The sequence below is a fragment of the Malus sylvestris genome, chromosome 15 (assembly GCF_916048215.2).
Source record: "Malus sylvestris chromosome 15, drMalSylv7.2, whole genome shotgun sequence".
Taxonomy (NCBI): Eukaryota; Viridiplantae; Streptophyta; class Magnoliopsida; order Rosales; family Rosaceae; genus Malus; species Malus sylvestris.
In genome coordinates, this window is record NC_062274.1 from 42,788,489 (window position 1) to 42,902,009 (window position 113,521).

General features: G+C 39.2%; 7 protein-coding genes across 11 annotated transcripts; 4 read left to right on the forward strand and 3 right to left on the reverse strand.

Annotated features, from left to right (window-relative positions):
• The first annotated feature begins 15,193 nt into the window (after positions 1-15,193).
• Positions 15,194-20,962, forward strand: LOC126604187 (uncharacterized). 3 transcript variants are annotated; one of them, XR_007616520.1, is made up of 6 exons: positions 15,194-16,683; positions 16,841-17,589; positions 17,670-17,759; positions 18,988-19,737; positions 19,955-20,143; positions 20,701-20,962. XR_007616520.1 is itself a non-coding variant. In XM_050271335.1 (5 exons), the coding sequence occupies exons 1-5, from the start codon at positions 16,575-16,577 to the stop codon at positions 20,087-20,089; spliced, it is 1,833 nt and encodes a 610-aa protein (XP_050127292.1). In that variant the 5' UTR covers positions 15,194-16,574; the 3' UTR covers positions 20,090-20,540. The 3 variants fall into 3 exon arrangements, 1 of the variants encoding a protein (XP_050127292.1); XR_007616519.1 differs by having other exon boundaries at positions 20,721-20,962; XM_050271335.1 differs by lacking the exon at positions 20,701-20,962 and having other exon boundaries at positions 19,955-20,540.
• Positions 20,963-38,858: 17,896 nt separating this feature from the next.
• On the forward strand, positions 38,859-49,481 carry LOC126603370 (uncharacterized). 2 transcript variants are annotated; one of them, XM_050270195.1, is made up of 19 exons: positions 38,865-40,656; positions 41,387-41,472; positions 41,639-42,019; positions 42,101-42,184; positions 42,298-42,675; positions 43,176-43,236; positions 44,628-44,727; positions 44,828-44,931; positions 45,008-45,256; positions 45,401-45,648; positions 45,728-45,958; positions 46,045-46,263; positions 46,445-46,498; positions 46,612-46,677; positions 46,807-46,947; positions 47,033-47,086; positions 47,892-47,951; positions 48,369-48,722; positions 48,828-49,481. In XM_050270195.1, exons 1-19 carry the CDS (start codon positions 39,222-39,224, stop codon positions 48,993-48,995), a joined length of 4,473 nt encoding a protein of 1,490 aa, XP_050126152.1. In that variant the 5' UTR covers positions 38,865-39,221; the 3' UTR covers positions 48,996-49,481. The 2 variants fall into 2 exon arrangements, 1 of the variants encoding a protein (XP_050126152.1); XR_007616250.1 differs by lacking the exons at positions 46,807-46,947; positions 47,033-47,086; positions 47,892-47,951; positions 48,369-48,722; positions 48,828-49,481 and having other exon boundaries at positions 38,859-40,656; positions 46,045-46,360.
• Positions 49,482-49,980: 499 nt separating this feature from the next.
• Positions 49,981-55,562, forward strand: LOC126604087 (histone acetyltransferase of the MYST family 1-like). Its single transcript, XM_050271179.1, has 9 exons — positions 49,981-50,355; positions 51,405-51,493; positions 51,688-51,747; positions 52,150-52,359; positions 52,525-52,593; positions 52,852-53,013; positions 53,609-53,702; positions 54,550-54,692; positions 55,132-55,562. Exons 1-9 carry the CDS (start codon positions 50,049-50,051, stop codon positions 55,333-55,335), a joined length of 1,338 nt encoding a protein of 445 aa, XP_050127136.1. The 5' UTR covers positions 49,981-50,048; the 3' UTR covers positions 55,336-55,562.
• Positions 55,563-56,462: 900 nt separating this feature from the next.
• On the reverse strand, positions 56,463-57,622 carry LOC126604089 (transcriptional regulatory protein DOT6-like). The gene has a single exon (XM_050271180.1). The coding sequence runs from the start codon at positions 57,316-57,318 to the stop codon at positions 56,617-56,619; it is 702 nt and encodes a 233-aa protein (XP_050127137.1). The 5' UTR covers positions 57,319-57,622; the 3' UTR covers positions 56,463-56,616.
• A 6,043-nt stretch (positions 57,623-63,665) lies between these two features.
• LOC126604948 (vacuolar protein sorting-associated protein 9A-like) lies at positions 63,666-67,754 on the reverse strand. The gene is made up of 5 exons (XM_050272279.1): positions 67,453-67,754; positions 67,117-67,264; positions 66,792-66,962; positions 65,321-65,500; positions 63,666-65,154 (listed from the first exon to the last, which is right to left on the reverse strand). The coding sequence occupies exons 1-5, from the start codon at positions 67,542-67,544 to the stop codon at positions 64,321-64,323; spliced, it is 1,425 nt and encodes a 474-aa protein (XP_050128236.1). The 5' UTR covers positions 67,545-67,754; the 3' UTR covers positions 63,666-64,320.
• A 6,491-nt stretch (positions 67,755-74,245) lies between these two features.
• On the reverse strand, positions 74,246-78,195 carry LOC126604439 (beta-1,3-galactosyltransferase 7-like). Of its 2 annotated transcripts, none has more exons than XM_050271690.1 (11): positions 77,971-78,195; positions 77,735-77,834; positions 77,588-77,646; positions 77,246-77,457; positions 77,089-77,152; positions 76,219-76,291; positions 76,006-76,126; positions 75,835-75,922; positions 75,602-75,727; positions 74,995-75,104; positions 74,246-74,813 (listed from the first exon to the last, which is right to left on the reverse strand). In XM_050271690.1, the coding sequence occupies exons 1-11, from the start codon at positions 78,060-78,062 to the stop codon at positions 74,665-74,667; spliced, it is 1,194 nt and encodes a 397-aa protein (XP_050127647.1). In that variant the 5' UTR covers positions 78,063-78,195; the 3' UTR covers positions 74,246-74,664. The 2 variants fall into 2 exon arrangements, with proteins under 2 accessions (XP_050127647.1, XP_050127648.1); XM_050271691.1 differs by having other exon boundaries at positions 77,735-77,831; positions 77,971-78,190.
• A 7,618-nt stretch (positions 78,196-85,813) lies between these two features.
• LOC126602993 (uncharacterized) lies at positions 85,814-87,546 on the forward strand. The gene is made up of 5 exons (XM_050269775.1): positions 85,814-86,246; positions 86,391-86,483; positions 86,571-86,869; positions 87,022-87,193; positions 87,359-87,546. The coding sequence occupies exons 1-5, from the start codon at positions 85,814-85,816 to the stop codon at positions 87,544-87,546; spliced, it is 1,185 nt and encodes a 394-aa protein (XP_050125732.1).
• The last annotated feature ends 25,975 nt before the right edge of the window (positions 87,547-113,521 follow it).

A 113,521-nucleotide genomic window follows, 5' to 3' on the forward strand; every position in this document is an offset into this window, starting at 1 on the left:
GGTTGAGAACAGTGATGGGCCATATTCGAAGCTCATGTGATCTTCATCCCGCCGTTAATGCCCCGACGACGATTTTTTAAGACAACGCAGCTTGCATCGAACAGCTCAAGAAGGGTTACATCAAATGAGACAACACCAAGCATATTGCGCCGAAGTTCTTCTTTACACATCAACAACAAGCGCATCAGAAGATTGAAGTCACGCAAATCCGATCATAAGACAATTTGGCCGACCTCTTCACCAAATCACTACCGAATGCGACGTTTCAGAAGCTTGTTCATGGAATTGGTATGCGTAAATTTTCTGAGTTGTAACTTTGCTATTTCTCTCTGGAATTATGTCAAACTCAGGGGGAGTATCTTCTGGATACTTGCTTGATCTTAATGTACTCTTTTTCCCTACGATTAGGAGCATTTTTCCCACTGGATTTTTGCTACCTAACTAGGTTTTAACGAGGCACCCACCTTGGGCTGGTCATATCCCTGATGACGTCCTGTAGACGTTTCTTTTGACTTTGCATTTCTCACGCATTTTTCCTTAGACTATGGATTTTGTCCCTACTTGGGTTTTTTCCATAGCCTTAGGGTTTTTTTTAGTGAGACTTACTACTTATGCAAGTTCCTACCTTATTGAGAATAAGCGTTGTTCCTTGGAATCAGTGCCGACGAGTCGACTTCCTCAACTTTTGCATGATGCTAAATCTACCTTAAGTATTTGCACACTCAAAGGGGAGTGTTGTAAACATTCCTAAAATAAGTATGATTGTGTAAATCCTAGATTAGATTTGATTCTAGTTATCCTTTCTTATTACAACTTGTATTACTTGGAGGAGAAGGAATATCTTCTCTCCCTTTACTACTATAAATAAAGGCACAATGTAGGAGGGATAACAACACACACATTCCCCTACAATTCTACAAACACACATCTCTCTCATCTCTCTCCATTGCCGCCGGCCCTCTCTATATTGTCAGATAAAAATAGACCACAACAATATGTATATATATATATATAGATAATCAAGGGCGTATTGAAAATCTTTATTTGGTTTTCCGCATGTATTTTCTTCTTCTTCTCTTTTTGCCCAACAATTGCTATTTTCTATATATTTTTATTATTTATCTTTTAGACAATGCTATTTATGATATTTAATTTTTTTTAATAGCCACTTAGTACTACAAGATATTCTTTTTTACTTATAAGTGAGAGGTTTTAAATTTGATTCTCGTCAAAGTGAATTTGAATCACATAATATCGTTTGTTAAAAAAAAATCCTGAAACATTTATTAAGAAAAAAGGTCATTTAAAAACAAAATTTTCTACTTATGTCCCATGTTCTAAAAAAAGTCTGAAAACGTCGAATGGAGAAGTTCATAGGCCCACAGCCATCTATAATACAAGGTTAGGCACTGATAGGTTAACATCACAGTTCATACATAGTTGATATACCAAGTAGGGTAGGCTACCAAATACCCCAAACTATCACAAAGTTGTCAATTGTCCCCTTAAACTATTTTTCTTGCTAATTTACTCCCTTGATTGGTAAGAGGCTGCTAATTACCCGCATGTCGTTAGATTTTAGAGAATTTCATCCAATTCTCATCAAATGGTGTCATGTAAGAGGCATGTGACACAAGTCAAGGACAAACTTGAAATTCGACTAGAGAAATCAATAAGATTTGAGAGAGTTTCGTCCAAATAGTTTGGGGAAAGGGGGTAATTGATATCTTTGTGATAGAACGGTGGGTTCTTTGCAGTTGGAAATACGTCACATGTCTCTCACATGATATCACTTGCGAGGTTTTATGAGTTTTATTACTACATATTATTCTGTTTGCTTTGACACTCTCATTTACTCATTGTGCCGACAATTTCATCAATTGTTCTTACTTCGTTGTTGAAGACTTGATGCAACATTTTATTTGAGTACTTATACACTCATGGGAGATTGTTGCAATCCTAGTTTAATTAGAAATGTGATTGCGTAAATCCTTATTGGATTCTATAATATCTTTTAGATAGGGGAAAAGATTCTCTCCGGATCCCTTCCATCCGGAAGATCCTTCAATCTTAGCCGTTCAAAAGAAAATCGAATGGTAAAAAAAAAAAACGTTTTGACGCCATCAGAATAGGAAGAAGCTACGATGGCAGCAGCAGCCATCGGATCCTCTGCATCAAATCCCCAACGATGGTGTTAATGGCGGGAGGGGTTGAGGGGGCGTAGAGGTGGAGGAAACGATGACGTCATTGGGATCGTAGTAGGGATTGATGGCTTCGTGGTCTTGTTTGAGGCAATGTTGAGATCATGGCTTTGCAGACCTGTTCGAGGAAGAAGATGAAGCTGCGATGGCTTCATGGCTACGCTGGAGGCGAAGCTTGCAGGAAATTTTCAGGATCCGACTGGGAGGGATCCAGAAAGGATCCTTTCCCTTTAGATAGTGTCCTATTTAAGTTGTATCACTTGAAAAACAATGATTCTCTCTTTGTTATTATTATAAATAAAGGCACAATGAGTTATGTGGAGCAAAAAATATTCACTAGGCGACACGTGGATTTTTGGACAAAAGAAGACAAAAATACCCTTGAGGCATAACGGAATTCCTACGCGCAAGCAGCGGGCAATCATCTTTCAACCAAGTCAAAAGTGCCCAAAATAGGTAACAATTTAAAGCCTATTTCATCAAATCTTTTCTATAAGGTAATTCCCAAAACCTAATTTATTCTATATGTTTTATATTCCATTATTTAGCTAATCAATTAGCTAAATAATACATTCCCTTCATATTTCCTAAAACCTTTCTTTAAAAATCATAATAATTGACTAATTAAGGGATTAATCACCTAATCAATCCCTTAATTGTCAATTAAAACACTCATTCAACCCCAAAAACAAGCAAAGGCTGGCCATCCCCATTCAAAAAGGAGTTCACAACTTTTTCTACCCTTTTTCATCATTTCTCCCTTTTTATTACACTAATTAGCTAGCCAATTAATTTTATAACCTTCCCTTTATGTTTAATTAGCCAATTAATCATAATAAGTTGGCTAATTAAACCAAAATTAAACCTAGAAAAACCTACCTAGTGGCCGACCACTCCCTCTCCAAAAGGGATCGGCCTATCCCTATAAATAGGCTCTCATTTTCACCAAAACATCATTCCAACACACTTGCAAAATTCCTAAAATTATCTAAACACTTTTTCTCTCTAAATTCTAACTTTGGCATCAAAGGTTCTTCGGCCAAAGCCCCCCCATTCATCGTGGGCGCGTGAGGCTCTTGGCCTTGACCTAAGGTATTAATTGTTTTGTAGGTGCAATTTTGTCCAAGATCAAGGAGGAAGAAATTTGTATCCACAAATTGGTGCTTTCATTGAGAGTTGAAATCCATACTCGTAGAAGACTCTCGCACAAAAATGTTTTTTCTCTATTTTCTAGTCCATTTTGAATATTTTTCATACGTTCTTATTATTAGAATTTTTTACTTGCAAAGGTTCTTTGATAAAACGTATAAGAAAAATATAATGGCTAGAAATTTAGAAAATTCCACAAGTGAAAATTCTAGTACTCAAGAAATGGGATCGCGGAGATCCACGAGGCAAAATACAGTCGTAAACAGAGTGGCACCACCACTACGAGGTTCCACCATGGCCCAAGTCGTGCCATCCAAGCTTGCATGGGCTCGAGCCCAAGTCTCGCATTCGCATGCACCACGCACTAAGCAGCCTGTTCCCGTGATCCAGCCTGCTTCCGTAGCCCAGCCTGCTCCCGCAACCCAGCCTGCTCTCGCGGTCCAACTTGCTCCCATGATCCAGGCTGCTCCTACAGCCCAGCCTGCTCTCATGGCTTCCCAAGCAGCCCAAGTCGACTCGAGACTATCTCAACCATCCGAACCAATCATTGAGCCGGTGGCATTTACACCGCATTTCTCCGCGGATTTGACATTTCCCAACTCAAATCTCGTACCCGGAGTATACTACCATTCCACTGCTAAATGAGGCACTTTCCATCCAAGCTCTTCCAATCCAAATGGCGAACAACACTTGTCTCGACAAGTCATAAAGTTGACGAGCGTTCTTGCTCAACAAACAACCTTGGTGAATCAACTTTTGCAACGTACCGAGATTCAACGTGCCCCAAATGAGGTATCCCGAAGTAGGACAAGGGCAGACGATGAACCTCTCAAGCAACGTCCAGGGAAGCAACCACTCAACCAATCATAAACCGAGCACTCAGGCAGTGTACACTCCCGATTGGGCATCCGAGATAGCGTATACTCCCGTCTTAGCACGCGGAGAAGCGTGCACTCTTGACTAGGCCCACGGGCACGTATACATTTACGGTTGGGGCCATGTTTCGATAATCAACATGGGCAGCCTTTTAGGCAAAGCGTTCATTCGCGGTTAGGCCCGCAATGAGCATCATCCACATCACATCGGAGCAGGCAGCCTGGCGAATGGAAGGAAGCAGTCATTCAATCCGGCTCTAGTTCAACCGGCAGCCTGCAAAGAAATCCATCGCCTGCTAGGAACCCATCTCATACACCACAGCCACGACATAGACGAGCCGAGCGTGTAAAAGAGCAACCTAGACCGGCAGGTCAAGACCAGGGGCAGCTGAGAGCTCTGCTACCCCAATAAAGGCAAACCCAAGAAGAGGTAGAAAGACTTTTCAATGAACAGATGCGTGATTTTCGACGCAACGAAATGGCTGATGAAGCCCTAAGGCGGGATATGACCAACATAAGTAGGTCACCTTTCACAAACGAGATCGAGCAGGCAGAGCCTCCATGCAAGTTTAGCATGTCGCACTTCACATCTTTCAAAGGAGATGGGGATCCAGAAAGACATTTGAGGCATTACCGAAGCGCAATGGTCCTTTATCGGAACAATGATGCCATTATGTGTAAAATATTCGCCATCACTTTACAAGGCGAGGCGCAAGATTGGTTTCATACCTTGTCGGCGTGATCCATCCATAATTTTGATGATCTTTCCTTGGTTTTCACCAAAGAATACTCATTTTATCGTTCGATCAAGAAAAAGTCCGATCACTTGTTCAACGTAAAGAAAAACCCAAATGAGTCACTTCGCGATTACATAAAGAGATTCAAAGTAGAGAAAGCGAAGAACGTCGGATACAATAACTCGATAGCAAGTGCAGCCTTCAAAAAAGGACTCCCAGCAGACCACACACTGTTCGGAGAAATAATCGTGAAAGAAGACCTAACTCTAGCAAATTCCTTTGCTCTGGCAAAGAAGCATGCACTTTGGGACGAGGCTCGACAAGCAGAAAAGACGCCCGAACAACCTCAAAAAGAGTCAACAGCTGCTCAAAGGAAGGAGGATGGAAAACAGCCCAACAAGGGCAGGCATGAGGTCAAACTCAGAGACCGACCCACAACCAAAGAAGGCCCGATAACCAAGAGCTATTCTAAGTTCTCAATTTCGATTCATCAAATCCTTCGAGACATCAAGAACGAACCATGGTTCAAGCTGCTGAAACAATCAAAATGAGATACTTCCAAGTTGAACCACACTAAGTATTGTGCATTCCACTGAGGTCCTGGTCACACAACCGAGGACTACTACACTTGGAAGAACTACCTAGAGAAGCTCATAAAGGAAGGCAAAGTCGATAGATACTTGGACAAGCCAGCTGCGCAGCCAAGAAGGAATGCAGACGGTGATGAGGAGCAGCAAACCAAGATGATTCGAATTAATGGCATTTTCACCGAATCCAAGCACTTGGGGTCCACTAATAACTCCAAAAAGAGGAAGATCTAGCATGCTTTACTAATATCACAAGTTCAAGTAGTCGATACCCAACCTGGACCTATTATTGGCTTCACTGAGCAGGATGCAGAATGAGTCGATTTCCCACACGACGATGCACTAGTAGTATTTGTCCAACTAGCCCACGCTAGAGTTGACAATGGAAATGCAGTTAACCTACTTCAACTCTCAGTCATTCAGAAGATGGGCATGGAAAGCACAATCATACGCCGAGCAGAGGTACTTACTAGATTCAACGGACACACTTCAATTGTCATCGGCCACATCACACTTGACGTGAAAACACCGCCAGTCGTCTCAAAGTAAACATTCAAGATCGTAAGCGATCCATCTCCCTACAATGGGATTCTTGGGGGACCTTGGTTAATCAAGCTAGATGCCGTCACTTCCATCAAGTATCAAAAAATTTGATTCCGCATCCCTAGATGAGAAGTCGGAGAGATCAAGTCTGACCAGCTTTATCCCGACGATGCATTGTGCAAATGTTGAAAGAATCAAAGAAAAAGACCTTTACCCCCGTAGAGGTTATTGAAGTCCAAAAGGACAAAGAGGCTACCAAATAGCAATTACAGCAGGTGGATCAAGAAGATGGCGTCCAAACAGACGAGATAGGGTGAAAACCCGAGAATGATGCCGAAGACATCATTCTTGATCCCTAACAGCCGGAAAAGAAGGCTAAAATTGGCTCACGACTACACCCAGCCGAGAATGAAGAACTCACGATTTTCCTTAGAGAAAACCAAGATGTATTCGCATGGTCACCATTCGACATGCCTAGCATTGACGTTAAAGTGGCTTGCCACAAGTTGCACGTTGATCCCACTGCCAAACCAGTAATCCAAAAGAGAAGACATTTCACACCCAGAATGAGTAATGATCATTGAGGCGAAAATAGATAAGCTATTGGAGGTTGGATTCATAGAAGAGGTAGCACAATCGGCATGGCTTGCTAATGTCGTACTAGTCATGAAGAAAGAGAATGGCAAATAAAGGGTTTGCGTATATTACACCGACCTCAACAAAGCATGCCCAAAATACCCTTATCCTGTCCCCTGGATTGATCTATTAGTAGATTTAACTTCTGGGAACCACCTGCTCAGTTTCTTAGACGCATACTCCGACTACAATCAAATAGCCATGTACGAGCCTGACAAGGAGAAAATCGCATTCGTGATAGAGCAGGGCACCTACTGCTACAAGGTCATACCCTTTGGCCTCAAGAACGCGAGAGCCACTTACCAAGACTAGTAAATATGATGTTCAAGAAGCAAATTGGAGTAACCATGGAGGTCTATGTCGACGATATCATGGTAAAGGGCAAGTAGTGATCAGATCACATTCGCAATTTGGCAGAAACTTTCAATATCCTTAGAAAGTACAAGATGAAGCTCAACCCTACCAAATGCACATTTGGAGTATCTTCAAGCCGATTCCTAGGGTACTTAGTAACCCAACGAGGAATTGAAGCACATCCCAAGCAAATCCGAGCAATCCTAGAGATGAAGTCTCCAACTACCTTGAAGGAGATCTAAAGCTTGATCGGACGAGCAGCTGCCCTCAACCGCTTCCTCTCACGATTCACCGATCGATGCAAGCCTTTTTTCAAAGCTATCAAGAATGCACAAAAAGACAAATGGGATAAAGAGTGCGAAAAAGCTTTACAAGACTTGAAGAAGCATTTCATATCACCTTCCTTACTATCTAAGCCGGAAGCAGCGGATGATTTATACATTTATTTGGCAGTCTCCGAAATAGCAGTAATCTCTGCCCTCATATGAGAAGAGCTGGGGGCCCAACTGCCAGTATTCTACACTTCAAAAGCTTTTTTCGATGTGCAAACAAGATATCCGAAGATTGAAAAATTAATTTTGGCGTTAGTTGTTACGGCTCGGAAGCTCGAACCATAATTTCAAACTCATACAGTCATTGTCATGACTCAATATCCTTTACGATCCATCTTACATAGTCTGGACGCTTCTCAACGAGTGATGAAATTGGCATTGAAACTTGCCAATATGGTTTAGTTTTTCGACCTCGCACAGCGATAAAGGCCCAAGTCTTGGCAGACTTCGTAGCGGAATTCATGCCTAGCTTAGGCGACGCAACAGAGCGGCCCAACGATGCCTCAGAAGCAGCCGAGCGCACCTTAGCCGCGCCTGCTCCATTCGATAAAGACTTCTGGCATTTGCATGTCGACAGAACTATAAAGGCTCGGGAGTAGGTGTGATCCTAGTTACTCCAGACGGCTCAATGCTCGAGCAATCGATCACTCTAGGCTTCAAAGCATCCAATAACGAAGCAGAGTACGAGGCCCTATTGGCCTCCGAATGGCAAAAGACTTGGTGGTGAAAAAGCTCACAATTCATTCTGATTCCCAACTAATCACCAGTCAGGCTACTGGGGAATACACGGTAAAACACCCAAGGATGACACAATACCTAGAGAAAATACGCCAACAGCTTGAGGCATTTCAGACTTACACTCTCACTTAAGTTCTGCGGGCAAACAATGCCCATGCAGATGCACTAGTTGGTTTAGGCTCCGCCCCCGACCACCAATTTAAACGCTCAATTCCGGTGGAATATCTAGATAAGCCAAGCATAGAGATGGAGCCGATAGCCGAAGTGTCATAGGTTGGTGTAACTCCCAACTGGCAAAGTTTTATTATAGATTACCTGGTCAGCGGCACGCTACCCACCGAAAGATTAAAGTCAAGGAAGCTCCAAATCAAGGCGGCACACTACTATATGTGGAATAGCATTCTCTTCCGAAGATCCTACACCGGACCACATCTCCGCTGCCTAGCACCTCCCGATGACTTGAAGGTTCTAAGCTCAATCCATGAATGCGTTTATGGGAATCACTCTAGAGGCCGATCCTTAGCATAGAAGGCTCTTAACGCATACTATTAATAGCCTACCATTCACCAAGATGCTAAGAAGTTAGTACAAAAGTACGATCGCTGTCAACGCTACAAACCAGTACCAGCACTGCCTGTCAGCGAGCTACACCCGCAGACGAGTCCTTGGCCATTCATGCAATGGGTAATCGACCTGGTAGGGCCTATGTCGCCTACTATTGGGGGCAGATGCATGATGATCGTGGCAATCGATTACTTCACCAAATAGGTAGAAACAGAACCCATGACGACCACGACTCAGACGGACATAGAATGCTTCATATGAATGAACATCATTTGCCGATTTGGCATCCCTCAGTCCATCGTCACCGACAACGGCCCGTAATTTGTGGGAAAAGATTTGGCGAAGTTCTTCCAAAAATACGACATCAAACAACACATGTCCACGCTAAGATATCCTCAAGACAATGGGCAAACCGAAGTATCTAACAAAATGATCCTCGACTGCCTCAAGAAATCCCTCACCGACAAAAAAGGGAAAATGGCCAGATGAGCTCCCCAGATGTTTATGGGCATATCGCACCACCAAAAGACGAGCGACAGGTGAAACTCCTTTTTCTTTGGCATTTGGTTCGGAAGCAATCATTCCTCCCAACATCATTGTGCCAAGCATCAATACTCTACTGCCAAGCATTGAGCAGAACAGTAAAGAGATGGCCAAAGACTTAGATCTGGTAGAAGAAAGGCACGAACAGACCATCACCCGCATCACAGCCTACCAGCAGCAGCTCATTTCCAGCTACAATAAAAAGGCCAAGATCCGGCAGTTCTAACCCGGAGATCTAGTCCTAAGAAATGCCTTCATCACTGCCCGCAGAGAATGCTTGAAAAAGATGGATCCCATCTGGGAAAACCCTTACAAGATCAGTAGAGTAAGCAACAATGGTAGCTACACCCTTGCCACCATGAATGATAAATAGATTGAGAAACAATAGAACGCCTACAATTTAAGGAAATACCATGTGTGACTTCCCACTATATCAAGACTCGAAGACTCAAGCAGCTCAACGGGCACCAGCTCGTAAGCCGAGGACTATCCACTCGTCATGCAGTCTTTTACAAGTAAGTTATCCGCTCATTTTGTTCATTTTTCAATAAAGAATTCAGAAGCAATTTGCAATTTGGCTTGACTGCATGTTTACAACAACTTATCTTTCCTGCACTTCAAAAGAAGAACGCACCCCCTTCTGGGACTCACCGCAGGAATTGCACCCCCCGAGGGACCAACCATGATCTCTAAAGTTGGAGGATAAACTCAACACTCCGAATATCCAAACGTGAATGAGCATGGCTACCCTAGTATAATTAGATGCACGATGGCTTGCGCCAGGATTCCTAGAAGTAACCATAATGGTCTTTTTCAAAGCTTAGCTAGTTGAAGGATTTTGGGTCTCTTGGCTTAATCCGCAGGGAACTGGGCTCTAGAGATGGATGGGGCACATTACGCGGTACACCTTACGGGCGGCTTCCCTGGTAAGAGCCTACGGATTTCCAGAAGACTGCCTACGGCTTGCCCTTCGAGCAGTATAACCACGCTAGACTTATGCAACTGCACATTCTTGTGAAAGGTTAAACAAGCTAACGTGCATACACGAAGATTTTATCCACTACCGACATGCTACGTAGTCGATAAGCTTCACCTCTGCCAAACGCAGAACAACCTACACCAAGTCCTAAAGTGTTGTGATACTTGCTACACAACCTACGAAATTGGAAAGAGTCATGGTTAACAGCCTAGTGGTTACGCGAATTCGTCTGCTTTTGTAAGTAAGGCATTCGGCTGCCAACCCTATGGCTAACAACTTTGCAAAAGTTTTACACTAATACCTACGGCTGCGTATACTACGCAGGCCTGTCTGCTTATAGAAAAGTAACACACCTGCCACTAGTCTATAAGGTTTAAAGGTTAGGGCATGGACAAAAAGAAGCAAAGATTGAGGAAAGCAAAGGAAGCAAGTTTATTAAATTTTATAGCAAAATTGATAAACAACTAGCAAATACCGAAGGAGTTCAAGCAAAAGCAACAAAGGAACACAAAGAAAATCCTAAAGGCTACCTAAAAGACTACCCTTCAATAGCTTGGACATCTCACGACTACTCGGTCGCCACACCTTCAGCAGCCTTGATGTTCTCACCAATGGCATCATCCGACTTTTTACCCTCGGCTGCCCCAGCATGGGCACCAACTTCTCCAACTACTTCAACGATAAAAGACTCAAAAGTAAAAACGAGCAAGTCTTCTGGAGAAATAGAGAACGTCTCAAAGTCTTTACCGGAAAACTTAAAGTCAGACGGCCGCCTATAAAGATGATCTACATAGCCCAGCTTGTAAAAATCAGATTGACTCTAAGTAAGCGAAGCCTCGAACCCAGCCTTCTCATCCTTCTACTGCTCATTCTCCTTAAGCGGCAAGCACGAACCCGCTGCAACTCCTCAATTTCCTTCTTCAGATGGTCGTTGGTCTTCAAAGCACTTTGAAGTTCCAACACTTGAGGCTCAAGCCTATCTACAACCTTTCTAAAGTGGATCACTTGGTTGTAAGTAGCAATCAATTCTTCATCCTTTACATAAGAAACGGAGCGAAATTCAGAGATGGAACGCTCAAAATCTTGAATCTGAGGTATGTAACGCTCGATTTCCTTCTCTGCACTTTCATACTTTACTTGGATCGCATCAAGCCTAGTTTTCAAATCCATGATCTCTTGGCGAGTGGCCTCAAGCTGCAGAGAAGTGGGGGCAGAAATGTTAGATCCCTTCTAAGCAGCAAGCTCAAATTCCAATTTCTTGATTTTTTTCGACCGAGAAGTAAGCTTTGGCAGCCATGGTTCTTGCCATCTCTTTAGCAGCCTTGGTATCCTCTTGGTCAATGAGCATAGACTCGTATGCCAGAATTGTTGTTTTCTGCATCATGGCTAGCAGAGCAATCTTCCTATACTCGGTGTGCTTCGCGAAAAGACTTGGACCAACAATCTCCTTGACGCCATCAACAAACTTGGCACATACATTCATGTCTTCAAATAGATTTGGCTTCAAAAGTGCACAAATCTCAGCAGCTTCCCCATAAACAGCCTTGGTAGATTCTTCAAGCCTACCTGAACGAGCAGTTTCCTTCTTATCAGCAGACAAGTTGGTTGCAGCAGCGGAGGAAGTAGGTTTTGGCGCCAGTTTAGCAGGCAATGGCACCTTATCACTCTTCATAGTAGCAAGTCTCTCTAAAAGTGAGACTTACTTAGCCTCAGACGAACGCTTTGGCACAACCTTCGGCACTGGAGGAACTTCTGTGCTGGGCAATCTTTTTAGTAATCGAGCTAGCAGCCTTCGGAGCAATAGGCGTTACCGGCACAAATCTAGCAATTCTTTCTTTCTCACCCTTGGAAGAAGTCAAGTCAATCACAATCTTGGGAACAATTGATGAACCCTCTCGAGCAGCGGAAACAATCTTTGGTTTTTTCTCAACAGGTATTTCTTGAGCAGCCGGAGAATCCCCGCGAGCCATCTTCGGTTTCTTTTCAGCAGGCATCTCTTGAGCAGGCGGGGACTGTTTCCTTTTCTCACCTTCATTGATAGCAGGCTCCACCACAGTGATAGGACGAGCCATCGCATCTGCCTTGATCCGTTTTATCTCTTCTTTTAGGGGTAGCCCATTTTTTTCCCTACGAAGAGGACTAAGCAGCCAACACCACTCACGATATACGGAAGGGATACCCAGAGCGACCTGTACTTTCTTCATGTCCGGAGAAACCTTAGGAGTTGAGCTGAATTCCGAATCTATAAAAAACAGAGGAAGACAATCAGAAAATTGAAGAGTAACTTGGCACTAAAGCAAAGCAACCGAGAAAATTAAGCAGTCTGCTTACCAAATATGAAGACCATTGGTACACGTAGCTCGGGGGAAGAATCAGACTTCCATTATCCACTTATCTCCAAAGTCTCTTTGGCTCAGTCATGATCTCCTTTGCTCGAGTTATCAAAAAAATTATGACAAGATCGCAGTCGCCCAACTTCGTCAATGTGACCTATGTCAAAGAAGTACCAAAATTCGTTGACGGTTAGATCTAAGTCAAAGAATTGGCTTAGATTGTGGAATCCCACCATCACACGGACCGCGTTTGGGGAACATTGAGTGAGGGCACATCTCATATAGCAAAGCACTTCTTAGAAGAAAAGCGACATAGGGAAAGTAAACCCTAACACAAAATAGTAGGGGTGGAACTTGATGGCTCTTCGAGTTCCACTGCATGGTTCCCGGCTGTTACCATCCTTAACTCACCTCACACGCACTCCCGAAGGAATGGCATGCCAATATGCTTCAAGAAAATCTTTAAACAAATCATCAGAGCTAATCTCGAAGTGAGCAGCTTTGAAGTAGCCAACCTTGATCAAAGACCCGCCTTGACGATACAACGGTGGCACACCATCATCATTCTTGTGGCTCGAGGAAGACATGCTTGAAAATTCTACAAAAAGAACAAGTGGGATTCGTTAGAGAGTTGTTTTCAAAAAAATTAAAAAATAAAAAAAAGTGTGGCAAAACAGGGAGCCCAGCCCGCGCTGGCTCCCCCATCATTCTCCACGGTCCAAGGGCTTTGCAGCCCAGCTCAGCTGACAGGGGGCAGGTGCCCCCACACCTTCTCCTTCCTCACAGCCCAGGCACAAAGGCCCAGACTGCAGCACCAACCCACGATCCAAGCCGCAGGAAGCATAGTACCCATGCTAAACTCCACGGCATGGCTTGTCTGCTCCCACCACCCACATCAACAGTGTTGCAACCTCCATGGATCCATTGTCAAATCGACCATTGTCAAGACAATTTCAAGCCCCGAGGTATTAAAAAAAAATCAAGAAGACAAGAAAAGTAATTTTTTTCTTACCTATAAGCAATGAGAAGACGAAGCAAGCAACGAAAGAAGATTCTTTGCACGGGCAAGATGTAGAAGATGGCTAGAGGAGGGGGAATAAATATCCTCTAAGCTTTCTCTCGCTTGTAGGGTGAAATAAGTTTCTCTCAAGAAGTTAATTTAATAATCCACTTAAGGGGGACTTAAATAAATTTTGAGAGGGATTTATTTCCCTTCTCCTAGAAAGATCTAATTTCCTATTAAAAGAGAGAATCATCACCAAAATAGAAAGCAATTCAAAGTTTCCTAAAGCAAGAGAATCTCTACACCTGTTGCCTTTTTTCTGCGAGCAGCCCAACAGGTGTGGGGGCATTTGTGGAGCCAAAAATATTCACTAGGCGACACGTGGATTTTTGGACAAAATAGGACAAAAATACCCTTGAGGCATAACGGGATTCCTACACGCAAGCAGCGGGCAATCATCTTTCAACCAAGTCAAAAGTGCCCAAAATAGGTAACACTTTAAAGCCTATTTCATCAAATCCTTTCTGTAAGGTAATTCCCAAAACCTAATTTATTCTATATGTTTTATATTCCATTATTTAGCTAATCAATTAGCTAAATAATACATTCCTTTCATATTTCCTAAAACCTTTCTTTAAAAATCATAATAATTGACTAATTAAGGGATTAATCACCTAATCAATCCCTTAATTGTCAATTAAAACACTCATTCAACCCCAAAAACAGGCAAAGGCCAGCCATCCCCATTCAATAAGGAGTTCACCACTTTTTCTACCCTTTTTCATCATTTCTCCCTTTTTATTATACTAATTAGCTAGCCAATTAATTTCATAACCTTCCCTTTATGTTTAATTAGCCAATTAATCATAATAAGTTGGCTAATTAAACCAAAATTAAACCTAACCTACCTAGTGGCCGGCCACTCCCTCTCCAAAAGAGACTAGCCTATCCCTATAAATAGGCTCCCATTTTTACCAAAAAATCATTCCAACACACTTGCAAAATTCCCAAAATTTTCTAAACATTTTTTCTTTCTAAATTCTAACTTTGGCATCGGATGTTCTTCGGCCAAAGCCCCCCCATTCATCGTGGACGCGTGAGGCTCTTGGCCTTGACCTAAGGTATTAATTGTTTTGTAGGTGCAATTTTGTCCAAGATCAAGAAGTAAGAAATTTGCATCCACAAGTTGACATAATACACACCTTAAAATTCACAAATTCTCTCTTCTCTCTCTTCTCGTTGCACCGTCTCTCCCTCCCTCGATAATCGTTCAGTTAAATAGCCTTTAACATCGTAACCCAAAGTTAATGATTCATTGGACAGCATTGATGAACTTGAGTAATGCGAGACACATGAAATTTAAAGGAAAAAAGTGAAATTAGTTGCAACAGTAGGGGGGTAAGGTGATACGTATGCTATTGTTCGGGGACATTTTGATAACAAAAATGAAGACATGCGTTTTTTATTAATTAATACTTTAAGAAAAATAAAATTATGATAATTTTTTCCTATTATACCTATAAAAATTTAAAATTTAAAATAAAAAAAAGAAGAAGAAGAAGAGGGTGTTCATGATACGTTTCATCCTTCCTAGTGTCGCTAAAAACTAACACAAAATTTACACAACACAACACAACCCAACCCTCACGTCCTTGCTCTCACCCAAACCCAAAGTTCTCTCCCCCTCTTTCTCTCTCCTCTCGCGCAAACAAGACTAACAAAACCCTATTATTTCAGACTCTCACAGCACTCTAACCCCATTCTTCGTTTCCCCCAATCCCCCCCCCCCTCCTCTCCTCCTCCGCCGCGCTTCCTCTCGCCGCCGCTCTCCCTCTCTCTCTCTCTCTCTCTCCTCCGTAACTCTGAAACTCTCTCTCTCTCTCTGGACTCTGAAACGCATTGTTTTCAATAGAGAGAGAATATACTGGGGGCGGTTATTAAAACGGTTACGTTTTGGTTAATCGCCAATTCACTGCGCGGGGCTAGGGTTTGTTCTCTCACCCCTCTCTCTCTATCTCTAAATTTTTTCGTATCGCTTTGGTGGAATAATTTGGGGACTCTGCAATCCTAGGTCTATTGGGAGTTCTATAGAAACAGAGAAGAGATATACAAATATAACATATATATATGTGCTAGGGTTTCAATTTCAGCGCATTTACTCGGCGTTCAGTCCCAAATTTTAGGTTTTTTTAATCGTCTCTGAGATTGAACTGTTGGATGGGTGTGAATTTTCATGTGAGAATCGTGGGTTGTTGTTATTCATTGTTGGCCTAGTGAACAAACACCCAATTGCTTCTATCTCTATTGGGCTTGAAGATGAGGTTCTGCTGAGATTGCAATTCCCTTCTGCAAATCCATCTTTCAATTGAAGATGGAGGCGTAGACAGTTTTTCCCCCTTTATATTCTTTGGGTTCCGTTGTTATCGATACCATCGTGTTGCAATTCGAGACATGCACCTTGTTCTTGGCATTGCCTTTGTTTTCCTGCTCTGGGTTCGCACCTTGGTTAGAATCTGTTTCGTTTTCTAAGTCCCATAGTGTTGGTAGATTGTAGTATATAACCCATTCAGTTGGTAAAATCGTAGCAATATCGGAGACTGTTTACTTGATTAACTGGCAGCGGCTGGGAAGCAGGATTGGTTATTTTAGGGGAAACGAAAATTGGACTTTGGCTCTTCTATATTGAAGAGTACCTTCTGGGTACAGAACTTGTGGATATTTTCATCCTTCCATAAGTTTGACAGAAGCAACTTCTAGTTGTGAAAGATACGGATAAAGCAACCGGCTCTTATTGTAGTGAGGAGTACAATTTGAGTTGTGGTAGTCACTTGCTTATCTTGGTTGATGCAAGATTGGCTCTTGAAGTGGAAGATAGAAATATTTTTGTTCAAACTCGGTATATCCGTGTCCAAATATAATAAGTTTGGGGTAAAGGACAGAGGTGGTGAAGAAGGTGAGAAGTGTTTCCGTTGTTATAGCTGATCATGTTCACTGCTCCTTATGGAAAGAAGTGAACCCACCTTAGTTCCAGAATGGTTGAGAAGTACAGGAAGTGTTACTGGGGGTGGCAGTTCAGCCCACCACTTTGCATCATCATCTTCTCACTCAGGTACTTTCCGCTATCCAAGTTTTATGGTCCCAGTGTTTTCCTTTTGATTTTATTCATACACATGCATGCTCACACATAAATACTGCGGAGGCTTCTATTACAATGGAACTTTTGGGTACATCGTCTGACTTAGGTTATGTTTGTAATTCTTATGCAGATGTTTCTTCTTTGGCTAATCACTTGAGAAATAGAACCTCAAAGAGCATAACTGATTTTGATACACCACGCTCTGCTTTCCTGGACCGTTCTTCCTCCTCCAATTCCCGGAGAAGTTCTGGTAATGGTTCTGCAAAGCATGCTTACAGTAGTTTTAACAGAAGCCACCGTGATAAGGACCGTGAGAAGGAAAAAGAGAGATCAAATTTTGGAGACCATTGGGACCGTGACTCTTCTGACCCTCTAGGAAACATTTTTACCAGTAGGGTTGAGAAGGATACATTGCGACGCTCTCAGTCTATGGTGTCCAGGAAGCAGACTGAGCTTTTGCCCCGAAGAGCTGCTATCGACTCAAAAAGTTCTGGTAATAGCAATCATCACAATGGCAATGGTTTGCTTTCTGGTGTTGGAGTTGGTATTCAAAAGGTTGTGTTTGATAAGGATTTTCCCTCACTTGGAACTGAAGAAAGGCCAGCTGCACCTGATATTGGAAGAGTTCCATCTCCTGGATTTAGCACAGCTGTTCAAAGCTTGCCTGTTGGTAGTTCAGCTTTAATTGGTGGGGAGGGATGGACCTCAGCTCTGGCTGAGGTCCCTTCTACTATCATTGGGAGCAGTAGCTCAGGATCCTTTCCTGTTCAACCAACTGTTGCTGCTACTTCAAGTTCTGGGGCTTCAACTGCAATGTCTGGTCTTAACATGGCTGAAGCATTGTCACAAGTTCCAGCAAAAGCTCGCACTGTTCCTCAGGTAACTGAAGTTTGATTTGTCTCGTGCTATTTGAATAATATGCGCCTGTGTTTGATCTGACGAGACACTTTCTTTTGTAGTTGTCTATCAAGACACAGAGGCTTGAGGAATTGGCAATCAAGCAATCAAGGCAATTAATTCCAGTGACACCTTCAATGCCCAAACCTTCTGTAAGTAAATTCCACTGATGTTCGCTCCAGCCTGTTTTGATAGATATAAACCTTCGAATTCTAATTTATTAGACAGTTCTTAGAGTAATATTTTATTGGTCATTTGTATTGTTCAAGATGGTGTTCTTGTTTTATTATTTATATTGTTTACCTTAATGCTTCTCAACATATATATTTGCATTTTTTACCTCACCATTGAGCATAAAGGAATTCTGTAGAAAAACCAAGTTGTTATGTGAGAGTGCAAGCCCATGGTGACCTTTTCCTCACGTACCTTTTCTTTGATGCTTAACTTTAGTTTTCCATTCTGAGTGGGCCAAAAACCACATTTCAGCATGCGTTGGTAAACTTGGTAGTCAATTTTTGAAATTTTAATTCTTTTAGCCTTTTCATCTCCCGTATATCAATAATTTAGGTTAATGGTTGGGACTAATATTACCTTCGTTGACATTGAACTTCACGATCGCACTTGTAGTGCAGAGGCAAGTGGAAGAGGTCAAAACTGAATATTGTAGGATTGATGTTCTATTTAAGATGTATAATTATGATTAGATCGACCTTTCAAGTTACAAGTTATAAATGTTTTGAGTTTTATGTCTGATAGCAATTCTGAATACATGTTTACTTGAGTTTCTATGCTTAGTCTGAACTGAAGTAATGGGGATGTAATTTTAGATTCATTGACAGTTGCTAGTTTAGTAGTTTAATTTTATTCTAAAACTATGCAAGTAAGTTGATCTTGTGGATTTGTTTGGTTGGGCTCCATTCATTTCAGAGATGCAACAATCTATTTTATAACTTAGATACAGTTGGTTTGGTTCCATTTCTTTCTTCTAATGCTCTTGTGCCCTCCCTCTATTACTCCCTGGGACTTATTCCCTCTCAACCTCTCTTCTCTTTGTTCCATGCATGATGGGGATTTTGGGAGTAGGTGGACATGATAGTTTGTTGCGGAACTAGTTGTTTACAGGCTGTCTTCTGACTACTACTCTTGGAGATTTTTTCCTTATTTTTTTTATGTTATTGTAGGTACTGAATAACATATGGGATACTTTTGTAATTTACCTTGTAAGAGACATTGGTTATGTGTCAAAACAATGCAACCTTAAATTGATGTGGTACTGTGCGCACACAGTAAATGTATTTGTAAATACGACCATTGAATTTACCAGTTTTAGAAGCCTTTACACTTTTGAGTTCTGGTAACAACTATCTTATTTCTTTTCAGGTTCTCAGTTCTTCTGACAAATCAAAGCCCAAAGCAGCAGCTAGACCGGGCGAAACAAATGCGCCAGTTAAGGTTGGACAGCAGCAGCCCTCTCAATTGCACAATCAATCTCTTCGTGGTGGCTCTGTCAAGTCTGATGCTCCAAAGACTTCGAAGTTCCTTGTTCTCAAACCAGTATGGGAAAATGGAGTCTCCTCTTCACCAAAGGATGTCACTAGCCCAACAAGTAATGCTAGCAGAGCAGCAAATAGCCCACTTGCTGTTGCTCCCCCAGTTGCATCCGCTCCCTTAAGAAGCCCCAACCACCAGAAGCTTTCATCTGTGGAGCGCAAGGTAGCAGCCTTGGATCTGAAATCTGGATCCACGTTGGAAAAGAGACCTTCTTTGTCTCAAGTCCAGAGCCGGAATGATTTCTTCAAATGCTTGAAGAACAAAACCTTGATGAACAGTACAATTACTCTCCCAGATTCAGCCCCTATCATTTCATCTCCCACTATGGAAAAATCTGGTGAAATAACTAGGGAATTATTCAGTGATCCTGCGAGCCCTCACACCATTGAAAATGGTGCTCTGGTGACTGGCAATGATGATAGCTCTGAAGATGTTCAGAAGTTTTCTGATACTGGCCCCAGTGCGGCAGTTTATCCGGATGAGGAAGAGGCTCGTTTCCTTCGATCTCTTGGTTGGGAGGAAAACTCTGGGGATGATGGTGGCCTTACGGAAGAAGAGATAAATGCATTTTATGACCAGGTAAAGAATTCTTTTTTGGCTCCAGTAAGGGTTAGGTTGCTCCAAAGATGGGATGGGATCTACCAAGCTGATCTGAACTGACGTATTTGATTTTAAATATTTTGTTGTTTAGGAATTTAATTGGTGCAGTGTTTTGTAGTTTGTTATTGTTTGAATTGAAGTCTTAACAATTTGTTTGCAATTCATCAACTCTTTGCTCGTGCTCTTTCTTGTGCAGTACATGAAATCACAACCATCTCTGAAATGCCGAGGCATGCAGCCAAAGCTTGCTGTGGTGTCTGAATCTCCTGCGACTGATTTGGGCGGGGCTCAGTCTGAATTGAGGTCAACTGACTCTGTGTCTGAAGCTTGATTTACTTTTTCCCTTACACAGATCCAAGGATTTTCAATTTTTTGATGGCAGATGGTTAGTCTCTTCTCTCTTTTGTTTTGCAAAAAAAAGAAAGAAAGGAAAGAAAACTGATGAGTTTCGGTTATGAAAGAAGAGAATGGGTTTCGGTTCGAACTCTGGATTCTGCAAATAGTGCAATAAGTTACAGGTGCCCCAATCCTGTCCGCCTAAAATGGTTTTTTTTTCTTTCCTTTTTTTCGTTTAGGTTTTAAATTTAATGGGGAGAGATAGGTTAGGGGCTATTTTGTCTGCAGTGGAAGAAGAATGGGGAATTGATATTTTGGTTTATTTTGGTCCCTTTCTTCATTTTTTTCTTTCAGGAGGGTTTTCATTCTACAAGAAAAAGCTTATTATGATGTTTTTTGGTCAAATTTTACGGAAAAGAAATCGAAAGGGTTTATTTTTAGTTTTAGTTCTTGCTGGTATGAATGTTTTTGCAGTCGTTGGTTAATATTTTCTCGTTAAAGTAGTTGTTATTTGTTCGATGGTTCTAAGAACTTCGATGAATAATGCAATAGAAGAAATTGATTCTGGATTTCAGAGGTTTGTCATGAACTCTAAAGTAGAATTAGGGTGTGTTTGCACTTTGCAGTGCTGAACTGAAGTAGATACAAGTGCTTTTTGGAGAATTGCTGTCAACAAAAGTAGCAAGAATAGACCGTGCCCGTGGTTGGTAATAACATGCGGTTGAATTTGCCTTGCCAAACATGGAAGGGATTCTTATGTGTTTTGGTACCTATTTATGATGACCCGTTGTACAGTTCCCAAATTCTCATTTCCCAAATCCACTGTCGTATTATATCGCTTAGAGAGATTATATTCACCCAACCTAAATTACTTGATCCACATTCTTTTATTTTTTAGATATTCTACACACTACTAACACTTGATAAAAAATATTAAAAAATTAAAAGAGTGAGAGAAGTAATTTGGGATGTGTAAATATAATCTCCATATTGCTTATACCTATCTTTGGTATTGAACTTGTCATTCATAATATTCGATATTTTCTCATTTACAATTAAGAAGAATATTACTAGATTGTAGTAAAAATAAAAATTCTTATTGTCACTTTAACTAAAGTTGGTTGGTATAAATGTTATGTTAGCTAAAGGATTATATCCTTAGGTCTTAGTCATGTACAGTACGCATCACCTACTAATAAGATGTAGTACAAAATAGTCTCTCTAAGATTAAGTACGGGTGTCTACAATTTGCACCCTCGCAATTTATGATACACGGCCCATTTAAGGGAAGTGATTCTCATTTTTCTCAAAAAATGGGTATTAATTATGGGACATATTTCACATCGAACTTCAACGATCCAAACCATTTATTTTGTCGATTCATAGATCATTTTTGCAAAAATTCAATTCAATCAGAAACCATTTGCATATCTAATTATAATGATGAAATTCCATTGTTTTTTATAGAATAAAGTGTTCGTTAATTTTTTTTGAACTCAATTAGATGTTTCAAATATTACCAATTTGGTGTCACTTAGTACTATGGTCTAGTGGTAATCCTCTTTACTTGTAAGTGAGAAGTCTTAGGTTCGATTCTCGTTAAATACGAATTTGAACCATATTATTATTAACTCATTGTGAGACTTAACTCATCCCCTTCTCTTAATGTAGATAATATCATTTGTTCAAAAAAAATAATTCCACTTTGGCTAATATTCAAGGATAATCTATAAGATGCAACTTAAAAAATAGACGGTTCGAATCGTTGAAATTCGATATGATGTGAATCTCACGATGAGTCTCCACTTTAAAAAACAAATGGAGACCCTTCCTTTAAAGGGCTCCATGGTACGTAATAATTTGGTTTGTCGTTTAAAATGGACACTTTACTGCCCTAAGGCTATGAATCGTTACATTGACCCCTCCCATCGAGTTAAAAAGCTCCTTTTTACATGGAACCTTGGTAGTAATTTGGCGAACACAATCGGGTGCAACCTGTCGGAGTCGTTTAAACTTGATCCCTACGTTTTTCTTTTGGTTTTGTCAACTGAATTATTTTGCACCACTCTGGGTTGCAGTGGATGCTTGTATTTTCGATCTTCTTGATTTTTGTGGGCAAGTGCTTTTATTTATGTTTTTACTAAGGTTCTAAAAAATACTAGACACTAATCCTGCGACGAGCAGGAGTCTATCGTCTAGGCGGCTTAGACGAATTTATATAAATTTATTATATATATTGTAAATAAGTGTCTATTTACATTTAAAAAAAAAAACTATATTTCTATGGATAATAAAAGAATAATAAAATACAAAAGTTAAAGTAGAAGACTACACAAACTTTATACATCCAGAAAGACATAACCTAAAAAGACCTTATATGTTTAATTATTTACAAAGAAAACCCTAACCTAAAAGATGATGAAAGATTCGACAACAACTATTAGATATTTTGTTTAATTTATTATATATTCTCAATCCATTATTTTTTTAAACATGTCTTTTTCTTTATTCATTGAATCATTTGTGACATCCAACTCTCATCTTCTTTTTCTTTATGCCATCAATTCCAAAATCTCCATCCCTTATCTTCACTTTTCCATCAAACCGCAGATCCCTTTGGTTTAAACAACACAGTTACCCTCTTCATGCGGTGTCGTCCTATCATCGAGCAAACAAGCCTTCATCTTCATCGAACCGCAAATCTCGACTAACCCAACCCAAAAATCAACTTAATTGTGTGGGTCTGTGTAGTAGTGATCCCCGACGGCGATGGTTTCAAGAAGTTCCAAACGACTCTCTCTCTCTTCTTTCAACAACAAAATTGCAGATCTCTTTCTCCTTCCTCATCAAATCACTCTCTTGTCGTCAATACAAAGAGTTTTTTTATTTTTTTTGTTACAAAACCAAGAGGCCGCCGAGGCTGCCTAGCCTACAGTGCCCGCACTGCGACCGCCTAGACACCGATTAATAGCCCTTCCGATTTGTTGAACAATTTCATAATAATTACGATGGAGGCCCATCGTTCAGCGCCTAGCCTGCGTTTTAGAGCACCTCTAGCGGGGGAGGTTGCTCGGGGGCCAGGCCTCCAAATAGTAACAAATTGCTGGGGAGATGTCCTCCAGCGTTGGGAAGCCCGAGCGACAGGTGAGGCCTGAGGAGCAGGCCCGTCGAGGATTGTCAGCCCGAGAGCCCGAGGGCTGCGTCAGGCTGGTGCGTTTCACACGCGTGTGGGCTCGAGTCTTCCGACAAAAAACAGGGCTAGGGCCCGCGACGTCAGTTGTGAAAAGTTACTGTTGAGGATGCCACGTGGCTTCTCCATGTCCGTTCGATTGAAACGGTCCTATTTTATGGACCGTTGAATTTCCAACGGTAAAAAATATTTAAAAATCTCATTTAATTTCATCTGTTTGATCTAAGATCAACAATCCACGTTATTAGGTTTTATAAATTAAAAAAAACAGTTTAAAAATCTAAAATGTTACCGTTGTGACACGTGGCACAATCTGGAGTGTTGGAATTTAATTTTTTTTAAATCCAACGGCAGAGATTAATTAGGTGAATAAAAAATTTTAAAAATGTCAAAAATTCTTAAAAATCAGAAAAAAAAATTTTGATTTTACTTTTCTATAAATACCTTCTCATTATCTTCTACCCTACACCACAATTTTATATTTTCTCAACTACTTTCAACCACATTCCTATCTTTCTCTCAAAGTTTCAATCCAATTTTTTTCCAACAAAATGACTACTCAAGCAGGTACGAATTGGACGCTTCTTAAAGATGTTGCGTTGTGTACTAGTTGGGTTCAAGTTACTTATGATTCGATTACGGGTAATGAGATGCAGTTGCGAGAAATGTGGAGTCTTATTCATACCAATTATCTTGAGAAAATGGGTGGGCAAAGAACTAAAGAATCGATGTCCAGTCGTTGAAAATTACTTAGTCAATCGTTTAGTACGTGGAGAGACGCCTTGACACAAGTTAGTGGTTGGGCCTGTTTCTATCAATGTTTACAGCACAGTTGGGCCTGCATATATGAGCCACAGCTTGGACGACTCGACAGGATTGTGAGGCTCCTGCCATTCTTGATTCGTCATCTCTCCGTCTATACTCGTCATCCTCTTCCATCTCATTTTGGTCCCAATCCCTAAAATTGAACATTCATTCTGATTGGTTAAACAATTATTCCTCTTCTTGATCGATTTCCCACATCATATTTGAAGAAGAAGAAGAAGAAGACATTGTAAGAAGGAAGCAAAAACTATGAATAATGATAGGGATTTTGGTGAAGAAGGAAGCAAAAACTATGAATAATGATAGGGATTTTGGCGAAGAAGGAAGCAAAAACTATGAATAATGATAGAGATCTTGAGAAAATTAGTGTGAGATTTATGAGGATGGATGGTGGATTATATGGAGGATTCAGAAAGGATTAGGTTGTAGATAATGCCACGTGGCATGCCGTCATTCGTTAAAAATCTGGTGGAAATCTATCCTCAAAAATTGTAATCGGATTGTGACACATGGCACGACGTGATTGGTTTAAAATATTATCAAAAATCCATCACCAATAATTATCTTTTCAGATAATGACACGTGCCTTGACACAACGATTAAAAATCTTGTAGGAAATCCATCACCAATAATTGTCTTTGTCGATAATGACATGTGGCGCAACGAGAACGATTAAAAATCTTATTCGAAATAACAAATAAAATTCTTTTGAATTATTTTATAAATACAAAAATACAAAAATTTTATTGCTATTGGCTTTTCGGATACTGACACGTGACGCAACGAGAACGATTAAAAATCCTATCCGAAATTACAAATAAAATTATTATGTATTATTTTATAAATATAAAAATACTAATATTTTATTGTCAATTGCCAGGGCTATTCAGTGCAGGGGTGGAGATGCAAAAGACAATTGTCAGGGGAATGCATTATTCATTAAGGGCAGTTACTGTTCACTAGGTGGATTAAATAGTGAATAGCCTAGGGGAAGGGCTCCTACACTGGAGTTGCTCTGGAACATTGGTTTTTACTTAATTAAAGATATGGGAATTAATGAGCTTTACTTTCATGCCATTGGCAAAAGTAAATAAATGTTGTGGATTTTTTTGTTTTCTTAACTAAGTTGCCCTTTTTTTTTTTTTTTTTTTTTAACGATAGATTTTGTTAGATTAGTCACCGACATGATTTGTGTTACATCCCGGGGTCGACTTCATCGTAGCACGATATCGTTCGCTTTGGACCCCGACCACGCCCTCAAGGTTTTGTTTCTGGGAACTCACATGAGACCTTTTGGGAGCTCACTGGCTTCAGGTTCTGTCAGAACTCCGAAGTTAAGCGAGTTCGCGTGAGAGCAATCTCATACGCCTCGATTTGAGTCGGGGTGTGTCAGTTTGAATCCATGCGGTCATGCAATGACTCAACACTTTTCTACATCTGTGGTAAATGACCACTTGCAACTAAGTTACCTTTTCAAAAGAAATACATTAGAATGAAGATCTTAATACCCATACAATTCAAATGGTATGAACTTAAACATCATAATAAGCAAGTGGCTTGTAGTTCAGTTGGTTAAAAATGTTTGCTCTTGCATTCGAGATCCCTTCCTCGTAGTTTAATATTGGTATATTATCATTTGTTAAAAAAAAAAATCATGGCAAAAAGAAATTACAAAAGTAAATACAAGATTGACAGTAGTTAGAGCATCTTCAACAATTTTTGTTAAATTTTTGCTACTTTAGGAGGTGAACAGTATCAAAAACGATTTTTGTTGATCTTTTTAATTTTTTATTTCCAACAACACTCTCTACTTTAATTGTCACAGCCCGTCCCGGAGGTACTTTTGACGGGAATGTGAAATGACAGAATTGCCCTTATTGGACATTAAGGTACGTAGGTACATAGCGTTATTTTGAAAATAGCATTGGTTGGATGGGATTTTATTGGAAATTGATTTTTGGTATGTTTGGTTAGGATGAAATGGAGGGTGTGGATTAATTTGGACCACACATGACCTTCCTCTCTCCCTCTCATTTCCCCGTGCTTTCCCTGTCTCTGTCTCTCTCTCTCTCTCGACTTCACACACACACACCCATATCGTACGGACCTTCACCCAAAACCCTTCGAAACTCAACGGATCGGGGCAAATAAGGAGATTTCAAGCTTGTGGTGAGCTTTAGGAGGTCCTAAGGAAGCTCGGGGACGTTCGTTGGAGAGTTTTGGACGTCGGGATCGTAGGTTTCAAGTTTGGCCGAATCCTTGGTTTTTGCAAGGTGAGACATATCCCGAGGACGACCGCATCCAGGGACGCCACGGGGGTTACGACCCGTCGACTTATCAGTGAGTGTGCAGTTTTGTTTTCGTATTACCTATATGCTATTGTTTTCCCAGAAAATGCATTTATATGAGAAAACGTTTTTAAAATGCCATGCATAGAATTATTTGGAAAGGTGAATTTCACATGAGTTATATGATTGATATATGATGCATACATGTTGCATGGTGCTGTGGAGGCACAGGTAAGTCAGGTGAGTTCATTTATTCATTGAATTGTTGTTGTTGAGATGTGTTGAGCTCATAATCTGCACCCTAGGTGTTAGTGCTTATATTATTCACCACACCGCACGCTCGCCTTGGATCCAAGTAGGTGGATGTCGTACAGACCATGTGAGGGTTCCGACATGCTAGTCGTACAGATCACTAGGCGTGATTCCGACTAGTGGGTGACCTTAGTTATGCGCGCTGATGATATGATGAGAGAAGCACTAGAGCGTATTTTTACACCTTTCATCGTATAGACTACCTTACGTAGTTCCGAGTGATGTGCAGAGTAGGGCCGTATAGGTCACTGTGGTGACTCCGGCTTAGTGAGATATTGAGCTATTGAATTAATCGTATAGGACCAACTGCAGGGTCTCCGATTGATTCCTTATTTCACCTGATTTATATTTTGATTTATGGCATGGCATGTTTTCTTGAAAATGTTAAAGATTTGAGATTTAAATGTTGAGATTTTATATGGTTATATAATTTCTGGGAAAGTATACAGGTTTTTACGGCGAGGGGATATAACTGTTTTAATGAAATGTTTTGGAAAACTAATTTGTTTTACTGACCCACTCATTTTGTTTTGCGCCCTTCCAGGTTCTAGTTTAACGGTGGTTGGCTCACGAGGTCCTTTCCGGCTTTCTGACAGATTTGGGACATGTAGGACTCACCTGAGGGTGATGTATTCTTATTTTAGTCCTACTTGACTGCAGATAACCTATGCTCTGAACTTATGTGTTTACTTGTAAACTCGTCCGGATATGTCCGTATGTGGTTATCTTGAGTTTGGTTTGAATTTCTGCTGATTTATGTTGTTGTTACGCTTCCGTGTCGTGCTTATGGTTACGTCACGCCCACGTGACGGCCAGCACACCTGGATCCTCCGGATCAGGGTGTGTCAGTTTGGTATCAGAGCCTAGGTTGCAGTCCTGTAAATTTGTTAATGTCTTAACGATCTTTTGATGTTTTCTGTCAGAATCATGCCGCCTCGTAGAGAGCGTAGGGAGTCTCGCCGTACTTCTGAACCTAATTTCCCGGATATTACTCAGTTAGGGGAAGCGATGGCCCAGGCTTTACAGAATGTGATTCGTCCTCCCCCTCCTCCGAGGACACCTCTGGAGACCATGTACAACTTGAAGTTAGATCGGTTTATGGGTAATGAAAGTCATGAGGGGGCAGAGAAATGGCTAGATCATATTGAGAAAACCTTCCAGGTGATGCAGAGTCAGGGGAATCTCCCTGCTAATAGGTGGGTGGAGACCACCACTTGGTTTCTGGGTCGTGAACCAGCAGCATGGTGGATAAATCAGGCTAGGTACATGTCACCTGAGACGGCAGCCGACTGGAAAGTATTCAAGGAGCATTTTATGAAGAGATTCGTTCCTCCTGAGTATATTGACCGTAAGAAGCAGGAATTCACCAGGTTGAAACAGAGAAATATGTCGGCACATGAATATTATAGAAAGTTTACTGATTTGTCTCGTTATGACACTGATATAGCTGGTAATCAGGGAGAGATGCTTCGACGTTTCAAGTTGGGATCTAAGAAGAAGTGGCGTACCTTTGCCAATGCACTTCCCTGCGCTGATTATCATGAGTATTTCGAGATTCTGGTTAGGATGGAGGACTCTGATAATCTTCCTGACAGTGAGGATGACGAGGACAAGAATGAGGGTCAGAAGAAGAATGACAAAGGTAAGGGTATTTCTATTCCGGGACCTCGACAGACACAGAGTTTTAAGAAGAGTGGAGCGAGTTCGAGTTCTTCTAGTGGGGGATATAGTTTTACTAGCCCGAGGAGAGGTGGTGGAAGATTTTCTGGTGGACCCAGATTTCAGGGTCAGAGGGATGCTGGTGGATCTGGCGCTCCATGGTGCCGCCGTTGTAACTTCCGTCACCATGGTGAGTGTAGGAGAGGTACTGGTGCATGCTTTACGTGTGGGCAGATGGGACATCGGGCTTCTCAGTGCCCCCAGGGTCAGCAGAGACCGCAACAGACTAATATGCCACCTCCAGCACCAGTTCAGCAGAGTTTTGGACCGGGTGGTTATGGCCAGCCGAGTCGTGGTGGTGCCTACCACTATCAGGGGGATGCTGCTCCGTATGCTCCCGGACCTTATCAGTATTCCCAGGAGCCTTACTCTCAGGCTGGATATTCTCAGGATTTTGGAGGTTATTCATCTTATTCCTCTATGCCAGCTGGTGGATCGCAGTGGCATCAGGGAGGCCAGCCCCGTCAGGGGGAAGTTGCTACGGGTGGTGCAGGATCATCCAGGCAGCTTAGTCAGCCAGGTCAGGGGCGTAATCCTCAGGGACGAGGTAATCAGGGCAATAGAGGCCGAGGTGGACGACAGCAGGCTCAGGGGCGAATTAATCATATTTCTTTGCAGGAGGCTCAGAACCATCCAGACTTGATTATGGGTACGTTGAATGTTCTTGGTCATTTTGCTAAGGTTTTGATTGATTGTGGTGCTACGCACTCTGTGATTTCTCATACGTTTGCTCAAATAACCCAACCTCACCCTTCACCTCTAGGATTTGATTTAGAGTTTGCCATGCCTAGAGGAGATAAATGTTATGTGGATAGTGTGTATCTGGGGTGTCCAGTGATGGTTGAGGGCGTGATTATGTCCGCTGATCTTATTCCGTTAGATATTGTGGATTTTGATGTGATTTTAGGGGCCGATTGGTTACACCATAATCGTGCCCATATTGATTGTTATGGTAAATCAGTTACTTTTTATCGTCCTGGATTACCCGAGGTTACTTTTGTGGGCGAGAGAAGTGGGGTGAGACATGGAGTTATTTCTGCCATAAGGGCGAGGAAATTATTATCGAAGGGTTGTCAGGGATATTTGGCACATGTGGTATTAAATGATGTTGCTCCTACTAGTATAGAAGAAGTTGGTGTGGTCAGACATTATCCGGATGTATTCCCTGATGATTTGCCGGGATTACCACCAGACAGGGAGGTGGAATTCTCTATTGATTTGCTTCCAGGTACGGACCCTATATCTCTGACTCCTTATAGAATGGCTCCTGCTGAGTTGAGGGAATTAAAAATCCAGTTGCAAGAATTACTTGATAAAGGTTTTATTCAACCTAGTTCTTCACCTTGGGGTGCCCCAGTATTATTTGTGAGAAAGAAGGATGGAACTTTTCGATTGTGTATTGATTATAGACAATTGAACCGGGTAACGATTAAAAACCGTTATCCATTGCCTCGCATTGATGATTTGTTCGATCAGCTGAAAGGTGCGTGTGTATTTTCTAAGATTGATTTGAGATCTGGATATTATCAATTGAAGATTAAAGAAGATGATGTACCTAAGACGGCTTTCCGAACTCGGTACGGACATTATGAATTTTCGGTTATGCCGTTTGGGTTGACTAATGCACCTGCAGCTTTTATGAGATTAATGAATGAGGTATTCCAGAAATATCTTGATAAATTCGTTATTGTTTTTATTGACGATATTCTGGTATACTCTAAGTCCCAAGCAGATCATATCCGACACCTTAATTTGGTGTTAAGGAAATTAAGGGAGCATCAGTTGTATGCCAAGTTCAGTAAATGTCAGTTTTGGTTGACTGAAGTGGCATTTTTGGGGCATGTTGTATCAGCTCAAGGTATTCAAGTTGATCCTCAAAAGATTGCAGCAGTGGAGAATTGGGAGCAACCTCGAACCGTCACGGAGGTACGAAGCTTTCTTGGCTTAGCAGGTTATTATCGACGGTTCGTTCAGGATTTCTCTATGATTGCTTTACCGTTGACAAAGTTGACCAGGAAGGATGTTAAATTTGAGTGGGATGAGAATTGTGAGCGGAGTTTTCAACAATTGAAGTATTGCCTCACTCATGCACCGGTGTTGGTACTTCCCGACGATAGCGGTAATTTTGAGATATATAGTGATGCTTCATTAAATGGTTTGGGATGTGTTTTGATGCAGCATAATAAGGTGATTGCCTATGCTTCTAGGCAGTTGAAAAATCATGAAAGGAACTATCCTACTCACGATCTTGAATTGGCAGCAATTGTTTTTGCTTTGAAAATTTGGAGGCATTACTTGTATGGTGAGAAGTGTAAGATCTTCACTGATCACAAGAGTCTTCAGTATTTGTTTACTCAGCATGATCTTAATCTTCGTCAGCGAAGGTGGATGGAATTGTTAAGTGATTATGATTGTACCATTGAATACCATCCAGGTCGTGCTAATGTAGTAGCGGATGCACTGAGTAGAAAACCTCAAGGTAGGCTTAATGCCTTATATGCTAGTCGTGTTCCTCTTCTTGCTGAATTGAGGACAACGGGGGTAAGGTTGGAAATTGAAGACCGAGATGGAGCTTTTCTTGCTAATTTTCAAGTCAGGCCAGTTTTGGTGGATCGTATTCTTGCAGTTCAGATGGTGAATGAAGAAATTCAGGAGTTGGTTCAGTTAAGAGGTGAAGGGAAAAAGAAAGACCTCAGAATTCGGGAATCAGATGGTATGCTCATGCAAGAAGACAGAATGTATGTTCCGAATAATGAGGAATTGAAGAAGGAAATTCTGGATGAAGCACATTGTTCAGCTTATGCGATGCATCCGGGAGGAACAAAAATGTATCATACCATTCGACCATTTTATTATTGGCCGGGTATGAAAAGAGAAATTGCAGAATATGTGAGCAGGTGTATTATTTGCCAGCAAGTGAAAGCAGAAAGGAAGAAGCCCTTTGGGCGAATGCAACCCCTTCCTGTTCCCCAGTGGAAATGGGAAAATATAACCATGGATTTCGTGTATAAACTTCCTCGTACGCGAAATGGATTTGATGGTATTTGGGTGATTGTGGATCGACTCACCAAGTCGGCGCATTTCATTCCAGTGAGGGAGAAATACCCTCTGAATAAATTGGCTAAGTTGTTTATTTCGAAGATTGTCAAGTATCATGGAGTCCCAGTAAATATTATCTCCGATCGAGACCCGAGGTTTACTTCTAAATTTTGGGTGGCTTTTCAGGAAGCTCTGGGTACTCAATTACTGTATAGCACAGCTTATCATCCTCAAACTGATGGGCAATCAGAGAGGACCATTCAGACGTTGGAAGATATGTTGAGATCTTCGGTATTACAATTTGGTGATTCTTGGCATGATCGTCTGGACTTAATGGAGTTTGCTTATAATAACAGTTTTCACTCGAGCATTGGTATGTCCCCATTCGAGGCACTTTATGGTAGGGCGTGTCGAACGCCATTATGTTGGTCTGAGGTTGGTGAACGGGTATTAGAAGGCCCTGAGATCGTGGATGAGACGACTCAAAATGTTCAGGTAATTAAGTCAAACCTGAAAGCAGCCCAGGATCGACATAAGAGTTTAGCGGATCGGCATACTACTGATCGAGTGTATGATGTGGGTGATTGGGTATTCTTGAAATTGTCGCCTTGGAGAGGTGTGGTACGATTTGGGAAAAGAGGGAAGCTAAGTCCGAGATATATTGGACCTTATGTGATCATTGAAAGAGTTGGTGAAGTTGCCTACCGGTTGGAACTGCCTCCGGAGTTATCTAAGGTCCATAATGTGTTCCATGTCTCTATGCTTCGGCATTATGTTTCTGATCCTTCTCATGTGATTCCTCCTCAACCGTTAGAGATTAATCCGGATTTGACGTATGATGAGGAACCGGTCACTATCTTGGATTGGAAAGATAAGGTTCTAAGGAACAAGACGGTGAGTTTGGTCAAGGTGTTGTGGAGGAACCATTCTGCAGAGGAAGCTACTTGGGAGACGGAAGACCGGATGAGAGAGGTGTACCCAAGGTTATTTTACGAGTATTAATTGATTTATTTGGTTATGGGAATTTCGGGGACGAAATTCTATAAGGAGGGGAGATTGTCACAGCCCGTCCCGGAGGTACTTTTGACGGGAATGTGAAATGACAGAATTGCCCTTATTGGACATTAAGGTACGTAGGTACATAGCGTTATTTTGAAAATAGCATTGGTTGGATGGGATTTTATTGGAAATTGATTTTTGGTATGTTTGGTTAGGATGAAATGGAGGGTGTGGATTAATTTGGACCACACATGACCTTCCTCTCTCCCTCTCCTTTCCCCGTGCTTTCCCTGTCTCTGTCTCTCTCTCTCTCGACTTCACACACACACACCCATATCGTACGGACCTTCACCTAAAACCCTTCGAAACTCAACGGATCGGGGCAAATAAGGAGATTTCAAGCTTGTGGTGAGCTTTAGGAGGTCCTAAGGAAGCTCGGGGACGTTCGTTGGAGAGTTTTGGACGTCGGGATCGTAGGTTTCAAGTTTGGCCGAATCCTTGGTTTTTGCAAGGTGAGACGTATCCCGAGGACGACCGCATCCAGGGACGCCACGGGGGTTACGACCCGTCGACTTATCAGTGAGTGGGCAGTTTTGTTTTCGTATTACCTATATGCTATTGTTTTCCCAGAAAATGCATTTATATGAGAAAACGTTTTTAAAATGCCATGCATAGAATTATTTGGAAAGGTGAATTTCACATGAGTTATATGATTGATATATGATGCATACATGTTGCATGGTGCTGTGGAGGCACAGGTAAGTCAGGTGAGTTCATTTATTCATTGAATTGTTGTTGTTGAGATGTGTTGAGCTCATAATCTGCACCCTAGGTGTTAGTGCTTATATTATTCACCACACCGCACGCTCGCCTTGGATCCAAGTAGGTGGATGTCGTACAGACCATGTGAGGGTTCCGACATGCTAGTCGTACAGATCACTAGGCGTGATTCCGACTAGTGGGTGACCTTAGTTATGCGCGCTGATGATATGATGAGAGAAGCACTAGAGCGTATTTTTACACCTTTCATCGTATAGACTACCTTACGTAGTTCCGAGTGATGTGCAGAGTAGGGCCGTATAGGTCATTGTGGTGACTCCGGCTTAGTGAGATATTGAGCTATTGAATTAATCGTATAGGACCAACTGCAGGGTCTCCGATTGATTCCTTATTTCACCTGATTTATATTTTGATTTATGGCATGGCATGTTTTCTTGAAAATGTTAAAGATTTGAGATTTAAATGTTGAGATTTTATATGGTTATATAATTTCTGGGAAAGTATACAGGTTTTTACGGCGAGGGGATATAACTGTTTTAATGAAATGTTTTGGAAAACTAATTTGTTTTACTGACCCACTCATTTTGTTTTGCGCCCCTCCAGGTTCTAGTTTAACGGTGGTTGGCTCACGAGGTCCTTTCCGGCTTTCTGACAGATTTGGGACATGTAGGACTCACCTGAGGGTGATGTATTCTTATTTTAGTCCTACTTGACTGCAGATAACCTATGCTCTGAACTTATGTGTTTACTTGTAAACTCGTCCGGATATGTCCGTATGTGGTTATGTTGAGTTTGGATTGAATTTCTGCTGATTTATGTTGTTGTTACGCTTCCGTGTCGTGCTTATGGTTACGTCACGCCCACGTGACGGCCAGCACACCTGGATCCTCCGGATCAGGGTGTGTCATTAATAATCTTTAAATATTTTATTATTGACATTTATTTCAAAAACTTAAATCTCTACCCACTAATTTTTCGGAACCCCAATCTCTCTTCGTCTTCTTCTTGGCTCACGGGTCCACTATTGATTTTTTTTTTTTTAACATTTAGCATATGAATAATCACTATATAAATTTAAAGGTCAAAGGTTCACTTTTCTATTATATAGAGTCCGTTATAAGGTGTCTTGGAGATAAGTCTTTTAGATCTGGCTAAAAAAAATAAAAGAGTTTTAGTGGTTTTACAACTTCTCTCGATGATGTCTTGTGTGTTAAAGTAGCAAATCAGCGTTAACTATAGTGCATGAGTTCTCTCCTAAGGCCTCTTTTTGAGGACCTCTTTTATATGTGAGCCATAGGATTAATCTAACGGTAAAAAACTGTTAAGTTTATATAACCCTATCACAACTAAACAAAATCAAAACACACCAAAAATAAATATAAGGTTCACGCTCAAATTTTCAACAGTTGCAACTTGAAGGAGAGCAGTGTGACTTCTGATTTCAGTGTTCTCTGAAAATTAAAATTCTCTTTGAAGCTATGAAAATGTATTTCTTTAATGGGCGTACTGATTTCAATTTCTACCAATTTCCCCCTCCCTGATGTCGAAAAAAAAAATAGAATGGAAACTAGAATTTAATTGAGCACCATTCTATTTTGGCCAAATTTTTTTGTGACCCTTGTGGTGATACCCTACTTTTAAATAGAACCCATGTGGTGAAAAAGCTATTAATTGTAATTTTGTGGTGAAATTCGTTATTAATCATAGTCCAAACTGAATTTTTCCTCATTCTTCTGTCATTTGTAGGGGCAAAATTGTTATTTTTGTTTTTATTGATTCCATCAACCAAACATAAAGTGCCATATCGACATAAAAATTTTTATTTTTAAAACTTTTAGAGATACAATAAAAGAATAAAAAAATAAAAAAAATTACAAGGTTAATATTATTAGACTTTTTCATTTCAAGAGAGCCAAGAGTCCAAATTCAAGATTTAAAAAATCACAATGTACCTCTCCGCGTTTAGGTTAGAATATAAGTTATTATGCAAACATTGAATTTAGTTTCATGTTAAGAACAGTGGTGGACGGGATGGCTAAGGTTATGTGAGAGAGTGGGAGAAGGTGGTGGGTGGTCGCTGTGGCTATGGGTGACAAGGGTAGGGATTGGGGAGGAATTTCTTCTTCTTTTTTTCCTTCTTTTTTTGTTGATCATAATAAAATGGAATTACCAAAAAGAAAAGAAAAAAGAATGGAATGACCTTTTTACCCTTGCATGTGGATGAGATTTTGACATAAATTTTAATTTGGACTACGATTGATAATGAACTTCACCACAGGGTTAAGATTAACACTTTTTTCACCACAATGATCGATTTAAAAGTAGTGTCTCACCACAAGGATCAAGGAAAAAAATTTAGCCTTCTATTTTATATTCCTTTGTGACGGTGGTTCAACCTTAGCACCATTCTTCTTCTTTTTCTGCTTCACTTTTAATTTTAATTGCAGATTGTTGTATGGTGGAAAAACAATCTTCCCAGGGACGATCTCAAACCGTTAGCGACAATCTTCAAGGGTGGGAGCAGAGCAACTAGAGAGAGAGGGTCAGGACGACGTCCTTGACGAAAGATTTCCTCTAAGATCGAACAGGTTACATTTTTGCCCCTCTCTCCCTCGGAAAACAGGAAGGAAGGATGAGTGTGAACTCTTTTTTTTAGCGTGTTTTGATTTAGTTTAGGTGTAACAAGATTATATAAACTCATAAGTTTTTCTACTATTAGATTAAAATGATTAATCCTATGACTCATATCAAAAAGGTCCTCATAGGTCCTAAAAAAGAGGACCTTAGGAGAGCACTTTTCAATAGTAGGGTTAATTTTTCTAAAAATTTGAGTAATAGTACATGGGTAATGTTAAGAAAACTAAATTTTTAAACCAAAATTGTAAACCAGATGTGTCACCAATAGAAAATAAATACATTATTCAACATTTAAGTAATAACTCAATCATTAACATCCATATAATTTGGTTTACAAAATTTAGTTTAAAAATTTGGTCTCTCTAACATTATCCATCATATAATAACGGATATGCTTTAACGAATACCAAATTTCTTGGACGAGTGATGAAATTTGTCACAATTTTTAATCTCTTTGTAATTGTATGTATTAAGATTTTAAAATCCCCTTCAATAACAACATGAGAGAGGATCCTCGCCGGATCCTCTTTGTGAGGATTTCGGGGATCCTTCAATCACCTCTGTTCATTGTGCATCTAGTTTTCGTCAAGTACTGTTTATATTCAATTTTAAATAAAAAAATTTACAATAATTTATGACTGCACGATGTACGATGAACGGATGTGATTTGATGATTCGGTGATGATCCTCACTCTGACAACATGGTCAAACCTCTTCATGATTAGCCATTTTTATTATTCTTTTTAAAAAGAAGACAATTGATGGCGAACTTCAATTATTTACCATTTAAAACATGTGAAATACTTAAAAAAAACTTATGTCGCAATTACATGTACGGAAGAGCTAATCATTAAAGTAAGAAAGAAAAAAAGTCATATTTTTACTTCCATAAAATCAAAAGACCTTGAGATTCGGTCTAATTTAATCCCTGCTTCCGATAGGGCCCAACAAGCCTCTTCGAAAGCTCTCAAATATGACACAACTAAAGTAAACACCGTAAGGAAAAATGACACTACCGCTCGATTCTCTCCCGACACTTGGACGAGTGCGTAACCATTTGCCCGTCACCTCCAGATCCATGAGCACCCAATAAACAACACAATCACTTTATAATCAATATCTTCTCTAAAATTAGTTACATTCGATGAAGATTAGTCTCATCCAACAAAATGAAGATCTACTCTAAAGCCATCGAAATGAAGGAAGCAAGTAAACATTTTAGGAACAAAAGACCAGATCCACAACATATCCACTTAAATTCGATACTAATAATGGTACGAAGATCTTAAAATAACTAGGGGAGACAAAACCCTTGCAATGGTGAAAGAAAAATAAAAAACACAACACATAATTAACTAAGAGACATCAGACATCTCTCCACATAAACATGGAGAAGAGAGACTGAGTTATGCACAAAAAATCTCCGCCTAACGTTGCCTAGGCCCCGTCTAGGCGTTAGGCGGCTAGCCATCGTCCTGATTAATGCCTAGGTATTTGAAAATTAAGAAAGATTGCATAGAACTGCTGAGGTGCCCGCCTAGCCTGCCCAAACCCGCCTAAGTTGCGACTCACTTAGACAGAAAATATATAACTTTCATTTTGCATTTTATTTTTCACAATAATTATTAGGGACTTGTTGTATATTTAAATGAACACACATTATATGCTTGTTCCCCATGTTTTCATTATGTTCCAATACTTCATCATATATATATATATATATATTATTATACGTTGTAGTTTATGATGAAATTATATATATTTTAAGTATAAACAAATACTTATATACACGAAATATAATAGATTCACTTAAATCCGTCTATGCCCCACTTAGCCGCCTAGGTGCTAGGCTCCAGCATGCAGTCCTACTAGCGTCTAGCGTCTTTTAGAACCTTATGTATTTTTAGGAGAAAAACCTCTTGGAATCAGAGGATGTTGAAATGAATAAGATATATGTGTTTGGGAGATAGAAATAGATGAGAAAAAAGAACAATTTACCGTGATAATTTTCTTCAGTTATATAGGACATGTGATTTTTCTACGCAAAATTTCTCATATAACACATTGATTAATATAAACATAACAGATGATGACTTTAATCTTATATACAAGGTACTTTTTTTCTAATTCAACTGTTGAAATTGGTGAAATCTTTGTAATTTATTTTAGTGCTTATAAGTAAAACAAAGAGAAGAATGACTATCAATTCTCTTGTTTATATGGTCAAAAGTTAACAAAACAGTAAATGAATTATGAAATCAAAGAACAAACTCTTTTTTCCTTTTTTACAAACTACCTCTTTTTTTTATTTTTTTTATTTTTTATTTTTACAAACTATAGTTTTAGTGAGCTAAATTATTAAATGTTCGGAGTAGAGAATTGGTAAAAATCGAACTTACACCGAAGTTTAGAGAAATGCTAAGGAGCTCTTTTAAAGTGGAATTTTCTATAAACTCTCTAATATATCATAATTTAATGTTAATTTCGGTGCCAATATTATAAAATATAGTGCAAAAAATAAAATTGCAGAGAGTTACGATGAATTCTATTTTTAAGATAGTCACTTATTATTACTTTCAGCCGTGGTGCAAGAAAAAAAGTTAAGAAAGAGGATTGTTGCCATTTAGTACTATGGTCTAATGATATTCTTCTTCATTTATAAATAACATATTTTAATTCGATTCTCGCTAAAGATAAGTTTAAATCATATTGATCTATTTCTATTAGAAAGATAGTATTAAGAGTAGATGGTAACAAATTAAGAATAGCATCTTCGTTTAAAAGCTAAAACTGTGCCAAATTTAGACAATTGACTCGGTGAAAGCCACTCGTCCCTCCTATGAATGAACGCCACGTGTAATGCAGTGCCGCTGTACGAGTTCAAATGTGTAGCGTCACTCCACGCTACAGTGGACCCCACGTATAAATAAAAAAAAAAATCTCCTAAAACGTACCGTCCTCACTCACTCCCTGCAAAAAACAGAGAATCTCTCTCTCCTCTCTCTCTCTAGAAAAAACATTTTTGGAAGAAAAAAACAAAAAAAAAAAAAAAAGGGAAAAAAAGTGATCCTAAAGTATACGAACCAGAATATAACCGTAACCCTAGCCCTATACCAGCCGCGACTCACCTCACCCACCGCCGCTTTCTCTCTCTACCTCTCTCACTCTAAAACGAGTCTTCAAATGAGGGTTAGGGTTTTTTGTTGGCTGCATGTTGGGGATTGGAGAATCATAGGTCGATAATTGGGATTTTTGAGAAATTAGGGTTAGGTTAGGTTTAGGGATAGGATTTTGGCGATGGAATTTATGGTCGGTTGTGGGTCGGGGGGTTGTTGGTGATGACCGGAGGCCGATGTCACGAGAAGAAGATGATGGGTAGGGGTGCGGACGGAGGTTGCGGCACCGAGGAGAGGCCTTGCCCAATTCCTAGGGTTCCGCCCAAAATTCCGGCGACTCAGCCGGAAATTCCCGAGAAGTCGTCGAGCTCTTTGAGAATTGATTTTTTCTCACAGGCTAAGAAGGCGTTGTGTGAGCGCTCGCCTTTTGATGTTGCCGAGGACGGCTCAGCTTCGAGCCTGCCCACCACCTTGCCTAGGGGCTTGGCTAGCTTTTTGTCGAGGCAGTCGGACAGTCGGAAGCGGCATAAGAAGTCGCATGCGGGTGCGGAGAAGAAGAGTTCTCGGCAGAGCGAGAGGTCCCGGTGTAATAACATTTGGGTGGAGACTGAGGATTACTTTAGACCCTTGACATTGCCTGATATCGACGCTTTATTTCAGGTATCTGAGCTTAGTAATTTAGCTTCTCGCAAGTGTTTTTTGATTCCGGTTGTTGGAAATGTTCCAAGGCGGAATGCAAATGAGAACATTAATGCAAATGGAGTTGCTGTCAGTGAGGACGATGCAACTGGTGGCAAGTTAAATAGCGTTGTTGTCAAGGATGAGATTATAAATGGGGGGAATGCAAATGATTCCCATGTTAAGAATGAGAATGCAAACGATGGGGATGCTAATGATGGTGTCGTCAAGGCCGAGTGTGCGAATGATGGGAACGCCAATTCAGTTTTAGTTGAAAACGCGAATGAGAATGATGGAAATGAAAATGGGGTTGTCGAAGACGAGGCCAAGACAGAGAAGGATGAGCATTCCATGGAAATTGATTGTGTGAGAGCTTCTGGGTTGCCTGAGGGGGGAAAGGGTAGTTTAAATTCATATTCTCCCAGTGGTGTTGAGTGGCTTTTAGGATACAGGAATAAGATTTCTTTAACATCAGAGCGCCCGTCAAAGAAGCGGAAGGTTCTGGGTGCTGATGCAGGGTTGGAAAAAGTGCTAATAGCCTCTCCATGTGATGGGAGTTCATCTTTATGCCATTTCTGCTGCATGGGTGATGCAGGCAAAGAGTCAAACCGATTGATTGTCTGTAGTTCTTGTAAGGTTGGAGTTCATCAGAAGTGCTATGGAGTGCTAGAGGATGTAGATGCATCATGGTTATGCTCTTGGTGTAAGCAGAAGACGGATACTAGTGATTCAGTCAAGCCTTGTGTGCTTTGCTCAAAGAAGGGTGGCGCTTTAAAGCCGGTTCTTAAGAGTGTTGAAAATGGTGGATCTATGGATTTTGCTCACTTGTTTTGTTGTCAGTGGATGCCTGAGGTTTATATAGAGGACATAGCAAAGATGGAGCCTATCATAAATGTTGGAGGAATAACTGAAACCCGCAGAAAGTTAATATGTAACATATGCAAGGTGAAGTGGGGCGCTTGTGTTCGATGCAGTCATGGTACTCTTTGTTGCTTTACTGTCTTATCCAATTATCATTTCTGTTTTTGGCTTTCATGCCAGTGGGTGTTTTGGTAATTGCATATATGCTTAATTTTCAATTTAATAGAATTGATAGTTGTCTTGTAACGCAAAAGATACAAAGGTGTTGCCTTGCTGTGTTGCTTCTGTGTTATGGGAAAATGTTAGCAATAATTTTGCTTAGGTAGTTTGTAGGGTCATAATCTTATTATTTATGGGATGTAGCTTCTCCTTCCGCAACTTGCGGTGTACATTCTCTCTCAATCAAACTTAACTTCAATTGGTATTGCAAGTGCAATGTTTTGGCAATCCTACATGGTTGTTCTGTGCCAACGTACTTTGACGTGAGCGAGATAGCCTGTTTAGGTTTTATCTTAATGATCATTTGCATGCTTAAAAAACATCTTAATTATTTTGGTATATTGTGGAATCTCTAGTGTTACTGTAGCTACAAGGTTAATGCATGTTGCATATGGCAGCTTGATTGTTTTACCAGCTTTGTCTGGTTCTGGTTCATATTATTGATGTCTGAGATGTAAAACCTTGTAGAAATGGGGCTTCCATATATTTTTAATTATTGCACATTCTTTAATATTTTTAATTATTGCACATTCTTTAACCTGTCAGATCTTTCAACTACTAAAATATCAATGTTTCGACTTTTGGATTTCATTCACTATATATGTTTTTTCTTTTGGCTTGGGGGTCAGGAACTTGCAGAACTTCGTTTCATCCATTATGTGCAAGGGAGGCAAGACAGAGAATGGAAATTTGGGGAAAATATGGGTGCGATAATGTAAGAGTTTTTTTATGTATGCATTTGAAAAGGGAATTTTTATATTTATGACCATTGCTGACTGCTGTCTAGTATTGCTATGTTTTTCTTGTTTTGTCTTCAAGAGCCAACATATGATTGTGATTAGTCTTTCTGAATATAAATCCCAACTTTGATAAACATTTAGGTTGAGCTGAGGGCATTTTGTTCAAAGCACTCAGAAGTACCAGATAACAGCAACAGTCAATTGGTATCTCCCACTGTCTCAGCTGACAAGAACTCAAATGTCTCCAACCATCTTCCGATGGCATTGTCGGAAAACAAATTAAACAAGTTAAGGATTGGCCCTACAAATGGTGATAAAACTGCAGTCCCTCCAGATATTGTTTCTGACAAATCGGGTGATAGTGAATCACAGGAGATAGTGTTTCCTGTTCCAAGATTAAATTCTGGGCTGACATCAGATGGTGGTGAAGCACAGCCGATGATTGATGCAGGGGCATTTGAGAGAAGCAAAGAGGATGTTAATGCATCTAATTCCCTTAAATTTTCTCTGATTTTGAAGAAGGTAAAGTCTGCTTGTGGTCACTTATTCTCTATAAATTGGGAACTTCATGAGCTTGTTTTAATTTTTTATCTTCTCCTGCAGCTGATTGATAGTGGAAAAGTTAATGTGAAGGATGTGGCATTGGACATTGGCCTCTCACCTGATTCCTTATCTGCTTCACTTGCTGTAATGCGAACTAAAGAATTAGTTTCTATGTTTCTGATTGGTTTCTAAAATATTTTTAGCATGTCTGGTGCTTTCTTAAAATTTTTCCTTGTGATGTAATGTCTTGCCTGCAGGATCATACCATGGCGCCTGATGTGCAAAGCAGAATAGTTAAATGGCTTAGAGACCATTCTAACTTGGATTTAAAGCAGAAAAATGGGAAAATGAAATTGAGATCAGCAATTTCATCCATAACTGAGTTTGGGGGTTCTGATGGTTCTGAAGCTGCTTCATTATCAGATTCTGATATGGCAGATGTAGCTGTTAAGTCAGTACCCCCACGGAGAAGAACCAAAAGTAGTATTAGGATTTTGAAGGATAAAAAAGTAATAAGCTCATCCGAGGGGACCTGTAATGACAATGGCACATTGGACAAGATTAAGGTTGATCAACCCATCATTGATGAACAGGAAAATTTAAGTAAAGCGTCTGTTCCTGATCCTGTTGAGAAGGTAATTAATTACTTGAGAGAAGGTTGTACAAGCGTTCTGACTACTAGTGTAATCTGATTGCTTGGTGTTAGTACCTTATGATGGAAGGGCCTTATTTGTAAATATTGATTCTGATTTGGCTAAGTAAGTTTAATTCATGAGGTTTGCAATAAGCTCAAGAAAGCCAGCTTCCTTGGCTTCCACAAGGACATGCTTTCTCTGTTATAGTATGCACTGTTAAATGGTTTGGGTATAGTGGTGGAGGTTAGTTTACTTGTAGGTTTAGTTGAAGTGAGTATGCTTAAGGTTACATGGGGTTTGAGCTTTATGGATGTTATAATGTACTTTTTAGAATAATAATGTTGAAAGTGTTTATTTTGTTTTTAAATGGAATTTCTCTGTAGTTATGGCTCTGTATACTAAAGTGTGGCTTGAATAAATACCTCTCTCTCTTCCCCCACCCTCTGGGTGTTCTTTCCTACCCCAAGCATTCATTACTAAGATATTTCTAGGTTTTGCAGAATCTGACGGAGGCCAATGTGGTTCAAAATTCTTTGCTGACACATTCACCCAGATCAGAAGGTACTTTTCTCCGTTTCTGCTGGTTAGATGTCTCAAGTATGGTTGAAGGCGGTGGTTGTTCATGTGCATGTTGATTGCCTAGGGAAGACTTCTAATTTCTGGTTCTGGGGAGATCCATATTAGGTGCACATAGCCAATTTCATAATAGGGTCCTATAAATCTTAATTTATAGATGGAAATATTATCTGGATGGTTTGGAGTATCCTTGACTAGGAGTTAGGAAGAGTTCTTATCCCATTGTTGAATGTTTTGGAAGTACATTTGCATACCTGTACAGGATTTGGATAGGCTTTGTTAGTTTGATTGTAATTTTTCCTTTCACGATTTTTGTTCTGTATATTCTGTTGTACCAATAGTTTATATATAAATTAACAGGTTCATTTTTCATTGGTCTGTATTAAATTTTACCTTTCTGTCACCCCTGCCTTATTTAAGCTCACAATCAAATTGTTATTGTCTTCCTCTTATCAGAAAGAAAAAGAAATTACTGCCTTTCTAGTTCTAAATTATCTTAATTTACTGATAGATGTTAACTTTACATTGGTCATGATTACCGTGCAACTTTTGCTATCACCAGCAGTGAAGGCTAAGGAATGGAATGACTTGTGTTGAGGTAGTCAGTATATGAAGGACGACAGAGCTGTCGTTATGCTTTGATGATTATGTAGTTTGTGTGAAATGCCTCTACTGTGCATTGTCAAGTTAAAAGTTCTGTGTTTTGGGTGACAGTTACTCTGTTCAAACAACTTTGGAATTTGGATACATGAGAAACTGCTGTTTCTTCAAGTTCCAAGTTGACTTCATTTAAGAATATTCTGTTGTACATTTAGAGGAATACTAAACAGCATAAAAGTGTAGACAATAATGACCGAAAAATAAGATAATGGTGTTGGTGTGGAAGTTATAGTGCATAAATAGGAAACCGTGACACAATTCCAGAACATAACCTTTTTAATAGATTTCATTAGGATCTACGTGTGCATGACCAACCAGTGTTCTTTGGTTTACAATTGTACTTTGTAGATGTAATTTTGTTTCCCGAAGTGCCTTAAAGTAACTTTATTGAAGTTGAACTGGCTCACTTTGTAACTGCATCATAACTTGTTTGAGGGGCTCAGAAAATATTTTTTTTAAACTGTGTTGCTATTGCGGTCTGCTTTTCTTCCCCCAATATCTGTTGTTCTATTTGCTCTGTTTGTCTGGAGATGAGGAATTACTACACTGTTATTGTATTTTTAATTGGGTCTGTTAGCACAGTTTCTTTCTAGCTCCATAAGTTTGATGTCGTCTTTGTATTTGTTCTAGTCTTCTGTGTTTCATGCATAAATGACCCTCACAGCATTGGAGAAGTTTTTGGTGTATTTTGACTTAAAATGTTGTATGGTGGGCAGGTCTTTCATCTAAACCCTTGAATTGCAGCCCTTTGCAAATGGGTCAAGAGCAGTTGGCTACTATTCCTTTGCAGGGCACCTCAGTCGTTCCTGAATTGAAGTGAGTTTTTTTTTTGTTGTTGTAATTCTTTCTTTTTTTGTGTTTCCATGTTGCGATTTGATGATAGCTATTCTGAATCTTACAAATGCATGGTTGGCAGTAAATCTGTGACTGAAGAAGTTCCTGGTTGTTATGTCCATCCGTATATTGAAAATAAGTTGTTGGAGATGCAGACCAGGGTGTCCTTAGAAAATCCAATATACGGTATTGATACAAATTTATTTATTTTTGTTTACATTATGTTGTTATGGTTGAGTTTGACATGTAGTTTATTTGGCAGGTTCAAGTGATGGAGTAATCTCACGTATGGAGGCATCTTCTCATGCCAGTGTTTGCTGTAATCACCAAAATAAGCATCCAAAATGCTGTGATATGATATGTAAGTCTGATGAGATGAATCTAGAACAGTTGGTAAAGGCTCAAGAAATGGGAGTTCTAGAAATGTCTCCAGAGGATGAAGTGGAAGGAGAACTCATTTATTACCAGCATAGGTTGCTCAACAATGCAATTGCAAGAAAGCATTTTACTGGTATATGCAGTGCACTTCAGTCTTCCGTTTTGTAACTTTAGTTTTATTCTCACTGCTGCCTCTAATTGAGGCATGCAAAACTGTCATTTGATGTCGTATATTGATATGACTATTAACTTCTGTTGTATATACATTCTCTTGCAGATAATTTAGTATCTTATGTTGCAAAGAGTCTTCCATTGGACATTGATGCAGCACGGAGGCAAAAATGGGATGCTGTACTTGTTAACCAGTATCTTTGTGAGCTTAGGGAGGCAAAGAAGCAGGGTAGGAAGGAGAGACGGCATAAAGAAGCCCAGGCTGTGCTAGCAGCTGCAACTGCTGCTGCTGCAGCCTCTTCTAGGGTTTCATCATTTAGGAAAGATGCCCTTGACGAATCTTCCCATCAGGAGGTTAATGATTATCTTATTTTTTCAACAAATGTTGGCTCTTTGTGGTCATTTATTTACTTTGTCATTTTATTCCTTGTAGAATGTGACGAAGTTGAATACTTCTAGTGGGAGGTCCAGTTTTTCCTCACAGATGATGCCGCGGCCGAAAGAGACATTTCCGAGAGTGGCTGTTCCCAGGATTTCGTTGGAAAAACACTCTGGTTTTGTTCAATCAGTCACTGATTTTTCCAAAGAACATCCTAGATCTTGTGACATCTGCAGACGTTCTGAAACGTTGTTAAACCCGATCTTAGTCTGTTCTAGTTGCAAGGTACTCTTGCCTTTCTTATGGGCTTACTTTAAAGACACTTGTTACTCTGCTTGGTTTATGACTGATAGCCAAGCTCTTTTTTACAGGTTGCCATTCACTTGGATTGCTATCATAGAACTAGAGAATCCGCAGGTCCATGGTATTGTGAATTATGTGAAGAACTGTCATCATCTCGTGGAGCTGGTGCACCTGTCAATTTTTGGGAGAAAGATCATTTTGTTGCAGAATGTGGTTTATGTGGTGGAAAAACAGGTGCATTTAGGAAGTGTTCTGATGGTAAATGGGTTCATGCCTTCTGTGCCGAGGTAGAATTTTCTGACAGAATGTGGTTTATGTGGTGGAAAAACAGGTGCATTTAGGAAGTGTTCTGATGGTAAATGGGTTCATGCCTTCTGTGCCGAGGTAAAATTTTCTGACACACAAGTGATGTCAATTAATTTTTTATTGCTTAAATAAATTGATATTATTTGCTGTTTCATTTTGTAGTGGATCTTCGAGTCAACATTCCGAAGGGGGCAAGTATCTCCCATTGAGGGAATGGTATGTGTATGTGTGATGTGCTGGTAGTTGTAATGTTGGAACAATTTAGATTGTTATGTTTCATTTGGTAGTTGTAATGTTCCAGCAATTATGACATTGTCATTGAATGCCAGGAGACGATTTCTAAGGGGCTGGATTTTTGTGTTAGCTGCCGACGCAAATGTGGTGTCTGTATAAAAGTAAGAGTTTGACCATTTCTTTTTCCCTCGTGATATTATCCTTTAGTGGTAATGTGGTGGAAATGTGTTTTTTTTTATGTTTAATAATTAGGAAACTGATTGTCAGGCACCTGTATTATTTGTCTGCAGTGTAACTATGGCAATTGTCAGTCAACATTTCATCCCTCATGTGCTAGAAGTTCTGGTTTTTACATAAATGTGAAAACTGTCGGTGGAAAGATCCAACACAAGGCATACTGTGAAAAGCATAGTGTTGAGCAGAGGACAAAGGTCTATATCTATCACTCAAAGCCTCCATCTTTTAGGTGGTTGATGAGTTGTTTTGTTCATTTTCTTGGATTCTGAATTTATGCAGGCTGAAACACAAAAACATGGAACTGAGGAGTTAGAGAACCTCAGGAAAATCAGAGTAAGTGTTATTCTTGTGTTTGTTTTTGGGGTGTGATATCCACATACCTTTTTTTACTTCTCACACACCCTTCTAATTTTCGGCCGTCAGATCGGATGAATTAAAGAAGATCAATGGATCGAAATTAACAAAAAGTGTGTGGGAAGTAAAAATGGGTGTGGATAGCACATCCCTTGTTTTTTCTTCATCTCTATATATACAGGGGGAGGGAAAAAATCGTGAAACATTCAAAAATTTCTCTTTTAACGAAAAGCCCTTTTTAAAGGTATAGTGAATAGTGCCCAGTTAAAGGTTAAAATGTGGTTTTTCGTTAAAAGTGAAATTACCGGGAGTGTTTTGTTAAAACTCCCTAAAAAAAAAGAAAAGATTATATTTTTAATTTAACATAAAACAGGCCAATGTATGTTCTTATAGGAGTGGTTGAAATAATATCTTTTAAACCCTCACCCGACTGCCAATGCTTGGTTCTCTTGAGTGACTGACCAGGAGTGGCTTGGCTAAAGGAAACCACTTGAACGCTAAAAGCTTATTCAAGACGTGATTAGTTGGAACTTGGAACTGTTAGTGTGACCTGTGTAGCATACAGTTCACATGTGCAAATGTGTTGGAAATGTTGGGGTTTTAAATTCGTACTTTTAAATAACAATTTGATGTATCATTGTAGTCTTTAGGTATTGTAATTTTGAAAGTATTTGTCCCTTAGTGGCGTCGTGTTTTGCAATTTAGTTCTCATATCTCAACTTGTGTTTATTTGTTTGATGAACCAAAATGCCTTGTTGGTTATGACATGAATAATTTGTTGCAGGTTGAACTAGAGAGGGTACGCCTACTTTGTGAAAGAATCGTCAAACGAGAAAAAGTAAAGGTGAGGCATTTCCAAGGTTGTGTACATGGTTTTGATGTTTGCTTGGTATGTATTATTGGCACCATGGTTTTCATATGGCTCTCCAACCTTGAGGTTCGAAAATAGGTTGTCTTTCACCTTTAGCTCATTGTTGCATCCATGGGAAGCAGTGACTTCCTAGACTACATATGGGCCAGTATGACCCACATGAAAATGTTACCTGGTGCATCTTTAGCATTGTTGGCTCTCAGTAGGAAATTGGGACATATATATATAGAATGACAATGGAGCTGGACTAGCCTCATTAGCCACATAATTTTACTTGAACTGTTTATAGCTCTGATTGTCTAAACTTGCATAATTTCGGTCACATGTATTTCTAAGATACTCTACCCATCTGTTGGAGGAATTAATGCTGAAGGTTTCTTTTGAATGCAGAGGGAACTGCTCATTTGTTCACATGACCTTCTTGCTGTGAGGAGAGATCACGTTGCTCGGTCCGTGCTTGTTAATAGTCCTTTCTTGCCACCTAATGTTAGTTCTGAATCAGCTACAACATCTCTTAATGACGTGACTGTGGATAGTACAATTTCTGTGAAGCGGCAAAGAGTTCCTATAACTATTGACAACGACCAGAAAACAGATGATGACAGCTCCACATCGCAAAACCATTCTACCAAAAGCCTTCCGGAGAGGCCACAACTTTCTGAGAAACAGATTCCATGCAGAGCTTCAAGTGCTGCCACCTGTAATCTTTTGGAAGATGGAGGATGGAGGTCAAAATCTAGGAAGGTATTTTACATTTTGCATACCTATGGTTATACACGCGCATATTTCTAGAATAAGCACACTAGGGCCTATATAATAGAACTGACTGTAAACCTTAACAACTCACAGCATGCTGAGACATTTGAGAAAGAACTGGTAATGACATCGGATCAAGCATCGATGAAAAATATGAAATTACCGAAAGGATATGCATATGTTCCTGCTGATTGCATTCCCAACGAGAAGCAGATCAACCAGGATTCTTGTTCTGGTGAACAACCGCAAGGAGATGGGTAGTGTCAGAAAACTTGCGTCCTGTGTGTTAATCTGCCTTGGGGAGCGCAAACGTACCCAGAGAGGAAAGAGTATTCTCTGCCCTCCAGCCCAGGCATCACATTGCCCTTGCTGGAAACCGCCACGATGATTGGTTTCAAAAAGGAAACAGCCGGATGAGAGGAGGATAGGTTACCGCCTTGTACTTAAAGAAGTCACATCCAGGTTCTGGAAGTGTGTAAGTTTTGGCGTCGTTGTTGTATATTCTGGTGAGAGTTAAGTGTACAGTGGGTGAGTTTATTCCATTTACATGTATTAGAAGAAGGCAGGCAAGGATTTTCCATGTCTTGTGTTAGGATTAAAGAGAAGCTCTCTGCCTCTGCTTGTAAACCGGTGTACAAGAAATGAAAGCATATCACCTGCTCTGTACAGTTATTGTATATATCCTCCTCACAATACCCATCCCCCTAATGTAAACACCACAATTCTTATCAATGTCTTTTGTTCGTATATTTTGCTGTTCAACATATCGGGGGAACTAATATTTCCAGATTAGTTTTTCACGTGGAATCCCTTATCCCTAAAGAGCAACTTCATCCTACGAAGGCAATTTATTAATTTTTTACCTGAATTTTATTTAAAGTAACAAAGATAAAACACGGGAGATTTTTTTAATTTGCCGTGAATACGATTAGGTTCATTTAAGTATCATTGTTTAAGTAGTTGGATACTTGAAATAGTTTTCAACTATTTATATTATGTCAACTATTTATATTATGACAGTTGATATACTAGATTCATAAAACATGTAGCTTACAAATTAAAAAAAAAAAAAAGAACAATTGGGTTCGGTTCGGTATCAAGAGCGAATTGATACCAAACTGAAATACAAAAAAAGGGTTTGCATTCTGTACCGAACTGACCGGTTTTTTTCCGGTTCGGTCCGAGTTCGATTTTCGGTTTATTATGCCCGGGCTTAATATTCCCATCCCATGTTATACGGCCCATTCCTTTTCCTGGTAATCCCGGGTCCAATAAAATTTGGTGCCAACATTACCAGAGCTTCTTTTGGCCATAATGGGTTCGATAGGAACACCGCCTAGTGCGGAGAACGCCTCTGCCACCACTAACCCGGCCACCGCCGCATGCGACGCCGATAGAAAGCCTCAGGCCGGCGATGGATACCAACCTTTGGCCAACGAAATGACGCCGGAGTCGGAATTTATGAAAAAGCGCAAGTCGTCGATGCTTCCTTTGGAAGTCGGCACGCGCGTCATGTGCCGGTGGAGGGACAACAAGTACCACCCCGTGAAGGTCATCGAACGACGGAGAGTGCATTGCGGTGGGCCCAACGACTACGAGTATTACGTCCACTACACTGAGTGTAAGATCAATTTCCTTGTTGCCTGCTCAATTTGCGAATTAGGGTTAGGGTTTGATTTCTCTTAATTTCTGTCGTTTATCTGAATTTAGAGTGTCTTGTTTGCTAGTATGCGGTCCGGGTTGGCTGGTTGTATTGATAATTTGATAGACACCTTAAATTTGGAAACTTGCTGAGTTTTCAACTGGGCCAGCAATCAAATTTGGGATTAGGGCTCCATAGGGTTGAGGTGTACGTGAAATGAGAACTTTCCTTCAAGTCCGCAGCATAATCTCTTAAAATGACGCGGTAGTAGAGAATTTGACAAAGTGATACGTTACAATGTAGAGTGACATAAAATGATGAGCATTATAGGTTTGCTAAGAAAAACTTGAGGAGTAATATGAATGTACATTTTCTGCGATGTTGAAAAGGTAGTTGCTAAACGTATGTTTGTCCTGTTAATGGGATATGTTTTATGATTATTGGTGATGGAGGATTGTGAGGCCTTTTATTAGAAATAACAAAAAATATATAAAAAACTTGGTGCATGGGATTTCATGAGGTAGGATTAATCATGAGTCACACACAGACACAAAACTTTTTTATAAAGTCATTTCTATGTGTGCATTTTAGAGGTCGCACTTGGTGCGATGGCAAGTGCCTTCGCCCATGAGTGGTAGGTCTCGGGTTCGAGACTTGGGAGTAGCCTCTCCATAAATGGGGGTAAGGCTAGCCGACATTCACCTCTCTCAGACCCTGCGTAAAGCGGGAGCCTTGTGCACTGGGTACGACCTTTATTTCTATGTGTGCATTTTGTTGTTTGATTCTCGTAAAAGTCAGCGTTTGATATCATGGAAAATCTATTTTTTATACATTATAGTAGAATAGGGTAATAAGCTTACTGATTGCAGTTACTGTTATAAAAATTTACTTTTGGATAAGCTCCATCAGGTGATTATTTATTTAGTTTTCAACATCTTATACTGGGGGTATTGTAATTAAATTATTCAGTTATGATCTTAAAGAAATATTTTTTCTGATGCTGTTGTTATGTTTGTTCCTTGTGTCAGTCAATAGGAGGCTTGATGAGTGGGTGAAACTTGACCAACTAGATCTTGATTCAGTAGAGGCTGTAGTTGATGAGAAAGTGGAGGACAAGGTAATGTGTCGTTCCTCATTGTCAACCCTTATTGAATTTCCAAGCGTTTTCCTTAGTGATAATGTTTAGGATTGTGATAAGAAAATCCTGCTATTTATGAAGATGACCTGTATTTTCCCCTTCATTTGCTTGTGCCATACCTTTATAGATTCAAAATATCCTATGCTAATATTTCACATGTATGGGTTTCTTAGGTTACAAGCTTGAAAATGACTCGTCATCAGAAGCGGAAGATCGACGAGACACATGTAGAGGTATGCACTGATTAGAATAATTATTTGTTCTTGTTTTTCTTGCTGCATAACCCTGTTGTTTGGATTAAAACATAGTGCACTTATATCCATCACTTTTGTTTTGACTGACAACCGAATTTAATAGTCTACATCATTCATGTTTCTCAATTGAATCAATTCTTATGCCTCTCTCTCTTTCACACACACACACACACACAAATTTGGGTACAGACGTGCACAACATACTCAACAACAACCTAGCTAAGTTTTTTGTGTAAAAGGTTTTGACCTTACTTTATAGTGACAGCGGGGTTTTATATGAGGAAGGGCATTAGTTAGGTTCGGCAAATGCTTGTGCATTTATTTGAAGATGTTTCAGATTTTGTAAATTTATGGTCTAAAGGTGTTCCTGCAATTCTATAGGGCCATGAGGAACTTGATGCTGCCAGCTTGCGTGAACATGAAGAGTTTACAAAAGTGAAAAATATAGCAACCATAGAACTTGGAAGATATGAAATTGAGACATGGTACTTCTCCCCCTTTCCACCAGAATATAATGACTCTTTGAAGCTGTACTTTTGTGAGTTCTGCCTCAATTTCATGAAGCGCAAAGAACAGCTTCAAAGGCATATGGTGAGCTGTGCCTCAATTTTTTTCCCTTTCTTACTGTAGCTTTCCTGTTAATAGTTTCTGCTGTAGTGAACCTGGAATATCTTTCATTCATGATTAAATTTACTGTAGTCGACTGTTTCTGTTATTAACATACTAACTTATATATTTTTCTGTTTGCATATGTAGAGGAAATGCGATCTCAAGCATCCCCCTGGTGATGAGATATACCGAAGTGGTACACTTTCTATGTTTGAGGTTAGTTGCATAGTTTGTGCACAACATCTCCGTGATGGTTTCAAAAGAAAACCTTGTTAATTTTCTGAAGTTATGTTGTTTCAAAAGTTGCAATTTGAAGTTGACTCTGCTTTGAAAATAAAGAACTCTCTCATTGTATATTCTGTTTTCATGCATATTTTAATTTTTTTTTCTGCAAGTCTTTGGAACTTTTGGTCGTGTTCAATATTGAATTTGTGGCTGATATGACTATTTTTTTGCTTAAATGTATTGAATCAGGTTGATGGAAAAAAGAACAAGGTTTATGGGCAGAATCTTTGTTATTTGGCGAAATTGTTTCTTGATCACAAGACCCTGTATTATGATGTTGACCTCTTTCTGTTTTATATTTTATGTGAATGTGATGATCGTGGATGCCATATGGTTGGATATTTTTCCAAGGTAATATTTTTACCGTCCTTATATTTTTACATTGAAGAAGCAAGAAAAAATTGTATTAGAATTCAATTCATGAAGTATCATCTTTCTGTGTGAACTTTTTTATTGAATGAGTAATGGATGTGTTTGTAGCCTGCTTGCTTCCCTTGTGTAACTTTGTTCTGATACCGTAACATCGTTTTTACGATTTCTTTCTGCATTACCTTGAAGTTTTATATCTTTTATTACCTTGAGTTATATATAGCCTTTCTAATGACTCAAATAAACTTCTGAATATCTGTATTTGTGTGTATATATGACTTGGTGTATGCTGCTCATGGATTTAAATGTGAAACCAGGTTTTATTTCATTTGTAATAAACTTTTGATTATGAGGGTGCTAAATTAGCATTTGGATACAGGTTCTAGTTGGTATAAAATTAGAATTTGTCTGTTCTCCCATGTTGCAAACTTAGACATATGAAAGTGTTCATATGGTTCTGAAGTGACTGAAGAATTTTCTGTATTTCCAGTTTTTTGTTAGATTATTTTGCCTTGGTTCATCTCTGTGTTATCCTAAAACGTCAATATATCTAATTATGTGATTTATTGTGATGCAGGAAAAACATTCAGAGGAATCTTATAACTTGGCATGTATACTCACCCTTCCTCCATATCAAAGAAAAGGCTATGGAAAATTTTTGATTGCCTTTTGTAAGCTCTGCACTTACTTTCTTTATTTGTTCTGCTGTATTTCCTGTGTCTCTGTTCTGTCTAGAGAATTTCTGACTTTACTATGATAGTCTTTGCAATATTTTTGAATTGTGTTGTACCATTGTAGACAGACATCTATTATAGGTATATGCCCCTTTAAGGTTTTTAAAATATCCTTCTATAGTCCGGCAATGAGATGCAGTTGTAGATTGTGGAAGACCGTACTAGGCAAAAATTTCATTATTTATATACTGTATAGTACTATCTAAAGCTCTCTAACTACCCAATTGTTTCAGTAGTAAGAAATTGACCAAGTAGAAGAACTGCAAACCTCAAATTCCCTACTTATCTGTACATTTGCAGTTGCTTTTCCATATAAATCTTCTCTTGCAAAGAAATTAAAGGGCCTCTAATTGAATTCATGGACTCTATAACCTGGTATCTAATTGTTCCCTATACTGAATCTTCAAAGCCTTCATATAAATAACATGGAGCACTTTGGTCATTGCCTAGGTGATAAACCTGCTATCCAACTATTTCCACATTATGTGATCAGTTGTGTCACTTCTTGTCCCTAAGAACTTTTTAGTCTCGTAGAATTGAGCCAATAGGGGTACACATACTTATGCAGTAAGTGCACTGCTGTAATTATAATGGGTTAATCTGATGAATAGACTGCTGCTGACTCTGGTGTATAATAGGCCTCATAAGACAAGTCTTGCCTTCTGTCAATCATTGAGATCAATTTTTGGACTGATGTCAACTTTTATGATTTGGTTGTGTTATTTATCCTTATTTGGATAATTTTTGCCGGTAACAGTTACTAATGTTATCAAACATGATGCAGCATATGAACTCTCAAAGAAAGAAGGTAAAGTTGGCACGCCTGAAAGACCCCTCTCTGACCTAGGATTGCTGAGTTATAGAGGGTACTGGACCCGGGTGCTTCTCGACATCTTGAAAAAGCACAAGGGAAATATTTCAATCAAGGTGAGCATCTCCAAGTCTTTAGTTAAACCAAAGATTGTCCACCCGTCGTATAATTGCTGCTTAACTCTATGCTGATAATGGTTTAAGTGTTTTGCGCTTTGCATGGAAGCTGTTACTCAAGATTAGACCAACCAATTATCCACAACCTCTGAATGGGATTTTGCACGATATGAAGTAAACCCAAATACTTAGAGTTGCATACTGGATTTATCTTCGGACAATTTAAGCACCCTTTAGTGTGGGTTTGTATTTCAACCAGTAGAGATTCCTAATAGTGTGCATTGACGCTTGGAGATTATTGTTCAGTTCCATTCCAGAAAAATATGTATGACATTCACGGTGGAAAGTAAAAAAGGGAAAAGGTTTATCATATCACTATCTGATGCCATATGGTTTTTACTGAGTTTTTTTGGAACATATCGTATGTTTTGCCATGCAGGAGCTTAGTGACATGACAGCCATCAAGGCAGAGGATATATTGAACACCCTTCAGAGTCTTGAATTGATACAGTACAGGAAAGGGCAGCATGTCATCTGTGCAGACCCAAAGGTCCTGGATCGGCATCTAAAAGCAGCCGGTCGTGGGGGCCTCGAAGTCGATGTTAGCAAACTGATCTGGACGCCATATAAAGAACAAGGGTGATCATTCGCAGTCCGTGTCAATCAAAACCTGTAAACTTGCTCCTGCTTGTATAAATATAGATTTAGGCATCAAAACATGATTTGAACTTGAATGGCTTGTGTTGTTGACATGAATAACTTGTTGCTTAGGGCAATATTGTCACTTGCTTATTGTCGCTTGTAACAATGTGTATCGACAACATTCACTAGTATGGTAATGGATGCATTGATCTGCTGATTGTTTTTTTCTCTTTTTTTTGCCCTTTTGGGTTCACTTTGCTGCACATGCAAAGGTAAGGGCAATTATAAATTTTTATTTTTGTCGGTGGGTTGCCAACCAACCATGTACTTGTGACTCAAATTTTGAAAATTAGCTTTGTTTTGGACTACGTAACGAGTTTACTGTTACGTTCTCTGTCAATAAAATAATGTGTATATTTGTTAACATTTAATGTCTTATTATTAGATTGGAATGTCATGTCCGATGAACTCGTTCTATATAAGTTGCTCTCTTATTTATGTTGAGCCATGCCATAGCTTTGTGTAAAAAATCTTAAATACAAATTGTTTGTTATAATCTCTACATTCGAGGCTTATCATACAAGAAAACAGATAATATTCTCTCACACTTTCTATTTTATCTCTTTCTATAAAAAAAAAATTAATATAAAATGTTGACGTGGTTTAATCGTAACTATTCAAATAAGTGAAGAGAAAATAGACGAAAAAAAAAATTAGAGAGAATCCTACTCCCTCTCCCACCATCTTAGTCTTTTCTGTAGAAGTAAATAGTAAATTTCACCATCAAAATCTTCAAGACAACACAATTACGAGGAACAGTTACTTCAATTTCTGTAAACAAACATCGTTCGACTTGTGTCGATTTGGCTCCTCTCTTCAACTTGTGTGGATTTGGCTTTTTACCTTGGCGATTCGGAGTAATATTTGTAATGACAACGTAACAACATTATGCGACTATGTTTTAGTACCACTTAATAATTTATTTTCTGTATAAGATTCGTGCTTAAAAAAGGAAAAAACAAAAGAAAGGTGAGAGATCTTCCTAATTAAGAATATCAGATGTTGGGGTTTGTCACTAATTCAAATAAATAAAGCATTAGATCAATTAACACTAAAAACTAAACAGTATTAGCTCGACAATTAGTCTTAATAATATGTCATTACTCGTTGGAACAGTGAATAACCAATCAAACAATATATCCAAAATTGGGATCCAAAACAAAAAACATGTACAGCAAATTTTTTTCACTCCCCTTTTGGATTTTTTTTTTTACCCAAGAAATTAAACAGTAATGGGTTGATTTAGATGCCTAGGATGGTGAATCTGTTTAAGCTGCAAACCTTTCAATTCAACCCCACCAGATCTCCTCTTCCAAAGACTGTTCACCTCTTCTTCTTGTTCTTCAGCAGGCTTCTTGTGCACCCTCTTGGTCACAGGCAGAGGAGGATCCAAATCCACTAGGTTAACGTTCGCAACACAATCATGACCTTTATTAATCCTGGGCCCACTTCCACCATTGTTACTATTCACAATCACTTGCCTTCTACTACATCTTGTGGTGGTGTTTGTAGTGGCTGTTGTGGTGGTAGCAGCGGCGGCGGCATTAGGGTTGTTTAGGTTTTTGCCAGAGAAGAGTTTCTTGAGCATGGAGTACTTGAGGTGGTTGTTGGGGCTGCTGATAATATTGTACTTGGAATTAGGGTTGGAGGAGAAGGTGAGTAGTCTGTGAGTGGTGAGAGGGGTTGGAAAGCCATTGACTTTGTTGCTTCTTTTCACTTGGCCCATGCAACTGATTCTTGGGGACAAAGGGTCATCTTTTACGGATGCAGACTTTGGAAGGCTCACATCTTTGATGGATGGTGTCGAACATAGCATGGGCAAGAATGTGCTTCTCTGATGATTATGCATATAAAGATTCTGATGGTGCTTGTGGTGGTGGTGGCGGCGGTGGCGGTGATGGAAGCGGTTGTATTCACTTGCCATTGGAGAGCCCAGCCCACTATTTAGCTTCTGAACGAAACTGAAACTGAAGCTTGAGAGAGAGAGAGAGAGAGAGGATGATGAATAAGAAGGGAGAACGAAACTGAAACTGAAGCTTGAGAGAGAGAGAGAGAGAGGATGATGAATAAGAAGGGAGAGAGAGAAAGGCAGTGTTATATATTATTCTTATTAATTACACATCTTTTAATTTACAAATTTAATCTCCTTAACATTTTTTTTATAAGATTCGAAGAGGTCTGTATGCATGGTATTTCAAAATTTCAGAGTCCGGAGAGAAAAGGGCGTGATATTGTCAAATATGAACAAAGTGATGTGTATTTTTGCATAACAAGACTAATCCTTTTATTTTATTTATTTTACTTTATTTATTTATTTATTTTTATTTTAATGTTCCCTCATTCCAATTCCCATTAACAACGACTAGCAGAAAGGAGAGACCAAGACCGAAGCAGGCATGTCACGTCAGGACCATTCTTTTAAAACTCGTGGTAGTCAAAAGAATAGAAAGAGAGTATGCGTGCTCAATTAAGTGATGAAATGAAGGTGTGAAGGAAACCTCTTTTTATTCTTCTATCAATCCCATCCCATTCCCAACCAATTCATGATGCCAAGTCTACACGCTATGCTTCGTAAATCATAAGCTGACCACCTTCTTGTCTCCTTTTGAATTTTGATCTGGAATTGGTGGTTAAAGTTTAAATCTTTGGGCAACCTGTAACATAAACAAATAAACACCAAAATAAGTTAACCAAATAACCTACTTATTTACTCAAAACTACTCAACACTCAAAAGTCTATTTTATGATTTGTTTTTTTTTTTATTGCTAAAAGCCCTAGTTTTGTTCCCACTTCTCACATCATTGTATATATGCATTCATCATGGTTCTTCTTGCAAAATTCTTTTCTACACGATGTTTGTTCTTTTTTAAAGATTGAATTAGTCCAACACTAAATACGTAAACTCTAAGATACACCCTAAAAATATCAATCATGTAACAATAAATGATATAAAAAAACAAAAGAAAATATAAAAATTTTGTTTTGTAAGTAATAATCCTATGACCTATCTATAGAAAAATAACTGTAAACTGGTCGCCACACAAATAGATTTGTATCGACGACGTATGTAATTTCGTGCATATGGTAGCCGTATAGGAGTTTACAATAGTTGTGTATTTGTGTGAATTTACTTCAAATCAATTCTTAATCACTAGAGCAATATATGTACCCAATTGGCACCTCTACGTTTGTTTTGGAAGATCAACAAAATACCACTCTATCATTCTTGTAAAAGAAAACCTGTTTTCTGTGCTAAGACATATAAAAACCTTTTGCTTAAGTTTTGGTGCATATATATTTTGATTGGGACATATGCATACTTGAAGCAGTCAAGGGTCAAACTAATCGCACTTAAAAATGTCGAGCATATATTATTAGGTGGAACCACGTTTACCCCGAAGGCCTTTAACAACTTAATCCGCGGTCTCTTCTGTTGTTATAAACTACAAAGCATGCATTTCATACTTTCAGCTGCAACAACTACCACAAATTACCAAAACAACAAAAAAAATATATGCTTTCACTTTACATAATCTTCTTCCAAGCTCCTACTAATTAAGCTAATTAATCCTATGTTTCTCTTTGTATGCATATTTCACCACAGTTGCATTTGGAAGATCAAACTTTAATTATAGTTTAATGCTTTTCAAGTTTTCTTCTTTTCATGTTGAAACGAGATTATTAAACTGTGATGTGCTGTTTACTTTGTAGCAAGCATTTTTTTCCTTTTCAAATGATATATATGTAGTTTTATTAGCGGGAGATGCCAAATGCTTTGGAATGAGTTTTTTTTTTTTTTGTTGGTTGTAAGGTTCTTTAACGGACGAGATGCAAAATGGTCATCTAGGCCGGATAATGTAAATATAAATATAAATTTACATATTTAGAAGGTGGTCTTCGCTAGTTTAAGAGATAAAAGTAAATGGGGTACATCTCCCCGATTGAGGTAGAACTCATATTTTCATCTTCCAAAAATGTAAAATAAAATATAAATGTGACTTTTACGTCTCAAATTTGCACACTTCCATTGAAAATATCATCATACACTCGTTCTGTTTAAATTTTAACTCAAAATGCAGCATATAAACTTTTTAAATTGCAAATAAACCTTGAGAAGCCAAAACCAATTTTCTTGTTTTATAGCAGCTGTTGTATAACTCAAGAAACCAATTTTAGCATCGATCAAGAAAGTACCAATAAAGAAAACAACGAAAATTTAAATTTGTAACTTTCTGCTTAAGCTGGCATGTCAGAACTCTAGCTGTGAGCAGAAGACAATTCCAAGCAATTGGGGCAAACCATGCATGCTCAACACAACAAGAATATATAATTAACATAAAATTAGTATGCTAATAAAATTGGTTATTAATTGTTTAACATGAACCGCGCCAGCATCACGAGCATCATCTGTCATAGGATAAGCTCACTTAAGGTATCTAAAAGTATTAAACTTGTCAAAACTCCAGCTGCCAGCTAAAGAGAACTCAAGCAATTGCGGTAAACCAAATACTCAACAAAAAATTAGTAGGCTATAATTAACTAGTATCGTAAATTTAAAAATTATACAATTTGATAATGTAAAGATAAGTAAGTTAATTAGTGTCAATTTGTCAAACATGTATAACCTGATTTTTTTAACGTAAATCCATCTAACTGATATATTATATGACAAACAATAAGATAGTTTATATTAATTATAAATTCAGCTAAACAACGGCAAGGATAATTTTAGCTTAAATGTAGAAGCTCTAACCAACTTGGTTAAGTCTAGATCTACTAACTAGCTAGTATGGTATATGAAAAGAATTGAATCCTAAACTATTTCAATAGGTATAGCAACATAAGAATAAATACAATTTTATTCTCATATTGCAGGTATGACTTCAATGTTACGTGGCACTCAGTGTTATCAGTTGTTTAATTAGTTATTACATTTAATTTCCACGACTTCCAAATCTTTTATTTTCAATCTTAACCATTCATTTTTCGTATCACTCAATGCTAATAATATTTCTTCGTTTTCACAATCCATTTTGTATTGTATGAGAGTTTGGGTTGGCTGAACATTTTGGATTTAAAATTGAAGCACATGCATATCAGGTGCAGGGAAAACCTAAAATAGAAGCAGGAGCTGCAAACATCTCAGCAGACAAACCATGCACTACAGAACGTGGGAGGCACATGAAAGGTGCATTTGGTACACTAATTCTATCATATCTTAACAAACAAGCTCCCTTGGTTGGCACTTTGGCCTAAGATGCATGCCATTATTATGTGTTTGGTGTGTAGTAGTGTAGTAGGACTGCGAAGGGACCATATCACTTGTAAAAAGAGGTTCATCGCATCAATTCTCAATTATGTTTATCCATCACCAATCACCATTGACATTGCTTTAAGAAAATCTACTTTGATTTTGTTTTTCAACGAAGATTTTTGGTCGGTTAATTAAGGACTTAATACTAGTGCATTACATGTTAAAATTATCAAGCTCAAATCTCCTTTCCTCGTTAAGAATAAAAAATATTAAATAACACAACATGCTAGACTGTATAACATTTATCAATAATTAGGATTTTACATAATTTAAAGGGTTTACATTATTGTCTATGTGGGATCAGATCAGAGCAAAATCTTTGAAACTTTGGGTATAGAAGTTGGTTGTCTATTATCTGCTACAATTTCATCAACATACAACTTCCTCTCTCCCACTTTAAAGTTAATACGATTTATAAGGACCAAATCAACAATGTTATATATAAGATCTGTACAAAAAAATATGAAGAAACAAGCTGGACCATGATTTATATTATAAGAACCAAAGATCAAGGAACGACCCCTCATTTGCACGTGTTTTAGAAAGTAAAAGGCTTTAGAAATGGGTAGAAGCCAATGAAATATAAACGTATAAAGAACAAGAAAAAGGTTAATGGCCAAATGCAATGGCAAAGGATATAAATACATAAATATATTCAAAACTATGTGACATTAATCTTTATAATATGAAGATACTTGGACCCCCAGTTTGAAATATTCAGTATAATTGAAGGTTGTCTCAAAATATTATGTAATATTTTATAACTTTTGTAGTGGTGTGAAGCACAAGAAGGGAGGGTGATCTACTTCCAGTTGGCCTGCCTGGCTATTGAGAAATATAACAGGTCAAATTGCATAAGATGATCAAATCTAGATCCCGAAATCGACGTTCGGACAAAAAAACGTGGCATCTCGATTTAATAATATTATGTTGCATGAAGAAAAATTTATATACAGTATAATATTATTGATTTGAGATGTTACAGTAGCGGTAAATTCATTTCATATAAGTTTCTCTCTACCCTATTAGTATTTAGTAGGGTTTGGAAGCTTTTGTTTGTGTTTGCTGGTTGTCCTGGATATCACTAACTCAAGTTATATTTTTATATGTCCTTTAGAAACATCGACATCAAAGTATTATATGTTATGATCTGAATGGTTTCTACTTCCTCTCGAACATTATTGAAGGGAAGGCATGACATGAAGGCCAACGAACAATATACAAAAGGAAAGTAACAAGGAATTGGTGTGTTATCTTCAATAATGTCCTCGAAAAGATGTATGATCGTATAACACATATCTTGGAAATATTATTGGTGTGTTACTTTCAATTGTTGTAATATTATTGTTTTTATATAATAGTTAAGTCACGTAAGAGGTCAATCATAATTAAGTATCCATCTTGTTAAGACATTCAACTCACAAATGGAGAGGGATTATCATGCTAATAGCTTTTTATTTTTAATTTTTTTTAAGCATCTTGCTAGTAGCTTTAAGTTGCATAATATGAGTAGACACCGAGTTTATATTTGAGATACATTATTGATAAATAAACACATATTATAACATGAGCAAATACTAATCCATAACACTCGCACATGTCGGTATTATAATTGAAGAATTTCTCCATATATTGTCTCTTAGTGTAGTGGTACTTCACGTCATTGAAATATGTCTCAAATTTAAATCTTCCCTTCTCATTAATTATAAAGAATGAGCATTTAGATTTGGGTCCAAAAAAATAACATAGTTATTATGTTAAGTCCAATATTATTTTTTCTCCACTTTTAAATTTTTTTTATTCATTATATATTTTTTAAACTATTAGAGATACAATCTTCTAAGTTCATGCATCTTCTAATTCCAAGATATCTACTTAATATCTTCTTACAAAAAACCAATATACAAATACAAATCCATCTACAAAGCATACGACTGTAATTTAAGTAACAAACTTATGCATGAAATCAATATCCTTAGTCCCATTCCCATCATTTCTAAATCAATCTATTATTCATCTTTACCTTTTCTTGTATTTTTAAGTTAGTTTAGTTATCAAGTCAAAAACCAAATTAAACTTGTTATTCTCATTGTTTAGTTAGGGTTCACATAAAACTAGTAATTTGTTGGGGTCTAATCAATTCTTATGGCTCGATACAGGAGACGAAAATCATTGCGTTCCTTCCAGTGAAAATATAATGATATAAGTAAGGATGTCGAACCATAATAACTGATTAAAACTCTACACTTATAAATTATTAAATACACACACATATACATAATGTTGCTTCAGGTATATATAGCTCTTTTAAAATGGTTTAGCTCCTTTGCATTATCTAGTGGTAAGTCAATACGTAGGGCCTTGTATTGGGATTTGGCACGACACCAGCACGTGAAAAATACGATTAGATTACATCTTACATCTGAACTTTCCTAATTGCTGTCTGTTTGGTTTCAAAGGGGGAGGGATATATGTGACTTACCAACAATAACAGTAATTAATTGGTACAATTTTTCAAGGTATTTGATTTTGACGTCTGACTTTGTCCATCCGAGTGAGTGATGGCCCAGAAACACGTCCACCAGACCCGGTCACCCAGACGAGACGAGAGTCGGCGTTCTTGTATTTGTATGCCACATCTTATTCATGATGTCGGCATCGATGCCAAAATTACAAATTATCAAACTGTCAAACAGTCAAACCACATGGTCATCTAAGGCAGAAAATTCAAACTTATTCCAACTCGGAATATTGAATAAATTTCGTAGCTGTTGACGTGTGGTGGGCCCCACATGCATCAACGGCTACGATCATCCCAGAAGACAGTCACACCGTAGCACGGCATGCCAGCCAGACATGATGGCGTCGTCGGATATTACACTGAATTCAAAACTTATTTCGACTCTGAATGTTAATAAGAGTACTTGTGTTACATGATCAACATTTTTCGCCAGCATTGAAAATTAGAAAGCTTAACTCAAAATTAATTATTTTTTTCGTTGTGGACAAACTACAATATCAAGCCAGAGTCAGATACTACTCCATCATACACTAAACTCCTACAGCAGCCTATTTAACCGTGGATAATAGTAAATTGCAAAAATAAACAGAACCGCTTACAATCGCAGTGACATTGAGACACTTTTGTACACAAGATTTTGACAGTACAGAGAAAAGAACAGAGGAAAGGAATTTCGAAGTTAGAACATACATTTCTGCTCGTTAATGACGGATAGCAAGGTGCAACTACGGTGAAAATCTCATTTGATTGTATCCAGCATGGCTGCGTGGCTCAGGATCATTGTACTGCTACATGAGTAAGATTACGAGTGCCTGCAAGCATACACTGTTGCACCCCGGTTTCCTGAGAGTTGTATATATTTTCCATCTTCATACAAATGCAATTTGATGCATTCCCAAACTCAAAGTCTAACTTCCTCACTTCTACCTATATTCTTGACCAGTACGAGGCGAGAATGGACAAATGACAGCGCTCATTTCCAACCATGACGATATTCCATCTGCGCCGGCAAAGAGGAGAAATGGAGCCCTGATGATGGCGACTGCACTGGAAAACATACTCCTGCAAAATACATGTCCTGGTAGAGCAGCTATTGAGAGTACTCCTCATGTGTACCACTCTGTGGTGAAACTTCTTGATCCTGTGACAATCTGGATTCCAAATTTTCATCATCAATAAGGGGCTCTTTCTTTAAAGCATCATCCGTCGTATCAGTGTCATTTGATGTCTCATCATTCGGCTCTATAGCTCTAGAGAGTTCCTGTTGCTTTGCCGTTTCAGTATGCTGGTGGAACTCTGTATGCGAATTGTAAGAAGATGGAGCAGTAACGCCTAACCCGTTAGAAAGACAAACATATTTGAATGCAAGTTGCTTGTAATTATTAAGAAGGTCTTCTACATCACTGATGGTTAGGTCACCGACATTCGCAAACAAGTATGGATACTCCTGGAAAACCTGGTTCGCCTGATCATTGGTCACGAGGATCGTTGCACCCTTATTCTCCAAATCCGAAAGGGATGGAATCTTTGAAAAGGGTGAGTTATCTTTTTCATTGGGTATCTTCTTCCCTCGGGAGTTTGTTTCAGAAGATCTGGATTGTGCCGCTAGGTCCTTGTTGGCATTCGGATGTTGATGTCTGGTTTCCATAGACTCTGATCTATTTCCATATCCTGCAAATTGACCTTTTTGAGTATACTGACCGTCCAGATCAGCTGAAAGTCCAGAAAGAAGTGCTCGAGCAGTTTCCATGTTCTTGTCATACTCAGATTCATCCATTGAAATGGCATTTGCGTCAATATTTGAGATGAAGGATTCAACGGAGAGCATGTTTGTGAAAAAATAGGATGCTTCACCAACTAATCGAGATTGTCGCCTGTACCTTTGTATATACAATAAATTTAAGTGCAGTTGTGGAGGGTTTGCCTGCACCGCATCAATACAATAAAGAAACCTTGTAAACCTGACATACTATGTTGCCTTCCAGAGGGATAATAATTCAACGATTTATTTAGAACGGAAGATCATACGTACTGAATTAAAAGTAAATGTTTAACCAAATAATTCAAGCCATTATAAAAGTTAGTCTTACCTTTAACGTAACATAAATTAGGACAGGAAGAAATTCATCAGCTCCAGGGGGATTCTCATTGGAAGCAACAGAAGCTTTCATGAGCAAGTTATTAATAACCTTGCAACAATTAAGGATGCACACAAGCTTATCCCTCGGTGCCTTGTACATATTGATCTTTTGCAGTTCTTTTTGTGCAAGCTGCAAAGATAAAAGCAAAAATAATCCAGGGTAAGCATTATTGAGAGGTATAAAGGTCGTAAAGGTCGTACCCAGTGCACAAGGCTCTCGCTTTACGCAGGGTCTGGGAGAGGTGAATGTCGGCTAGCCTTACCCCCATTTTATGGAGAGGCTGCTCTCAAGTCTCGAACCCGAGACCTACCGCTCATGGGCGAAGGCACTTGCCATCTGATAACCATTTCATTTCAGTTTTTAGTTTTCATTTTGGTGCTATACATGGAGCAAGAAGAATGTCAGAGAAAGGAGGAATGAAGAAGGGCGAAAAAAGGGTGGTTGAAGAAATGTGTATGGAGTAACACACAAATTGAAAACTTCAAAAAAAAAAAAAAAAAAAAAAACCGGAAGACAATTTTAAGTTGCTTTTACATTCAAGTTTTTGTTTTCATATAATCTCTTTCGTTTCTCCCTCCTCCCTCCCACCACCTCCCTACATCCTTCTCCATTCCTATTTCTCACATATACTTTCCCTATATCTCTAGCAAAAAAAAGATAAATGGTTATCAAACGGCCCTAAGGAAAACAAAGTTGAATTACAAATTAGAGAAATTAAGACACATTAATTACCCCAAACATGAAAAGACAGTGAGTTCACGCATCTAGGAGGAACTGTAAAGGGGAAGTGAAATTGGCAAGCCCCCTAATATCCTGATTATTTCCCTTTTAATACCTGTCAACATGTGCTCAATAATCAGATCGTACTAAACTTTTTCGTGGATTCATTGGTTCATTGTTAAATTCCATACTGCAATCATTATGAAAGGCAGAAATTATAAAATTATTTTTGTGGGACATAAGTTTTCTCTAAGAAGGCCCTTAAACAAGGACCTATTAACAAATATAGATGGCTCATATGCAAATCAATACATCTTGATTGAGATCCATGCCCATGTTTTATATGAATGTACTTCATTTATGCATATCTGATATAGGAAATTTGGTTAGGTCAATAAATAATTTCATATTTCGGCATAGGTCAATTGTCATTTTATTTTCTAGTATAAATTGAACCCAATTCTCCTTGTGAACTATATTCAATAAAAACAATCTCCAGGGCGAATACCACATGCTAAAATTTCTCTTCATTAACCTCTCTTTAAAGCACAAAATGTTTGATTGATTCAACCCTAATGCTAAAATATTTAGTGACCTCAAACAAATTACCCCTATGTGATATATGTACTATATATCAATGTCATGAGTATACAAAGACACTTCATTTATACATATTTCATATGGGTAGTCCTCTACTCACCAGCCATGAAGTCTCATTTTGAAAGGTGGGCTTAATGTCCAAATTTTCCGGCCGAATAAACTGTTGTACTAAAGCCATCTTCTCATACAGTTGCTCATCGAGTTTCACATCGTCCGGAAGTGAAGCAAATACGCGAGGAAATAACTTCGTCATAACATACTTCTCCAGTCCCTACATATAACAGAAAGCCACAAAAGAAAAATTACCAATTAATAACCAAAACATTTTATAGTTAACCAAACTTAAATGCAATATGTTGGATTTGTAAAATCAAACAAACGGTACAAAATTCTATGTCAAATTCAAGCTCAAAGTTGAAACTCACTTCGCCGGCGCTGTCGAGCTCCTCCTCTGAACAGCCAGCCCAAAGTGGATGAGCCCTGAAATCGATTTCCATCCGGGCAAAGAAGTCCTGCACTGCGGCGCTGTCCCTCTCCGGATCAGGAGCATTGTTCGAAAACGACACTATGAAGCTGCAATCCAGTCCAATCCAATTCAATCCAAACCAAACCAGTCCAACCCAATCCAATCCAATTCAAGTAAAAACAAAACAAACATCAACCATCTTTGCCAACACTCAATTCTCAACTACAGGAATTAGAGATTATCACTACACAAACAAACCGTGAAATGAACAATCGGAATCCAAAATTCGTTTCACCTTTTTATAGACTTGACGAAATCGGCGGCCGACGGTTGACGCATGCGTTCCAGAAAGTCCTGCAGTCCTAAGAACACGTCGGTGTTCTCCATTATCTGCCGTCCGATGGCTCCGAAATCTCCGCTCAGCGGCGATGATGAGAGAGAGAGAAAGAGAGCTGGATAGCAGAGTGCTTTTACTTCGGAAAGCCAATTGCTAATTCATTTGCGATGGAGCCGATGCAGGAATTGATTTATCAGACAAAAGAACATAATACCAAAAGTTAATTAACCAAAAAGTTAATTAACTTCGTAAATCTTCAGCTCTCAGACCTAGGAATAAAACTCAAATTTTAGGTTTTAAACTTACCATAATTTACTTTATCCCTTGGAACAAATATGAGTTTTAATCCATAACTCATTTCTAAGGCAAATTTGACTTAGAATTCCTGGTCCACCGTATATGTGTATTTTTTTAGTTTTATATTTATAAATTCATTAAACTAATGGTTAAGATCTAATATGATCAAATCAAATTGTAAAAAAGAAGATCTAACAAACCAAATTAAAATCTAATGCCTAACGTAATTTAAAAAAAAACGCGTTCTATTTTTTGTGTTAAATTTTTTAGTAATTTTTTTCAATCTTCACTTTATTTTAATTTCATTTTGTTGAGCATTAATACCAATCAATTGTCTACGTTTGTAAGTGATCATTTACCACAATGATGAAAATGTGTTGAGTTCTTATATGACGACATCGATTCAAATGTCGTCGCTAGCTAATCTAACATCTTTTCTATAAAAAAAAAAACATCTTCACCGAAATGTAGTTTATTTGTATTTCTCAACTTTTATTTCTTTGAAAAGGAAAAGTAATTAGTAAACGAATTTTAATTTAAAAATAAAAATAAAAGAGGAAACAAAGTCTAAAAACCGGAGGCGAAAGGATTATTCAATGGCTCTTTCCAAGGCTTAAATCATGACAGATAATGCTACAACAACAACAACAACAACAAAGCCTTTTCCCACTAAGTGGGGTCGGCTATATGAATCCTAGAACGCCATTGCGCTCGGTTTTGTGTCATGCCCTCCGTTAGATCCAAGTACTCTAAGTCTTTTCTTAGAGTCTCTTCCAAAGTTTTCCTAGGTCTTCCTCTACCCCTTCGGCCCTGAACCTCTGTCCCGTAGTCACATCTTCGAACCGGAGCGTCAGTCGGCCTTCTTTGCACATGTCCAAATCACCAGAGCCGATTTTCTCTCATCTTTCCTACAATTTCGGCTACTCCTACTTTACCTCGGATATCCTCATTCCCAATCTTATCCTTTCTCGTGTGCCCACACATCCCACGAAGCATCCTCATCTCCGCTACACCCATTTTGTGTACGTGTTGATGCTTCACCACCCAACATTCTCTGCCATACAACATCGCTGGCCTTATTGCCGTCCTATAAAATTTTCCCTTGAGCTTCAGTGGCCTACGACGGTCACACAACACGCCGGATGCACTCTTTCCATCCAGCTCGTATTCTATGGTTGAGATCTCCATCTAATTCTCCGTTCTCTTGCAAGATAGATCCTAGGTAACGAAAACGGTCGCTTTTTGTGATCTTCGCTAGATTGCTCCGGTCATTAGTGTGGATAAGTATATAAATGGATAGAGATAGGAAAGCAAACACAAGATGTACGTGGTTCACCCAGATTGGCTACGCCCACGGAATAGAAGAGTTCTCATTAATTGTGAAGGGTTTACACAAGTACATAGGTTCAAGCTCTCCTTTAGTGAGTACGAGTGAATGATTTAGTACAAATGACATTAGGAAATATTGTGGGATAATGATCTCGTAATCACGAAACTTCTAAGTATCGGAGTGTGGTGTCGTCTTGACTTGCCTTATCTGTCTCATAGGTAGATGTGGCATCTTCTCTGGAAGTACTCTTCCTCCATCCAGGGGTGGTATCTTTAACTGGTGGAGATGCACAAGGTAATGTATCAATTTCACTTGAAGCTTACTTGTAGTTTCAGGCTTGGTCAAGCGCGATACAAACCATGTAGTAGGAGTCCCCCAAGTCGCCGAGCTAGGGGGTCTGCTGAAAGAGGTGACAGACAAGGTAAGCAATCAGAGCTCCGATTGATTGTTCACCTTCTCCCCATCTTGCAGCAGCATGAAGGATAAAGAGAAGAAAAATGAGAAGAGATGATATGAGATACTTTTGCTTTTGAAGAAGTAACTTTCCACAGGCTTATTCTTGAACTGAGCTGGAGGGTTTTCTGGTTTCCTCCAGAGTATAAGGCCGACTGAAGAATTTGAGGGTCAAAACAAGTCCATCAAATCTAGAGTACGTTCCACCCTGCTGATATGGGATACTTTTGCTTTTGACAGAGTAATGGATGTATCGGCACGTGTGCTGTTACGCTTGTCTCCACATGCTTTCTTGTATCCTTCGCACTTGCCCTATCTGTTCCTCAAGCAGATGCGGAATCTTCCCTGGAAACATAAGATGATGAAGATGAGTACTCGAGAGCAATGCCAGGTAAGTAATCAGGTAAGGGGTTCCAGGCAGTCAGTTCCTGGCTGGAAGCTTGATTCCAAGTACTGACTGATTGCTCTCTTTCTCCTTGTCTTGCAGGTAAAAACAAGGCCAAAAGAAAAAACAGGGAAAAAGCATGATATGGGATACTCTTGCTTTTAACCCTGATGATATGAGATATTCTTGCTCTAGTATAGCTTGTTTGCAGAGGTATTATCGGGGGGAAAGAAAGCTGAATATTTCGAAAGGCTTTGTTGGGAGTGCCCTCTCAGATATGATGAAGGGTTGAGCATTTTTGCAGGTCTGCCTGTCCGTTGGGGATGGAGGTCGACATATATAGGAGTCTCCCTAACAACAAGTAGTAATGCTATTCCTTTACCCTGCTTGGTCATAGCACGGTAGTGGGAGCTGCCAGTTTCACATGTTTTAACTCTGTCAGAGCACTTTGAAAAAGTGGTCTGTGGTATCTGGCTCTCGAGATTCGGAGAACGATGCCTCTTCGATTTTTGAGAAAGCAATCATGCTGGGGGTCTGACTCTCGAGATTCGGAGAGCAGTGTCTCTTCGATTTTTGAGGAAGTAATCATGTTGGGAGTCTGGCTCTCGAGATTCAGAAGGCGGTGCCTCTTCGATTTTGGAGCAAGCAATCTTGTTGGGAGTGTTGTCTCGAATGTGAGTAAAGGTTGGACATGTTTGCTAGTCTACCTTGCCACGAAGCACAAAGGTTGACACACAGGGACTTTCCAATTATCCAGCAATGGTACTGTTCCTTTACCCTCTCTTCGATTTTGAGAAAGTAGTCATGTTGGGAGTCTGGCTCTCGAGATTCGGAAGACGGTGCCTCTTCGATTTTGGAGCAAGCAATCTTGTTGGGACTGTTTTCTCGAATGTGAGTAAAGGTTGGGCATGTTTGCTAGTCTACCTTGCCACGAAGCACAGAGGTTGACACACAGGGACTTTCCAATTATCCAGCAGTGGTACTGTTCCTTTACCCTTGTGGGTAATAATATGGTAGCTAGACCTTCAAAATTTATGTGTCTAAACTTTGTTAGTGCTGTTTCTTTGCTATTCTTTTACCTTTCTTGATCAGAGCGATGTAGTGGGAGCTGCAAGCTTCACGTGCTCAACTTTGGCAGAGAACTTTGGCAAAGTGATCTGTGGTACCTATGAGTTATTGTTGCGTGTGGGAAGTGGGTGATTGAACAGTAAGATTCATGTGCTTTCTACTTCACCAGAAGTCTTCGACAAAATGCCCATAATTTCTGCAAAGCTGAGTGTGCGTGTGACAGGTGCTGACAAGGCTAGAAAAGTAGGTGCCTCTTCGATTTCTGAGATCGGCCCTCGTGGTCTCTGAGCAGCCCAGCTTTTGAGAAAGCGAGCGCCTCTTCGATTGATTCGGAGAACGGTGCCTCACCGATTTTTGAGAAAGCAATCATGCTGGGGGTCTGGCTCTCGAGATTCGGGGAGCAGTGTCTCTTCGATTTTTGAGAAAGTAATCATGTTGGGAGAGTGGCTCTCGAGATTCGGAGGGTGGTGCCTCTTCGATTTTGGAGCAAGCAATCTTGTTGGGAGTGTTTTCTCGAATGTGAGTAAAGGTTGGGCATGTTTGCTAGTCTACCTTGCCACGAAGCACAGAGGTTGACACACAGGGACTTTCCAATTATCCAGCAATGGTACTGTTCCTTTACCCGCTCTTCGATTTTTAAGAAAGTAGTCATGTTAGGAGTCTGGCTCTTTAGATTCGGAGGACGGTGCCTCTTCGATTTTGGAGCAAGCAATCTTATTGGGAGTGTTTTCTCGAATGTGAGTAAAGGTTGGGCATGTTTGCTAGTCTACCTTGCCACGAAGCACAGAGGTTGACATACATGGACTTTCCAATTATCCAGCAGTGGTACTGTTCCTTTACCCTTGTGGGTAATAATATGGTAGCTAGACCTTCAAAATTTATGGGTCTAAACTTTGTTAGTGCTGTTTCTTTGCTATTCTTTTACCCTTCTTGGTCAGAGCGATGTAGTGGGAGCTGCAAGCTTCACGTGCTCAACTTTGGCAGAGAACTTTGGCAAAGTTATCTGTGGTACCCATGAGCTATTGTTGCGTGTGGGAAGTGGGTGATTGAACAGTAAGATTCATGTGTTTTCTACTTCCCCAGAAGTCTTTGACAGAATGCCCATAATTTCCGCAAAGCTGAGTGTGCGTGTGACAGGTGCTGACAAGGCTGGAAAAGTAGGTGCCTCTTCGATTTCTGAGATCGGCCCTCGTGGTCTCTAGGGAGCCCAGCTTTTGAGAAAGCGAGCGCCTCTTCGATTTCTGAGATCGGCCTTCGTGGTCTTTGAGCAGCCCAACTTTTGAGAAAGCAAACGGCTCTTCGATTTCTGAGATCAACCCTCGTGATCTCTAAGCAGCCCAACTTTTGAGAAAGCAAACGCCTCTTCGATTTCTGAGCAGGCGCCTCTTTGATTTCTGAAGCTCCGTCGAGTGCAGATTTTTATAGAGGCTGGCATTAAGTTCCAAAGCACACTTGAATCTCCACCAGTAGAAGCTTCATTCTTGCACTTCTAATATCTTGATTTGTCCGACCTCTTCTCTCTTCAACAACTTTGAAAATGTCTGGCCCCTCCGACCGTCGTTTTGACTTGAACCTTGTTGAAGAGGCAGCCCCGCCTTCTCCAGACAACATATGGCGCCCATCCTTCGTCTCCCCAACTGGTCCTCTTACCGTTGGGGATTCCGTGATGAAGAATGATATGACCGCTGCGGTGGTGGCCAGGAACCTTCTCACTCCCAAAGATAACAGACTACTTTCCAAACGGTCTGATGAGTTAGCTGTTAAGGATTCGCTGGCTCTCAGTGTTCAGTGTGCAGGTTCTGTGTCTAATATGGCCCAACGCCTATTTGCTCGAACCCGCCAAGTTGAATCATTGGCGGCTGAAGTGATGAGTCTCAAACAGGAGATTAGAGGGCTCAAGCATGAGAATAAACAGTTGCACCGGCTCGCACATGACTATGCTACAAACATGAAGAGGAAGCTTGACCAGATGAAGGAAACTGATGGTCAGGTTTTACTTGATCATCAGAGATTTGTGGGTTTGTTCCAAAGGCATTTATTGCCTTCGTCTTCTGGGGCTGTACCGCGTAATGAAGCTCCAAATGATCAACCTCTGATGCCTCCTCCTCCTAGGGTTCTGTCCAGTACTGAGGCTCCAAATGATCCCCCTCCGGTGCCTTCTCTTTCTGGGGCTCTACCGACTGCTGAGGCTTCTCCTAAGCAACCTTTGTGAAGGCTCCCTCTTGTGTGTTTATTTTGACTCATGTATATGTACATATTTGTAGCTTATCGGGGATATCAATAAATAAGCTTTCCTTCATTTCAACGTATTGTGTTAAATACACCAAAGCCTTCTTCGCTAAGTTCTTTGAATTTTCTTTTGTTGAAGCTTGTATGTTGAAGCTTTCTGAGTGGAGCATGTAGGTTGGGGTAGTGTTCCCTTAATTTCCCGAGTGAGGAAAACTTCTTGGTTGGAGACTTGGAAAATCCAAGTCACTGAGTGGGATCGGCTATATGAATCTTAGAACGCCATTGTGCTCGATCCTGTGTCATGTCCTTCGTTAGATCCAAGTACTCTAAGTCTTTTCTTAGAGTCTCTTCCAAAGTTTTCCTAGGTCTTCCTCTACCCCTTCGGCCCTGAACCTCTGTCCCATAGTCGCACCTTCTAATCGGAGCGTCAGTAGGCCTTCTTTGCACATGTCCAAACCACCGTAACCGATTTTCTCTCATCTTTCCTTCAATTTCGGCTACTCCTACTTTACCCCGGATATCCTCATTCCTAATCTTATCCTTTCTCGTGTGCCCACACATCCAACGAAGCATCCTCATCTCCGCTACACCCATTTTGTGTACGTGTTGATGTTTCACCGCCCAACATTCTGTGCCATACAGCATCGCCGGCCTTATTGCCGTCCTATAAAATTTTCCCTTGAGCTTCAGTGGCATACGGCGGTCATACAACACGCCGGATGCACTCTTCCACTTCATCCATCCAGCTTGTATTCTATGGTTGAGATCTCCATCTAATTCTCCGTTCTTTTGCAAGATAGATCCTAGGTAACGAAAACGGTCGCTCTTTGGTATTTCTTGATCTCCGATCCTCACCCCTAACTCGTTTTGGCCTCCATTTGCACTGCTAAATTTATAAACTAATTTTTGTAAACTAAATGATATAAAAGTTGATAGTTCTATTACTTTAGTATTGATTAACATGTTAATTTCGTATTGATGACACCTCATTTGGTCTGCAAATTTAGTACACTTACTCTTCATGACAATAGAAATTACAAGGTCTAAAGTATCTCTTGACACATGTTGAGCCCCTTAGGGTCTGTTTGGATGGAGAATTTGTTGGCTAAGATGATAAACAACATCAATTGAAAATGTCACTGCTTCTGCTCGGGCTACAACTGACTCCCACATCAGAAGAAAACAATTCGATCCTAAGTAAAACTAGAGGGGTCAATTTGAATAAATACCCCTTTACCCTCCACATATATGTACAATCAGAAGTATCTTTGAACACCTACAGCTCTCAGGTTGAAGAAAAAAGTTGAAGAAATCAGTGCCTTAGACATCATGCCGATCAGATCCATGTGCACTATCTCCTACACTCTCAAGAAGATTGTTGGCTGAACTTGATACAACGTGATCCGATTTAGAATAATGAACTCCAAACAGCTGCATCCCCTTCACCACACTTCTCATGAACAGATTTAATCCTTTCCACCGACTTGCAGATACCACTGCAGCTCCAATCAAATGATGCAATACACATATTACCTGCCTGTGCCTTCCACTCACAATCTGCAGACCATTCAACTAAACTATAAATACCCCAGCAGCAATGGACAAAATTATGAAATTTATACGTTGCAAACATGCACCAAATGCCATTGCTAATACCAAACTGCATTTCTTTGTTTTTTCTCCTTAGATTTGGATGCAAAACCTTCACTAATAACATATTTGTTTCAAAAAACAGTACCTGGTGGTGTACGACAGCACATATTGCGTTCATCAATGTGTTCGACTTCAAGACCAATAAACCATGAACCAAGTGACACGTCTTCATTGGCATACTTATGCAATATGGGCCTGCAATAAAAAACAGGATGTCCCAGAACTCTATCACGTCTTGCAAAAAGTAACACGTGAAAATTTTAAAACCATAGTTACCACCTTAAAAACTTGCAGATTTTATTAAATATGAACCCATGGATTAATCCCATTTAGACATGCAGGGGGTGAGAACTGACAACACCGCTGCTTTCAGGCCATTAATTTGATTCAGATCCATATCATCAATTCTCATATTTTTGCGATTTCACAAAACATTTTTTAATGGTTAAAGACAAATCCAGACTTGTTTTTCTTTTCTTCTCTATTACCAAAGCTAGGATAAAAGATGTTTGCAAACTTCAATGTTTTAGAGTATTTTTGCTGACGCAGGTCAACCATACAATGCATTTCCTATCTCCAACACAAATATGTCAAGTCTCAAAATCTAGTCCAAGATGCTTAATGTAGTAGCAGACAAGGTTAATATAACTTATATTTGAAGAAATAGAAAAGATGAACTGATGTATCCTTACTGGTTAATGGAGACATATGTAGCAAGATCCCTTGAGATTGCATAAATCTGTCCAGTTGCATGCCGGAAGTATTTGTTTCCCTCCTCTCCAAACTTCCAATACTCTGGTTCATGGTACTTCACATTCCTAGAGAGTAAAGAAACATAAAAAGATCAATATCTCCTCCCTGAAGGCACATATAACTTGAAGAGTAACATTATCTCTCATTGTTATAAATGCATCAGGACAATTACTTTTGGGCAAGAACAGGTCCAGATTTCATACACCCGATGTAGACTCTAGGTTTTGAACGGTGACGGGCAAGAGTTGTAGCTAGCATACCTGCAAGCAAAGCATGTAAGGCATTCATCCTTGGTAACAAATTGTAATAGTTAAAGATAAAGAAATGCAGCAGCGGTGCATACCTAAATTGACATGTACATCATCATCCACCTTGACATAAAAATCAGCATCCCATTGTGCAACTGCTGTGGTGAAGAAAACTTTCGTTTTGGCAGACAATTCATGATAACCTTCAACGTGTTCCTAAAGTGCAAAACAAGAATGAGACCGAATTCCTTACTGAATTGTCTTAACAGTAGTTGCACATATACAAAACTTTATGTCCGCTCTCTTACCAGCCTGAGGAAATCATTATGTTGAGCATCTTCTGAATCAATGGCTCTATCTAAAATGCTGTTGGATGTTGCACTGTACGAATGAGGCAGATACCACTCAGGTCAGTTTCAGAAAGAAAACAGAACACCATTCAATAACGTATCCTAGGGTTGTGTACGATGGTTAGAAGAAATAGGAATGCTATGGCATCTATTCGTATGTATAATTTATCCTTTATCCTCCATATTCATTCTTTTCGCACAAGAAAAAAAATGGCACGTCATTATTACATCAGAATGGTTAGACACAATATGAGGCCCGACATTACCAGTAGGACACACAGTGACCAGTACACGATAACATTAGCAAAAAAAAAAAATGAAGAACTAAGTTGCAAGTTTCAATATCTCGAATGTTGATAAAAACTGAAGTAAGAGGAATGTCTGATGCAGAACAAACCCACAAAAATGAGCTATGAGTAGATCATATTAAACGTGGTAAAATGTTTTAGTTTGTTTTTTTTTTTTTGGTCAATAAAAATGTTTTAGGTTAGCAAAAGAACAAGTGTGAACTAAGCTGCATGCCTAAATTTCTAAGTTATGACTTAAAGATTAAAGTAAGGGTGGCATGTGGTACAGAACATGTTACTGCTAAATGAGCAGTTTATTGTTACCGGACATTTTACCACACCACAGAGTGACTGTATGAATAAATTCACTTAATTACTTAGACATGTTAGAGGAGTACTGCCTTATCTAAACAATATTCTACTATCTATGAAGAAGTATCAAAATTTCATGGGAGATGGGCACATGCATATGTCAAAATTGCCTCATCAAATTTCACTTCATAGGCTGTAATTTGATGATCTAAATGTAACTTTTCCATACCTGTGGCCAATCATAAAACGGATAACTATCCCCTTCTCGCGCTCCAACTGCAGTAGCTTTTCCCCTGGCGAACAATTCAGACGTATTCAGCAAGCAGGCCCACAGAAACAAAAGATCTTGTTTACACTTATAAAGTAGAATACATAGCTTATAGTACCTTGAGGCATCCAAGTCTCTCTAACTGAATCTCGCCTCCTTCTACTACTAAAAGCAGTATTAATTCCAATAACAATAAACGCTTTCTTTCTCGTCGAATTGTCCTTAGACAACTGCGAGTTGGAGGTGGAGCCACCGGAGTCCTCCATCTCCTGTGAACTCCGAGCTGCCGCCAATTCCATCTGAATCGACGCCATCTGCTTGTCTAGAGATCTGGCACGCCCCAGCAAAAGTCACAAGAAAGTAGCCAAATTTTCAGTACAAAGTACAAATTCATACAACCCCAACAAAAACAAAATATCCCAAGTAAAAAAAAAACAAGAGCTCAAGTGTTTGCACTCACTGAATTGATTCATGGGTTTTGTAGATTTCGTCCATCACGTTCTTATCATGTCCATGCTTCTATAAATAGCAACAAATTTTTTTTATTGAATAGTCAAATTTAACCAAAAGGGTATGTAATTAGAGAGCAATTAATTAAAATGACCACCTTCTTAGTTGCGCAATCTTCGGAGACGATTTGAAGCTCTTGCTCTTGGCGACGAATCGAAATTAGCTGACCGTTGGATTCAGGTGCTGCCCACATTCTGCTACCATAAAAAATCCAAAACCCATAATTCGTCTCAGCACTAAAAGCTAGAGAGAGAGAGAGAGAGAGAGAGAGAGAGAGAGAGAGAGATTGCAATTGAACAAAAACCCATAACCTGGGTAAGCTGGAAATGTTACCTGCCGGTGATGAGCATCCCCAGAAGGAAAGCAGGGATGCAGAAGATGGGAATCCATGTTGCGGAGATCTTCTTGGAGTTTCGGCTCTTCATTTCTTCTCTCTGCGTTTTTAGAGAGGAAGTGGTGACGAACCTGATTGTGAATGAGAGAGACGGTGAGAATTTATAGGTGGAATTTCGAAAGAGAGAGAGGTTTGAATTTTCTTTTGAATTTTAGGCCTGTTGGGGTCCATGTGTATTGTGTACGCTTGAATCTTCGGACAGCCAAAAAAATATAGAGTTCGGCAACGACTTTTTGCAAATTTATGCGAATTCGTGTCTGCTTGTGTGGCCATTGCTGGCTTTCGTCTCAAGTCGCCGTCTCTCCGCGCCAGTTACGCCACCGGTCAAGAGTCGAGGATCCCGTTTTTTAACTCGGATGCGTTACGTCCCGTCCAGTTTGGAAACCCGACCCCTTTTTTGGCTTCTTCTGAAGCGGCTGAATCAAACAGCCACCGTGGCCTGCCTCATTTCGAAACGTTGAATAAATAAATAAAACTACTTTTGGTTTGTACTTGACAAGAAAAGCGATAGTGATTTTTCTTAATAAACAAGAACAATTGTATTTGATAAGGGCTGCAAGTTGGAATGGTATTTTCGATTCCTCAAGTATAATTTTTGAATCCGTAAATTTCGAATCTGAATATCTTCGAAAAATTAGATGGAAATTGGAATGCATCTAGATTCCGAAAATTCCGATTTTTCAATTCGAAGTTTTCTAAACTTATTTCGATAAAATAAAAACTTTAGAAATATTCTGATATTTTTAATGTTATCTACTCATCATATACTTAAAATCAACTTATGCATTTTGTTGTTAGTTTTGGATACAGTTTATTCATTGTTTTTCTATTCAAAATAGAGTCATGTCTGTCTTCATTTTGAGGACTTATGAGGACCAAATGCATATTAATCATAAGATTATGTTAGTTTAGATTCAAGACTTAAAATATTTGACAACTTAAAAGAATGGTAAAAAAACATGTATATATTTAAGGGAACTTTAACGAAAAGCTCCCGGTACTGTTCACTTTAACGAAAAACCATATTTTTACACTAAAAAGTCAATCATGGTACTATTCATTTTACCCTTTATTTTGTCCTTATCATTAAAACTCAAAATTTTCAAGTCATTTTCATTAGTTTTCCTTAAGGGGGTTAAGCATACCAGTATACTACAAAATTAATTGAATTTATACATAAACATATACCAAATATTAAGAAAGAACAATACATTGCATGTATAAAAAAGTTGGAGAATATTCAAAAACTTCAAATATATGATTTTCCGAAGTATGTTCTGAAATTTTCGAGATTACTACAATTTTGAAATTTTCGAATATGTCGAAAACTCTAAATTTGAAACTTGTGATACGATGCGATTCGATTATGAAATTTTGGAACGAAAATTAGAAACGTTGTTTCCAATCCGATTTTTGTGAAGACACTCCTATATCCAACAAGAAAAAAAAAAGAACAATCATAGGGGTTGTCTATCACTACATTCTTTAGTGACCAATTAAGTGATTTAGAGATAGTTTGTACAAACCAGCTTAATGAGTAATCCAAAACTCAGTGTTCGAGGGATTTCGTGCTTAGACTCCAGAGTTTTAAATTCTAGGTTCATGTACGTTAGTATGAAGCATGTGTCCACTCCAATTAAATGTTAATAACTCATTTAGTTTCAAAATTATGGTAATAGTTCGGTCATATAGCTCACGGTAATTAATTTGGCAACATCTACAAATACAAATAGATAACATGTTCTTTCAATTTGTAGATTGCGATATGATGTGAGCAGCTTATATCTATGGATGATTGATGGCTTGCATGATGTTTATATTCATGATTTTGTTCGTTAAAAAAAAAAACATGATGTTGGGCTTTGGATACGGATGAAGCAACATATGTAGAACTATTTTATTACCACGTAGCATTTTGATTTAAAAATGTAATATTATGTGGCAAGAAACTTATATGTGACAATTCAATTAGGATGTCATAATGACCATGTACTCATTCATGTATATAAGCCTTCTCCAATACTATGGGTTATGATTTAGTTCATTGAGTGCAATAGAAAATAAGGAAAACTAATGAAAAGAGCTTGAAAACTTTGAGTTTTAACAATAAAGACAAAATAAAGGGTAAAATGAATAGTACCAGGTTTGACTTTTTAGTGTAAAAATGTGGTTTTTCGTTAAAGTAAACAGTACCATGACTTTTCGTTAAAACTCCCTAGAAAATAACGGACCTTTCTCATTTCTATTTTCTTCCTCTTTACTTGCATGTTACAATCAACGTAGTATAATGACTCTCCATTGGTCAGAATTTGTATATGGTTCGGTTTATCGTACAAGTATGTAAGAGAGATGCAAGAGGCGTCTAATTAAGTTATTTATAAGTATGCATTGTTGCACTCAAAGTACGTGTTCGATTCTCCCTCACTAATATTTTTTTTAAATATTATTATCAAGTACGAAACCATTACAATAATTTAGAGAAGGGAAAGTTTTGAATTCCGGAACGCATAGATGGAAACCTAATTCTATCAACTAGGATATTGAATCACATGCAAAATAATTCTTTTTGACAAACTATAGGATAATTTACATTAAACTATGAATGATAGGATAATTTACATTAAACTATGGGGAGTGCAAAAACGAATGCTCTTAACCAACTGAATTACAAGCTACTTGCAAACTAAGAAAAACAAAAAATAAAATTACAGAGAGATAAACTTCCATTTGCAATCTGGATCTTTACTTGATGATAACAATATTATTTATGGTGCCATTATTCCTACTTCTGCAGCTATGCATTTACACTTTTCCCCTACGTGGGAAGTGGCTTCCGTTGATGAATGGTTATAATGGTGGTCCTTATGACTTGTGAGTTATTAGGCGTATGGAATGGTACACATACTAGGGGCTTACTATTCAAGGTGGCATCTAAGCTTAGTTTCAAGTTTGTACAAACACTACCTTTCATGTACAAAATGGCATATACTATCTCATCAATTGACTAAAGGGTTAGTTTACTATTAATGTGCTTTAAAAAAAAATGTTTCAGTTGTGCTGTGAGAATAAACAGCTGTAAGATAAGTTATTCAGTGTTTGGTAAACTTTTTTTTTTTGTAAAAGTGTTTTTAACAAAAAAAAAAAAAAACAGTGTCCGAGTGTTTGTTAAACTTTTATATAAATTGCTGTGAATATGTTAAGTGACTGAAAAATATATGATATTTAATGTGATGTAATAATTGTCAAAGACAATAATGTAAGGTCAGAGATTGTAATTTTGTAAAATATGTAGGTGACACACCCTGACCTAGGATGTCCACCTGGACTCCGTATCGAGTTGTGATAGTCGACATCAGAAGGGTGACAAAGCCATAAAGTGTAGTGATGTAGAAAATGTGAATAAATTTAAATCTAAAAATGCCTAAATATAAGAGTGCACTGGTGAGCGGGAATGAACCAATTTCACACGTGATGTCAAAGAATACGCAAAGTACAGTAAAGTAAGATGAGAATTATACCATTGAAGGTAATCTCCAATAATAAGATTTGCCAAGAATCCTTGCCTATGCGAAATTTCAACTGTTACAACATGGATGGGTGAAAAATAAGGGTGAGTGGGCCTGAAAATAAAGTTTTAATAAAACCTTTCTGAAAAATTATAACCCCTCGTCATAAAACAAGTATAGTTTCTAAAATATATATACTACGTATAGTAAGAAAATACCTACTGTAGCCTGCAAAATCCCAAGAATTCAATACGACATAATAATTCGTAAATAAGTGCATGACGTCCGTAATTATATAATCTTGCATAAGCAAACATATAATATCGAGTACTCATCGACACATGCTGACACACGAGTTCATGCAAAGATATTCATGAATAAGACTGGGTGCAACAATGATATACGCTCTAGTACTACAATCACGTGAAGACTGGTGTTATGTGCAGCACATACGAGTCCTAATTGCCTATAGCAATCTAGGACATGACTGACACCTACAATGGATCCAAAGTGTGGGTACGGTGTGATGTGCACATACACGTGAAAGACTGGCATTGGCACAGGCGAGTACTAACACCGGTGCATCAAACGATAAGCAGATAACGTAAACATAATCATGCCACAGTAATTTGATAATTCTAGTCAACATATCATTATTCATAGCCGTAAATTTAGCTAAAGCATTTCGTAAGATTTATAACAATTTACTAATTCTCATTGTTACGCCATCTACAATAAATGTTAATTTAATTACGTCAGTCATATTGAAAAAATTCATTACTAGATGTTTATATGGAAACTAAACATATATATATGTATATATCAAAGAAAATACCCACTCATAGATCATGTCGTCGAGTTAAACCTGCCTCGCAGCATCGAAAGTCCTTGCGATGCGTTTCATCTAAAAACGAAACCATTTATGTAAATACGTAAATGTACTAACATATAAATGTGTTTTCGTACAAAGTACGGCTAATAAGGGAACTATTTTAAAATGGTTGAATTTCGGAAAACGAAGGGTGGATTCGGGTCCGACACGTCAAGAAACCTAAGGAGGGACCTCGGGCTCCTCCACCCGCCGCGGCACGCGCCTCCACGCGTCGCCACAAGATGGCTACACAAGCAGCCATGCGCCTATGCACCGAGCATAGGGGAGCTACCCACGTGCCGCGAGTACCACGGTGCTCGCCTTCTCCACAAAGACCTGCGTTTTGTATGTTGAACCGCCTACTTCCAAAGCTTATATCGAGCTCGATTCTTCACCAAAATCAATGATACAAGAACCTAAGTGAAGCTAGAAGTGTAGGGAATAGGTCTATACCCATTTGAGGCCGTTTTATAATCGGAGTTTGCTGGAAAAGTGGTCTAAATATGGCCAAATGGTCACAGGTTTTTGCTGGAAATCTGGAGAATTTCATCCCAACTTTCAAAGCTAATTTCCAATTCGATAATTAACCAAACTTGATGATACAAAATCCATTTTGAAGTAGAAAGTGCAGAGAATATATCTACATCGGCAGGGCCGAGACACAGTGGGAGTTGGCCAGAAAAACATCTTGAAAGTGGCTGGATGGCCACGGTTCCTTGCTCAAAATCAGGGGATCTTTTCCCCGAGATGTTTTTTTGCATCAACTCTATCAAATTGCAATTTGAAGGTTAAAGACCTTATCAGAAGTTCCAAAAACAATAAGATTTGAGGTTGAGAGCTCCCAAGGCTTACCTTTGGTCGCAAAACCGTAAACTCGCCGGAGTTAGCAAGGTTAGGTGTGCTACTGTTGTTGTGCAATGGTCAATGTTTCTATGCAGTTGTGCATCGACAGTGGAATGGAGAAAACATAAGAAGGGAAGAGAGATTGAAATGTGGTGGTGTGGTGGCATGAGGACTCATCGGAGTCCAAGGAGGAATAAGAAGGAGACGAAGAGGTTATAATTTTGAGTTCCACGGATGTGGAACGAGTCGTTCCAAGGGGTGAGGCAGAACGAAAATTCGCCCAAAATTCGTCCTGTGGAACAATGTGTTCCACCCGTTTTAGGCGCACCAAACGTGGGACAGAACGCTTCGTCTCACTCCGTTCTGTCCCGTCCCATGTACCAAACGATACCTAAAAGAGAGGGAAGGGAAATGATAATGTGGCAGCCAAGGAGAGGTCCTAAAAATAATGGAGGGGACACGGGAGAAAGGTGGAGGAATGAGGCGTGGGCCCCACGTGCCACAAAATAAATTAATAAAATATAAAAATATCCTTTAAAAAAATATTAAAATAAAGAGATAAAAATATAAAAATTTGAAATAAATATATAAAATATAAAATAGTAATTTTACAAAAGTATTTTCGAATTCATAGTTCCGTAAAATCTTCATCGTAACTCCGATTTCGATTCCGTCTATGCTTTCGTATCGTTGAGTACTTCGAGATTACGGTAAAATAGTAGCTCGTACACGTCATGAAATGATGGTCAATGAAAGTCAACAATCTTGTCTCTAGGGCATTTTTGTCAATTCACTCTTTTAAAATTAATAAAATCGTAAAATTAGGGACAAGTTATCACATAGGGGTATACTTGCCATTTGAAAATTTCGTTAAATGGGCACTGATTACTATACTTTAAAACAAAGTGCTTTTTTTTAGAAATTTCTGCTTTTCCAATGCTTTTCTACTGTCATTGACAACTGTTTTATTAATAAAACATTTTTATTTATTTTACCAAACACATTAAGTATTCCAAATTTTTTTAATAAGCTATTTTTTAAAAGCACCACAATCTCAACCCAACCTTAAAATCATCACAATTAGTAACTTTCAACGGCGGAGCCACTAACAAGGCTAGGGTGGGCTCTAGCATAGGGAGAGTTTTAGTTGTTTAAAGTTAAAAATACTGATAATTTAGATTATTTTATTATTTTTAATTGTTAAAGCCCACCCAATAAGTAAAAGTTCTGAACAAAAGGACTACTTTTAAAAAAAGTAAGAGTTAATAAATATTAAATAAATTATTTACTTTAATCAATATCAAAATTTATTATTATTAAATTTCAAATTGTACACGCACACTGACACACACGTCCCATTAAGTCATTTTATTTGATTAGTTTCTAGGGTCCTAGGGAGTAGTATAGTGATTAGATTAGGTTTTCTAGGATAGCCATCCGGTTTTAAAAAGTACATTTATTATTTTATTATTTTAGGTTTCCTAGGAGTTGTACTAATTTATTATTATATTTCGACTTTTAGGGTTTCTGTCACTTTCAGAAAAGCTTTCGTCCCATCTGTGTCATCTCTACACTGCAATTCACAGAAACAGAATCACAGAAACCAAGCATACATTACAAGTGAGAAAACTGATTGATTTTTCTTATCGGGTAAGTTTTTAACCACTTTATTCTTATGTCTTGATGATTTTATTTGTTTATTGCTTTAATTTTAAGAATTCGTACCTTAAATATTCGATTTCAAGTTTAATTTTTTTTTTCTGATAGTCTAATAGATTTCTTAGAAATATAATTTATTATATAAACTTGCATTATTGTTGTTCAATTTGTTAGGTTAACCTTCAATGAAGAGATTAAGAACTATTGATTCATTTTTCAAAAAAAGAGATGATGGTGATAAATTAGAGAGTGATATACCTTCTGCATCTAATGATAACACACCAATATCAATTGAGCAGCCTCATGATTCTCACCAGACATCTAATATAATTGAACCTCAAGAAAAAGTTTTTGATGATGCTTCTTTGGAATTGGAACGAGACCTGGGGAAACAGATTCAAATACATGAGCATCCTATTAATCAACAAGATGAAGTTCGATGTGCTTATATCAAAGTTGGGCCTTACCAACCGAAATTTCTTGAGTATCCTAGGTCTCGGTTTGGATCACAATATTGTCGATTTCAGTATTCTTGGTTTTCACAATTTCCATGGTTAGAATATTCTCCGACAACAGATAGAGTATATTGTTTCCCATGCTTTCTTTTTGGGACTGGTCCAACAAGTCGTCCAACACTGACTGTTGATGGGTTTAACAATTGGAAAAGAGTTAACGACGGAAAGAATTTTATATTTCTTTCTCATATTGGAGGTCCATCTTCATTACATAATACTTGTGTTTCACATGTGGAGGAATTGATGAATCCATCTCAGCATGTTGACAAGGTTATTAATTGACAATCAAAAGAAGAAATTTTGAAGAATCGGTTGCGACTCAAGGCTACAATTGAGTGTTCGATGGCTTACATTTCAAGCATGTCCTTTTAGAGGACATGATGAATCAATGGGTTCGAAAAATCGTGGGAATTTTATTGAATTGGTAAAGCATACAGCCAAGTTTAATGATAAGGTGGCTGCAGTTGTTTTAGAAAATGCACCAAAAAATGCCAAATATTCCTCACCCATGATCCAAAAGGAGGTTTTGAACATTCTCGCCAACATAGTACGAAGAAAAATTCGTGAAGAAGTCGGGGATGGTGTTTTTTGTATTCTTGTTGATGAAGCACATGATATTGCTCATATAGAGCAAATGGCCATTATTTTAAGATTTGTTGATAATGATGGTTTTCTACGAGAACGGTTTTTAGATATTGTGTGGGTTGAAGACACTACTGCAACAACACTTCACAGGGAGATAAAAAAAGTATTTGCTTTCCATGAGTTGCCTATAAACAAGTTACGAGGTCAAGGCTACGATGGTGCGAGTAATATGCGAGGTCAGTGGAATGGGCTACAATCTTTATTTATTAAAGAGTGTTCATCTGCTTATTACGTGCATTGTTTTTCTTATCAACTACAATTGGCATTAGTTGCATCATCAAAAGAAGTAGCTGTTATCTGGTTATTCTTTTCAACATTAGGTTTAATTGTAAATGTTATTACTACTTCTCCAAAGTGTCATACTCAGCTGCAGGTTGCACACATAGTGAACATTGAAGAGTTGGTGGGTGCTGGTGAACTTGAGACGGGAAGATGAGCTAATCAAATCGGTACTATACATCGACCTGAAGCTACTCGTTGGGGTTCTCATTATGATTCAGTGTGTGACTTGATACATATGTACGACGCGTCTTGTACAGTACTTGAGAACATAAAGAATGATAAATCTGCTACAAACTCTTTGCGTGGGGAAGCTACTGGTGCTTATAATGCAATCAGATCTTTTGAATTTACTTTCATCTTGCATCTATTGCTGGAGATCATGGGAATCACTGATATCCTTTATCGTGAACTGCAAAATAAGTTACAAGACATTCTGAATGCTATGAATCTAGTCACTACTACAAAAGATGTCCTCCAGAAGTTGCGATTGGATGGTTGGGCTACCTTTATTGATAAAGTGAGTTTATTCTGCAAAAAACATGACTTTGATATGCTCGATATAAATGCTCAATACAAAGTAGGATTGGCCGTTCTTGTCAGCAAATAGATCATATTACATTTGAGCATCATTATCACATTGATATCTTCAATAATGCAATAGATTTTCAGTTGGCAGAGCTAAATAGCAGGTTTAGTGAGGAGGCAATGGAACTTCTTATTCTCAGTTCAGCTTTAGAACCAAGAGAAGCTTTTAAGGCGTTCAACATTGATCACATTTGCAAGCTTGCAGAGAAATTTTATTCTATGGATTTCACAGAAAAAGAGCTACATACGTTGAGATGTGAATTGAAAATCTATGAATCAGACGTACCGCATCATCCTGTCTTTCAAAAAATGTCTACTACTTTGGAATTATGTCGGGGATTTGTTGAAACAACGAGGTTCGAAAGGTACTATTTGATTGATAGGTTAATTCGACTTGTATTAACTCTTCTCGTTTCTACAGCAACTACTGAACGGGCTTTTTCAGCAATGAATCTTATTAAAACAAGACGTCACAACAAGATGGAAAGTGAATTTCTAGCAGATTCAATGGTTGTGTACATTGAAAAAGAGCTTGCCGAAAAGATTGATTCAGAAGAAATAACCAAGGATTTCAATTCCATTAAGGATCGAAGGGCACAACTTGAATAGGTACTTTTTCTTTTATTTGTTAAGTTGTTATGACAAGATTGATGATGTATGTTTCTTTCTACTATAAGTTGCAACTTCAAATGTTTTCTTTGTTAAATCTAGTTGAAACTTGCTTTATTCTAAATTTCTTACTTTAAATTATTGCTTTCAAGTTTGTCATTGTGTAACTTTATGTAAGTAACAAAAAAATTTAACCATTTGATCTCCTAGTAATAATTTTAGTTTAGCCCACCCACCAAATAATTCCTTGCTTCGCTATTGGTAACTTTAACATCCAATTACGACTTAATTTTATTTAACTTGGACAATCAAACTTTCTAGGTTTGACTAGAAACGGGAAGTTTATTTGAGCTCAATCTACTTGTTTATTCCATTCAAGGGCCACACCCATATGCCTGGCAATCCAAACTTCTCTTTTCCATTTTTTTCCTCTTGACGCGAGAAAAGTGGATGACCCAACATCAACATTTGTCGGGCTAAAAGTTTGACATTTATGAAAATTAAATTTAAGTTGAAACAAATTTGGAAATGCATTAATAAACTTGTTCATTAACTGATAGATTAGGGATGTATCAAGGCCGCTTTATAGCAAATTGCAAGTGTAGATTGTTTTGGTGGTTAAAGACCTTTTCTTCCACTTACTGTGTTTTGGGTTCAAACTCTCTCCCTCCTCTTAGTATATATTAGTGTAAAATATCGCTTATAATTAAAATAAAAAAAGTGAGTGCAAATCATGTATGACCAAGTTTTAGAAGCCTAGGTATGAGTGAAACTGTAAATTCATACGTTTTGTACCAAAATCGTCAATGACAATTTGTTCAGACATTGGGCAACCGTATATGTTTCAAAGTGTAAATTCTACATTTTTTTTAAAGAAAGTATTAATGTCCCATAAAAACGCCATACACATTGTTGAAGAAGGTGAACAAGAGGTAATATGTGCGCTCTAGATGCCCAAGAAGTTGATCAAGTTGTTCTACTATTGTTTTGCAGTAGTTTGAATGAGTGTAATACATAGAAATCATACCTATATGTAGTTTGAGTTTTGTCTTGAGTTTCATACCTATAACATACATATAATATATGGGTATCACACTCATAAGTATAATATATTGAACTCGTGATTAGTATCACACTCAAATTTTTTAGCCTACTGTAAACATTAATATCACACGCACTTTTTTTGGGCAAACTGTGGAAGGCTTAAGGGCATCTCCAATGCAAATATGTAAAACTGGAGATGCAATTGAATCTTTTGCATCTCCGCTATCATCTTTAGTAGAATACTAACAAATGATACCCATGCGATGTTGCGGGATTAAAAACCGTATAATTTTTTTGTATAAAGCACTATTTTCATACAAAAGATAATAATTGATGTGTATGTACATACTGTTTGTCAAGAAAGTCGGAGGCGGAAGAGGAGACTGGAGGAGGTGGATGAGGTAGTGGAAAAGATGAGGTTTGCAGTTTGTAGTGTCAGACATAAGCGGCCTTTTATTGTAGAAGAAGAGGAGACCACCTATGAGGGGTCTCCTTGGTCGCCATGAAAACATTATGTTGGAACTGTCAGGGAATTGAGGGGTCCCTGACAGTGGATGCCTTGGTTGAGCAGGTGAGGCTTTGTAACCCCGGGGTAGTGTTCTTACTGGAGACGAAGAATAAAAGTGATCATTACAGGTATTTACTTAAGTTACTAAGGATGGATTATACGCAACTGGTGGAGCCAAAGGGTATTGGTGGAGGTTTATGCGTGTTTTGGAAAGATGAAGTGAATATTTCGAGTGTTGTGTGGAATAGTTTCTTTATTGAGGTGGGTTTTGGCGGTGATCCATTACATTTGGATTGGAGGATGATAGTTGTCTATGCGAGTACGGGTGATAAACGGAGAAGAGGTCAATGGCAGGAGCTTAGTAGGAGGATTGGTAGTTCGTATGGATCATGCGTTGTGATTGGTGACTTTAATGATATTGTGGATGACGAGGAAAAAGAGGGGGTAATTACCGGTCAATGGCGAGTATGAGGGACTTCAGGGAGTTTTTAGTTGATAATGAGCTATTGGATTTGGGGTTTGACGGTAATCCTTTTACATGGCGGAATAAAATGGATGATGGCATGATTTAGCAATGGTTGGACAAAGGGGTGGCGACTTCAAGTTGGTTAAATTTATTTCCGTGGACGAAAGTTAGTCATGTGGTTTTGGAGGGTTCGGACCATTCCATGTTAATTCTCTCCTCTCATTAGGCCTGGCAAACGGGTCGTGTCTGTCGTGTTTGTGTTGTTTTCGTGCAACACCTGTTATCTTAACGAGTCGTGTCGTGTCACACCTGTTATCTTAACAGGTCCTTAACAGGTAGGGTCACTTTACCCAACGGGTAAAGTGACTCGACCTGTTAAGAAAAATATTTTTTTTTCTTAAATTTGCACATACCACACATTGCCACTTAAATATTACTTCAAAATATTAAAACACATTTATCGTTTTAGTACTACATCTACACTTGAAAATAAGATCCTAATAAAAAAACAATCAAACACTACTAGTCTATTACAAAATATTAAATGTGCAAGGATATGCAAAATGAAAGAGTTTTTGTTTTCAAGGTTGTGAAGCATTTCATTAAGTATAACATAAGATTTTGTGGTATCCACTAGTGTAAATATTTTAAATTGAAGATCGAGTTCATTCATTGTATTCATATAAGGTCAGGGAGTGTAGCTGTAAAAAAATCATCAAAATCGGAGTTAAATAAACCGTTAAATCATGATTTTGCGTTGACAATCGTCGAAAAGTTTTGTCCTGTTACTTGATCTTTGAATGTTTGCTTTTTGCAATTTTTGGCGTATGCGATCTCGAAGCATATACAAACAAGTTTGATGGTTGGATAGTTGAAATTAGTTTCATAAAATGCGTATCTCATCAAAACGATAGATTCACTAACACATAGAGTTTTATTTATCCTTTCATTAAGTATAACATAAGATTTTGTGATATCCACTTGTGTAAATATTTTAAATTGAAGATTGAATTCATTCATTACCTTCATATAGGGTCAATGAATGTAGCGGTAAAAAAATCATCAAAATCAGGGTTAAAATAATCATTAAATCGTGATTTCTTGTTTATAACCGTCGAAAATTTTTGTCCCCTTACTTGATCTCTGAATGTTTGTTTTTTACGATTTTTGGCATATGCGATCTCGAAATCTGACAATTTGGTATCAGAGCCAATCACTCATTGGCTTCGGGTTCTGTAGGAACTCTAAAGTTAAGCGAGAATGATGCAAAAGCAATCCCAAGATGGGTGACCCACTGGGAAGTTCTCGCGTGAGTTCCCATAAACAAAATCGTGAGGGCATGATCGAGACCCAAAGCGGACAATATCGTGCTACGGTGGAGTCGAGCCTGGGCAGGGATGTGACATGTGGCGTGTGGACGTGTGGACGTGTGGCTTTGATCTTGTTTGAAAAGTCAGCCATCTGGAAGATAGGCTTTAGCCTATGCCACGAATCAGCCTCTCATTCTACGTGTGGATTTGATTAGTTTGGTTGACAAATTCAAGTGTGGATGTGTGGCTTTTATTTTGTTTGAAAAGTCAGCCATATGCAAGATAGGCTTTAGCCTATGCCACATATTAGTCTCTTAATCTACTTGTGAATTGGATCAGTTTGGTTGACAGATTCTGACACGCCCCAAGGCCTGTAATTCCTGACACGACCCGATAACCAGACCCGACACGACACGAAATTAACAGGTGTTCGTGTCGACACGATAACGAATTGGGTCGTTATCAGGTAACCCGATAAGCACATGTTAAGATAACGGGTTGGTTCGGGTATACATGTGGTTAACACAATAAGCAAAATATTAATTTTATAATTTTATAACCCTAAAAAAATACTATAATAATTATATATATTAATTCAACAATTTTATACCCCTAAAAACTATAATAATTATAATTCAGAGATCGCATACGCCAAAAATCGTAAAAAACAAACATTTAAAGATCAAGAAGCGGGACAAACCTTTTCGAAGGTTATAAATGAAAAATCACGATTTAACGTTTATTTTAACTCTGATTTAGATGATTTTTTACAGCTACACTCCTTGACCCTATATTAATACAATGATTGAATTTGATCTTCAATTTAAAATATTTACACAAGTGGATACCACAAAAACTTATGTCATGCTTAATGAAAGTATAAATAAACTCTAAGTGCTAGTGAATCTATCATTTTGATGGAATACGCATCCTACGAAACTAATTTCAACGATGCAACCGTCAAAATTTTTTGTATATGCTTCGAGATCATATACGCCAAAAATCGCAAAAAACAAACATTCAGAGATCAAGTAACGAGACAAAACGTTTCGACGGTTATAAACAAAAAATCACGATCTAACGGTTATTTTAACTTCGATTTTGATGATTTTTTACAGCTACACTCCTTATCCCTATATGAATACAATTAAGGAATTCGATCTTCAATTTAAAATATTTATACAAATGGATACCACAAAATCTTATGTAATACTTAATAAAAGGATAAATAAACTCTCAAGTGTTAGTGAATATATTGTTTTTATGAGATACGTATTCTACAAAACTAATTTCAATGATCCAACCGTCAAACTTGTTTGTATACGCTTCGAGATCGCATACGCCAAAAATCATAAAAAACAAACATTCAGAGATTAAGTAACGAGACAAAACTTTTCGACGGTTATAAACGAAAAATCACGATTTAACGGTTATTTTAACTCCGATTTTGATGATTTTTTACAGTTACACTCCTTGACCCTATATGAATACAATGATTAAATTTGATCTTCAATTTAAAATATTTACACAAGTGGATACCATAAAAACTTATGTTATGCTTAATGAAAGTATAAATAAACTCTTAAATGTTAGTGAATCTATCATTTTGATGGGATACGCATCCTACGAAACTAATTTCAACGATCCAACCGTCAAAATTGTTTGTATATGCTTCGAGATCGCATACGCCAAAAATCGCAAAAAACAAACATTCAGAAATCAAGTAACGAGACAAAACTTTTCAACGGTTATAAACGAAAAATCATGATTTAACGGTTATTTTAACTCCGATTTTGATGATTTTATACAATTACACTCATTGACCCTATATGAATACAATGAGTGAATTCGATCTTCAATTTAAAATATTTATACAAGTGGATACCACAAAATCTTATGTTATACTTAATAAAAGGATAAATAAGCTCTTAAATGTTAGTGAATATATCGTTTTGATGAAATATGTATTCTACAAAACTAATTTCAATGATCCAACCGTCAAACTTTTTTGTATATGCTTCGAGATCGCATACACAAAAAATCGTTAAAAACAAACATTCAGAGATCAAGTAACGAGACAAAACTTTTCGACGGCTATAAACGAAAAATCATGACTTAATGGTTATTTTAACTCCGATTTTGATGATTTTTTTTACAGCTACACTCCTTGACCCTATATGAATACAATGATTGAATTTGATCTTCAATTTAAAATATTTACACAAGTGGATACCACAAAAACTTATGTTATGTTTAATGAAAGTATAAACAAACTCTAAGGGGGCGTTTGTTGCACCGGACTATCTCGGACTGGACTAACTTCAAGGACTAAGCTGGATTGGCTTAGACTAGACTAAGCTGGACTAACTTAGTGAAGCGTTTGGTGCAGTGTTGGACTAAGAAGCTGGATAATAACAAATTCTAATATTATATTATTTAATATATAAATTATTAATATTTTATTATGGTCTAGGTGACCGGAGATGACGATGAGTCTATCGGGAGTGGTTGTTGAGCATGACGAGGACGAGAGAGGATAGTCTTAGCTAGTCCCATGGTTATTAGGGGGTCTCGCTAAGACCTCTTAGTGAAGGGTTTTGTCCATGCTAGTCCCCTTTAGTCTCATTAATGTTAGTCCCAACATGGAACAAACACAGTATTGGACTAATAGCTAGTCCAGTCCAGTCCAGTCCCACTTAGTGAGGGCAAACAAACGCCCCCTAAGTGTTAGTGAATCTATCATTTTGATGGGATACGCATCCTACGAAACTAATTTCAACGATCCAACCGTCAAAATTGTTTGTCGGCCCGAGCTTCATCACACCCGGAGCTCGACTCCACTGTAGCACGATATTGTCTGTTTTGGGCCCCGACCGCGCCCTCACAATTTTGTTTCTGGGAACTCACGTGAGAACTTCCCAGTGGGTCACCCATCATAGGATTGCTCTCACGCCATTCTCGCTTGACTTCGGAGTTCCTACGGAACCCGAAGCCAGTGAGCTCCCAAAATGCCTCGTGCTAGGTAGAGACGTGAATATACATATAAGGCTTACATGATCCACACCCCTGGGCGATGTGGGATCTTACACCACACATCCCAAATCAATTTGAATTGTACTGTTTGCTTGGAGATATAATTATGTCCTTTATTTTATCAAACACACATACTTGCATAAGGAGTCAAAATCTCCTACTGATGCATTCCACGTGGCAAGAATCAAAAGGCATATACCATTTGTATTCATGTGATAATCATCACATCCTACTACATCATCTGATGTCGCACCTTATGCACATCCATATTCCATCATATTTTGGGGGTATAATTATTCGAGTATATATAATTATTATAATTATTATAGTTAATTTAATATATATATATATATATTATAGTTTTTAGGGGTATAAAATTGTTAAATTAATATATATAATTTTTATATTATTTTTTTAGGGTTATAAAATTATAAAATTAATATTATGTTTATCGTGTTTCGTGTTACCCATGTGTATACCCGAACCAACCCGTTATCTTAACAGGTGCTTATCGGGTTACCCGATAACGACTTGATTCTTTATCGTGTCGACCCGAACACCTGTTAATTTCGTGTCATGTCATGTCGGGTTATCGGGCCGTGTCAGGAATTGCCAGGCCTACCTCTCATAGGACACCTATGCAAGTACTGAGGCGCTTTATCTATGATTCTAAATGGGGGAATAATCCGAAGTGTAGGGAGCTTATTAAGGAGGCTTAGCTGGTACCGATGGAATGTTCTAAAGCATATAAAGTTAGTGAGCGATTGAAGGGGGCTCAATATCGGATTGAATGGTGGAAGAAGGTGACAAAACCTAATTCCCATTGAAGAATTAAGGAGCTTAGGGATGAGATTAGGAAGGGGATTGTGGAGCCACAGGTTTCGTATCAATATGTTAAGGGGAAGGAAAAGGAATGGGCAGTAGCGTTTAAAGAAGAAGAATTGTTTTTGAAGGTAAAATCAAGGAATACATGGCTACGGGAAGGGGATAAAAATATCAAATTTTTTCACACTCAAAACGTCGGAGGTCTAATCGAATCCAAGGGTTGGAAGATCATTCCGGAGTTTGGCAGAAGGATGCGAGAGGTGTTGATGCACAAAATCAGTGGGGACTTTGGTACAACAGAAAGTGTTAAGTTTGTGACCTTCGCTAGATTGCTCCGGTCACTAGTATGGATAAGTATGTAAATGGATAGAGATAGGGAAGCAAACACAAGATGTACGTGGTTCACCCAGATTAGCTACGTCCACGGAGTAGAGGAGTTCTCATTAATTGTGAAGGGTTTACACAAGTACATAGGTTCAAGCTCTCCTTTAATGAGTACAAGTGAATGATTTAGTACAAATGACATTAGGAAATATTGTGAGAGAATGATCTCTATTTATAGAAGAGAGTCTCTAGTTTCATTCTGACATTGACACGTGTCGTGTTGTGATTGGCTTCTGATGTTGACACGTGTCGCGCTATGATTGACTTCTGATGTCGACACATGTCGTGCTGTGATTAGCCTCCTAGTTGGAGGGAAACTGTTCTGGGTCCTTGAAGGTTGACCGGTGCTTAGTAGTTTCGGGATTGGTCAAGTATGGTACAAACAGTGCTCCCTATGTTCCCGAGTAAGGGAAGCTCCTCAGTTGGTGACTTGTAAGATCCAAGCCATTGAGTAATCACGAAACTTCTAAGTACCGAAGTGTGGTATCATTTTCACTTGCCTTATCTGTCTCATACGTACCTGTGACATCTTCTTTGGAAGTACTTTTCCTCCATCCAGGGGTGGTATCTTTAACCGATGAAGATGCACAAGGTAATGTATTAATTTCACTTGAAGCTTACTTGTAGTTTTGGGCTTGGTCAAGTGCGATACAAAACCCTATAGTAGGAGTCCCCCAAGTCGCCGAGCTAGGAGATTTGCCGAAAGAGGTAACAGATAAGGTAAGCAATCAGACTTCCAAGCAAGCAACCTGGATCGGAGGTTCGACTTCAGCTTCCGGTTGATTGTTCTCCTTCTCCTTGTGTCGTAAACAGCAACAAGGATAAGGAGAAGCAAATGGAGAAGAGATGATATGAGATACTTTTGCTTTTGAAGAAGTAACTTTCCACAAGCTTGTTCTTGAACTGGGCTGGAGGGTTTTCTAGTTTCCTCCAGAGTATAAGGCCGACTCAAGAATTTGAGGGTCAAAACAAGTCCATCAAATCAAAAGTGCATTCGACCTTGATGATATGGGATACTTTTGCTGTTGATGAAGTAATAGATGAATTGGCACGTGTTCCGTTGCGCTTGTCTCTACATGCTTTCTTGTATCCTTCTCACTTGCCCTGTCTGTTCCTCAGGCAGATGTGGTTTATTTTCTGGAAGCATAAGATGTTGAAGATGAGTACTCGAGAGCAATGCTAGGTAAGTAATCATGCAAGGGTTACAGGTAGTCAGTTCCTGACTGGAAGCTTGATTCCAAGTGCTGACTGATTGCTTTCTTTCTCCTTGTCTTACTGGTAAGAACAAGGGCAAAGGAAAAGACAGGGACAAAGCATGATATGGGATACTCTTGCTTTTGACCCTGATGATATGAGATACTCTTGCTTTGGTATGGCTGGTTTGCATAGGTATTATTGGGGGGGAAGAAAGCTGAGTATTTCGAGAGGCTTCGTTGGGAGTGCCCTCTCAGATATGAGGAAGGGTTGAGCATTTTTGCAGGTCTGCCTGTCCGTGGAGGATGGATGTCGACATATATAGGAGTTTCCCTAACAACAAGTAGTAATGCTATTCATTTACCCTTCTTGGTCTTAGCAATGTAGTGGGAGCTGCAAGCTTCACGTGTTTTAACTTTGTCATAGCACTTTGAAAAAGTGGTATGTGGTATCTGGAAAGCTGATGTTGCGTGTGAAGATTGCAAACAAGCTTTATCCAAGGAAATCTGGCTCTCGAAGTTCAAAGAGCAATGCCTCTTTGGTTTTCGAACAAGCAACCTGTCAGGGATCTAGCTCTCGAGATTCGGAGAACGGTGCCTCTTCGATTTTTGAGAAAACAATCCTGATGGGAGTCTGGCTCTTGAGATTCAGAGAGCGGTGCCTCTTCGATTTTTGAGAAAGTAATCTTGTTGGGAGTTTGGCTCTCGAGATTTGGAGGGCGGTGCCTCTTCGATTTTTGAGCAAGTAATAATGTTATTCCTTTACCCTTCTTGGTCATAGCAATGTAGTGAGAGCTGCAAGTTTCACATGTTTTAACTTTGTCAGAGCGCTTTGAAAAAGTGGTCTGTGGTATCTGGAAAGCTGATGTTGCGTGTGAAGATTGTAGACAAGCTTTATCCAAGGAAATCTGGCTCTCGAAGTTCGGAGAGCGGTGCCTCTTCTGTTTTCGAACAAGCAATCTTGCCGGGGATCTGGCTCTCGAGATTCAGAGAACGGTGCCTCTTCAATTTTTAAGAAAGCAATCCTGTTGGGAGTCTGACTCTTGAGATTCGAAGAGCAGTGTCTCTTTGATTTTTGAGAAAGTAATCATGTTGGGAGTCTGGCTCTCGAGATTCAGATAATGGTGCCTCTTCGAGTTTTGAGCAAGCAATCTTGTTGGGAGTGTTTTTTCGAATGTGAGTAAAGGTTAGGCATTTTTGCCAGTCTCCCTTGCCACGGAGCACGGAGGTTGACACACATTTGGACTTTCTAGTTATCAAGCAGTGATGTTGTTCCTTTACCCTTGTGGGTAATAGTAGGGTAGCTGGATCTTCAAAATTTATGTGTCTAAACTTCGTCAGAGATCTTTGGCAAAGTTATATGTGGTACTCGAGGAGCTGATGATACGTGTGGAAAGTGGTGCCTCTTCGAAATCCGGAGAGTGGTGCCTTTTCGATTTTTGAACCAACGACCCTGTTGCCCTTTCTTTTATAAGGGCACCAATTGTGTGCAAGAAGTACATTCAGAGAGTTATTGCTTGTAGGAATTTTCCCCTTACTTCAGAGATTTATTGCACCTCATTTCTCCTTCATCATTTCTGAGAATGTATGGCCCATCCGACCGTCGTTTTGACTTGAACTTTAGTGAAGAGGCAACCATGCCTTCTCAAGACAACATATAGCGCCCATCCTTCTTATCCCCTACTGGTCTTCTTACCGTTGGGGACTCTGTGATGGAGAATGATATGACCGTTGAGGTGGTGGCCAGGAACCTTCTCACTCCCAGAGATAACATACTACTTTCCAAACGGTCTGATGAGTTGGCTGTTAAAGATTCTCTAGCTCTCAGTGTTCAATGTGCAGGTTCTGTATCTAATATGGCCCAACGCCTATTTGCTCGAACCTGCCAAGTTGAATCATTAGCGGCTGAAGTGATAAGTCTCAAACAGGAGATCAGAGGGCTCAAGCATGAGAATAAACAGTTGCACAGGCTCGCACATGACTATGCTACAAACATGAAGAGGAAGCTCGACCAACTACAGGAATCTGATGGTCAGATTTTACTTGATCATCAGAGGTTTGTGAGTTTGTTCCAAAGGTATTTATTGTCTTCGTCTTCTGGGGCTGTACCGCGTAATGAAGCTCCAAATGATCAACCTTCGATGCCTTCTCCTTCTGGGGTTCTACCTAGTACTGAGGCTCCAAATAATCACCCTCTGGTGCCTCCTCTTTCTGGGGCTCTGCCGACTGCTTAGACTTCTCCTTAGCAACCTTTGTGAAGGCTCCCTTTTGTTTGTTTATTTGATTCATGTATATGTACATATTTGTAACTTATTGGAGATATCAATAAACAAGCTTTGCTTCATTTCAACGTATTGTGTTAAATACACCAAGGCATTCTTCACTAAGTTCTTTAAATTTTTCCTTTTGTTGAAGCTTTGTGAGTGAAGCATGTAGGTTGAGGTAGTGCTCCCTTAATTTCCCGAGTGAGGAAAACTTCTCGTTTGGAGACTTGAAAAATCCAAGTCACTAAGTGGTCATGATACTTCCGAGTATCAAGGTGCAGTAGCATATGGTAGGAGTCCCCTAAGTCTCCGGTCGAGAGAGTTGACGAATAAGACATTTCCTTTCTAAGTGGTAGCCCAAAACTCCTTCATATATAGTTGTTATGAAAGTTGTTAGGCCCAAAGAATAGGAGGCCTAGGCAATTTTTTTTTTTTTTTTTTTCGAAATTTTTTTTTTCTTCGAATTTTTGAATTTCCGAAAAAAAAAATTATATATATATTATTTTAAGGAAAACTAATGAAAAAGGCTTGAAAATTTTGAGTTTTAATGATAAGGACAAAATAAAGGGTAAAGTGAATAGTACCATGATTGACTTTTTAGTGTAAAAATGTGGTTTTTCGTTAAAGTGAACAGTACCAGGTGCTTTTCGTTAAAGTTCCCTATTTTTTAAAGCTTTGGTGTTAAAGCTTTGTAGGTGAAGCTTTGAGGTTTAAGCTTTGTTGGGCACCATGAATTGATTTTGCTTCACACTATCTTGAGCTTTTGTGTTGAAGTTTTGTAGATGAAGCTTTTGTGGGTCAAACTTTTGTAGGTGAAGCTTTTGTAGGTCAAGCTTTGTTGGGCACCATGAATTGATTTTGCTTCACACTATCTTGATCAAGATAGTGTGAAGCTTTTGAGAATTTGTAGTTGTCCTCCATTGATGAAGCTTTTATTGGTGAAGCTTTTGTGGGTAAAGTTTTTGTGTTGAAGCTTTTGTAGGTGAAGCTTTGGAGTTGAAGCTTTGTAGGTGAAACTTTGGAGTTGAAGCTTTTGTTGGGTACCATGAATTGATTTTGCTTCACACTATCTTGATCAAGATAGTGTGAAGCTTTTAAGAATTTGTAGTTGTCCTCCATTGATGAAGCTTTGTTGAATTTCCCTTTTTTTCCTTTTTTTCCTTTTTTTTTTTTTGGGAAACTAGAAATTTGAAAATGTGGGAGAGACAACATATACAAATTTTGCTTCTACACTGTTGAGTAAGAGATTGTGATGCAAGCCACACCTTGTAGTAGTCGAAGGTTTGGATGAACCATATAAATTGAATTTGCTTCGAACAGTCTTGAATTTGCTTCGAAGGTTTGAGAATTGTAGTTGCCCTCCATTGATGAAGCTTTTGTTGGCACCATAAATTGGTTTTGCTTCACACTGTCTTGATCAAGAGTGTGTGAAGCTTTTGAGAATTGTGGTTGCCTTCCATTGATGAAGCTTTTGTTGACACCATAAATTGGTTTTGCTTCACACTGTCTTGATCAAGAGTGTGTGAAGCTTTTGAGAATTGTGGTTGCCCTCCATTGATGAAGCTCTTGTTGGCACCATAAATTGGTTTTGCTTCACATTGTCTTGATCAAGAGTGTGTGAAGCTTTAGAGAATTGTGGTTGAACTCCTTTGATGAAGCTCTTGTTGGCACCATAGATTGGTTTTGCTTCACACTGTCTTGATCAAGAGTGTGTGAAGCTTTTAAGAATTGTGGTTGCCCTCCATTGATGAAGCTCTTGTTGGCACCATAAATTGGTTTTGCTTCACACTGTCTTGATCAAGAGTGTGTGAAGCTTTTGAGAATTATGGTTGAACTCCTTTGATAAAGCTTTTGTTGGCACCATAAATTGGTTTTGCTTCACATTGTCTTGATCAAGAGTGTGTCAAGCTTTTGAGAATTGTGGTTGAACTCCTTTGATGAAGCTTTTGTTGGCACCATAAATTGGTTTTGCTTCACACTGTCTTGATCAAGAGTGTGTGAAGCTTTTGAGAATTGTGGTTGCCCTCCATTGATGAAGCTCTTGTTGGCACCATAAATTGCTTTTGCTTTACACTGTCTTGATCAAGAGTGTGAAGCTTTTGAGAATTGTGGTTACCTTCAATTGATGAAGCTCTTGTTGGTACCACAAATTGCTTTTGCTTCACACTATCTTGATCAAGAGTGTGTGAAGCTTTTGAGAATTATGGTTGAACTCTTTTGATGAAGCTCTTGTTGGCACCATAAATTGCTTTTGCTTCACACTGTCTTGATTAAGAGTGTGTGAAGCTTTCTATGAGTTATAGTGTTTGCATTATTACAAAGGGGAAATGTTTGAAGCAGATGCAAGAGGGCTGAATAGCTTGATCTTCGTATGTCATGCACTGAAGTAGTATTTGGCTTGCTATAAGACTTTGTTGGTGACTATAACTCTTGTTGGGCATAAGTGCTCCCCTAGTTGAGTTGTCAAGCTTGAAGGTTTTTGATTATTTGTGAATGCTAGGAGTTCACATATACAAGTTGTACCACTCGTCTTCTGGTAGATGGAATGAATGGTGAGTTGCTTTCATCACTTGGTTGATGGTACGAAGGTGAGTTCCTTCTTCCCCTGATTGATGGCATGAATGACAAGTTGCCAAATGATATTAGAGTACGGGTTGTACATTTCATCACTTGGTTGGTGGCATGAAGAAGAGTACAGGTTGTACATTTCATCACCTGGTTGGTGGCATGAAGATGAGTTCCTTCTTCACCTGGTTGGTGGCATGAGTGGCAAGTTGCCAAATGATATTAGAGTACGGGTTGTACATTTTATCACCTGGTTTGTGGCATGAATTAGAGTACGGGTTATGCATTTCATCACCTGGTTGGTGGCATGAATGGCAAGTTGCCAAATGATATTAGAGTACGGGTTGTACATTTCATTACCTAGTTGGTGGCATGAAGATGAGTTCCTTCTTTACCTGGTTGGTGGCATGAATGGCAAGTTGCCAAATGATATTAGAGTATGGGTTGTACATTTCATCACCTGGTTGGTGGCATGAAGGAGAGTTCGGGTTGTACATTTCATCACCTGGTTGGTAGCATGAAGATGAGTTCCTTCTTCACATTTCATCACCTGGTTGGTGAGAATAAGGGCAAGGTGTCTAGGTACATTGTAGCAAGTGTCGAATGACACAAAATATGTTGAACCCTTTCAAAGCATAGTTGGCTTATGTATGAATGTGTTGGAATGTATGATTGAACGAATATATTGTGAAGCTGTTCGTTTATTTGTATAGTCTTGTTGACATATACTTAGACTTTATTTCATGTTGGAAGCATTCATGTTGAAGCTTTGAACCCGAGTGTTTCATTGCTAGGAATGTAAGAGGATTAGGATCAAGTGGTCTAAATCACCTCTTTATTGAATCCATGCCAAATAGTCTTCGTTACATAGGATGTCGAACGGCTGAAGCTTAACACTTGTACAATGTGAGTTTACTTGTAATAGTACTTCAAGTGATCAGCGTTCCATGAATAGCCAAGGGTCTTACCATCGGAGCTTCTAAACTTGTAGGAGCCAGGGCGACTGATGCCAACAACTTCAAACGGTCCATCCCAGTTTGGACTAAGTGTTCCTTCACTTGGGACTCTGTCGCAGAGTAATCTTTTCTTCAATACCCAGTCCCCCATTTTGAAATAACGAGGTTTGACCCTTGAGTCATAGTAGTTGAAGATGTGGTGCTTGTAGGCGATATTCCTCAAGTGAGCCTGGTTTCTGTGCTCTTCGACTAAATCTAAGTTGAGGGTAAGTTGTTTGTCATTTTCGCTTTGCACGTAGCTCTGGACTCGGAACGTTGCTTGCTCAAGCTCAACTGGGACAACTGCCTATGTACCAAAGGCAAGTGAGAATGGGGTTTCTCCTGTTGATGTCCGATACGAAGTGCGGTATGACCAAAGAACTTGGGGTATAAATTCTGGCCAACAACCTTTAGCCTTGTCCAAGCTGGTTTTCAAAGTTCGCTTGATTATTTTGTTGATGGCTTCAACTTGTCCATTAGACTGTGGATGAGCTGGGGAGGCAAAACATAAGTTGATGTTGAACTTAGAACATAACATCCTGAACTTATTGTTGTCGAACTGTCGCCCGTTGTCAGTGACTATCGCATTGGGAATGCTGAATCTGCAAAGGATGTTCTTCCATACGAAGTCTTCTATTTTTGCCTCCGTAATGGTTGCCAAGGGTTCTACTTCGGCCCACTTTGTGAAGTAGTCAACTGCAATGATTGCATAGCGAACCTTGCCCTTCCCTGCAGGCATTGGGCAGATCAATTCAAGTCCCTATTGGGCCAAGGGCCAAGGGCTGATCATAGGAGTGAGCGGCTCGGGAGGGGAGTGAGGAATAGTTACGTAGCGTTGACACTTATCACATGAGCGGGATATTCTGATGGCATCTTGGTGGAGTGTTGGCCAGTAATATCTTTGGCGAAAAGCCTTGTGTGCTAGGGATTGAGATCCAGCATGATCTCCGTAGACTCTTTCATGTATTTCCCGAATGACAGTTTCCGCCTTTGCGGGCGTAAGGCATCTTAGGTATGGTAGGTTAAAACCCCGTTTGTGGAGTTGGTCATTAATGATCAAGTAACGGGTAGCCTTGTATCGAATTTGCTTAGCTTGGACTTTGTCATTTGGAAGGGTGCCATGAGCAAGGAATCTATAAATCAGGGTAATCCAACTATCTCCTTTTTGTAAGTTGCACACTTCCGCAGCCATGGTGCTTAGTACTGCCAACAATTCGACCTGAATTTTTCTCCCAATCTTGTCTTCCACCACTGAGGCGAGGCGAGCCAAAGGATCTGCATGATTGTTTGTCGCTCGAGGAATTTAGGTGATCTGATAGTGGAAGTGATTGAGCAACAATTGTGTTTGTGCCAGATATGCTGCCATGGAGCTATCCTTAGCGTCAAAGTTATTGGTGACATGGTTAACCACCAATTGGGAGTCACTGAAGATATCAATTCGTTTAACCCCAAGGTGTTTTGCCAAACGTAAGCCTACTAGGATGGCTTCGTATTCGTCTTCATTGTTCGACGCCTTGAATTTGAAACCAAGAGCATACTTCATCGCCACTTTGTCAGGGGTCGTAAGGACTAGTCCTGCCCCACAACCCTGTTGGTTGGACGAGCCATCAACATATAGACTCCATGTTTGGGCTGTTGGTTCTATTTTCTGAGCTTCCGATGGTAATGAAACCACTACTTTAGGCGTAGAAACAATGTCAACAGGATATGTGAAGTCGGTGATGAAATCTGCCACTGCTTGGCCCTTCACAGCTGGCTTTGGTTGGTAGGAGATGTCAAACTCACCCAATGTTATCGCCCATTTGATCATTCACCCAGAAGTGTCAGGACTTTGGAGTATTTGTCGAAGAGGATAATTGGTAAGCACGATGATGGAGTGTGCTTTGAAGTAAGGGTGAAGTTTTCGAGCAGACATGACCAATGCTATAGCCAATTTCTCAATGTTGAAGTATTGTGTCTCCGCATCTTGTAAGGCCTTGCTAGCGTAGTAGACAGGCCGTTCGACATTACCATCATTTCGAATGAGAACGGAACTTACTGTTGAAGCCGATACCGACATATAGATAATGAGAGTGTCACCAACCTCAGGTTTGGAGAGCAAACGGGCTTTACTCATGTAGTCTTTGAGGTTCTTGAATGTCTCAGCACATTTATCAGTCCATGTAATGTACTTCTTACTTCCCTTAAGTGCTTTAAAGAAATGAGCACATCTGTCGGTGGCCTTAGAGATGAACCTAGATAAGGCGACCACCTTGCCAGTTAGGCTCTGGATGTCTTTTGAAGTTATCGGTTCCTTCATGTCGAGGATTGCTTTGATCTTCTCGAGATTAGCCTCAATGCCTCGTTGGCTTATCATGAAGCCTAAGAATTTGCCAAAGGCACATTTGTTGGGGTTCAACCTCATTCAATACCTCTTCAGAATGGTGAAAATTTCAGATAGGTTGGTGATGTGTTGGTCAGCATGTTTGCTCTTGACTAGCATATCATCAAAGTAAACTTCCACGCTCTTCCCAATCTGTTCGGCGAACATTGAATTGACCAGTCTCTGATAAGTCGCTCCTGCATTCTTTAGGCCGAAGGGCATGACTTTATAGCAATATAGTCCCCTGTCAGTAGTGAAGACTGTGTGTTCTTGGTCCGGAGGGTTCATGAGGATTTGGTTGTATCCTGAGTAAGCATCCATGAAGCTCAAAAGTTCACACCCTGCCGTAAAGTCTATAAGTCTGTCTATGAGAGGAAGAGGAAAGCTATCATTCGGGCATCCTTTGTTTAGGTCAATGTAATCGACACACATTCTCCATAAGACCTTTTGGAGTAGGAAACTTTCCTTGGTCGGATTCTTCTTAACAAGGACAACATTTGCTACCCACGTTGGATAATTGACTTCGCGGACGAAGCCTATGCCTTTGAGTTTTTCAACTTCTGACTGTTCAGCGTCATAAGATCTTCGTTTCTGTCTCACTGGCTTGGTCTTGGGGTCAATACTTAAGCGATGACAGATTATATCGGGAGAGATGTCTGTCATGTCCTCGTATAACCAGGCGAAGACCTCAGTGTTCTCTTACAAAAAAGAGATCAATGCCAACCGAATGGGTGGTGACAAGGTGGTACCAATCTTTACCATGGGATCCGGATAATCTTTTGAGATAGAGACCTTCTTCAACTCTTTAGCGGGTTGTGTTTACTGGGTGAAAGACTCATCTCGAGGATCGTCGGGTTGACTGTTGCCACTGTGAAGATCCAAGTTGGCTTCGTCTGGGCTAGTTTTTATGACTTGGTCATGTATAGAAAGGGTTTCCTGGACACAAGCAGGTGCTGTTGCTTGACCAAAGTGTTGTAACATGATCGTGCACTAAGTTGATCTCCTCTTATGTAACCATTGCCATAGGGGGTTGGAAATTTCATCAACAACATATGTGTGGATACCATGGCCTTGAGATCATTGATACCTGTGCATCCGAAGATGACACTGTATGCAGTTGGGTAATCAACCACTAGGAAGTTAGTGGTAATGGTAGCTGTGTAAGGGCCTGTACCAATGGTGAAAGGTAAGTGTATGCTCCCCAAAGGTTGCACGATATCACCGAAGAAGCTTATCAGAGGGGAAATCGAGCGGTCGAGCAAGTGTTCAACTACATTAAGTGCCTTGAAAGCTTCAGCAAACATGATATTGATCGAAGCCCCCGTGTCTACCATGATTCGTCGTACTTCAAAGTTGGCTATGTGAGCTTCCACGATCAGTGGGTCGTTGTGAGGGTAGATGATACCTCTTTCTTCCTCAGGGTAGAAACATATTGGATCCCAGTTAGGCTTTTGATACTTACCTCCCCTGATGTCTTCCATGTGAAACACTTGGTGGCCAGACCTTAAAGCTGGTTCACTATTTTTCATGGCCCTGTTAGAAGATTTAGATATGGGTGTGCCACCACTTATGGAATATATCACATTTACCTGGCGTTGGTTACGGTTACCCCTTGAAGGGTGAATGAGGAATTGATCAATTTTTCCTTCACATGTCAAAGCTTCAATATGATCACGAAGGGTGATACACTTCTCACCGTCATGGCCGTTATGCTCGTGGTAGCAGCAAAACGTGCCCGTGTTCTTCATGGGCTTGTAATCCGGGTGCCTCGGCTTTGGCTTCGGTATTAAGTATGTTATGCTAGGGTAAATGGCCACGCATGTGGCGTTCAAATGTGTGTATGCCTTATACCTCAGGGTAGGGGCTGTCCTGACACGTGTTTGACCCACTGTGTTGACTGTCTGGGGTCGGGGATTATCATGGCGATACCCTTGGTTATCGCGGTAGTGTCCCCTACTCCTTTTACTAAAATGAGATTGGTGAGGATGGAAATCTTTCCTTTTGCCCTGAGATTGATATGTCTGTTGACTTGGCAAAGTATTAAGTAAGGCAGGGGGAGGGACCGCTGCCGTTTGGAAGGTCGAGGTATTCTCATTTGGTTGGATCTGGCTTCCACTCCCTACTTGCTGATAAGGGGTGGTTGTGAGGGATTTCCCTTGATATGTCATTGCCTTGGCGGAGGCATGGTTGTAAGCCTGTGCCATCACCTCAGAGTAAGTTTTCCAAGTGTTGGCATTGATCATGTACTTAAAGAAACAATCACGTAGGCCTGCCGTGAAAGCCTTGAGGGCGATTTTATCATCTGCCTCAGCGCAACGAGAATACTCATGGCTGAAACGACCAGCATACTCTCGCAGTGACTCGTCCGGCTTCTGGTGAATAGTGTACAAGTCATCTGCATAATGCAAGCGATCGGTCTGGAAAATGTGTTGAGAGACAAACCGTTTCCTCAGTTCCTCAAATGAGTCTACTATCTTAGGTGGAAGACGGCAATACCAGTTTAGAGCTCCGCTAGAGAGGGTGGAGGGGAAGAGAATACATCGTTCTTCGTCGGTGTGCATCTGATATGCCATGATGGACTCAAAGAGGTTAAGGTGTTCAATTGGGTCTTCCCTTCCAGTATAGAGTTGTAAACCAAGCTTTGTTTTGTCTTTGCTTGATGGGGGTGTCGAAGATCCTCCTTGTGAAAGAGCCAAGCCTGGGTTGGTTCCAGTCAGGTATCTAGGCCTGACGTTCGGCCTTCAACTTGTTTACTTCCTTAATGAGCTGTAGGACAAGGGGGTCTTGAGTGGAGTCATGTACCACTGGGATTTTCTTTCGTAAGTCTCCATCGCCTTTTGGAAGTAGGAAAGTTTGAGCAAGGGCGTGTGATTTTTCCTTGGACTCGCCGTACTGACTTCTAGGGCGAGTCTGTCGGAATACCTCAGAGTCCTCTGACCTTCATATTCCTCTAGGACATGTCACTCCTTCCCTAAATTGGCAGCTGACCTGGGTCATGAGAGGGGATCGAGTCTTTCAGAAACCCTTGGGTCATTGATCTTTGAGCATATGTGGAGGAGATTCTCTCAACGTTGCCTTAGGAAGTCTCGGTAGTCACGATAAATGGCTTTCGATCCTTCCAACCTTCCTGCAAGGATGTGTCTTCCTCTACTTCTTCTACTTCGGGTCGAAGCATCTGGGTTAAGAGAAGTCTCATGTTGATCAATGTTTTGATGATTAGCTCGCTCCTCATCAAGGATACCCATGTCGAAGGAAGGTGACCCTTCATGTTGGGGGGCACCCAGATGATGGTTGATGTCCACAGGGGTAACAATCTCGTGTGTTTGTGTACGCATAGTTTCATAGAGCGTCTCAAAGAGCTTCTCATACTGCTCATGAAGGACCTCATTCTTCATTGCTATCTTATTGTTTTAAGCTTCTAGCTCATCGACTTTAGCTTTGAAGCGCAAACCTCTTTCTTTCCTTCTTTCGTTGCTTCGCACTAGGTACAAGAAGGGTGTCATTCTGTGTGTTGTGGCTTCCTTCACTCCCCATGTTGGAGAGGGATGCTTGGTCAAAAGAGAGTGTACGAATGGTGGAAACCAGCTTGACAAAGCTGAAGAGAGTGGGAATAAGTGTCGTTCCCACAGACAGCGCCAAATGTTGATGCACAAAATTAGTGGGGACTTTGGTATAACAGAAAGTGTTAAGTTTGCAACCTTCGTTAGATTGCTCCGGTCACTAGTATGGATAAGTATGTAAATGGATAGAGATAGGGAAGCAAACACAAGATGTACATGGTTCACCCAGATTGGCTATGTCCACGGAGTAGAGGAGTTCTCATTAATTGTGAAGGGTTTACACAAGTACATAAGTTCAAGCTCTCATTTAGTGAGTACAAGTGAATGATTTAGTACAAATGACATTAGGAAATATTGTGAGAGAATGATCTCTATTTATAGAAGAGAGTTTCTAGTTTCATTCTGACATTGACACGTGTCGTGTTGTGATTGGCTTTTGATGTTGACACATGTCGCGCTATGATTGGCTTTTGATGTCGACACGTGTCGCGCTGTGATTGGCCTCCTGGTTGGAGGGAAACTCTTCTAGGTCCTTGACGGTACAACGTTGACCGGTGCTTAGTAGTTTCAGGATTGGTCAAGTATGGTACAAACAAGAGGTATTCAAGATATTGCGGTGAATTATTTCACTACTCTATTCAAATCTGGAGATAGTAGGCAAGGAGGGGAGGTGGTAGGTTGTGTAGAAAAGAAAGTTAATGATCGGGATAATGAGGGTTTAATTCGGCCTTTTATGAGTGAGGAAATTCGGGAGGCAGTGTTTTAGATTTCACCTACTAAATCTCCTAGTCCTTATGGTTTTACAACTAGCTTTTTCCAAGATCATTAGGAGGTAGTGGGTGGTGATGTAATCAACATGGTGCAAGCTTTTCATCATTCGGGAAGGTTACTGCAGAAGTTTAAGCATACACATATCGTTTTGATCCCGAAGGTCAAGGTTCCACGGAGAATGATGGAGTTGAGACCTATTTCTTTATGTAATGTAGTTTATAAGATTATTGCAAAGGTATTAACAAGAAGGCTTAAATCGGTGATGGATAAGGTTATTAGTCATAATCAGTCGGCTTTTGTTTCTGGAAGATTGATTCATGACAATATTCTTGTAGTGCATGAAATTTTGCATTCTCTTAAGTAAGGAGTGGAGGGGGAAGAGGGGAGAATGACGATTAAGCTGGATATGGCAAAAACGTACGACCGTGTGGAATGAGATTTTTTTATTGAGGTTATGGGTAACTTGGGGTTTTATCCCAGATTTTGTGAATGGATACGGGAGTGTATATATACGGTTTCGTACAGTGTTATGATAAATGGTGTTTCATCCGGATATTTTTGCCCGGAACGGGGTTTAAGACAAGGTGATCCACTGTCTCCTTTTTTATTTCTTTTCTGTGCAGAAGCGCTTTCAACTTTTATTCGAAAGAAAGAGGTGGATGACCGGCTTTGTGGGGTAAGGGTGGCGTCGGCTGCCATTCATATCACCCATTTATTTTTTGCAAATGAGTTAGTAGTTTTTTGTAAGGTGAATGAAACAGAGGTGGAAGAGGTGATAAAGGTGTTAGATGAATATGGGAAGGTATCCAGTTAGATTATTAACCTGGGGAAAAGTTCTATATATTTTGGTAAGGGTTGTCCGAAGAAAGTGAAGAAGAGAATTGTGCTGAGAATGAACATTCAGGCTAAGGATGGGTTTGGTAAATATTTGGGGATTCAGGCGGATTTTGGGCATTATAAGAAAGCGGTGTTTGAATCTGTTCGGAGAGGTACCGTTTAGTACGCAGACGAGACGGAATAGGACGGGACGGAACAGGATGGAACAGATGATGTAAATATTGAAAAAGTAAGGAGAAATTTTGTCATAAAATGTTATAAATTTGTGTTCCACGGATGTGGAATGGGTCGTTCCAAGGGGAAGATATGGAATGAAAAATCAGCCAAATTTCGTCCCATGGGACAACCCGTTCCATAGTTTTTAGGCGTACCAAACGTGGGACGGAACGGCTCGTCCCGTTCCGTCCCGTCCCGTCCCACGTACCAAACGGTACCTAAGGATTGAGAGTCATATTGATGGTTGGGCTGAGCAATTTTTGTCACCTGCAGGGAAGGAAATTTTGATAAAATCTGTTGCCATGGCTATGCCGAATCATGTTATGGCGTGCTTCAAATTACCAGTGGGGACTTGTAAGGAAATGGAACGCGTAATTGCTCAATTTTGGTGGAAAGGACAAGCGAAAGCTAAAGGATGCCATTGGGTAGCATGGGAAAAAATGACCACAAGTAAGAAGTTGGGAGGTTTGGGGTTTCGGGATATTATGGGTTTTAACTTGGCTATGCTTGCCAAAATTAGTTAACGGGTGATACATACTCCGGACTTACTGCTTGGTGTGGTACTTCGAGAGAAGTATTTTCTTAACTCTTCACTTCTGGAGGCCAATAAGCAGAATAAATCATCATGGGACTGGAAAGGGGTTTTATTGGGTCGACAAGTCCTTAATCGTGGGCTTAGGTGGTGGTTGGGCAATGGGGAATCCATTCGGATTGCTAGTGATCCATGGATTTCAAAGCCGTATTTTTTCAAACCAAGGTTACGGAATGGAGCTCCTAACATGAAGGTGTGTGAGTTGATTACTGATGATAGGAAACAATGGAAGATGGAGAAGGTCGCAAAGTTGGTGGTCCCGAAGTATTTGGAATTGATTCAGACTATCCCGATCAGTCGAAGTGGATGTCCGGATAAAAGGATATGGCATTACACGAAGAATGAGAGGTATTCTGTGCGCTCGAGATACCATGTAGTGATGGAAATGATGAAGAATGAAGAGTTTGGTTGTAAAGGGGGTGGAATGCCGAGTTCTTTAAGTGTGAAGGGCAGGACGTGGAAGCGTATTTGGGCATTGATGGTGCAGAATAAAATTTGGTTTTTCATTTGGAAAGCTTGTTGTAAGGCACTGGCAGTGAGGCATAACCTGGAGAAAAGGTGGATTTGTGCGGCATTGATGGGACATCTGATGAAACTGAGACTCATATTTTTTTTTATGTGAGTTTAGCCATGTGTTTTGGTTTGGGACGGCACTGCAACTTAATATGATGGATATGGGGGTGAGAGATTTTCTGGAAGGGTGGCAAATGGTAGTGGGAAGAATGGAATTAGAAAAGGATGCGGATTTGCTTATACAATAGGTGGCATTTGGGTTATGGAGAATTTGGAAGTGTAGGAATGCGGCAATATTCACTGGAACTCATATTCTCCCACAGGTTGCTGTTGACTTGTGGTGGCAGCAAATAGAGGAGTTTCGTAAGGCCATGGGTGCGGACAGAGAGGAGCAGCAATGGCAAAATGGGGCATGGGTGGAAGGTGTGAGTGGGTCGGCTACGGCGACCAGTGAATCTCAATGGCGAAAGCTTATGTTCGGTGAATTAAAATTGAGTGATACTGCTTGGAGGGGAGAGTCGAAGAGGGGGGAATTGGATGGGTGCTTCGTAATTTTGCAGGAATACCAAGGCTTGCGGGAGGCTTGGGCGGAGAACAGTTTGCGGTGACAATTTTGGGGGAGGCTAAAGCAGTTCGAGAAGGGTTGGAGGCGGTTATTGATAGTGGGGCTATGGATGATGGTAGTAGGTTGGTGGTGGAATCAGATTCAAATGGGTTGATTCAGATGTTGAATAAGGATGCCATGGTTGATGTGTCTTTTGAGGTTTATCTCCATGACATTTGGAGAATGGCGACTTTATTCCAGTCAGTAAAGTTTTGCTTCACCCCTCGGCTATGTAATCGTGCAGCTCATTCAGTGGCATATGTTGTTAAGCATGGCGAGAGATTTGGTTAGGATGAGTTAGGTCCAGAGTTTCTTTTCAATATCTTGGCAGAAGATGCAAATGTAGCCATTCATATTTAAACTTTTTATTCCAATAAAATCTTATCTTTCGACAAAAAAAAAAGAAAAAAAATAAGAGATCAAAACCAAGCTAATCTTTTTCTTTTGAATTTTTGAGAGATAGAGTCTCCCTTGAAGTCGGCAAATCAGCTGGGCGAGGTGGGTTGTCGAGATGGTGAGAGGAAGCTTGCCGGGTGATGGCGAGGTGGGCGACGTCAACGGTGAGAAGAAACAGCGTCGTGGTTCGGCGAAGGAGGAGAGAGAGAATGACCAAAAGCAGAAAGGATCGAACGAGAGGGAAGAAGGAAGAAAAAAAAAATCTGAGGGACAAAATCGAAATTTGGCTAAATATGTGAGGGAAAAATTGGACGAACACTGTGCTTATGAACAATGTTTCAGTAACTTTTCAGTTTCAGTATATGTTAAATTTTGAAATGTAAACCTATTTTTTGTTCTAGTGGTAAGTTGTAAAATTTTGAAATCTTAAATTTACATTCTTATCTGAAAGTTTAATGTGGATCGTTAGAATAAAGAGGAATGAGTCTTAGCCCTAGAATAACTAGAGTGACAAGTTAAGAGCATCTTTAAAGGAGATGTCAAAACTACCACATAGACATACAATAATAAAAAGGGGTGTGCTATCTACACATCTCTTTTTACTTCTCACACACTATTTGTTAATTTTTGTCCGTTGATCTTCTTCAATTCATCTGATCCGACGACCGAAAATTAGAAGGGTGTGTGAGAAGTAAAAAGGGGTGTGTGGATATCACACCCCTAATAAAAAAAATGGCTGCATAACTATTTCCAACCAAGCCTTCAGTTTCTTACGTGGAGTTGAGTCAATTGAAGGCAAAGTCGTCTGCTATCATTTATGATAGCTGTTGTCAAATCAATTTAATAATTTTTTAATAGGTGTGATGCAATTTATAATAAAAGTTGCTATGTGTTCCAACTTTCAAGTATTTGATTGGTTGTCTCAATATTAGACCTCACAAAGAGATGAAATAAATTATAGAATGACAATTTTATTTAACATATCGGGTGGAACAAAAAATTGTACAAATGTCAAATTGCAACATAAGTCATCAAATATCATTTTGATGTTTTACATTTGACATCTTCTTTGAAAATGCTTTAACTTAGGGGTAAATGGCGGGCCCCACTAATGTATTTTTGTTAATTACATGCGGCATGTATAAGATTATTCGGGCTCATAAAACACTTTCGTTGGGGTAGTGCTCAGTCATTCAATGCAACCTCATTTTCTGGAGTTCAATCTTCTGCGCCAATTGTTTATATGGCATCTCGGTGGCTTTTATCATTGATTGATAAGTGTTAAGTTTATAGACAATAAAGTTTAGAAGGGTTAAATTGATGGACACGTGTTAATCAATAATAGAGGTTACACACAAAATAAATGCATAAAATTTGAGATGGGAAAAAAAACATGCAAATATGAGATTTTTTTTTTTTTGCATTTTCCAGTGGGTTGCACACCCCCAATTTCTGGCCCATTGAGATTAAAATTAGTTTTGAAGTTGTAAATTTATACCAAGGCAATTTATATCTCCCATTTGAGATGCTCTTATGG

Bases quoted from the DNA above. Each gene is read 5' to 3' on its own strand.
- LOC126604439 (XM_050271690.1), bottom strand. From the start codon at position 78,062: ATGAAGAGCCGAAACTCCAAGAAGATCTCCGCAACATGGATTCCCATC. The intron at 77,153-77,245 runs GTACTATAAGCT...ATTGTTCGCCAG, and splicing joins AGAGACTTGGATGCCTCAAG to GGGAAAAGCTACTGCAGTTG. The intron at 75,105-75,601 runs GTAAGGATACAT...TTTTTATTGCAG, and splicing joins ACATATGTCTCCATTAACCA to GCCCATATTGCATAAGTATG.
- LOC126602993 (XM_050269775.1), top strand. From the start codon at position 85,814: ATGGGTTCGAAAAATCGTGGGAATTTTATTGAATTGGTAAAGCATACA. The intron at 86,484-86,570 runs GTGAACTTGAGA...ATTATGATTCAG, and splicing joins TGAAGAGTTGGTGGGTGCTG to TGTGTGACTTGATACATATG. The intron at 86,870-87,021 runs GTGAGTTTATTC...ATAGATTTTCAG, and splicing joins GGGCTACCTTTATTGATAAA to TTGGCAGAGCTAAATAGCAG.
- LOC126604187 (XM_050271335.1), top strand. From the start codon at position 16,575: ATGGAAAGAAGTGAACCCACCTTAGTTCCAGAATGGTTGAGAAGTACA. The intron at 16,684-16,840 runs GTACTTTCCGCT...ATTCTTATGCAG, and splicing joins ATCATCATCTTCTCACTCAG to ATGTTTCTTCTTTGGCTAAT. The intron at 17,760-18,987 runs GTAAGTAAATTC...ATTTCTTTTCAG, and splicing joins CTTCAATGCCCAAACCTTCT to GTTCTCAGTTCTTCTGACAA.
- LOC126604089 (XM_050271180.1), bottom strand. From the start codon at position 57,318: ATGGCAAGTGAATACAACCGCTTCCATCACCGCCACCGCCGCCACCAC.
- LOC126603370 (XM_050270195.1), top strand. From the start codon at position 39,222: ATGACCGGAGGCCGATGTCACGAGAAGAAGATGATGGGTAGGGGTGCG. The intron at 46,678-46,806 runs GTAAGAGTTTGA...ATTTGTCTGCAG, and splicing joins AATGTGGTGTCTGTATAAAA to TGTAACTATGGCAATTGTCA. The intron at 47,087-47,891 runs GTAAGTGTTATT...AATTTGTTGCAG, and splicing joins AGAACCTCAGGAAAATCAGA to GTTGAACTAGAGAGGGTACG.
- LOC126604087 (XM_050271179.1), top strand. From the start codon at position 50,049: ATGGGTTCGATAGGAACACCGCCTAGTGCGGAGAACGCCTCTGCCACC. The intron at 51,494-51,687 runs GTAATGTGTCGT...TGGGTTTCTTAG, and splicing joins ATGAGAAAGTGGAGGACAAG to GTTACAAGCTTGAAAATGAC. The intron at 53,703-54,549 runs GTAAGCTCTGCA...AACATGATGCAG, and splicing joins AAAATTTTTGATTGCCTTTT to CATATGAACTCTCAAAGAAA.
- LOC126604948 (XM_050272279.1), bottom strand. From the start codon at position 67,544: ATGGAGAACACCGACGTGTTCTTAGGACTGCAGGACTTTCTGGAACGC. The intron at 66,963-67,116 runs GTGAGTTTCAAC...TGTTATATGTAG, and splicing joins AGCTCGACAGCGCCGGCGAA to GGACTGGAGAAGTATGTTAT. The intron at 65,501-66,791 runs GTGAGTAGAGGA...TTATCTTTGCAG, and splicing joins AAAATGAGACTTCATGGCTG to CTTGCACAAAAAGAACTGCA.